Source organism: Oncorhynchus tshawytscha, linkage group LG18 (genome assembly GCF_018296145.1).
Source record: "Oncorhynchus tshawytscha isolate Ot180627B linkage group LG18, Otsh_v2.0, whole genome shotgun sequence".
NCBI classification, from domain to species: Eukaryota; Metazoa; Chordata; class Actinopteri; order Salmoniformes; family Salmonidae; genus Oncorhynchus; species Oncorhynchus tshawytscha.
In genome coordinates, this window is record NC_056446.1 from 17490289 (window position 1) to 17634467 (window position 144179).

The following is a 144179-nucleotide window of genomic DNA, read 5'->3' on the forward strand; positions in this document are numbered from 1 at the left end:
ATTGGTCATACAATATCATATGAATTATAGGACGCATAGTATCATACGTCTATACATCTTGGAGGACGTATGGTATTATACATCTTTCTCTGAGACCAGGTTGCTTGTTGCACCATAACAACAAAGGAGAATTCCGAGGATAATTTATGTTGGCGCTTAGGGGAACTAACAAAAAAGGTTAGGATAATTTAAGTAAAAGGTTAGGAGAACTCAAATAACAAAGGTTAGGCAAATGTAGCAGGTTAGGTGAATTGGGTTATGTGTAGAATATGGTTTAGGGGAAGGGTTAGCTAAAATGCTATAGTTGTCCCCAACCTGACTTGAACACACAACCTTTGGGTTGCTAGAGTGTCGTGGATTATGCCCACATGTAGTTTCAGAATTAAAAAGAAAAATTAACAGTTTTAACCTAAAACTCCAGGGCTGAATGACATACCAGTGGAGGTATACCAAACCTTTTTTGATATACTCAGAGGACAGTTATTAGCATGTTTTAACCACTCCTATAAAAATGGTAGATGATCAGATACTCAACAAGAAGGTCTGATTTCATTATTATTGAAACAGGATCCAAGAGGAAAATGTAAAGATCCAGTCCATTTAATATAATTGTCACGCCAGGACCTTAGTTATCTATGTTTTATGTATTATTTTGGTCAGGGTGTGACGAGGGTGGGTATGTGTGTTTTTGTCCTGTCTAGGGTTTTTGTATATCTATGGGTTTTTTGTATATCTAGGTAATGTAGGTCTATGGTGGCCTGAATTGGTTCCCAATCAGAGGCAGCTGTTTATCGTTGTCTCTGATTGGGGATCCTATTTAGGTTGCCATTTTATTGTCAATGTGTAGTTGCATGTCAGCACTCGGTCTATATAGCAGCATGTTTGTTTTAGTGTTCTTTCTTTATTAAAAGAAGAATGTATGTATGTGCTCTCCCAAAATTACAACCAACTAATTGCAGCATTACTGCAAAAATAGAAGAGGCAAGTGGAAGGGGGGGAAAAGGAACTTTTCTGTCAGCCCTGCATTATACACACACACATGTACAGTGCATGACTAGTCTTCATGTCCCTGCTGCTGAAAAAACGTCCCCACAGCATGATGCTGCCACCACCATGATTCACCGCAGGGGTGGTGCAAGACGTGACTCTTGGCATTCAGGCCAAAGAGTTCAATCTTGGTTTATTCAGACCAGCGAATCTTGTTTCTCATGGTCTGTGAGTCCTTTAATTACCTTTAGACAAACTTCAAGCGGGAGTGGCTTCCGTCTGGCCACTTTACCATAAAGGCCTGATTGGTGGAGTGCTGTATAGATGGTTGTCCTTCTGGAAGGTTCACTCATCTCCATAGAGAAACTCTGGAGCTCTGTCAGTGACCATTGGGTTCTTGGTCACCTCCCTGACCAAGACCCTTCTCCCCCGATTGCTCAGTTTGGCCAGGTGACCAGCTCTAGGAAAAGTTTTAGTGGTTCCAAACTTCTTCCATTTAAGAATGATGGAGGCCACTGTGTTCCTGGGGACCTTCAATGCTGCAGACATTTTTTGGTACCCTTCCCCAGATCTGTGCCTCGACACAATCCTGTCTCGGAGCGCTACTGACAATTCCTTTAACCTCATGGCTTGGTTTTTGTTCTGATATGCACTGTCAACTGTGGGACCTTATATAGACAGCTGTGTGCCTTTCCAAATCATGTCCAGTCAATTGAATTTACCACAAGTTGAAACCAATCAAGTTGTAGAAACATCTCAAGGATGATCAATGAAAACAGGGTGCACCTGAGCTCAATATTCGAGTCTCATCACAAAGGGTCTGAATCTGCAAAAATATCTAAAATCCTGTTTTTGCTTAGTCATTATGGGGGTATTGTGTGTAGATTGATGAGTTAAATTGTTCTTTTTCCTCAAGGATCCGTCCCTTTTATTCAATTTTCACCTAAAATGACATACCCAAATCTATCTGCCTGTAGCTCAGGCTCCGAAGCAAGGATATGCATATTCTTGGTATCATTTGAAAGGAAACACTTTGAAGTATATGGAAATGGGAAATGAATGTAGGAGAATATAACACAATAGATCTGGTAAAATATAATAAAAAAATGTAAAACGTTCTTTTGTATTCTTTGTACCATATTCTTTGAAATAATGTATTATTCCAGCCCATCTGCAATTTAGATGTTGGCCGTTAGATGGCAGAAGTGTATGTGACTGATCCAATGAACCATTTATTTTATTTTTTAAAATTTTACCCCGTTTTCACCCCAATTTCATGGTATCCAATTGTTTTAGTAGCTACTATCTTGTCTCATCGCTACAACTCCCGCACGGGCTTGGGAGAGACGAAGGTGGAAAGTCATGCGTCCAAGCAGCGCTGCTTCTTAACACAGCGTGCATCCAACCCGGAAGCCAGCCGCACCAATGTGTCAGAGGAAACACCATGCACCTGGCAACCTTGGTTAGCACGCACTGTGCCCGGCCCGCCACAGGAGTCACTGGTGCACGATGAGACAAGGACATCCCTACCGGCCAACCCCTCCCTAACCCGGGCGACGCTAGGCCAATTGTGAGTCTCCCCACGGACCTCCCGGTCGCGGCCGGTTACGACAGAGCCTGGGCACGAATCCAGAGTCTCTGATGGCACAGCTGGCGTTTCAGTACAGCGCCCTTAACCACTGCGCCACCCGGGAGGCTAACCATTGCATTTCTGTTCAAAATGTTGTATCAAGACTACCCAAATGTGCCTAATTTGTTAATTAATTACTTTTCATGTTCAAAATTGTGCACTCTCCTCAAACAATAGCATGGTATTCTTTCACTGTAATAGCTACTGTAAATTAGACAGTGCAGTTAGATTAACAAGAATGTAGGCTTTCTGCCAATATCAGATATGTCTATGTCTGGGAAATTGTTTCTTGTTATTTACAACCTCATGCTAATCGTATTAGCCTACATTAGCTCAACCGTCCCATGGAAGGGACACTGATCTCGAATAAGTAGAATAAGGCTGTAAAGTAACAACATGTGTAAAAAGTGAAGGGTTCTGAATACTTTCCGAATAGACTGTATATGTATTTTATATATATGTATGTATGTCTGTATGCACAGTACTAGTCAAAAGTTTGGACACACCCACTCATTCATGGTTTTTTCTTCATTTCTACTATTTACTGTATGATAGAATTGTAGTGAATACATCAAAACAAAAAAAATAACACTTATGGAATTATTTAGTAACCAAAAAAGTGTAAACAAATCAAAATATATTTTTTCCACACCCTTGCCTTGATGACAGCTTTGCACACTCTTGGCATTATCTCAACCAGCTTCATGAGGTAGTCACCTGGAATGCATTTAAATGAACAGGTGTGTCTTGTTAAAAGTTAATTTGTGGAATTTCTTTCCTACTTAATCCTTTTGAGCCAATCAGTTGTGTTGTGACAAGGTATGCTATACAGAAGATAGCACTATTTGGTAAAAGACCAAGCCCATATTATGGCAAGAACAGCTCAAATAAGCAAAGAGAAATGACATTCCATCATTACTTTAAGACATGAAGGTCAGTCAATACGAAACATTTAAAAAACATTTAAAGTTTCTTAATGTGCAGTCGCAAAAAATCTCAAGCGCTATGATGAAACTTGCCCTCATGAGGACCGCCACAGGAAAGGAAGACCCAGAGTTACCTCTGCTGCAGAGGATAAGTTCATTAGAGTTACCAGCCTCAGAAATTGCAGCTCAAATAAATGATTGCGTAAATCAGGCCTTCATGGTCGAATTGCTGCAAAGAAACCACTACTAAAGGGCACCAATAATAAGAAGAGACTTGTTTGGGCAAAGAAATACGAGCAATGGACATTAGACCGGTGGAAATCTGTCCTTTGGTCTGATCAGTCCAAATTTGAGATTTTTGGTTCCAGCCGCCGTGTCTTTGTGAGACGCAGAGTAGGTGAAAGGATAATCTCCGCATGCGTGGTTCCCACCGTGAAGCATGGAGGAGGAGGTGTGATGTTGTGGGGTGTTTTCCTGGTGACACTGTCAGTTATTTATTTAGAATTCAAGTCACACTTAACCATCATGGCTACCACAGCATTCTGCAGTGATATGCCATCCCATCTGGTTTGTGCTTAATGGGACTATCATTTGTTTTTCAACAGGACAATGACCCAACACACCTCCAGGCTATGTAAGGGCTATTTGACCAAGAAGGAGAGTGGTGTCTCCTGACCCCTCCTGTCTCAGCCTCCAGTATTTATGCTGCAGTAGTTTATGTGTCGGGGGGCTAGGGTCAGTTTGTTATATCTGGAGTACCTCTCCTGTCCTATTCGGTGTCCTGTGTGAATCTAAGTGTGCGTTCTCTAATTCTCTCTTTCTCTCTCTCGGAGGACCTGAGCCCTAGGACCATGCCCCAGGACTACCTGACATGATGACTCCTTGCTGTCCCCAGTCCACCTGACCGTGCTGCTGCTCCAGTTTCAACTGTTCGGCCTTATTATTATACGACCATGCTGGTCATTTATGAACATTTGAACATCTTGGCCATGTTCTGTTATAATCTCCACCCGGCACAGCCAGAAGAGGACTGGCCACCCCACATAGCCTGGTTCCTCTCTAGGTTTCTTCCTAGGTTTTGGCCTTTCTAGGGAGTTTTTCCTAGCCACCGTGCTTCTACACCTGCATTGCTTGCTGTTTGGGGTTTAAGGCTGGGTTTCTGTACAGCACTTTGAGATATCAACTGATGTACGAAGGGCTATATAAATAAATTTGATTTGAAAAATTAGATTTGATTTGATGGAGTGCTGCATCAGATGACCTGGCCTCCACAATCACCCGACCTCAACTCAATTGTAATGGTTTGGGATGAGTTGGACCGCAGAGTGAAGGAAAAACAGCCAATAAGTGCTCAGCATTTGTGGGAACTCCTTCAAGACTGTTGGAAAAACATTCCAGGTGAAGCTTGTTGAAAGGATGCCAAGAATGTGCAAAGCTGTCATCGAGGCAAAGGGTGGCTACTTTGAAGAATCTAAAATATATTTTGATTTGTTTAACACTTTTCTAGGTTACTACATGATTCCATGTGTTAGTAGTTTTGATGTTTTCACTATTATTCTACAATGTGGAAAATAGTAAAAATAAAGAAACACACTTGAATTAGTAGGTTTGTTAAAAAAATTGACTGGTACTGTATATATATATATATATATATATATACATACATACAGTACCAGTCATACAGTACCAGTCCAAAAAAAACAACTACCAGTCCAACCACTACGCATTTTAGCTAACTATGCGCCGTCTTGGAGGAAGTATAGTAATATACGTGTTTTTCTGAGACCAGGTTTCTTGTTGTGTTATAAGAACAGAGGACAATTACGGGGAGAATTTATTTGGTGCAATTTTTGTAAAAATATAATGTGTTTGCTCTGAGACCAGGCTGTCTAATTGCCCTCCATATGGCTGTGTTGATCATGCAATGCCAACTATGATATCAATTGCTCCCAACAATAATATCAAGATGCTATAATGTTAGCACACTGAAGAAAGGGCAGATGCTTCTCTGTGAACTATATGGGCACTAGTCACATCAACAGTCACCAAGATATGGATGACAGAGGAAGTACATGGAGGATCTGGACAGGGTCACTGGTGTAGAGAGGAGTAGGCAGGAGGCAGTCGCAGGTTTAGATCTACTGAGTTTATTTAAGCACCATAAATCAAAGTGGGACGAAACACAAACTCTGTTGTGCTCAAAATATATCTTCAGGAACAAAAAGGCACAGGCCAAACCCAAAGTGCAAAATCTAAAGTACTCAGGAAATAGTAAGGGAAATTCCTCTCAGGAAAAGAAGTAACATTTTCAATGACCGACAAAGACAAATGGCAGAGGGAGTATATATACAGTGATAGTGGGGATTGGAACCAGGTGTGTGTAATGATGACGATACATGTCCAGGGTTGATGAGTGAAGGGTTTTGCCAGCAGTAGGTTCGGCAGCAGCTAGAACGCCGGCGATGCCGAATGCCTGAGCTGGACAGGAGGGGGAGCGAAGGCGAAGGCTGGTGTGACAGACAGGGCAGCTGGATCCTGGACTTCCTGACAGGCCACCCCCAGGTGGTAAGGGTAGGTAACAAGACATCTGCCACGCTGATCCTCAACACACGGGCCCCTCAGGGGTGCGTGCTCAGTCCCCTCCTGTACTCCTTGTTCACCCATGACTGCATGGCCAAGCATGATTCCAACACCATCATTAAGTTTGCCGACGACACAACAGTGGTAGGCGTGATCACCGACAACAATGAGACAACCTATAGGGACGAGGTCAGAGACCTGGCAGTGTGGTGCCAGGATAACAACCTCTCTCCCAACGTGATCAAGACAAAGGAGATGATCGTGAACTTCAGGAAAAGGAGGGCCGAGCACGGCCCCATTCTCATCAACGGGGCTGTAGTGGACCAGGTTGAGAGCTTCAAGTTCCTTGGTGTCCACATCACCAACAAACTATCATTGTCCAAACACACCATGTAAGTCATGAAGAGGGCACAACAACACCTATTACACCTCAGGAGACTGAAAAGATTTGGCATGGGCCCTCAGATCCTCAAAAGGTTCTACAGCTGCACCATCGAGATGCATCCTGACTGACTGCATCACCGCCTGGAATGGCAACTGCTCGAACCTCCGACAGCAAGGCACTACAGAAGGTATTGCATGCGTTCCAGCCCAGTACATCACTGGGGCCAAGGACCTCTGCCATCCAGGACCTCTATACCAGGTGGTGTCAGAGGAAGGCCCTAAAAATTGCCAAAGACTCCGGCGACCCAAGTCATAGATTGTTCTCTCTGCTACCGCACGGCAAGCAGTCTACGTCCAAAAGTCTTGTAACAGCTTCTACCCCAAGCCACAAGACTCCTGAACAGCTAATCAAATGGCTACCCGGCTACCTATGCATAGTCACTTTACCTCTACCTACATGTACATATTACCTCAATTACCTCAACTAGTCTGTGCCCCCGCACATTCACTCTATACCGGTACCCCATGTATATAGCCTCGCTACTGTTATTTTATTATTACTCTTCAATTATTTTTTATTTTTTTCTATAATTATTTTTCCTATTTCTGTTTTATTTTTTACTTCAGTTTATTTTAGTAAATACATTCTTAACACTTATTCTTCTTAAAACTACATTGTGGTTAAGGGCTTGTAAGTAACCATTTCACTGTAAGGTCTCCACCTGTGGTTTTTGGCGCATGTGACAAATAAAATTGGGTTAGATTTGATTTTCTCTGACCTCTGAGTGAACCTTTTGCCTGGGGCCTTCTCTCCTTGTACTTCAAGGCCCATACAGAGTAAATGATCCAGCTGCTCTATGGTTCCAACAGAAACCTCTTAATTGCTTCGGTCCACTTTGGTCTATTATCGTCCTATCTTAGTGATTGTCTAAGTCTTATTGTGCTCCACTGATGTTTTCTAATACTCAGCGAATGCACAAAATGTTGTGATCTTGGATAGGATCCTAATAGCCAGTAAATCAATGGATGGGTAAACTAGAATCCTTTGTTTGGAAAAGGTTCTGACAGCAGTTTGTTACTTAAGAAATGGGTTCCACTTCCAGCTTGACTTGATAAAGCTCCATCTTTAGAAAATGTAGTTGAAAGAGATCTCAGAAAGAGAGAGCGTGTGAGAGCGACAGAGACAAACATCTGTTTTCGCTTCAATCCATAATCACAAGGTAAGAATTTGTCTCTACCCAGTGTGAAATGACCTTTTGTCTTGGAGATCTAACCATATGATGTAAGCTCCTATGCAGACAGCGTCTGTAATGTGAGCTGCACACATCTTGGTTTTTCATTTGTTTTAAATATTCCATTCTATTTTTTGGGGAAGATTTAGGCTTTCTGATAATTTAGCAATAATAAAAACATTCACTTTACCCCCCACACCCAGAATTGTTCTTGTTGCCTCAGGGCAACGCTGCGCCATAAAGGTAATAAAACACCAAGGAAAATGTGATATTTACAGAACATTCATTAAGTGAAACATAGTAGAAACAAGCACTATTTTTATAAGAAAATACAAATTGGGAATAAACTAGTATTTCACTGCCTCTCAAACCTATGGTTCATTTTTCCTCACTGTCACTGTCCTCAAGCTCACTTTCCTCACTATCAGAGGGTATGATCCTAACTGCTCCAAAAAATAATGATCCTTTATTTATCTAGGCAAGTCAGTTAAGAACAAATTCTTATTTTCAATGACGGCCTAGGAACAGTGGGCTAACTGCCTTGTTCAGGGGAAGAACAACAGATTTGAACCTTATCAACTCAATCTTGCAACCTTTCGGTTACTAGTCCAACGCTCTAACCAATTAGTCTCCTTTCGCTCATAGAATGTCTCTGTGTCCATTGCCTGTGAATGTCAGTGGATATGTTGGAAAAACATTGACCAAAGGCCATCATTTTACATCAAATGATATGTATTTCATTGAGCATGATATTGACCTGAAAAGTAACCTAACTGTACATTGTTGCCCTGAGGCACCAAAAAGAGAACTACATTTTTTTAATATATCTAAAAGCAAAATATGTTCATAACCTATCAAATATGCTTCTTAAGATGTTCCTACACAAGTGCATATGCTTTTATTGTCACGTTCTTTATTTCAACATGCAAAGCAATCAAATGTATCTTACCCTTTGCTCACACCAATGTGGTCATGTCGCTCTGCATTTGACACATCACATTAACTTTGGCACCTCATTGGATTGTGTACAGACATGTCATCACATATTGTTTAAGCCATCTTTGATTGAGCTTTACAACAATGTTACTGGCGGCCATCCTGTAATAACCTAAATTCCAATCCAGTTTCATGACTTTATAAACAGGGGCCATTTTGTTTCAATCCATAGCAGTTTTATGTTGATATAATCTGTTATCAAATAAATAGCCTGGCCACTGATTAATGGGAAGTTCATGACTGCTTTCGTTTTTCAGTGATGCAGAGAGATGCCATCGTTGGCTCTAGTTTAGAGGTCACTATTTTTAACACTTTCAATGTTTACATCCATACAGATGTTGATGCCTGCATGTTTCTAATAGCAGCTGTGATTCAGCTGTTTGTAGAGAGATCTTTTAATGATGTGTCTAAAGGTCAAGAGTAATTACTGAAGTTATGTCATGTAAACTATGTAAATAGGACATTGACTTACAGTTAAGTAATGTTATGCAGTAGTATTGTAGGCTACATCAAAAAAGCGGTAGCTGGTAACACAATATTGAGCTAAACTGAGGGCATGTGGTTCTAAAGATTGAGAGTGAATATTAAGTTAGGATGTTGAGTCTTCCATTAGCAGATTAGGAAGCCCCAACATAATTCAATTTGTGGAGTTGTGATTTGGGATAGACTATAATGACTTCAAAGAGATTTTGATCTCGATGCCAAACTTCAGAGACAGTGAAAACAATTGTCCCATGCAGTCATAAGGGACTAGGCTACCACCCAGAATGGTTTAAATGACTTGGAAGATAAAACAGAACAATGATGAAACAATGAAAACACTGAGAACATTGCTTTACTGAAAGCACTGAAGATGACGTTTTTCACAATTTATTTTTGCATTTCAAACATTTTGTATCTGGACTGCATCTATTTATCACACTGCAAAGATAATTGATCTACGTTTTGACACACCCAACATGTCCAGTCCTTCATTTATAGCAGCAGCTACTGAGAAAGTACACATCTCAGCATTTCTTACGTTACATCTACTGCCACCCAGTGGGCACTATGTGAAATTACTAGGAACCTTCTTGATTAATACTGCAGGAGGATACAATATGGTGCTGAGAATCAGCAGAAAATATAGATTACTGTCATTTTTCATTGTCCTAGAATATTTTTTTGCCTTACTGTACATATACCCTGATACTGATGGAAAGCATCCTTGCCAAAGGCACTTGTAATCACACAGACACCAGCCATCATAATAACCTGACATCCACCAAACTTAAAGGCATTCCAAACCCACTGCTGTGGTTAGACACTGTATAACAAGGCATGAGCAATTAAAGTGATACAAATCAATAGCATGATTTGCAATCAGTGTTATTTTGGGAGTAACGCAATAGAACATTTCTCAGAGGGAGCAGCTGTTGTCATTCCCAGCAGCAGTTTATCACTGTGGGAGAGAGAGTGTCTACTGCATGTCTCAAGAGATCCCTGTGTTCTGTGGGAAGTGATAGTCACACGTCTGCCTGTGACTGTGTCTCAGTCTGTGAATGACCTTGACTGGTCACATGCACTTGGAAGGAAGGGAGGAGAGGAGGAGAAGGATGGAGGATGAAAGATGAAAGATGAGAGAAGGGACGAATGGGAAGGGGAGAAGGGGATGGAAAGGGAGGAGGTAGGAGAGGCTGCAGGCCCAGGCACGTCTTGCTCTGCCCTGGTCTGGGCCTGCTGGAGAGTGGGAGAGAGGAGAAGTTGGGGAGAGAGGAGAAGTGAGGGGGAGAGAGGAGAGGGGGAGGAGACGTGTCTGCCCGCCTAAACACAACAGCATCTCTCACAAGGGCCAGACACCATCACAAATCAACCTTGAGCTCGTCTGGATGTGGATGACAAATCATGTCTGTGGACTTGAGTGTAGACACTAAACTTGGCTGAGTCCTTTTCTATTCTTCACAAAACCAAACATCAGGCCATGAGGACCGATGCCAAGGGCATTATTCAAGTTTGTTTACATATGATCTCATTTATTTCCTTCAAACTGGTGTGTCAAGTGCGTACCCACATTCGAAATCAAAATGTGTCTTTGCATGAGAATAACACAAATAGGAGAGAATTAATATTAAACTGGACCAATTGAGGTCTTGTTGCTAGGACGCTCCAGCTGTAATGTCCTGCACAAATGAACTTTCACCTTTCCTCTTATTTGAAACCACAAATCAGCCCCTGAAGACTGCTGACACAGTGCCAAGGTATGAGTGTGTGCATACAGTAAATATCACCCGAGCAGACATTCAACATTAGGGCCCAGAACTTGTTATTCTCTGTGTGTTTTAGGTGGAGTGTAGCCAGGAATCTACTTTTTCCATTTCCTCCTTTTATATCGTTTCATTTCTGAATGAGCTTATGTAATGATCTTGCGTCACAGGAAAAAATAAAGTATACTCCTAACTGGAGACATCTGGCCACTGGCCTGGCTGTAGAGCTCAGCTTGGCAACAGGATGATGAGAGCATAAAGTAAGAGGTTTACATTTGCAGGGCTCATTAAAGAACCCTTTTATAACCTGTTGGATTCAGCAGCAACACATCATCAACATTCCCGTACCTGTGCTTGGTCATGATTTTGTGTGAAGCTGGAGCCTGGGACAGTTGTGTTTTGAGCCAAGTGTGGAGTTCATGGATATGTTTTGAATTTGAGCTACAAGGTGTTACAGTAAATGTTTGCATTTGTTAGGCTGATAACATTATAATTTGAATTTGACTCCTTTTGGATGATCCAAGTGTGTGTGTGTGTGTGTGTGTGTGTGTAATGATGCGCAGATGCACTGAGTCATGGGGATGTATATATAATATAAGGATCAATCATCTTGAAAGCCCCCTCCTCCATGTGCCCAGACCATGTTCACTGACCCACAAAGATGACACAATCCTCCCTCTATTGACATTGTCTCCCAGGAGCCAGAGAGTAGCCAGAAGGAGCTTAGTGACACACGGTGCAACAGTGCCCACTCCTGGCTGCTCCACATTTCTGAGCTGTGACTGGGAATTACACAACTTCTGGAAAAGTCCAAAGCCACAGGGCGTGAATCAGTGTCAACATCACTGCTAGGTCCTGTATAAATACCTAGCGGAAGACAGCCTCACTGCGCTTCATCCGCTCTGAAGAGGCAAGATCAACAGGGAGGTGAGTGATCCTCTTCTGCCTGGCAGTCCCGGCTGGCTGGGAGGAAAACGCATATTGTGTGTCTTCAGGGTATCAGCCCTGTGCATAGCTGCCTTCTGCGGCACTAGACAAAACTGCAGTAGGAGTATCCTTGAAATGCTTGATTTGTCTTTAGAATTGTACCTGGGGCTGATGCTACTATTTTTTGCCATGTGGTTTATTATGATAAATATTGTTTCTATTTGATTCTGCAGAAATTCTGCACAGTGATGTTACTGTTATTCCTCATTCTTACTCATGGGTGACCTCTGTTCAAAACTGCCGCTGCCTCTGCCTGTGAATGACCCAGATATGTACTGCGTATATCGCAACATTTTAAGGCTGCAAGCTTTATCCAATGCATTTGCTATAAAGACTCCACAATTGGATAATTAAATTCAACACCCTCAAAGGCACAAAGTCTCTCTGAGTTAGAGTGCTGTTATTGCGTTGATATTGTAGCTGCACAGGGCATGTTTGCGTGAGATGGACAAGCAGAGAGCAATTAAGTCTGGACGCTGCAGTTCTCAAGCCCCATTTTTTTCCCCTTGTAGGAGTATACTAGAATGTGCAAATCCCTTTTAATACAGAGCTCAGTCCATCTGCTGGATTGAGCAGAATTGTGGGTTCTACTTCTGGGTTCTATTAATGGTGTTCTACTTTTTCCTGCAAGTCATACAAGTGCTATTGGACCTTATTTATGAGTAGGACATTGTTTGAAACTTCTTTTTCTCCCATGATTATTTTCCCTTGTATCCACCCAGACCTGTAAAATATGTAAGGCTAGTCCTGTGTCTGAAAATGTCAACATTATGGCTGTATCTTGCCATTTCCTTAATGGCAAGATATTTCCTCCAATGGTGACATTTCAACTGAATATCTGGCACCACAATTGGAAGGATGTGCAATGTTTTCCAAATCTAAACATTGGGCTTTATTTTTTTTCCAACAATTCAGTGTTTTCTGGGAAGTTGTACAGTGAGCGTGTTGAATACACAAGGGATTATAGGGCTGCCTGGAATAATCACAGAGATTAGTGGAGAAGAATTTGTGTTTGTTTCGGCTCCATTCCAACAGGGAGATCTATCAGATAAACGCCCACTAGGGCTGGATTCAATCTCTAGCGCCGAAGATCAGCGTTTGTAGCGTGATTAAATTGTATAGGCAATGTTTCTGTGTTTGAGGAGACTGCATTCACAGTAAACACTGCATATGTCGACTCGATCGAAAATGACCTTTACATTTCAACCGCGCTACAACGCTGCTCTTCGGTGCTAAGGGTTGAATCCAGCCCCTAATCTCTGCATTGTATCTGTGTCACCGGGTTTATCTTGAGCCTAATGTCAATACTTTTATCAAATTAAAAAAGTATACAATAGGATAAATGTCTATGCTGGCAATGCAGTATAAACACACTTTATCGTTTGGAACAAATCAGCAAATGTCAGCATTAAAGGAAAAAGGTTTCAAATGATGCTGTGTCACAGTATTGTCATCGTTATATGGGCAACATTACCCTCTAGTGGGTAATATCAACATCACAACAACACCAAGGTCAGACGTGGACTATACAGGTACTCCCAAACTGGGGTAATACAGGTATTCTCAAACGCGCAATTACGTCGGCAGTACGCCAAATAAAAACGTGATACACGTCTATTTTTCACATTTTGAAACAGTCCATTTATATTTTCCAACGGGGCTACACATTTGGGTGTTTTTTCTCACCTGAGTAGCCTCGTTTCACTTCCAAAAATAAAATGAAACCATCTAATGTTCAGCGAAATAACAACACGATGTCAAATACAAGTAGCCTAGTCAAATAATTAACATCCAATCACATTAACCGTTACTCTCTCACTAACGGCCCGTATGTATCCAAACTTAGCTGCTGCTCATTCAGTTCGCTTGAAAAAGGATAAATGGTTAAAGGAAAGTAAGGCCCGCATCCATAGAGACACATACAGCTCTACTGGTAGTACTGCTACTACCAGCAGTACTCCACCTGCACCTGTCGACGACCCAAGTTATTCTGCTTCCACAAGCACATCCAATGCTTAGCATCAGTATTTCTACGTGTTGTTGCTAGCCCAGCTAGCATGGACACTGACAGCTGTGAATCTGATGCAGCTACTGCCCCCTTACCCGGGAAAGCACCCAAACAACAGACAGGGACGTTGGACCAGAGCAAATATGATGAGAACTACATTGATTTGGGGTTCACTTATATTGGGAGTAGTGCCAAAAGTACTATCTCACAACTCGATGAAACCTTCACTCTTGCGCAGACATTTAGAAACAAAACATGCCAATTTGAAAAATAAGCCATGGGAGTTTTTTGAGTGAGAATTAAGATGACTTTCAAGTAGTAAGACATGTATAAAAGCAACAGATACCATTAACAAGTAGCTAGAAGTCGTATATGGTGAGCTACCAAGTGGCTAGGACAGGCAAGCCCCATACTATTGTGGAGGACTTAATTCTCCCTGCTGCCGTGGATATGGCTGGGACAATGCTGGGGGGAAAGGCCAAAAAAATGATACAGACAATGTCTTCATCAAACAAAACTGTTTCACGACGCATCAGGGACACGGCAGGAGATGTTTTGAAACAATTACTGCTTTGCATACAAGCCTGTGAATTCTATGCATTACAGCTGGATGAGTCAACAGACATGGCGACCTGGCACAGCTCCTGTTATATGTCTGTTACGTTTATGGAGGGTCAATTAAGGAAGACATCCTCTTCTGCAAACCACTGGAAACCAGGACAGCAGGAGAGGATATGTTTAAAGTACTGGCCAGCTTTGTGATATCAAATGGACTTTGGTGGTCAAGATGTGTTGGTATCTCTACTGATGGAGCAAAAGCCATGACAGGGAGACATAGTGGACTGGTAACGATGTGCAAGCAGTTGCTCCCGACGACACTTGGGTACACTGCAGCATCCACTTAGAGGCTCTTGCTGCCAAGGGAATGCCTGACAGCTTGAAAGGCGTTTTGGACACTACAGTGAAAATGGCTAACTTTGTTAAAGCAAGGCCCCTGTACTCTCGCGTATTTTCTGCACTATGCAATGATATGGGCAGCTTGTAACGCTTTTACAACATACAGAAGTGGGCTGGTTATCAAGGGGCAAAGTATTGACACATTGTTTTTTTTAAATTGAGAGACGAACCTAAAGTTTTCTTTACTGACCATAATTGACACTCATTCTTATGTTTAATAAATGTATCGTATAGTGTGTGTGTGGCAGGCTTACAATGTTGGCAAAAAAAAACATTTGAGAGTGCGCTGACCTTGGTGCTAGAGAGTGTGCGCAGCTGAAGGTTGAATGTTTGAAAGGGTATGGGACTATAAAAAGAGTGCGTGCGGCTGAAGGTTGAATGTTTGAAAAGGTATGGGACTATAAAAAGTTTGGGAATCACTGGACTATGAGGTCATTTTGCAGTGCTTTACATAAGAGGCGTTATGATTACAACCAAAATACCCTAAGCCCCCTCTGTTTTTCAGGTGTGTACTGCATCAGTCGCTTGGTATCTAAGAAACAGTAAAGATGAGAGTCTTTGGGTCACTAGTGGGCCTTGCTTTGCTTCTGGTATCTACTGAGTGTCTGCTGCCTCCATCAAAGGAGGATCTAAGCCGTAAGCCATCATATAACTAAATATCTTCAAATTGTTCAGAATAACCGTATACTGTATAATGCAGGATATTTTTAAGTCGCTGGGGAGATTTATTTTGAGCGATTGTTCTCTGCAGAGATTTCTCTCCTGGGGGTGAAGTACCTGGACAAGCAGATAGAGAATGCCATCAGTGGGGTGAAGGAGATGAAGACAGTGATGGAGAGGTCTGGAGATGATCACAATAAGTTCTTGAGTGCCCTGGAGAAAACTAAACAGCAAAAAGAGGTACAGTGCATTTGAGCAACGCACAGTACCATGAGCTTTCATCACTGTTTTGGACAAAAATAAGTTAAAGATCACACTACATTTTGTGTTCAATTCATCAGCTATAGTCACCTAGTTCTTTTTAGACCACTGACTCAGTTGCTGTGTTTGTTTCCCAGGATGCTCTGAAGGCAGCTCAGGAGATGGAGACTAAACTGAGTGAGGAGCAGGAGGTGTGTAACGGCACCATGCAGTCTCTGTGGGAGGAGTGCAAGCCCTGTCTGAAGAACACCTGCATCAAATACTACTCCAGGACCTGCAGCAGTGGCGCCGGACTGATCGGCAGACAGGTATCGCCTCAACTACACAGAACTATCATCAATCAATCTCCACATTGGTTTGCAATTGTAGTTCAAATATGTTGTGTAAGCTAGACTTACACAGAGACATGCACAACCACTGATCAATGGGTTTAAGCTATTATACAATCCTTCCAAATAAAATAGGTCACTGTTGTACTAGCTGCTTTCTCCTGTTTCCCTCTCAGCTGGAGGAGGTTCTGAACAGGACCTCTCCATTCTCCATCTGGATCAACGGGGAGAACATGGATGTTCTGGAGAGGGAGGACCAGGAGCAGAGCCAGAGGTTCCAGAACCTGGAGGAGCGCTACTCCGACGTGGCCGATGGGGTGGACAGTATCTTCATGGACAGCTTGAGGGTGTTCGACCACATGCGCTCCCTCAACCCTCCCATGTTCTCCAGCCCCTTCCACATGCCCAGTATATGGGGTCATAGTGAGAGGGCCAATGAGAGAGCAGAGATGGCAGAGACGGGCGAGGTGCGCTCCCGTGTGGTCAGGTCCCCTCTGAAGGACCCAGACTTCCATGGGTTCCACAACATGTTCGCTCCTATGATGGACATGGCCCGGAATATCTTCGGCTCCATGGGGCCTGTCATGGACGCAGACGCTAACTTTGACATCAACCCCTCAGAGGGTATACCTCAGTCCTAATTAAACAACTGTTATTATACAATAACATGGTGTTAATGTTTACATAAATGATATTGGGCTTCTTTTTTTCCACAGAGGGGAGTGTGAATGAGGATGTTGTTTTGACAAAGCCTTCCGGTATGACCTGCAGAGAGATACGTCGCAATTCTGCTGGCTGCATTAAACTGCGAGGAGAGTGTGAAAAATGCGTAGCGATCCAGGATATTGGTAAAGCCCATCAGATTTTCTTTCTCTTTCTAACCACAAAGTCATGCCTTGGCTGAGTCAGGTATTTTTTATTTAAGCTTTATTTAGCTAGGCAAGTCAGTTATGAACCAATTCTTATTTACAATGACGACCTAACAAAAGGCAAAAGGCCTCCTGCGAGGACTGGGATGGGATTAAAAATAAAAATATAGGACAAAAAAACACATCACGACAGTAGAGACACCAAAACACTACATAAAGAGAGACCGAAGACAACAACAAAGCATGGCAGAAACACATGACAACACAGCATGGTAGCAGCACAAAACATGTGTTGTGACGTATTGATTTATGTGACGACTGCTGTTCATCTAATTATTAACTGTTTATAATTATGTCTTTCAATTAATCAGGTAATCATTAACTCAGTAACCTGGGGCACCATGGGAAAAGTTAGTTTTTTATTGAGTTTCCGTTTTCCCTAATTAACTATCAGAATATAGATTTTACAGCAGTCGCTAATTCATTAATTTCCTCTACAGTCTCATCCTGAACATCGCATAATTCGTGAATCTGCACAAACCCGAGTCTCACTAAATAATTCTGTACCACACCAATTGAGTTGATCATTTATTTACTAAAATGCTAAATGATAACATAAGATACACATACACAAACAAACAGTCTAGGCTATTGATTAAAACTTAGTACAATGAAAAATGTTCCAGTTTCACCTGTTACACAAAATGGGGATTTAGAAAGAGAGAGAAAGAGAGAGTGCACGAGAGAAAAGCACACTTGAATACATTTGTAAACTATGCTTAGTTTAGCCCTTACACCTTGTCCCGAACTGCTGCTCTTATGGGTTACAATATAATGATGTAATTACTTGTCGAAGGTCTCTTCTCTGATGGTGGCACTTCTTTCGTTACCGGGTGTAAGTCTTTGATTGTCCACACGATGTTAGTGTCCTTTCTCTTAGAAGTCTGTTTTCTTGCCCTCGTTATGAAAAGGGGTCTTCTCCGGACGACTAATTAGCCGTGTACAGTCGTGGCCAAAAGTTTTGAGAATGACACAAATATTAATTTTCACAAAGTCTGCTGCCTCAGTTTGTATGATGGCAATTTGCACATACTCCAGACTGTTATGAAGAGTGATCAGATGAATTGCAATTAATTGCAAAGTCCCTCTTTGCCATGCAAATTAACTGAATCCCCAAAAAACATTTCCACTGCATTTCAGCCCTGCCACAAAAGGACCAGCTGACATCATGTCAGTGATTCTCTCATTAACGCAGGTGTGATTGTTGACGAGGACAAGGCTGGAGATCACTCTGTCATTCTGATTTAGTTCAAATAACAGACTGGAAGCTTCAAAAGGAGGGTGGTGCTTGGAATCATTGTTCTTCCTCTGTCAACCATGGTTACCTGCAAGGAAACACGTGCCGTCAGCATTGCTTTGCACAAAAAGGGCTTCACAGGCAAGGATATTGCTGCCAGTAAGATTGCACTTAAATCAACCATTTATCGGATCATCAAGAACTTCAAGGAGAGTGGTTCAATTGTTGTGAAGAAGGCTTCAGGGTGCCCAAGCAAGTCCAGCAAGCGCCAGGACCGTCTCCTAAAGTTGATTCAGCCGCGGGATCGGGGCACCACCAGTACAGAGCTTGCTCAGGAATGTCAGTAGGCAGGTGTGAGTGCATCTGCACGCACAGTGAGGCGAAGACTTTTGGAGGATGGCTTGGTGTCAAGAAGGGCAGCAAAGAAGCCACTTCTCTCCAGGAAAAACATCAGGGACAGACTGATATTCTGCAAAAGGTACAGGGATTGGACTGCTGAGGGCATCCGGAAACAAGCTTGTCTGGAGAAGACAAGGTGAGCGCTACCATCAGTCCTGTGTCATGCCAACAGTAAAGCATCCTGAGAACATTCATGTGTGGGGTTGCTTCTCAGCCAAGGGAGTGTGGGCTCACTCACAATTTTGCCTAAGAACAGCCATGAATAAAGAATGATACCAACACATCATTCTAGAGCAACTTCTCCCAACCATCCAGGAACAGTTTGGTGACGGACAATGCCTTTATGATGGAGCACCTTTCCATAAGGCAGAAGGGATAACTAAGTGGCTCGGGGAACAAAACATCAATATTTTGGGTCCATGGCCAGGAAGCTCCCCAGACCTTAATCCCATCGAGAACTTGTGGTCAATCCTCAAGAGGCGGGTGGACAAACAAAAACCCACAAATTCTGACAAACTCCAAGCATTGATTATGCAAGAATGGGCTGCCATCAGTCAGGATGTGGCCCAGAAGTTAATTGACAGCATGCCAGGGTGGATTGCAGAGGTCTTGAAAAGAAGGGTCAACACTGCAAATATTGACTCTTTGCATCAACGTCATGTAATTGTCAATAAAAGCCTTTGACACTTATGAAATGCCTGTAATTGTACTTCAGTGTTCCATAGTAACATCTGACAAAAATATCTAAAGACACTGAAGCAGCAAACTTTGTGAAAATTAATATTTGTGTCATTCTCAAAACTTTTGGCCACGACTGTAGACGGTTCCAGTTTGGGAATGAAAGCAGTGTAGACACACGATTCCTTGGATAGAATAACCGGGTGGTCCGTAGCATATATTGTTAAGAGGTTCTTTTGTCTTCCTCAACCTCATGTTGCATTTTGGGGTTGCGACTACTCAGACCTTAGACAACTAATTTCACAGTTCACTTTTCCAAAACATTATTTTTGATCTGGACATTTTCCACACAAGATACAATATGTATACATCATGTGCATATTATGGAAACTCTTCAAGTTACAATGTTTTCGTTATAATGTCGTCATTTAACCTTTAATAACATCACAAAAACGACATTCATTTTCATATTCCATCTATCGTTATTACCACCATTTTTGCTGATGAAATATATTTACCTAAGTCCATTTATTGCATGTATCGTTCTGAGTTAGATTCTCCATAGGGCCCACTCACACATTCCAAACCTCCACACTGAGTTGACAAAGGATTTTGTCTGCTGCCTTAAGATTTACAATGGGCATGCGGTGTCATAAAACCCCTCATCTCCCCCCTGTGGTGGGTGTGAGAGATATATCTGTAGGACTGTGGTCCATGGTGACCTGTCCTGAACAGGACAGTCATTACACATGGTACAAACATTATTAGGCACAGACAACAGCACAAAGGCAAGAAGGTAGAGACAACAATACACATGTGAAGCATCCACAACTGTCAGTAAGAGTGTCCATGATTGAGTCTTTGAATGAAGAGATAAAGAGAGAAAACTGTCCAGTTTGAGTGTTTTTTTGCAGCTCGTTCCAGTTGCGAACTGAAAAGAGGAGCGACCCAGGGATGTGTGTGGTTTGGGGACGTTCAACAGAATGTGACTGGCAGAACATGTGTTGTATGTGGAGAATGAGGGCTGCAGTAGGTATCTCAGATACGGGGGAATGAGGCCTATAAATAAGCATCAACCAATGGGTCTTGCTATGGGTATACAGAGATCACCAGTTTACGGAGGAGTATAACGTGCAGTGATGTGTCCTATAAGGAGCATTGGTGGCAAATCTGATGGCCGAATGGTAAAGGACATATAGCCGCTCGAGAGCACCCTTACCTGCCGATCTATAAATTACGTCTTCGTAATCTAGCATGGGTAGGATGGTAATCTGAATCAGGGTTAGTTTGGAAGATGGAGTGAAAGAGGAATGATTACGATAGAGGAAATCAAGTCTAGATTTAACCTTATAGTCTGCAGCTTTGATATTTTCTGAGAGAAGGACAGTGTACCGTCTAGCCATACTCCCAAGTACTTGTATGAGGTGACTAACTCAAGCTCTAAAGCCTCAGAGGTTGTAATCGTACCGGTGGAGAGAGGGGAATTCTTCTTACCAAACCACATTACCTTTGTTTTGGAGGTGTTCAGAACAAGGTTAAGGGCAGAGAAAGCTTGTTGGACACTAAGACATCTTTGTTGTAGAGCATTTAACAAAAAATCCGGTGAGGGCCCAGCTGAGTATAAAACTGCATATATCATCTGTATCATCTGCATATAAATGGATGAGAAAGCTTACTGCCGAGGTATGTTGTTGATGTAAATTGAAAAGAGTGTGGGGCCTAGGATCGAGTCCTTGGTGACAGGCAGTGGCTGAGACAGCAGATGTTCTGACTTTATACACTGCACTCTTTGAGAGAGGTAGTTAGCAAACCAGGCCAAAGGCCCCTCAGAGACATCAATACTCCTCCCACAAGTATGGAATGGTCTAGCATATCAAAAGCTTTGAACAAGTCAAAATAATAGCAACACAACATTGCTTAGAATCAAGGGCAATGGTGACATAATTTAGGACCTTTAAGGTGGCAATGACACATCCATATCCTGGGCAGAAACCAGATTGCATATGAGAGAAAATACTATAGACATCAAGAAAGCCAGTCAGTTGATTATTGATAACTTTTTCCAACACTTCTGAACGCGGAACGAGGGAGAGCTCGGATTTGTTGTTTTTAAAAGTTTGTTGTTTTGAAAGTGTATTAGTAGCTAGCTAACTTTTTTAGTTTGGATTCTGCAACGTAGTTGTTGGGACAGCTAGTCTCTGTCCAGTGATCCTGCCGAACAAGGGCGGGTCTGAGGAGCTATTTGGCACAGCAGCTAGCCTATTCATACGAAATGGCGCCGACAGAGAGGGCTGCCATGCTTCTAGCTCTTAGGAAACTTCGCAGTATTTCGTTTTTTAAGTATTGTTTCTTACATTATTAGCCCAGAAAATGTTTTTTGTTATTACATGCAGCCGGGAAGAACTATTGGATATCAGAGTGGCGGTAACTTTCCAGCACCAGCAGCATTACGACCAGGAACTTTCCGAAGCGGATCCTTTGTTTGCACCCCCCAGGGCAATTGAACTGATTCCAGAAGCCGACCCAAAACACCGCCGGCGGAGGAGAGGTACTCGGAGTGGTCTTCTAGTCCGACTTAGTAGGCATGCATACCATCCACCGCTTTGGAGTATATTACTCGCTAATGTTCAGTCTCTGGATGATAATGTTGATGAGCTTAGGGCGAGGGTTTCTTTCCAGACAGACATCAGGTATTGTAACATACTCTGTTTCAAGGAAACATGGCTCTCTCGGGATATACTGTCTAAGTCGGTCCAGCCAGTTGGGTTCTCAGTTCATCGCACAGACAGGAATAAATATCTCTCCGGGAAGAAGAAGGGCGGGGTCGTATGTTTCATGATTAACGACTCACGGTATGATTGTGATAACATACAGGAACTCAAGTCCTTTTGATCCCCTGACCTAGAATGCCTCACAATGAAATACAGACCATATTATCTCCTAAGATAATTATTTTTGGTTATTGTCACAGCCCTGTATATCCCCCCTCACGACGGCCCTCAAAGAATCTTACTGGACTTTATGCAAACTGGAAAAAACATATCCTGAGGCTGCATTTATTGTATCTGGGGATTTTAACAAAGCAAATTTGAGAAAAAGGCTGCCAAAGTTCTATCAACACATCGACTGTAGTCCTCGCACTGCTAAAACACTCGACCACTGCTACTCCAACTTCCTGGATGACTACAAGGCCCTCCCCCGTCCTCCTTTCGGCAAATCTGACCACGACTCCAGTGTGCTCCCCCCTTCCTATAGGCAGAAATTCAAACAGGAAGTAGCCGTGCTAAGGACTGTTCAATGCAGGTCAATCGGAATCCATGCTTCAAGATTGTTTAGATCACGCGGCCTGGGATATGTTCCGGGTAGCTTCAGAGATTAATATTAATGAATATACTGATACGGTGACTGAGTTTATCAGGAAGTGTATAGGAGATGTTGTACCCACTGTGACTATTAAACTAGAAACCGTGAATAGATGGCAGCATTCTCGCAAAACTGAAGAAGCGAACCACCGCATTTAACCATGGCAAGGTGACTAGGAATATGGCAGAATACAAACAATGTAGCTATTCCCTCGACAAGGCAATCAAACAGGCAAAACGTAAGTATAGAGACAAAGTGGAGTCGCAATTCAACAGCTCAGACACGAGAGGTATGTGGCAGGGTCTACAGACAATCACTGACTACTAAAGGAAAACTAGACATGTTGAGGACACCGACGTCTTACTTCTGGCCAAGCTAACCACCTTCTTCGCCCGCTTTGAGGATAACACAGTGCCACTGACACGGCCCGCTACCAAAGACTGTGGGCTCTCCTTCTCCGTGGTAAGACATTGAAGAGTGTTAACCCTTGCAAGGCTGCCGGCCCAGACGGTATCTCTAGCCACGTCATCAGAGCATGTGCAGACCAGCTGGCTGGTGTGTTTACGGACATATTCAATCTCTCCCTATGCCAGTCTGCCGTCCCCACATGCTTCAAGATGCCCACCATTGTTCCTGTGCCCAAGAAAGCAAAGGTAACTGAACTACATAACTATCACCCCGTAGCACTCACTTCTGTCATCATGAAGTGCTTTGAGAGTAGTCAAGGATCATATCATGTCACCCTAGACCCACTTCAATTTGCTTACCACCCCAACAGATCCAGAGACGATGCAATCTCCATCGCACTGCACACTGCCCTATCCCATCTGTACAAGAGGAATACCTATGTAAAAATGTTGTTCATTGACTATAGCTCAGCATTCAACACCATAGTACCCTCCAAGCACATCATTAAGCTCATGGCCCTGGGTCTGAACCCCGCCCTGTACAACTAGGTCCTGGACTTCCTGATGGGCAACCCCCAGGTGGTGAAGGTAGGAAACAACACCTCCACTTCGCTGATCCTCAACACTGGGGCCCCACAAGGGTGCATGCTCAGCCCCCTCCTGTACTTCCTGTTCACCCATGACTGTGTGCCCAAGCACACCTCCAACTCAATTATCAAGTTTGCAGACGACACATCAGTAGAAGGCTTGATTACCAACAATGACGTGACAGCCTACAGGGAGGAAGTGAGGGCACTGGGAGTGTGATGCCAGGGAAATAAATTCTCATTCAAGGTCAACAAAACCAAGGAGATGAATCGTGGACTTCAGGAAACAGCAGAGGGAGCACCCCTCTATCCACATTGACGGTATCGCAGTGGAGAAGGTCCTCTGCGTACACATCACTGACAAACTGAAAGGGTCTACCCACACAGACTGTGTGGTGAAGAAGGTGCAACAGTGCCTCTTCAACCTCAGTGAGCTGAAGAAATTTGGCTTGGTACCTAAAACCCTCACAAACTTTTACAGATGCACAATTGAGAGCATCCTGTCGGGATGTATTACCGTCTGGAACAGTAACTGCACCGCCCGCAACCACTGGGCTCTCCAGAGGGTGGTACAGTCTGCCCAACACATCATCAGGGATGTCACAGGAAGGCCAAAAAGATCATCAAGGACAACAACCACCCGAGCCACTGCCTGCTCACACCGCTATCATCCAGAAGGCGAGGTCAGTACAGGTTCATCAAAGCTGGGACTGAGAGACTGAAACAGCTCAAGGCCATCAGACTTTTAAATAGCCATCACTAGCACATTAGAGTCAGCTGCCTATATACATAGACTTGAAATCACATGCCACTTTAATAATGGAACACCAGTCACTTCAATAATGTTTACATGTTTTGCATTACTCATCTCATATGTACAGTGGAAGTTTGAAGTTTACATACACTTAGGTTGGAGTCATTAAAACTAGTTTTTCAAGCACTCCACACATTTCTTGTTAACAAACTATACCCTTGGCAAGTCAGTTAGGACATCTACCTTGTGCGTGACACAAGTAATTTTTCCAACAATTCTTTAGACAGATTATTTAACTTATAACTTAGTGTATCGCAATTCCAGTGGGTCCACTGGGATTTTAAACAGCTTGGAAAATTCCAGAAAATTATGTCATGACTTTAGAAGCTACTGATAGGCTAATTGACATAATTTGAGTCAATTGGAGGTGTACCTGTGGATGTATTTCAAGGCCTACCTTCAAACTCAGTGCCTCTTTGCTTGACATCATTTGAAAATCAAAAGAAAATCAGCCAAGACCTCAGAAAAATAATTGTAGACCACAAGTCTGGTTCATCCTTGGGAGCAATTTCCAAACGCCTGAAGGTACCACGTTCATCTGTACAAACAATAGTACGCAAGTATAAACACCATGAGACCACGCAGCCATCATACTGCTCAGGAAGGAGACGCGTTCCGTCTCCTAGAGATGAACGTACTTTGGTGCGAAAAGTGCAAATCAATCCCAGAACAACAGCAAGGACCTTGTGAAGATGCTGGAGGGAACAGGTACAGAAGTATCTATATCCACAGTAAAATGAGTCCTGTATCGACAAAACCTGAAAAGCCACTCAGCAAGGAAGTAGCCACTGCTCCAAAACCGCCATAAAAAAGCCAGACTATGGTTTGCAACTGCACATGGGGACGAAGATTGTACTTTTTGGAGAAATGTCCTCTGGTGTGATGAAACAAAAATAGAACTGTTTGGCCATAATGACCATTGTGGGGAGGCTTGCAAGCCGATAAACACCATCCCAACCATGAAGCACGGGGCTGGGCAACATCATGTTGTGGGGGTGCTTTGCTGCAGGAGGGACTGGTGCACTTCACAAAACAGATGGCATCATGAGGAACAAAAATTATGTGGATATATTGACGCAACATCTCAAGACATCAGTCAGGAAGTTAAAGCTTGGTCGCAAATGGGTCTTCCAAATGGACAATTACCCCAAGCATGCTTCCAAAGTGGCAAAATGGCTTAAGGACAACAAAGTCAAGGTATTGGATTGGCCATCACAAAGCAATAATCTCAATCCTACAGAAAATTTGTGGGCAGAACTGAAAAAACATGTGTGAGCAAGGAGGCCTACAAACCTGACTCACTTACACCAGCTGTCAGGAGGAATGGGCCAAAATTCACCCAACTTATTGTGGGAAGCTTGTGGAAGGCTACCTGAAACATTTCACCCAAGTTAAACAATTTAAAGGCAATGCTACCAAATACTTATTTAGGGTATGTAAACTTCTGACCCACTGGGAATGTGATGAAAGAAATAAAAGCTGAAATAAATCACTCTCTACTATTATTCTGACATTTCACATTCTTACAATAAAGAGGTGATCCTAACTGACCTAAAACAGGGAATTCTCACTCGGATTAAATGTCAGGAATTGTAAAAAACAGAGTTTAAATGTATTTCGCTAAGGTTTATGTAAACTTCCGACTTCAACTGCAGTTAAGCTGCAGCAGGCTCAGAACAGAGCTATAAATACTATGCATGCCAGTCTCTCTTGGCTAAGAGTTGAGGAGAGACTGACTGCATCACTTCTCTTTATAAGAAACATGAATGTTTTGCAAATCCCAAATTGTTTGCATAGTCAATTAACACACAGCTCTGACACACACACACTTACGCCACCAGAGGTCTTTTCACAGTCCCCAAATCCAGAACAATTTCAAGAAAGCGTACAGTATTATATAGCATGGAACTCCATTCCATATCGTATTGCTCAAATTAACAGCAAACCTGGTTTTAAAAATCAGATAAAGCAACATCTCACGGCACAACGCCTTTCCCCTATTTGATCTAGATAGTTTGTGTGCAAGTATTGATGTGTAGGGTACGTGTGCCTCTCTGTGTAGTTCTGTCCTTGCGCTGTTCTTGTCTATTCATGTTCTGTATTATGTCATGGTTCATGTTTTGTGTTGGACCCCAGGAAGAGGAGCTGCTGCTTTTGCAACAGCTAATGGGGATCCTAATAAAATACCAAAAATACTTTTGATAAACAGGGAAAAATAGAAATTGGCCTATAACAGTTAGGATCAGCTTGATCTCCGCCTTTAAATAAAGGACGCACCGTGGCTACCTTCCAAGCAACGGGAACCACCCCAAACAGGAGAGACAGGTTAAAAAGGTCAGAGATAAGCTTGGTGATGATAGAGGCTGGAACCTTAAAGCAGAAAGGATTTAAACCATCTGACTCAGATGTTTTTTGGGGGTCAAGTATAAGGAGCTCCTTTAGCACCTTAGACTCAGCGACAGCCTGCAAGGAGACACTTTGTAGCGGAGCAGGGTAAAAAGAGGAGCATCGGGGCTAGTCGCTTTAGAAGTGGTGGGAGATGAGGAAATGTTGTACAGGCAATGAGGGATGGCTGAGTCAAATAGGAATCCTGACTTAATGAAGTGGTGATTAAAGAGCTCAGCCATGTGCTCCTTGTCAGTAACAACCAATTCAACATTAAGGGACACGGGCAGCTGTGAGTAGGGTTTATTCTTCAGGTCTTCAACAGTTTTCCAGAACTTCTTGGAATTAGACCCAGAGAGAACTGCTCCTTAAGCTAACTTTGGCCTTCCGAATAGGTAAAACAAGTTGCTAGTACATCACACCAAAAGTTGCTGATATGGAGCTAAAGGGACACCAGTGACTCTGTTGACTATAGAGTTATGTATTACATGAAATGTGGTTCTCTCCTCCAGACTGCTCAGGGAAGAAGCCTCTGGCTGGTCCTCTGAAGAAGGACCTGGAGCAGGCCCTGGCCATGGCAGAGAAGTTCACTCAGGAGTACAGCAAGCAGCTGAGGAAGTTTGAGGAGCAGATGTCCAACACTTCCAGCCTGCTAGACCTTTTCAGCAAGCAGTTTGGCTGGGTGTCTGCCCTGGCCAACAACACCAACAACAAGGATGAAATCTTCAAGATCGAAACGGTGAGACTCCATAGTCTGCAATGCGCTGTATCCTATTTCTTTGTAACATGGTCTTATGAAGACTTACGTCTTGAATTCCTCCAAGGTCATGTCCAAGGACACAGAGGACCCTGAGAAGCCAGGGGACACCAATGTGTCTGTCCAGTTGTTTGACAACCCTGCCATGACCTTCAGTGTGCCTGGAGACATCCCCTGGAATGACCCCAAGTTCTCTGAAATGGTGGCACAGCAGGCCCTAGACCTCTACAAACAAACCACTGTGTGAGTGCTTCTGTGTCATTGGACCAATAATAATCTTACTAATCACACCAGGCTTTATAGCAAGTACATTTTAAAGTGAGATAGGAGACAAATGTCCTGAAGTGATTTAGATTTTTTAATTACCTTTTCCTTTCCAGAGTGGTGAAGTAGAAATCGGAGGACACCCCACCGTGCACCACTACACAAAGCAGAATGTTCAGGATGACTTCACACTGTCAACTAGAAAAAGTGAAACCTGTCATCACTGTTGATCATATTTTAAGTAATTGTATATTCCTGTGTAACTAGAGCTCGTCCTGCTGTAAGAACCGAATACATAAACAGTCCTGTTGTCTTGAGGAGAAAGAATATAGTACTGCTGTTGCCCTAGAGTAAAACCTGCTCACTGCTCTTCACTTCATGTTAATTGCTACTGTTCCTTTTGTAGTTCTGTGCTCTTCTGCATAATAAATAAATGAGACCTGACAAAAACACCACCACTGTATCTCTGATTATTTACTTGCCTAAGTTCTATGAAAAATGTCACATCAGCTGATAAAGGATCTTATTAGACTGGAATGCATCATGTTTTACTATCAAGCGTTCAAAATGTAGCAATACAAGGTATTCCTTGGGACTGCTTGTGTCAGTCACATCAACAATAACATTTGAACCAGAAAAAGGTGGTTAAAATATTGTCATTTTATTTTGTGTAAAAATCACACAGCTGCTAGTTCATTCTGCAGAGATACATCCATGCAGTTAAACATCATCCCACAGCCATAATAAGCAATTAAATAGAATATTTGCTGTTAGTCAGCAATTAATGCAAATGTACATATGAGATCAAAAGGTGTGTATCATATACAATATACAACATAACCCTTTTACAGTACATCAACCTGAACAGCAGGGAAAAGAAGGTTCACCTAGGTTCAATACAGGGAGAATAGAAACAAGTGGAAACCTGAACGCCAGGAGTAAGGCATTTGAGGACAGGTTGAGAAAAGAAACAGGAAATTCCAGGAAAACAAAGACAGTTATACAATGTTTAGGTACCACCACAATGTCATACTAGGTAAGATATACAGGTAGAAATCAAGTGGTCTATTTTTAAGCGCAGTCTTCATACTAGATAAGAACATGAACAACATGCAGGTACAAATAAAAATGGTGTCGGAGGGGAAACAAAAAGAAAAACAGGGGGGGGTGCAGTCTTTTCAGTCAGGTCTCACTTCCATAGTTGGTATCTCACAAGGACCTCTCTCACAGGCAGCGGCAGCATGAGCAACTACAGAGCCAGAGGCGAAACTTAAAGGTGTCCCGTCATCTGGGGGTCGATCACTTCACAAGGTAATACAGCTCACTGTGTTAAGGATCAAATCGCAGAAGACTAGTGAAAAAAACTAAAAGAACACATACATACACTTGTTGCATTGTGCAGTTTGTAACCGTTGCCTGCCCACATTCATCCACACACACAGTAATAAACTGGAACATTAATAAATTCCTGTTACATGATCAGTCCAAGGTGCTCCAGGATAGAGCATCATCTCCCATAGACTCCTCCCCTCTCCTCTCCTCACCCAATGCCCTCGCTGGTATGATTATCTGTCCTTGACAGGGCCCGGGCGGCCAGGCCCACTCACACTACAGACAGACCACAGTGTGCTCCTCTCATTCAGTGAACTGGACACTTGTCATCACGGGGAAGAATGGGGAGGGAACTTGGCCTTCAGTACCCCATGACTCAAGTTCCAGTTCTATGCCTGCCTGGCTAGCCTCGGGGGCCTGTCCTGTTATAAGGGATTGACGTCTACAATAATCTTTATTTCTTTGATAAATAAAAGTGCCAATATTTGTAACATTCCCATCCCAGCCGCTCTGGTAAGACTGTACTCTGTCTGATGAGGGCGACTCAGGGTGTGTTGTTGCAGTCAGTCAGCCGGTGACAGAGTCTGTTTCCCACAGAAGAGACAGCAGAACACAGAGGGAGTGGACATCGGGAGAACAACATGTGCATCTCTCCTATCTGCTCTCATGGACTTATCCTCCTCACAAACAGGTTACAAATGGGAAAATGGTCTAAGCTGTTCCAGTTGAACCTCCAAAGATATCCTCTCTTCTAGCAAGTCCTATGAATGAAAAACAACAAGATAAATCACCTAAAATTAGGAATGAAGTTCAACCTTTGTAAAGGCTTTGATTTTTTTTTATGCCAAAATGTTCAATAACAAATTGGTTAGTATGCATGTACTGTGTTTAAACATTCCCCTACCTTCAGCTGTTGCTGTAATTCACTGTTGAGCCTGGCCAAGACTGTGTTGGTCTCCTTGTTTCTTCTGATAGAGGCTTGAATTGCTTTTTTATCCTTCCCAACCGACCTGCAATTTTTATTTATTTAAAACTTTTAAAACTTACATTTCTTCATTTCATTGCCAATTAAGTGATCCAAGATATATACATCAACAATGAAAGACCAGTCACTATTCAGATTCATATGGAGCCCCTGTTCCTACCTGGGAATGGATGGCTGTGCAGCTAAAACAGTGGCTATGACGTTAGACTTCAGGGGGAGGGCCTCTTCCTGGAGTTCATCCTCAGACTTCAGTCTCCGGCGGACAGGCTTAGGTGGGGGGGCCATGATGGACCCTTTGGCCTGACAGGGAAAAAAATAAAACACACTGTATAAATCTGAAAATAACCATTTGCAAGTACAAACAATAGTACGCAAGTATTAACACCATGGGACCACGCAGCCGTTATACCGCTCAGGAAGGAGACGCGTTCCGTCTCCTAGAGATGAATGTACTTTGGTGCGAAAAGTGCAAATCAATCCCAGAACAGCAACAAAGGACCTTGTGAAGATGCTGGAGGAAACCGATACAAAAGTATATCCACAGTAAAACGAGTCCTATAGGGGGAGGCTTGCAAGCCGAAGAACATCATCCCAACCGTGAAGCACGGGGGTGACAGCATCATGTTGTGGGGGTGCTTTGCAGCAGGATGGACAAGTGTACTTCACAAAATAGATGGCATCATGAGGAAGGATAGTTATGTGGATATATTGAAGCAACATCTCAAGACATCAGTCAGGTAGTTAAAGCTTCCAAATAATGCTACCAAATACTAATTGACTGTATGTAAACTAATGACCCACTGGGAATGTGATGAAAGAAATATAAGCTGAAATAAAATCACTCTATTATTCTTACATTTCACCCTTAAAATACAGTGGTGATCCTAACTGGCCTAAGACAGGGAATTTTTACTAGGATTAAATGTCAGGAATTGTGAAAAAGTGAGTTTAAATGTATTTCGCTAAGGTGTATGTAAACTGTGTGTATATGTATATATATATGTATATATATATATATATATATATATTTTTCACCCCCTTTGCTATGAAGCTCCTAAATAAGATCTGGTGCAACCAATTACCTTCAGAACTCAAATAAAGTTAAATAAAGTCCACCTGTGTGCAATCTAAGTGTCATATGATCTCAGTATATATAAATATGTAGCCGTTCAAAAGGCACAAGAGTCTGCAACACCACCAAGCAAGTCGCACTATGAAGACCATGGAGCTCTTATAACCCAACAGATCAGGGTTGGGTTATAAAAAATATCCGAAACATTGAACATCCCACGGAGCACCATTTAATCCATTAAAAAAAATGGAAATAATATGGCACCACAACAAATCTGCCAAGAGAGGGCTGCCCACCAAAGCTCACGGACCAGGCAAGAGGGCATGAATCAGAGAGGCCACAAAGAGACCAAAGATAACCCTGAAGAAGCTGCAAAGCTCCACAGTAGAGATTGGAGTATCTCTCATACAGTCCACAGAACTGGGCTTTACGGAAGAGTGGCCAGAAAAAAGCCATTGCTTAACCTCTCTGGAATATGTGGGACGCTAGCATCCCACCTGGCCAAAAGCCAGTGAAAATGCAGAGCACCAAATTCAAATAAATTACTATAAAAATCAAACTTTCATAAAAACACACATGTAAGATACCAAATTAAAGCTACACTTGTTGTGAATCCAGCCAACGTCAGATTTCAAAAAGGCTTTTTGGCGAAAGCTAACGATGCTATTATCTGAGGATAGCACGTCCCTAAACAAAGAGAGAAAAGCATATTTCAACCCTGCAGGCGCGACACAAAACGCAGAAATAAAAATATAATTCATGCCTTACCTTTGATGAGCTTCTTTTATTGGCACTCCAATATGTCCCATAAACATCACAAATGGTCCTTTTGTTCGATTAATTCCGTCGATACATATCCAAAATGTCCATTTATTTGGCGCGTTTGATCCAGAAAAACACCGGTTACAACTTGCGCAACTTGACCACAAAATATCTCAAAAGTTACCTGTAAACTTTGGCAAAACATTTCAAACTACTTTTGTAATACAACTTTTAGGTATTTTTTAACATAAATAATCGATAAAATTGAAGACGGGATGATCTGTATTCAATACAAGAGGAAAACAAACTGTAGCTAGCTTTCTGGTCATGCGCCTCTATCTAACAGTACACTACAAGTGACCCTCGTTCTGAACAGGGCTACTTCTTCATTACACAAAGGAAAGACTTCAATCAATTTCTAAAGACTGGTGACATCCAGTGGAAGCGGTAGGAACTGCAAGAAGGTCCCTTAGAAATCTGGATTCCCAATGAAACCCCATTGAAAAGAGTGACCTCAAAAAAAATCGGAATGGTTTGTCCTCGGGGTTTCGCCTGCGAAATAAGTTCTGTTATACTCACAGACATGATTCAAACAGTTTTAGAAACTTCAGAGTGTTTTCTATCCAAATCTACTAATAATATGCATATCTTATCGTCTGGGGATGAGTAGCAGGCAGTTGAATTTGGCAGTTCACCTTTCCAGCAGGACAATGACCCTAAGCATACTGCTAAAGCAACACTCGAGTGGTTTAAGGGGAAACATTTAAATGTCTTAGAATGATCTAGTCAAAGCCCAGACCACAATCCAATTGAGAATCTGTGGTATGACTCAAAGATTGCTGTACACCAGCAGAACCCATCCTACTTGAAGGAGCTGGAGCAGTTTTGCCTTGAAGAATGGGAACAAATCCAAGTGTCTAGATGTGCCAAGCTTACAGAGACATACCCCAAGAGACTTGCAGCTGTAATTGCTGCAAAAGGTGGCTCTACAAAGTATTGACTTTGGGAGGGGGTGAATAGTTATGCACACTCAAGTTCTGTTTTTGTCTTATTTCTTGTTTGTTTCACATCTTCAAAGTGGTAGGCATGTGTAAATCAAATGATACAAACCCCCTCCCTAAAAAAACCACATTTTAATTCCAGGTTATAAGGCAACAAAATAGGAAAAATGCCAATATTTTCGCAAGCCACTGTACAGGTATCAAGACAGTGTACTGAGGTACGAGGTAGTTAGAGTGATTAATTGAGGTGCATCATGGTCTAAATAAGTCAATTACTTACAGAGTTCACAGTAGCTGCAGCTCGCTCTTCCTGGTTGTCACTCTTCACAGTTCTCAAAGGCCCAGCACCTTCTAAAGACTTCTCTACCTGTGAACAGAGAACGAACAGTCTGTCTTATTATAACAGGAGTACAGATGATATAACCGGGTTAGGTTCACCAACTGCAAGGTGGTTCTGTATTTTACGGTGTTTGACTTACCGGCAAGCTCTCTGGGTGCTTCTCCCCGTCATCGCTGGGCTCTTCTGAGGCAGCAAACACCTGGAACTGACTGAAGTCAGCAAAGTTGGGCTGCTCCGGGATCTGCTGGGGCGAGGTAGTGGAATGAGCTGCCAGGCCCTCATCTGAGCGATGCCCACTGTGGGGACCCGAGGTCTGGGGAAAAACACAGGGTTCAGACTAAACACTGCATATTGAAAAACGGAACACAACCTTGAATAGGAGATTACTTAGTCAATGACTTAGGTGTGGATTGAAATTTACTGCATAGGTACCTGGAGAAAATTGGGGGAGGGTCATGTTTTTTCAATTTCAGTCAAGGGGAGTGTTGAGTATTTTTTAAAGTTAATTTGTGGAATTTCTTTCCTTCTTAGCATTTGAGCCAATCAGTTGTGTTGTGACAAGGTAGGGGTGGTATACAGAAGACAGCCCTATTTGGTAAAAGACCAAGTCCATATTATGGCAAGAACAGCTCAAATAAGCAAAGAGAAACAACAGTCCATCATTACTTTGAGACATGGTCAGTCAATACGGAAAATCAAGAACTTTGAACGTTTCTTCAAGCGCAGTCGCAAAAAACATCAAGCACTATGATGAAACTGTCTCTGATGAGGACCGACACAGGAAAGGAAGACCCAGAGTTATCATCAACTGTTCAGAGGAGACTGTGTGAATCAGGCATTCATGATTGAATTGCTGCAAAGAAACCACTACTAAAAAGGACACCGATAATAAGAAGAAACTTGCTTGGGCCAAGAAACATGAGCAATGGACATTAAACCTGTGGAAAATTGTCCTTTGGTCTGATGTCCAAATTTGACCTTTTTGGTTCCAACCACCATGTCTTTGTGAGACGCAGAGTAGGTTAACGGATGATCACGGTGGGAATCACACATGCGGCGAAGGATGGAAGTGGTGCTTTGCTGGTGACAAAGTCTGTGACTTATTTAGAATTCAAGGCATACTTAACTAGCATGGCTACCACAGCATTCTGCAGCAATTCACCATCCGATCTGGTTTGCACTTAGTGGGGCTATCATTTGTTTTTCAACAAGACAATGATCCAAAACACACCTCCAGGCTGTGTAAGTGTTATTTGGCCAAGGAGGAGAGGCCAAATAATGACCAGGCCTCCACAATCACCCGACCTCAACCCAATTGAGAAGGTTTGGGATGAGTTGGACCGCAGAGTGAAGGAAAAGCAACCAACAAGTACTCAGCATATGTGGGAACTCCTTTAAGACTGTTGGAAAAGCATTCCTCGTGAAGCTGGCTAAGAGAATGCCAAGAGTGTGCAAAGCTGTCAAGGCAAACTGTGGCTACTTTGAAGAATGAAATATATTTTGTTTAACACTTTTTTCATTACTACATGATTCCATATGTTATTTCATCATTTTGAGGTCTTCACTGCAATGTAGAAAATAGTAAAAATAAAGAAAAACCCTTGAATGGTTAGATCTGTCCAAACTTTTGACTGGTACGGTGTGTGTGTGTGTGCGCGCGCGCGCCTGATGCCGCCCCTCATCGCTGATTCTCCCTGCCTGGCATGCAATATCAAGTGAGCCTACAGGCTATTTAGTGTAGTCTCAATCAAATTATCCATAGCTTATAGGCTACGAAGTGCATGGTCGGAGAAGCACAGATCAAAGTTATATTACAAAGATAGCTGCTGGGATGGTATAAATAAAACTAGGCTGCATTACACACTGCAATGGATATTCCAACCCTGAGCCCCGGGCTGCTCTGCTCTTGCTGATCAAAACCTTTTTTGTGTGCCGTCTCACCAATGCTGTGCAGGCCTACAGTGGCGGCAGTTCAGGAGGTGAGTCAAAAGCTTCTTCCAAACATTACTTCCGATTAGGCCTAGTCCAAATCTTGTGCGCGGACTAGCCTATAACCTATGTTCCGTTCAGCTTTTTTTTTTCTCTTGCCCATGATGTATTCAGAGTTATTGATTCGAGTAACATTGTGGTGCTGAAATTTGAAGCAGCAGCACAACCAATGGACAGTAGGCATCATTAATATAAAGTTTTAATTCGACTTTAGTAACAACATGAGGACTTTGTGTTGGAGCCTATTTCTTCCTATTTAAGAAAGAGGTAGGCCTACCTGTTTGACAAATAAAATTAGGCTATTAGGCTGCTATATCCATAGATTTGCCATAGGCCTACCTTTTATTAAAGAAAATGGCAAAAAGCACAGGCCTACACATTGTTATCTTAAGATTTAGAGGGGGAAAAATTACAGATCCATTATATAAAGTAAACTATAACAGTGCTTAGGTCCGTGACGCTTTATGATAGAAACAAGCGGTAAAATACCCGGGATATCATTTAGTTTCTACAGCAGAGCCAAAAAATGTACTTTGCTTGGGAGGTAATCAAATTATGTCACTATCAATTGATTAAGCTATTCACTTTCTGTACAATAGAAGATATTTAAACCCAAGACAGCTTTTAGGGAAACACTTGTGACCTTCTCTCATTGGGTTAAGCCACAGAAGCAGAGTAGCCAGTAGTTAAAGCTTTCATTTTTATGCATCGGTAGGACTACCCTGTTTGGGGTGGAAAGGTAGGCTTAACTTTTGAAAGAACCATTCTCAGATTCCTAATGATTGTTTGCAGACATGAACAGTTTTGTTGCAAACAAATGGCATTGGAGAAATGTGACAAGATGAACACACATCTGTCCATTCTTAGCCTGTAATTTATGTGGTATTAAAAAAATTCTGCTAATATGTAACATTATGTAGAATTGCATGAAATGTTTCTATAAGGCCATTTTTCTCTCTGACCTGCAAATATGATCGATTTTACAATAAAGGACATCTGTCCACAGTAGTCTCTGAACTCACAACCTTCTGGCCCGCAGCCCTGTGCCAAAAAAATATTAAAAATCCTGCATTGCCATGTAATGCTTACAGAAGAAAGAACAGTTTCTAAAACTGCATATCTAAGGCTTTGGTGTGTCCAAGAAGTGAGGTTAAACATGTTCTCTGCTATCCACTTCGTTTTAATTATTATTTTGGGTGTGTATATCACTTTTTTCCCAAGGGAAGGCGATCCATTTTCATTTCAGAGAGGTTCGCTTTTCTCCATGTAACCCTTATTATAAATAACGTTCACTCCCTTAGTAGTAGTAATAATAATAGTCTGTGTAGAGTGAATAGAACATAAAGAAAGGCGATTTCAGCATTTAAATATGTACATTTCCTATTAAAGACTACACAGAGGCGGCAACATTTTGATAAGTCTTCAGGTCTGTGCTGATAGTTCTACCTGTGTGGGTAGTGGTCTAGGTGGCACAGCTGGAGGGTAGGCCACGACTCCAGCCGACTGTGGCCCGGGGGGTACAGCCGCAAAGCTTCTGTTCATGTCTAGAGAGGAGGAGCGGGAGTGGGAGGCGTGTGGTCTGGGGGGTGGCGGTGGGGGAGCAGTCACCACCTTCAGTCCTTCAGGAGACGTCCCAGAATGAGACCTACAACACAGCTAATGAGCTTACCATTCAAAAACTCTTCAATTAACAAAGCATGTGTTTTGACATCAAATATCTCTAGGTATTGAGACCAACTTACCTTTGTCTTGTTACAACACTTGTAATTGGGTCTTGATCTGAAGTATAGGAATCTGAACTGCTATAACCATCACCTTTAGGAGAGAAATATGAGTATTGTATCTTGAACCGTGCCTCAAGGAAATGCAATATAATTATGGTCACAGATCTATTATAGGAATATGGCCTACCTAAAAATTGCAACTGTCCTACATTTTTTATGATAATGGCACATCCCTTGAGACACTTACCAGAGTTAGCAGTTACAAACTTCATAGAGGTGGCAAGCTTGGTTTCTTCAGAGAGGTCAGGTGGTTTAGCCATCAGGGGACTCGTAGGATGTGTGTGGTCTTCAGGAATGAGAAATACGGTGAATTCCCTTAACAGTATTTAGAAATAGGTACAGTGCATCCCTTCACTACTTCTCAGTAAAATTCTTGAGAGTTGCCAGTCTCTCCAGTCTCCACTGCTTTAGAAGACAGAGCTCGGTCTTCTGATATGTTTACATGCTCTTATCATATGGGGAAAGTATCTTACCACTTCCGGTTCTCTTCAGCTCCATCTCTTGCATATGGATCTTGCTTGGGGTCATGCGGATGGGGACAGGGTGGACAATGGCTGTATCCTGTAAGGACAGAGGTGTCTGATGATCATAAGCCCATATACTGCCATTAGAATATAAATATTTCATATAGTGTCAGAACAGTTTGTAAAAGGCTAGAAAAGGCTTCCATTCATGGCAATTATGCAGATTGAGAAAACTGAAGCACTACAGTACCAGTCAAAAGTTTGGACACGTACTCAAAGGTTTTTCTTTATTTTCAAAAAAAAGTGTTAAACAAATCAAAATATATTTAACATTTGAGATTCTTCAAAGTAGCCACCTTTTGCCTTGACAGCTTTGCACACTTGGCATTCTCTCAACCAGATTCACCTGGAATGCTTTTCCAACAGTCTTGGAGTTCCCACATATGCTGAGCACTTGTTGGCTGCTTTTCCTTCACGCTGCGGTCCAACTCATCCCAAACCATCTCAATTGGGTTGAGGTCGGGTGGTTGTGGAGGCCTGGTCATCTGATGCAGCACTCCAACACTCTCCTACTTGGTCAAATAGCCTATACACAGCCTGGAGGTGTCCTTTTGAAAAACAAATGATAGCCCCACTAAGCGCAAACCAGATGGGAAGGCGTATCGCTGCAGAATGCTGTGGTAGCCATGCTGGTTAAGTGTGACTTGAATTCTAAATAAATCACAGACAAGTGTCACCAGCAAAGCACCCCCACACCATCTCCTCCATGCTTCACGACGGGAACCACACACACGGAGATCATTCGTTCACCTACTCTCCGTCTCAAAAAGACATAACAGATTTCCACCAGTCTATTGCTCATGTTTCTTGGCCCAAGCAAGTCTCTTCTTATTGGTGTTCTTTAGTGGTTTCCTTGCAGCAATTTGACCATGAAGGCCTGATTCATGCAGTCTCCTCTGAACAGTTGATGTTGAGATGTGTCTGTTACTTGGAACTCTGAAACATTTATTTGGGCTGCAATCTGAGGTGCAGTTAACTCTAAAGAACGTATCCTCTGCAGCAGAGGTAACTCTGGGTCTTCCTTTCCTGTGGCAGTCCTCATGAGAGCCAGTTTCATCATAGCGCTTGATGGGTTTTTGCAACTTTACTTAAAAACTTTTAAAGTTCTTGAAATTGTATGGATTGACTGACCTTCATGTCTTAAAGTAATGGACTGTCATTTCTCTTTGCTTATTTGAGCTGTTATTGCCATAATATGGACTTAGCCCTATTTGGTAAAAGGCCACCTGTTTACCACCCCTACTTTGTCACAACACAACTGATTGGCTCAAACAAGGCACACCTGTTAATTGAAATGCATTCCAGGTGACTACCTCAAAGCTGGTTGAGAGAATGCAAAGCTGTCATTAAAGGCAAAGGGTGGCTATTTTGATTTGTTTACCACTTTTCTGGTTACATATGATTCCATGTGTTATTTCATAGTTTTGATGTCTTCACTATTATTCTACAATGTAGAAAATAGTAAAAAAAAAAAAATGAAGACATTAAATATTGCTAACATTTAAAATATCCCAGGAACTTATAGGGCCCACAATGTCATTCTTAATCATAGTATGGGACAAAAAAAGCTAAGCAAGCAAAAATCACATGGGTACTGCAGTTGTGGTAAATTCAGTAGCACTAAGTACATGCACTCAGAGTGAGATCTTAATAATATTAATAATTTATACTGAAACAGGTGATGGACTTACAGGGTCAGCTGGCGCAATGTTAGAATCAAATTGGGTCAGAGTTTGTGAGCTGGAGGAGCGCTCACTAAAAGTCTCCCACTGCTAGAGACAAAGCAGAAACACATCAGCACACAGGATGATTCCCCACCCAGTTACAAACCCCACTGCTCTCACACAGGCGGGTTGAGGAGCTGCATTTACTATCACTTATCCATTCATTATAGTGAGGAAGGGATGGATATTGACTGGAACCATGATAACTAGCTTAACAGAAATGGAGCAAACTGACTGATTGAGAATTGTAGCTTTTGTAGGTTTCTATAAGTACTAATCTGTGTTTCTTAAAAATGGATAAGAAAGATACTGAATTAGGAAATTACTGCGAGAGGACAGCTACTAAAACCGAGCAATGGAAAGATCCTTATCGATCACTTAATTGAGAAGTAATTTGCAAAATGCTGGAATGGCAAAAGTTCAACGATGACCTATTTTACAGTGACAACATGTGGTGGTTCGGTGTCCAACCTCATTGCCCTGGTTGAGATCAGGCCAGGTCTGGTTGAGTGAGGGCATGGAGGGGGACTTGTTGGGTGTCACCTCCACGGGGGATCCCGAGTAGCCCACGTCAGGGGCCTGGTCTGGAACCTCTGGAACATGGAACATTTATATCAGGATGACGATTCCATTTCTCTCTGTGTTTCATAAATCAACTGTCTGCAGCAGACAGTCCCAAGGCCAGGTTTGGACAGATTCTGATTATATAGCAGGAGAGCGCCAGCTTTTACCTGCTGAGTCATCCAAGTCAATAAGCTTTGGCATAAGACTCTCCGGCAGCTTTTCGGGAAGATCATAGCTGTTTTTCCGAGCAACAACCAGATGAAATGCAGCACAGAACTCATCCAGTGTCAACGCCCCGTCTTTATCGAAATCTGACAGCTCCCTGTAATGCAAAAAATGTGAGTCAGCGAAAAAGACTAAAGACACTCGTGAATGGAAAACTGCTCGAATCCCTTGTGAATTCAATCACTGGACAAGAGGTATCCAAATTCAATAACTGAAGAGTTATTTATTCCATTCTTTGGTATTACTTCCTGGATTAAGAATAAAGCAGGTGGTTCATAATACAATTCCATATGGGGAGCATCTCAACTAAAGCCAATAGCCCTCTTTCTAATAACTTACCAAATGTGGGACAGTTCAAGAATAGGTAGCTTTGATTTTGTGAAAAATTCTTTTGCGGCAGAACCTGAAATATAGACGAAGGGAAAAACTGTTTGTGCTGGGTCAATCACTGTAGCATAACAGCCAGTCCCTGTAACCATTAAAGGGCCAAACCTTAATTGAAACCAAGTGGTTCCCTGCCTCTGTTTTGGTAAAAAGCTGAGGGATGGGCCTGGAGAAATGTAACCACTAAAATTGAATGGGCAGAGCTATGAATACAAGGACTGACCAGCCAATAAATTAAAGATAGTTTTTAACATGTTGAGAGGCTATAAAATGTTTGTTTACATGTACAATGTTTACAACTATTGGTGTAAAACAAACATATTTTGGGTCCTGATGGAGTATGACAGTTAAACTAAGCTCATTAGGCATTTCTAATGTATATATACCCTTTGATGCTTGAATAACATTTATTTATTAGTCCAAAAATGGATGAAGCAACTGCAGATTGAAGGTGAATGTGTAAAAGCTGGTTTCACACAAAGCTCACTACTCACCAGGAATGAAACCATTGAGGTCTGGTTGGATGGTCTTGAACTGATTTATGTAATACTGTCTCTGCTCGTCTGTGATTTTCCAGGGGTCGTCATAACCACCACTGGACTGTCTTTGGGTTTCATTGGTTGTTGTCGCAGATGCAACCGTTCGTATTGAAGAGTTCTCCTAAAGCCAGTCATGTGAAACATTGAGAGAAAAGAACCGTTCCTGACTTATCGCAGTAGCTACAGTGCATTCAGAAAGTATTCAGACCCCTTGACTTTTTCAACATTTTGTTACGTTACAGCTTTATTCTATAAAGGATTAAATATTTTATCAAGCTACACACAAAACCCATAATGACAAAGCGAAAACAGGTTTACACATTTTTGCAAATGTATTAAAAAAATTAAGTATTCAGACCCTTTGATATGAGACTCGAAATTGAGCTCAGGTGCATCCTGTTTGCATTGATCATCCTTGAGATGTTTCAACCTGTGGTAAATTCAATTGATTGGACATGATTTGGAAAGACACACACCCGTCTATATAAGGTCTCACAGTTGACAGTGCATGTCAAAGTAAAAACCAAGCCATGAGGTTGAAGGAATTGTCAAGCTCCAAGACAAGATTGTGTCGAGGTACAGATCTGGGGAAGGTTGCCTAAACTGAGCAATCGGTGGAGAAGGGCCTTGGTCAGGGAGGTGACCAAGAACCTCGATGGTCACTCTGAAAGAGCTCCAGAGTTCCTCTGTGGAGATGGGAGAACCTCCCAGAAGGACAACCATCTCTGCATCACTCCACCAATCAGGCCTTTATCGTAGAGTGTGCAGACGGAAGCCACTCAGTAAAACGCACAACAGCCCGCTTGGAGTTTTCCAAAAGGCACCTAAAGGACTCTCAGATCATGAGAAACAAGAGTCTCTGGTCTGATGAAACCAAGATTGAACTCTTTGGCTTGAATGCCTAGGGTCTTGTCAGGTGGAAACCTGGCACCATCCCAACGGTGAAGCATGGTGGTGGCAGCATCATGCTGTGGGGATGTTTTTCAGCAGCAGTCTCTGGGAGACTAGTCAGTGTCGAGGGAAAGATGAACGGAGCAAAGTACAGAGAGGTCCTTGATGAAAACTTGCTACAGAGCGCTCAGGACCTCAGACTGGGGAGAAGGTTCACAGTCCAACAGGACAATGACCCTAAGCACACAGCCAAGTCAACGCAGGAATGGCTGCGGGACAAGTCTCTGAATGTCTTTGAGTGGCCCAGCCAGAGCCTGGACTTGAACCTAATCGAACATCTCTGGAGAGACTTGAAAATAGCTGTGCAGCAATGCGCCCCATCCAACCTGACAGCTTGAAAGGATCTGCAGAGAAGAATGGGGAAACTCCCCAAATACAGGTGTACCAAGATTTTAGTGTCATACCTAAGAAGATGACTGTAATAGCTGCCAAAGATGCTTCAACAAAGTACTGAGTAAAGGATCTGAATACTTATGTAAATGTGATAGTCTTTATTTTTATAAATGTGCAAACATTTCTAAAAACCTGTTTTTGTTTTGTCATTATGGGGTAATATGTGTAGATTTAGGGGGAAAAACACAATTTAATACATTTTAGAATAAGGCTGTAATGTAACAAAATTTAGAAAAAGTCAAGGGGTCTGAATACTTTCCGAATGCACCGTATGTAGTTTGAGGGGGAAACATTAACCAATGAAATAGAGCATCTAGTGAAATAGGCCATCTCCATCTCTATGCCTTTAAGCCATTACAAGAAATATGACAGGTCCATGGAAGCATTTGCTGCACTACCTGGACCGGTGAGGAATGTATTGCTGGGAGTGTGCTGGAGGAGGGGGGATGAGCATCTTTCAAACTGACCCAGCTTTCCTGAACAGGGGGAGGAGAGTTGGCAGACCACATCCCATCACCTGACACCACAGGTCCTGTAGAGAGAGGAGAGTTACACAGCCTCAGGACAGGGCAATTAGATTACACAGAGCTCCTTCTCGCTGATGCAGTGAGCATACTCAAGCATTCAGTGAGTGGATTCAAAACACTTGTCATCAATATTCCTATTATCAATAATCATGTTGAACCTCACTTATCTAGCAAGCTATGTAATAGTTGTATGACTGGCGAAAGCCAAAATGATGCATGACAACTGTGTACAGATATTAATACACATCTGAAACTGTAAACCTTGTCAGACTAACATTCAGAGGATACAGGTTGTTGTGTGGAGTGTGTACCTGCTTGTGGTTCTCTGAAAGGTGTCCAGACAGCACCTGCCACAACCACAGGTTGTCTCTCTACGTTCCCCCCGCTGGCCTGACGTTTGTGCTTTCTCCAGTGGGGCGAGGTGGGAGGGGACTGGTGCGGAGACACCACAGGGGACGTGGTGTCAGGCTGCAGCTTCAAAGAATGGCAAATAACATCAGATTAAAACCTAAATGTCTATCAAAGTTTGAATTGTAATTCTGACAGATCAATCTGTCAAGAAACTAGATCATTCAAATAGTTGATCAAATATTTTCTCCACTAGTGATCTCTTAATAAGAGAAACGCTCAGAGGGGCAATGACCTGTGGTTCTACTGTGGGCACGCAGGGCTGGATGACCTCATGGGCAGACAACTTCTTGACCTGCCCTCGGCCTGGGGGTCGTGGGATTACGCCCTGGTAAGACCCCTGGTTCTCAGAATCTGGGTACATGGCTGTGTGTCTGGCCTCCTGTTCATTCTTGGCCACAACAAAGCGAGGCAGAGGCAAGTCCTTGACTGTAGATGAGAAACTGTTAGATTATAGCACTGCCTCAAATCCCTTCTAGCTAGCTAGTTGTTTCAACTAGCAGGACTTAACTAGTCAGTTGTTGTCATCTAGTATGGCCTATTACAACATGGCCTACAAAAGTGTTGAAAATGATAACTACAACATTTGTTTGCAGCTGCATTATTAACCACATCTAGTTAAAGTGTTACCCAATTTACTTAAGTGATGTATCAAAAGGTGCTTTACAAAGCCTAATGTTCAGGTTTTAAAGAAGTACTTTGAGTCTTTTCCTCCAATAGCTCTGGCCCAGCTTCCTGTTTAGGCTGTGCAATTTCCTGTTGAATTTGTTCTCTATTCTTTGCTTATACACTACATTACCAAAAGTATGTGGACACCTGCTCATCGAACATCTCATTCAAAAATCATGGTCATTAATATAGAGTTGGTCCCCCATTTGTTACTATTAGAGCTTCCACTCTTCTGGGTTGGCTTTCCACTAGATGTTAAAACATCGCTGCAGGGACTTGCTTCCATCAGCCACAAGATTATTTAGCGATGTTGGGCGATTAGGCCTGGATTCGCAGTCAGTGGTCCAATTCATTCCAAAGGTGTTCGATGGGGTTGAGGTCAGAGCTCTGTGCAGGCAGTCAAGTTCTTCCACACTGATCTCGCCAACCATTTATGTCTGGCCCTCAACTTCTGCACAGGGGCACAGCCACGCTGAAACAGGAAAGGGCCTTCCCCAAACTGTTGCCACAAAGTTAGAAGCACAGAATTGTCTAGAATGTCATTGTATGCTGTAGCTTTAAGATTTCCCCTTCACTGGAATTAAGGGGCCTAGCCCAAACCATGAATACAGCCCCAGACCATTATTCCTCCTCCATCAAACTTCCCAATTGGCATTATGCATTGGGGCAGGTAGCTTTCTCCTGGAATCCGCCAAACCCAGATTCGTACGTCGTACTGTAAGATGGTAAAGCGTGATTCAACACTCCAGTTTCCACTGTTCCAGAGTCCAAAGGCGGCAAGCTTTACACCACTCCAGCTGGCGTTTGGCATAGCACATTGTGATCTTAGGCTGGTGTGCAGCTGCTCTGCCAAGGAAGCCCATTTCATGAAACTCCCGTCGAACAATTATTGTGCTGACGTTTTCAGAAGCAGTTTGGAACTCGATAATGAGTGTTGCAACCAAGGACAGGCAATTTTTACACGCTGCGCGCTTCAGCACTTGGCGGTCCCGTTCTGAGAGCTTGTGTGGCCTACCACTTCGCGGCTGAGCCGTTGTTGCTCCTAGATGTTTCCACTTCACAATAACACTTAGTTGACCGGGGCAGGTTTAGCAGGGCAGAATTAATTTTTTTAATAAAAAGACTTGTTGAAAAGGTAGCATCCTATGATGGTGCCACATTGAAAGTCACTGAGCTCTTCAGTATGGCCATTCTACTGCCAATGTTTGTCTATGGAAATTGTATGGCTGTGTGCTCAATTTTATACACCCGTCAGCAACGAGTGACTGAAGCAGCCAAATCCACTGATTTGAAGAGGTGTCTACATGCTTTTGTATATACAGTACCAGTCAAACATCTAGACACACCTACTCATTCAAGGGTTTTTATTTGTACTATTTTCTACATTGTAGAATAATAGTGAAGACATCAAAACTATGAAATAACACATATGGAATCATCTAGTAGCCAAAAAAAGTGATACATAAATCTAAATATATTTTATATTTGAGATTCTTCAAAGTAGCCACCCTTGCCGTGACAGCTTTGCACTCTTGGCATTCTCTCAACCAGCTTCATGGAGGTAGTCACCTGGAATGCATTTCAATTAACAGGTGTGCCTTGTTAAAAGTTAAATTTGTGGAATTTCAGTTGTGTTGTGACAAGCTGGGGTTGGTATACAGAAGATAGGGCTATTTGGTAAAAGATCAAGTCCATATTTTGGCAAGAACAGCTCAAATAAGCAAAGAGAAATGACAGGTCATCATTACTTTAAGACATGAAGGTAAGGGTAAGTCAATATGGAAAAGGTAAAGAACTTTGAAAAGTTTCTTCACGTGCAATCGCAAAAAGCCTTCAAGTGCAATGATGAAACTGGCTCTCATGAGGACCGCCACATGAAAAGAAGTCCCAGAGTGACCTCTGCTGCAGAGGATAAGTTCATTAGAGTTACCAATCAGTTTCCTGTCAAATGCTTCCCAGAGTGACAGACACATCAACTGTTCAGAGAAGACTGCATCAACCAGGCCTTCATGGGTTGAATTGCTGCAAAGAAACCTCTACTAAAAGTACACCAATAACAAGAAGAAACTTGCTTAGGCCAAGAAACATGAGCAATGGACATTAGACCGGTGGAAATCTGCCGTGTCTTTGTGAGACGCAGAGTAGGTGAATGGATGATCTCCACATGTGTGGTTCCCACTGTGAAGCATGCAAGGTGGTGGTGTGATGGTACTTTGCTAGTGACACTGCCTGTGATTTATTTAGAATTCAAGGCACACTTCACCAGCATGGTTACCACAGCATTCTGCAGCGATACACCTTCCCATCTGGTTTGCCCTTAGTAGGACTATCATTTTGCTTTTCAACAGGACAATGACCTCAAACACCCCTGGGCTGTGTATAGGCTATTTGACCAAGAAGGAGTGATGGAGGGCTGCATCAGATGACCAGGCCTCCACAATCACCCGACCTCAACCCAATTGAGATGGTTTGGGATTAGTTGGACCGCAGAGTGAAGGAAAAGCAGCCAACAAGTGCTCAGCATATGTGGGAACTCCTTCAAGACCGTTGGAAAAGCATTCCAGGTGACTACCTCATGAAGCTGGTTGAGAGAATGCCAAGCTGTCAAGGCAAAGGGTGGCTACTTTGAAGAATCTCAAATATATATTTTTTCTTGATTTGTTTCACTTTTTTGATTACTACATGATTCCATATGTGATATTTAATAGTTTGTGTTTTCACTATTATTCTACAATGTAGAAAATTGTAAAAATAAAGAAACACCCTTGAATGAGTAAATGTGTCCAAACTTTTGACTGGTACTTTATAGTGGTCTTCATTTCCTGCAAAATCACACTCCATCTCTGATCCATCCATATCTCTGCATCCTGCTACTTATTAAATGGACTCAGATATGAAACTTGGGTGAAGTATCCTCTATGTTGACAGTATATGCATTTGAAAACAGCTCATCTCTAGGGAGCACACATGGCATTAGGAAAGTATTCAGACCCCTTCCCTTTTTCCAGGTTTTTAGACATTTTGGGAAATGTATAAAAAACAGAAATACCTGATTGACATAAGTATTGACATAAGTATTCAGACCCTTTGCTCTGTAACTCAAAATTGAGCTCAGGTGCATCCTGTTTCCAATGAGCATCCTTGAAAAGTCCATACATCTTGATTGGAGTCCAGTCAATTGATTGGACATGATTTGGAAAGGCACACACCAGTCTATATAAAAAAGGTCTCACAGTTGGCAGTGCATGTAAGAGCAAGCACCAAGCAAAGAGGTTAAAGGAATTGTCCGTAGACAGGATTGTGTCGAGGCACAGATCTGGGAAAGGGTACCAACAAATTTCTGCAGCATTGAAGATCCCCAAAAACACTGTGGCCTCTATCATACTTAAATGGAAAAAGTTTGGAACCATTAAGACACTTCCTAGAGCGGGACTTGGTCAGGGAGGTGACCAAGAACCCAATGGTCACTCTGACAGAGCTCTCTAGGTCCTCTGTGGAGATTTGAAAACCTTCCAGAAGGATAACCATCTCTGCAGGATTCTAGCAATCAGGCCTTTATGGTAGAGTGGCCAGACGGAAGCCACTCAGTAAAAGGCATGACAGCCCGCTAGGAGTTTGCCAAAAGGCACCTAAAGGACTCTCAGACCATGAGGAACAAGATTCTCTGGTCTGATGAAACCAAGATTGAACTCTTAGGCCTGAATTCCAAGTTTCACATCTTGGGTATACCTGGCACAATCCCTACGGTGAAGCATGGTAGTGGCAGCATCATGCTGTGGGGATGTTTTTCCAGTGGCAGGGACTGGGAGACCAGTCAGGGTCGATGAACGGAGCAAAGTACAGAGAGGTCCTTGATGAAAACTTGCTACAGAGCGCTCAGGATCTCAGACTTGGGAGAAGGTTCACCTTCCAACAGGACAACGACCCTAAGCACACAGCCAAGACAACACAGGAGTCGCTTCGGGACAAGTCTCTTTATGTCCTCGATTGGCACAGCCAGAGCCTTGACTTGAACCCGATCGAACATCTCTGGAGAGACCTTTAAATAGATGTGCAGCAACACTCCCCATCCAACCTGACAGAGCTTGAGAGCATATGCAAAGAAGAATGGGAGAAACTCCCCAAATACAAGTGTGCCAAGCTTGTAAAATCATACCCAAGAAGACCCGTGGCTGTAATCACTGCCAAAGGTGCGTCAACAAAGAACTGACTAAAGGGTCTAAATAAATACATAAGTAAATGTAATCCGTTTTTTTTTATTTAAAAAAAACTGTTTTTGCTTTGTCATTATGGTTGTGTGTTGATTGATGAGGGAAAACCACAATTGTATTTATTTTAGAATACGGCTGTAACAAAAAAAAATGTGTTAAAAGTCACGGGGTCTAAATACTTTCCGAATGCACTGTAATCAGTTTTGTTTTGAAGTCAAATGTATGCTATTGTGAAAAACACATGACTATGCTACTTTCCCTTCAATATAGGCGACTGAATGTAACTGAAACTGCACCAAAGACAAACATAAAAAGATGTAAACATTGTCCAGTGTGCCCCCAGGTGCTAATACCCTCTCTCATACATTAGTGGTTAATTCCTAATAGATGGAGCATTCCAGACATGTTTACTAACCAGAATTGAGGCTCTCTACTCGGAGAGGCAGTCCGGACTGGGCTACAGCGATGAGTTTCAGTGCAATGTAAAACTGGCTCCTTCCAAAATGGCCCAGGCGAGTGGCTCCACAGAGCTCTGTGATCTGAGACAACAAATTTACATTTCAGTCTTTTTGAGGAGGGGGATTATTTAAGATACTCTTTGAAGAGGTAGGGTTTCAGACGCTTTCAGAAGATGGGCAGGGACTCTGCTGTCCTAGCATCTGGGGGAAGCTGGTTCCATCCTTGGGATACAAGGACAGAGAAGAGCTTGGAATGGGTTGAGCAGGAGCTGCCGTCTCGTAAGGGTCAAGAGACCAGAGGTGGTTGGGGTGTAGGGTTTGAGCATAGCCTGAAGGTAGGGAGGGGCAGTTCATCTTATTCTCAACATACTGTAGAGTGATATAAACTCACTATTGTGTTCACGCATCACTGTTATGTGCCAAATAGTTGATCATGGGAGGGAATGTTGCAGTCTCTCACAGAGAATGTTCCAAGGACATTGCTTCCTAACTAACACAGGAAGACAGATGTTGCTTTGTGTGCTCACTGAGCAATGTGACTTGTGTCGTCATAAACGAAAATGGTCTGACATTTCTACAAGGATGCATCTGAATTAGATGTATACGGCAAATTGAAGACCTATTCCCTGAGACTTTGCCATTGCGTTGGTAAGAAATATAACTACCAGCCAAGGCCTAGTGAGTCTGCATTATTTCAATGGGAAATAGGCCACAGACAAGGCCTCAGACAGACCCAGGCAACATTTCACATCTCAGATTTATGGATCATGGATTAGGCCTATTCTTCAGTATAATGAACAACCAAAACAGAAACCTTTAGTCCTATGTTTTTGCATTAGGGAGGAAATAAAAGCATACATCATGGCCCACAAAAGTGCACAGTAACTGTTGAAACAAAAGTCTGAGTCACACCCCTTCCTAGCACATTAATTCTATAGCCTACACCAGGACAAGTGGCCTAGGAATTAGACTGAGCAGGTCAATAAATGACACATTGAAAGAAAGACAGCAAACCTTCAACCGCAACAGAAATGTTGGCGTCAGCCCACAAATTGATGACAGCACGAATATACAAAGAAATAGCTAAACATGACTGACTATGTTCAAGTAACACAGTCGTTGCTACAATGCACATTCTACTGGCTTCACATCTTGGATTGGATTAATGTTATAGTATCAAGGCGATACAAATAAGATTCTTATACTGTACATTTTGTATCCAGTCCAGCAAGCAACAAAGTATTAAATACATAAGAGAGGAAGTGGGCTGTCGACTTAAACTGGTTAGCTACAAAAACAAGTGGGGATAATTAAGCTAGTTTATGATTCAAATTGCAAGAATATCAAGCAGAAAGACAGCTAGAAAAACATTGAAAATAAATAGCTGTGGTGTTGAGAGAACATGTGGCTATGTATAAAATGTAATGCTAGCAACTTAACTATATTATTGGTAGCATGCATTGCTAGTTAGCCTGATGCAGGAAATACCTTTTTCAATTTGCTAACTGGCAAGTATAAGGTGTGTCTCGTCACGTTAACCACTGTCAACATGAACGCCACATACATGTCAAACACACCTCTATCACATTTGACAGATTGATACGTTTAGCTGGCTAGTTAATTTAGGTAGCCCACCTGCAGGACAACCTCGCTGGGTAGCTGGGCCGCCCGGAAAAGGTCAAGAACTCTGCCATTGGAAGCCACTTTCTTTGTGTTGTCCGTATCGCAATAAACGAACAAATCAGAGTAATACTTCTGCTCTCCATCAGTTAATGTTAAACTTTCCATTATGGCATAAAAGTACCCGTTTAGCGAACTAGCTGTTTCGTTATCCTTACTTGCCTGAACTGGACCCAAAAAGTGCGAAAGAGCGACGTTGCTGGTTAGCTTTGCTAAATAGCTTAGCGAAATGCTGGTTATGGCAAGAAGGGGTCTTGTATGTCCCCAGAAACTAGCCCAGTCGCAATATTACGTACCGACTGGTTAGAACAATTGACTATTTCGGGTAATTACTTTGCTATTTATCAATGGATAAAGTTAGACTTTCTGGCCTCGCTACTAACGTTACAAGCTGTTAGCAGCTAGCTAACGTAGCTGGCTAGCCAGGTAGAAAACCAGCCTCAAGTCAGCAATAGTCAACTTCCGAGACTGGGTGTCGGTATTCAACGGTAAATGAAACGGAGTTCTTCCGGTTCTATTCCGTTGCCGTATGTTTCAATCAAGTCTGAATAATTCAAAATGATATTAGACGAAGTTTTAGGGTCTTCTGGCTCTTTTCTCCACCAGTCCTATGCCCCGTGATGTCATCGTACAGACGTTGTGAGTGAGCGGCGCCCGGATCACAAAAAAATGCCGTAGTTAATGTATATTTGTTTGTTTGTCATATCTGATGCACTAGTAGAATGCCATGGCTGTGATTGACCAGGCATAGGAGGTCCATTGCGGAAGGTTTTGCTTTTATAAACGGCTGTTGTTTCCCTCGTGTATGATGAGAGGGGACAACCAGAACCTGGCCTTACAGGAGACATTGATACAGGGACTTCACAGAAAGTATTCATACCCCTTGATTTATTCCACATTTTGTTGTGTTACAGCCTGAATTCAAAATGTATTCAAAGTACAGACACTCCAAATTGAGCTCAGGTACATCCAATTTCCTTTGATCATCCTTGAGACGTTGATCGAATCAAATGTTATTTGTAACATGCACCGAATTTAACAGGTGTAGTAGAACTTACAGTAAATTACTTACTTACAAGCCCTTAACCAACAATGCAGTTTTAAGAAAAATAAGTATTAAGATAAACTGAAATTTTAAAACATTTTAAAAAATCAAATAAAAATAACAAACAATTAAAGAGCAACAATAAAATAACAGATCCGAGGCTATATACAGGAGGTACAGGTGCAGAGTCAATGTGTGGGGGAACAGGTTAGTCAAGGTCGATACAACTTGATTAGAGTCCACCTGTGGCCAATTCAATTGTTAGGACATGATTTAGAAAGAAACCCACCTGTCTCACAATGTCAGTGGGTTGAGAGGTCTTGGAACACTAATCGTAAAGAAGGTTGAGTTTGCTTCCTTAATTGCGTAAGTAATTCATTGTACAGGACAAACTAACCAAAAATCAAAGAAACTGGAAATCCTTGAGAAAGCGATTAAAAGGTTATTGGATCTCCAGGACTTCACAGTCAGAAGTCCTGGCAAATCTAATAGGAGTGACTTACTATTGGAGGCATTAATGTTATTATGGTTATTATGGTATTGTAGTAGTGAGATTATGTTGGGTCCCAGCCCATTTGGGTGTGGAAGGGAATGGCCATTGGTTCTACAACTTTTAAATGGGCTTTAAAATGCCGTGATCATTTTCCACTGGGTAGAGGTGAGGCCAAATGTAACATCGGAGTCATTTTGAATGCTGTGTGGTAGAAGAGATGGGACTCTGAGCCCAAGGTCTGGCATTTATATGCCCTCAAAAGAAAAGGTTGGTGGACCAAGATTCAAAGGTCAGATTAAGGAGGTGGTGTTAGCTTGATTGCACCTACATTGAACTCGTCATTACATCTGGTTGATAAACATGTGTATGGTCGATGAAACGGTGGCTCATGTTATATTGTTGAAGAGAGGGAAAGATTTAAGTGTAGGGGGGTTGGAAGGGATTTGGGGGTGGGTCTGTTAGTAGGACTCTTATTTTCTCAATGTAGAGCGTTAGGTAGAAGGATTTAGAAATGTGGAGATAATGTTTTAAACTGTGATTGACACACAGTCCAGCACAGGTAGTGGCATGTACCTTTAATTTTTGTTTGCAGACTGCCATTATATAATCGGATTTCGCAGCTGAAACATTGCAGGGAATACTGTCTGAAGATGCTCCCCCTCTCAGGCCCTAGAGCCTGTGTGGGAGCTGAGTACATTTTTGTTTTGTGAGAATAATAGCGCTCTGTTTGAATACCCATATGGTATACTATTAGTTTATTTTAGTATACTGTTGTTGAATGGTGTCTTTTCAGTTGCGTGTACTAGCGCTTTGCCTGTGTACTGGAAGTTGATGCTGTTGTTATGCAATCTCTTGTTAGCATAACAAATTACTAGCTAGACATGTTTGTAAATTGAATATGGGGTGCCAGAGTGCACTCAGAGCGTTCGTAAATTCAGGGTGTTGTCAGATTGTCCGTTCATAAATTCGAAGTGCTTTAGCTGAGGAGTTGATCCGAGAGAGTCAGAACGTTTGACTCGCAACGGCACTGTAAATAAGAATTTGTTCTTAACTGACTTGGCCATTTTAAATAAAGGTAAATTCAAGCACCCAAGCTAACTTGCTAGCTACTTCCAGACACAAATGAGAACCTCACTCGTGACTATTTTACTCACCCTAGCAGAGCTGTTTTCATGTTATCCAGAGCGTTGGTGCCTAACTATGCTGCTGGCAACAATTTAATTAGGCTTTTTTTGCTGAAGTTTACTGACAATTGCAACATTCAATGAGTGAGCATTCGTAAATTCATCAGTTATTCTGAGCTCTGGCAACCGTCAGAGCTCTGAAATCGGACTAGATGGCCAGAGTGAATTTACAAACACACCTGAACCACTATACCACTTAGCAAAGCTATGAATTACGTGAATAATCAAGTCAATAAATGTTGGGTAGATTGCATGAAGTAAATATACTGGTAAGTTCGATGTATTAGTAGCCAACTAATGTTAGTAGGTAGCTAACATACCTGGTACATACTGCTGTAATGCTATGCGGTTTGTAAGGATAGCGTAGCTAACAAATTGTCTGCCAACACAATAACTTATTTGAAAAGTCATTACTTTATTACATTGCTCAACATTTTCTTAACATTTGTCATAATTAGTTAAAGCAATACATTTGAATCCGCTCTCATCAGATTTATGTTGCATATTTTCCGCCATTTTCTTCAAATCTGAAAATGTTGTGAAGCCACGCCTATTTCTGAAGAATTCAAATCAAATTTTATTTGTCACATGCACATGGATAGCAGATGTTAATGCGAGTGTGGCGAAATACAAAAGCGCGGAAATGGTGTCCATTGCTTGTATACTTCGTATTTTGGCGACTGTAGTACAACATCCGGGAACTTTGTCATACTAACTATATCCACACTCTGACCACTAAGCATACTACATACTCAATTTACACCAGACATAGTATGATTAGTGAGGTTAGTATGAGTATTAGAACCCAGCTTATGAGGTTTATTTCATTACCCTATTTTTTTTTTTTTTGTTAAACTATGTTTTCATCCCACAAAATGGTGGCAATACACCTCTTTGGATATAATCTGCCAATAAATTCTTGAAGAACCACCTAGGTCCAACAGTGCATGTCAAAGCAGAAACAATGAAGTCCAAGGAATTGTCCGTAGATCTCCGAGATATAATTGTATTAAGGTATATCTGGGGAAGGGTATAAAACAATTTATAGAGTGTTGAATGTTTCCAAGAGCACAGTGGTCTCCATCTTTTGAGAAATGTAAGAAATATGGAACTACCCAGACTCAGCCTCGAGCTGACCTAACTGGGCAAGAAGACCTTTGGTCAGGGAGGAGACCAAGAACCCAATGACCACTCTGACAGGACGATAGGGTTCCTTGGCTAAGATGGGAGAACCTACCGGGAAGGACAATGGTCTCTACAGCACTTTACCAATCTGGCCTTTATGGGAGGATGGCCAAATGCAAGCCACTCCTGAGAAAAAGGCACATGACCACATGCCTGGAGTTTGTAAAAAGGCACATGAAAGACTTCAAGCATAAGGCAAAAGATTCAGTGGTCTAATGAGACAAATGTATATCTTTGACCTGAATGCAAAACGCTATGTCTGGAGAACCAGGCACAGCTCATCACCCGTCTAACACCATCCCTACTGTGAAGCATGGTGGTGGCAGCATCATGTAATTGGGGATGCTTTTCAGCAGCAGGGACTTCGAGACTGGAAGGGGTGTACTATTGTCATTTACTGCCGTCATTGCTGGAAGTCTACAACAGCTCAATACATTGGAGATGCCAATGAGATATAAAAATAACCTTTTTATTTAGACTTTTTGGAAGTACATACAGGCCCTGACGGCAGTAAATGGCGATAGTTGCTATTCAAAACTCCATATTTGGTGAGTAACGAACGTATTTTAACATTACGTTTTAAGCTGGCCAATGGCAAGTTGAATGGATGCTTCCTGGGCTTAAAGGTGATTCACCTTATCCACATCTCCTGCAAGGCCAGATTCTGGTTCAAGAGACTAACCAAGAACAGGAAGTGGGTATTTTGAGTCCTGCTGCTAATTTTGCCAGCTGGGATAGGTGTGTGATTGTCAGGTAGGCTACAGTGACCAAAAGAGAAACCGGGGACACTGGTCAGAGAATATTTCATAAGCCTAACCTACCTGACCAGTTTAACATTTTGGTCAATCTGCATGACCACCAGTTCTTAAGAGCCAGTTTGGGCAGAGCCCTCGGGGTTGTCCTGTAGAGTATCGAATATTTTAAAAACCCTTCGACATGATTGGAAGGAAGACTCAAAACCAGTACCCTGTTCTGTAGTTATCTTTGAGGTAGCAATGTGACCCCCAAAAATGAGTTTGCCAATAAATAAAAAGATATGGGTTGAAACACAACCTTAGTTCAAACACACTCAGATGCCAGTAGCCTTTTTAAAAGCTTTTTTTTTCTATATGTTTTTTTAATGAATGGCTTTGTTTGCAGTAGTTAATGGTTAAACCAAGCACATGCATCAACATAGACAATAGAGCCACCATGCATATTAGTGCAGTGGAAAAGGCAAAATGTAGATATGCTAATCGTGTCCAACAGCGACGCTCAACCTCTTATTTTTTTCATAATTCGAAATTATCAATTTTACATCCCTACATCAAACATGTCTAACAAAACACAGATACAGACAATGCATACACCACCGTTCAAAAGTTTGGGGTCACTTAGAAATGTCCTTGTTTTTGAAAGGAAAGCTTTTGTCCATTTTAAAATAACAAAATTGATCAGAAATACAGTGTAGACATTGTTAAATGGTGTAAATTACTATTGTAGCTGGAAAGGCTTTTATTTTTATGGAATAGCTACATAGGCGTACAGAGGCCGTTTGTCAGCAACCTTCACTCCTGTGTTCCAATGGCACGTTGTGTTAGCTAATCCAAGTTTATAATTTTAAAAGGCTAATTGATTAGAAAACCCTTTTGCAATTGTTAGCACAGCTGAGAACCGTTGTGCTGCTTGAATCTGGAGCATCAGCATTTGTGGTTTCGATTTACAGGCTCAAAATGTCCAGAAATAAAGAACCTTCATCTGAAACTCATTAGTCTATTCTTGTTCTGAGAAAAGGGAGGCTATTCCATGTGAGAAAATGCCAAAATATTGAAGATCTCATACAATGCTGTGTATTACTCCCTTACAGAACAGCGCAAACTGGCGCTAACCAGAATAGAAAGGAGTGGGAGGCCCTGGTGCACAACTGAAGAAGGCCAGCATCCCGGAGTTGCCTCTTCACTTTTGACGTTGAGACTGGTGTTTTGCGGGTACTATTTAATTGCCAGTTGTGGATGTCTGTTTCTCAAACTAGACACTCTAATGTACTGGTCCTCTTACTCAGTTGTGCACTTGGGCCTCCCAGTCCTCTTTCTATTCTGGTTAGAACCAGGTTGCGCTGTTCTGTGAAGGGCGTTGTACGAGATCTTAAGTTTGGCATTTTCTTGCATGGAATAGCCTTCATTTCTCAGAATAAGAATAGACTGTTTGAGAATAAAGTTCTTTGTTTCTGGCCATTTTGAGCCTGTAATTGAACCCACAAATGCTGATGCCCAACTAGTCTAAAGAAGGCTAGTTTTATAGCTTTTTCTTTTTTTAATTGGCTCAAGTTTTCAGCTGTGCTAACATAATTGCAAAAGGGTTTTCTAATGATCAATTAGTGACTTAAAATTATAAACTTGGATTAGCTAACGCAACATTCCATTGGAACACAGGAGTGATGGTTGCTGACAATGGGCCTATGTAGATATTCCATTAGTCTTCTGTTTTCAGCTACAATAGTCATTTACAACATTAACAATGTCTACACTGTATTTCTGATCATTTTTATGTTATTTTAATGGACAAATATTTGGCATTTTCTTTGGTCATTTAAATGCTTTTTTTTTCAAACTTTTGACTGGTAGTGTACACACAGAAAAAGAAAGTCCTCTCACTGTCAATTGTGTTTATTTTCAGCAAACTTAACATGTGAAAATATTTGTATAAACATAAGATTCAACAACTGAGACATAAACTGAACAAGTTCCACAGAAATTGAATGTGTCCCTGAACAAAGGAGGGGTCAAAGGTAACAGTCAGTATCTGGTGTGGCCACCAGCTGCATTAAGTACTGCAGTGCATCTCCTCCTCATGGACTGCACCAGATTTGTCAGTTCTTGCTGTGAGATGTTACCCAACTCTTCCACCAAGGCACCTGCAAGTTCCCGGACATTTAATGGCCCTAGCCCTCACCCTCCGATCCAATAGGTTCCAGACGTGCTCAATGGGATTGAGATCTGGGCTCTTCGATGGCCATGGCAGAACACTTTTTGCCAGTCCTGTCTGGTCCAGTGACGGTGGGTTTGTGCCCATAGGTGATGTTGTTGCCGGTGATGTCTGGTGAGGACCTACCTTACAACAGGTCTACAAGCCCTCAGTCCAGCCTCTCTCAGCCTATTGTGGACAGTCTGAGCACTGATGGGGAGATTGTGAGTTCCTGTTGTAACTCGGGCAGTTGTTGTTACCATCCTGTCCCGCAGGTGTGATGTACCGATCCTGTGCAAGTGTTGTTACACGTGGTCTGCCACTGTGAGGACGATCAGCTGTCCGTCCAGTCTCCCTGTAGCGCTGTCTTAGGCATCTCACAGTACGGACATTGCAATTTATTGCCCTGGCCACATCTGCTGTCCCCATGCCTCCTTGCAGCATTCCTAAGGCACGTTCACACAGATGAGCAGGGACCCTGGGCATCTTTCTTTTGGTGTTTTTCAGAGTCCATAGAAAGGCCTCTTTAGTGTCCAAAGTTTTCATAACTATGACCTTAATTGCCTACCGTCTGTAAGCTGCCAGTGTCTTAACGACCGTTCCACAGGTGAATGTTCATTCATTGTTTGGTTCATTGAACAAACATGGGAAACAGTGTTTTATACTCTTTACAATAAAGATCTGAAGTTATTTGGATTTTTACAAATTATCTTAGAAAGGGTCCTGAAAGGGCTGTTTTTTATTTTATTGCTGAGTTTTATATACAAAAAAATACAATTCTAGTGCAATTTGTATTCACTCAGAAAAATGTCAATGATTCAGGGAGATATTATCCCCAGTGAATAACAAAAATAATATCTTAGATGATTCAATCAAAAATATTTGCTATTTTGGTGTAGAATTCTGGAATTTGTCTTGTTTAAAGCAACAAGAATAAAAAATAAATCACAATAATTTAGATGGTCTTGTTATCATTGCAATAGTAACATATCATTTGTCAACAACATGGGTGGTGTTCAAAAAGGTAAACAAGTATTCTGCAAGGTTTTTCCCAAAAATCTATCATAGATATATGTTACTATTGCATTGCTAACAAAACCATTCATAGAACAAGTGGGTCAAACGTTCACTTTTTCGCAGATGTCATCATTAGTCACAAATTTGGACAACACAGAATGTACATAAGATATATCCATGTAAATCTTAAAGAGCACTTCCTTAAATTTGTTTGCTATACAATATTTTGGAATGCATCAACCAAGCTTTTTTTCCAGACAATGTCAGGAGTAAGCATGTTCCAGAACATTTTTTCCTCTAGGTGTAAATTGGTTCCGGAACATTTGCCTTATGTACGTATTAAAACAAGATTTTTCACGTAAGCCTATGCCTTCCAAACTGCGCTCTGTATAAACTAGCTAAAAGGAGTTTTAAGCTCCCCCTCCCTGTAGCCAAAGAAGGAGTGGTCTTGACGTCGGCAATACTGCCTTTTATGGTACAGTTTTAATTTGCTTCGTCCCTCTTTCGCTTCCTGTTGAATTCTACTCAGGCATCGTGTTATATCGGGATATCGCTCTTACTCAGGTAAATACCGCAACATAACAACAATTAAATGTCAAATAGAACATGCGCATAGTCTGTTGGGTTATTAGCCTACATTTAAACTCTATCATCACTTTAGCCGGCAGCCTCTCGCATTTCCTTCCATTGTCTGCCATAGCCGTGTTTATGTAGTCTATAATCAAATTATTTTATTTTATTTTTTTAAAGGATCGAAATAGTCATGCTGGACAGGGGTCAAGTAATGGGTCTCGAAACGGATTCACCGTCTTTCAACGTGATTGATTCTAAATTCCCTTAGGTAGTGATCGGTCGTCACTAGTTATCACAGCAACAAAGTCATATCTCGCCTATTTCTACAATTTCTCTTCTTAAAATGTGACTTTAACCCAAACCACACGGCTAATTTTTGCTTAAACTTTATATGTAGACAAAGGGTGTTTTTTTTTTGTCACGATACAGCCCATTTTGACTTTGCGGCTGTGGTAAATAGGTTAAACCCTACTGAGCCCAGCTAGCCTACTTCCGCATTGATAGTCTTTTTTTTTTTTTCTTTACCTTTTTATTTAACTAGGCAAGTCAGTTAAGAACAAATTCTTATTTACAATGACTGCCTAGGAACAGTGGGTTAACTGCCTTGTTCAGGGGCAGAACGAAAGATTTGTACCTTTTCAGCTTGGGGATTAGATCTAGCAACCTTTCATTTACTTGGCCCAATGCTCTAACCACTATGCTACCTGCCGCCCCACTTTTCATATGGAAGGCAATTTTGTTGCAGCTTGTTACAATGTGAAACTGACTTGTTTCTGCTGCTGCGTAGGCTACATTTTTGCGAAACGGACCATCTTTATAATACTGTGATGGTGTATCCTGTCTTAATCAGGAGCCCATTTACCCTATAATACATTACAAGGGATGTTATGACACATGTCTACATTATGACACCCCCTCTCCCTTGCTGCTTTTGGTTTCTGGGAATGCCCATATAATATTGGCATGTGACACTTACATTTTGTTACACTTCTAGTTGCAATGAACGTCCAACATGAAGTATCTCTGCTTGTTGGAGAGATCCAACGGCTTGGCAGTAAAAGTAAGTATAATCTTGTGTTACAGTGCACTTTGCTTATAACAAATAACCAATGCAATGGGGGTTGCCCTATTGACCGGGGCAAGTGACCCGAGTTGTCACAAGTTGAGGTTGCTCCATTAGGCAGGTGACTTTTAATTATTTTTTTTCTTACTGATAACCAAAATCCTAATAATTCCAGTAGTCTGGTCCTTCTAGTTCCGTATGTGAAGATGAAAATAGATACTTAATTCAGGCAAGTGATCATAATCTTCAGGCGTCCTTTCAGACCTCAATGTCAATCCCAAGGATGAAACCAACCGGATGAAGTGCTTAATCAATGTACTTTGCAAGACCATCTGTTTTATAATAATCAAATCAGCAGGGATAGGTGGTGTGATTCCTGTAATAGAGGTTGTGCTGTAATCTGAAACTTCTACAATTCTCTCCAAATAGGGTGTGTAGACTTTTTTTTTTTTTTTTTTTTTTTTTTTTTTCACCTCCCAGCTAAATTCTAACTAGTGCTGAGCCATTAACCATATTTTCAGGGGGTTTTCGGTTATTAAACAACATATTTCCAACTTCGGTTCAATTACTTGAATTCCATTTAATTTCTCATGATTTGATTTCTCTCTAGAGAAACTAAGTCAAGAACAGTATATGGGATGCTGGTCCAAAGGGAGTCATAGTTTTTATTAAGCAACATTTCAACCTATACTGAACAAAAATATAAATGCAACAATTTAAAAGATTTTACTGAGTTATAGTTCATATATGGAAATCAGTCAATGGAAATAAATTCATTAGGCCCTAATCTATGGATTTCAGATGTCTGGGCAGGGGTGGAGCCAGGGTTGGCTCTGGGAGCCAGTAGGTCCAGCCACTGGGGAGCAAGGCCAAGCCATTCCAAATTTGTTTTTTTGTCCCCCCCCCACACACACACACGTCTGGTGGTTATTTCTGCAGTAAGCATGCCAATTGCATGCTCCCTCCACTTCAGACATCTGTGTCATTGTGTGACACAACTGCACATTTTAGTGGCCTTTTCTTGTCCCCAGCACAAGGTGCACCTGTGTAATGTTTATGCTGTTTAAACAGCTTCTTGATATACCACACCTGTCAGGTGGTTGGATTACCTTGGCAAAGAAGAAATGCTCATTAAAAGAGTAGTAAACTAATTTTCTGCACAAAATTTGAGAAAAATAAGCTTGTGCATATGGAGAATTTCTGATATTTTATTTCAGCTCATGAAACATGGGACCAACACCTTACATGTTGCGTTTTATATTTTTGTTCAGTATATGTTCTTTACCGGCTCAGACACAGATGCAGTTGTTAAACTACCCAATTGTCATACTTGAGTAAAAGTAAAGATACTTTAATAGAAAATGACTCCAGTGAAAGTCACGCAGTAAAATACTAGTGTCAAAGTATTTGGTTTAAATATACTTAAGTATCAAAAGTATAAATAATTTCAAATTTGTATAGCCAAAACTCCAGACATAATTTACAAATGAAGCATGTATGTTTAGTGAGTCCACCAGATCAGAGGCAGTAGGGAGGATCAGGGATGTTCTTTTGATAAGTGTGTGAATTGGACAATTTTCCTGTCAAAATGTAACGAGTACTTTTGGGTGTCAGGAGTAAAAAATACATTTTTTTTTAGGAACGTGGAAAAGTGTAAGTTGTCAAATATAAATCGTAAAGTATAGATGCCCCAAAAATGACTTGTAGTATTTTTACTTAAGTACTTTACACTACTAATTTTATGCCTGTTTGTTTAGATGCACACAGACCCCATATGCCACCGTATGAGAGAGAGACAACATAAAGAATGATAGGGATAGAGTTATTGAAAGTATGCCTGATCTACTTTGAAGAACTAGTCAAATGATATCTTCAGAGAGCAGCATACTTAGGCAGGCTTGCCTAGCTACAGTAGCCTACAGTATGGGAAGAACAGAAATGTCTGGCTGCTTGAGATGACAACTTTAAGTAAAATTATAAAGCCATCAAGTAAAACTAACATAAATATCTTAAAATAGTTAATTACTATGTGGACCTGACTGAGACGATGGAATATTTTCAATGGATCTCATTGAACCCTAATTGCATGTTTTTGGCTTTGGCATTTCCATTAAAAAGCTCTACTAATTTTAATGTCAGTATTTCATAATGCAGTTGTTTAATAAAATGTATCAAATCGAAATCCATGATTTTGTTTTCAAATAAGCATAACTGAACCGACCTCAGCATTAATTGCTCAGCACTAGTTCCAACAAACAAACATTGCGTAGAGGCATGTTTGTTCTATATAACATTTCTATCCAAAATGTTGTCCTGCTGAATGCTCCCCTGGTGCAAGGGCTTGGTGGATAGTTGAGTTCATTAGCACTGGGGTGGAACCAAAGTCTGCATACCATGTGGATCCCCAACACCATCATGCAATTAATGTGATCCATAATTAATTGGTGCACTGAAAGTAAGCCTGTTTTGTCTTCATTTGGACACCAACTTTATCCTCCGGCAGTGGAGCATCCAGTTTGTGAACTCATCTCAGAATTTTCCAAATAACCACCCCATATTAGCTCCACTACCTCCATGCTCTCTCCTGCTGTTAAAAATCCCCTGGCTTTAATTTCTTGTTTACAGAGCCATGCATCCCCCTTATTTGCTCCTCAGCTGCCGCAGCCTATTTGGGAATGGATAGTTTCAGTGTCATCCCCTGCCAATTCTGTGCAGTGCTAGAGGAAACACTAAACGTGGTACCAGTCAAAAGTTTGGACACACCTACTCATTCAAGGGTTTTTCTTTATTTTGACTTATCTACATTGTAGAATAATTGCGATGACATCAAAACTATGAAATAACATGGAATCATGTACTAACCAAAAAAGTGTTAAATCAAAATATATTTTAGGTTCTTCAAAGTAGCCACCCTCTGCCTTGACAGCTCTGCACACTTGGCATTCTCTCAACCAGATTCACTTGGAATGCTTTTCCAACAGCCTTGAAGGAGTTCCCACATGCTGAGCACTTGTTGGCTGCTTTTCTTTCACGCTGCGGTCCAACTCATCACAACTAATCTCAATTGATGAGATTCATTTTAAATAAATCAGACAAGTGTCACCAGCAAAGCACCCCCACACGATCACACTTCCTCCATGTTTCACGGTGGGAACCACACATGCGGAGGGCATCCGATCACCTACTATGCGTCTCACAAAGACACCAAAAATCTCCGATTTGGACTCATCAGACTAAAAGACAGATTTCCACCGGTCTAATGTCCATTGCTCGTGTTTCTTCTTCTTATTGGTGTCCTTTTTGTGGTTTCTTTGCAGCAATTTGACCATGAAGGTCTGATTTGACACTGTCTCCTCTGAACAGTTGATGTTGATATGTCGGTTACTTGAACGCTGAAGCGTTTATTTGGGCTGCAATTTCTGAGGTGCAGTTCATTCTAAATTAACCCATCCTCTGCAGCAGAGGTAACTCTTTCCAGATTGACTGACCTTCATGTCTTCAAATAATGATGGACTGTCGTTTCTCTTTGCTTATTTGAGCTGCTCTTGCCATAATATGGATTTAGGATTTAACCAAATAGGGCTATCTTCTGTATACCAACCCTACCTTATCACAACACAACTGATTGGCTGAAACGCATTAAGAAGGATATACATTCCACAAATGAACTTTTAACAAGGCACACCTGTTACTTGAAATGTAATCCAGGTGACTACCTCATGAACCTGGTTGAGAGTGAATTTGAAGAAACTCAAATATAAAATATTTAGATTTTAACACTTTTTTTTTTTTTTTTGGGGGGTTACTACATGATCCCATATGTTATTTCATAGTTTTGATGTTTTCGCCAATATTATTCTACATTGTAGAATATGAAGAAACCCTTGAATGAGTAGGTGTGTCCAAACATTTGACGAGTATTGTTTGTGTGATAGACATTTTCAGGTGTTTCAGGAACGTTTCGTTTTCTTTTTTTTCCTTATTGAAGGAATACAGGATTCTCTTTTTTCAATACTACCTTGCCTTGTTTTACAGATGCAGATGGACAAACTTGTGTAAAATTTGGTGTCCTGTTCAATGACGATAGATGCGCAAATATCTTTGAGGCTTTGGTTGGGACTCTGAGGGCTGCCAAGAGGAAGAAGATCATCGCATTTGAAGGGGAGCTGCTCCTGCAAGGTGTCCATGACAATGTTGACATCACACTCCTACAAGAATGAAACTGATGGCTATCGTTATTCAGATGCAAAGTCAAGTTTCTTTGAGGCGTTACTATTACATCTACCAACCAGGGATCACAAATCAACATTTTGATACATTTTTAGGACTACAAATGTACAGGCTGAGAATGTAACACTTTGTATACCACATTAGGAGAATATTGTTCATAACGAGTATATTCTAGGGGACGAAATACACCTAGATGTTTTAGGAAACAAATTACCTTACAGGAATCACCAAATGGCAACTTCATTTATTGTTTACATGGTCATTTTGGTACCTCTTGTGGACTTCCTTAGAAAAACTAAGATGGCAGTGTTTCAAGAGAGGCTTTTGCACATATTGATTTTTATTTTATTCATGCTAATGTTAAGCATTTGAGTATGTATTATTCAAGCTTTTATATGTTCGCATGACTGTCTTTTCTCTATCGACCACTCACAAACCTTTGCCTTCGCTATAACCAAGGGGGATTAAGCCAATGGATTTCCTGTGTGATTCTTAGTATTTAATGACAGGGTGATTTGTGCCAAATAAAAATTAGGTTTTGTAATGTTCCTCAGGACCAAATGTTAAACTGACCTTTGAAATTAGACTCGTTTACTTAGAATACAAGTTTGCCTCATTCCAGATACAGTGTTGTATATTATGCAAGCATAGAATAGTCTTAATAAGAGACATATTGATAAAGTACTCAAATGTTGTAGATGGATAGAAATGATGTATAAGATGTTCTCTATTTTACAGGCTAGGGAGTTGTTGATCACATTTCTATACCTGCAACATGTATGTTGTGGCTTACTTAATGTGCCCCATATCACGAATAAGACTGTCATCAAATTGTGTGGGTTACCATGAACTGTGAATATAGGCTTATAATGCATGGTGTTAATGTTCAAAGAAGATACACGATGCTTAGTATTGTGTCCTGGTAGGAAATACATTTGAAACTTGACATGGGAAGCAATAGTAACTCTTCAAAAAAAAAAAAATTGGTTTAACAAGAAAAATAAACAAATGACAAATTGAGCACAATACATGTATGATCATCAAAGTGCAGTTCCTTTCCAAAGTCCAATAATTTCCAAATGATTGACATATTGACAATAATGTATTCCAAAGAAAGTGTTCTGAGGATGAAATACTCAGTTAATAAAGAACAAACCTTCACTTTGCAGCCTGATTTAAAAAATAAATACATCTGTAGATACATACTACAGATGTATTGCATACAGAAGGGTCATGTGTGTGTATATATATTTTTGTAACCTTATGCTGTGCTATATAACATTGCATTCTTGAAGAAAATGTGAATATATGTATTGTGAAAAGGACAGTAGGCTATACTACCACCAGTCTATTAAGTCTGCACTTTTAGAAGTAATCATTAGATAGCTGACAATGCGATAGAGTATGACTTCAATTGTTGCCACAGATAACCCAAAGAAAGCATTGACTTGAACCTGAGGAATTACTTGAGTTTTCCTTTCCTACCAGGACCCTTTACGTGGGACTCCCTTGTTAATTCGAATAATAATTTACAGCAAGGTTCGGGGGGCGGAGCCGTGTTTCGTCATGGCGGCAGGAGGAAAACAGAACAGCGCCTGACGGATCTACATTCAGAGCAGGAATCAAAACAAGAAACGGACACGCCTTCTTCGTAGGTTACCTTTGCTGTCACAACTGCATAAACCTGGATGGAGATAATATAGCTGTAAACAGTACCACCTGCAATCAAGAAGAGAATCATTGCATCTCTCAAGTAGGATTCAAATGGAATCCGCAGAAATGTCAGCCAGCCGTTGATGGGTTGAAAGTATTCATATCTGGATCAGTAAAATGCCCAACCAGAAAAGCAACAAGGGGAAGAGAAATAAAAGGACTAATAGTAGTGGAGATGAACAAGAAAATGGAGCCAGTGCTGCCGCAACAGGAGGAGCACCAGGGGTAACAGCAACATTATTAGGGGCTACAGCTGCACCGTTCAACGAGCATAGAAGTGGTAAGAGTGAAATTGTGTCAAAACATGCGTGACCGAAGTTATTGCAATGGATTTTATTTTATTATTGCCTATGAGCCAACGTACGCTGTACGGTGCTTCACATTTTTGTTATCGACTGTAGGCTTCATAACTCACGCGTTATAGTGTAATTGCCAACGAGCATTATGCATTGATCATTTAATGATGCGTCGACATGGAGCTCTATGCACTGTCATATCACGACGCACACATGTACAGTGTCAGTTGTGGCCTTGTTCATGGGTAGTGCTGGCACCTCGCCGCTTGCCTGCTCAAGTACAACTTAATTTGATACATTGTCTGTATTGCAACGTCTGTGTCCTGAGTCAGATAAAGTAACACAGAAACGATATAAGTAGGCTGTGCATATAGGCTGCATATACATTATAGTTGGCATCAAAGTTATACCAGGCCTAACTTACTATCTGAATGAAACATATTCCGGTCGGCTCTTTATAAACAAAATATTACCAATTAATAAAATGTGCTGGGGTAGGCAAATAGCTGAACAATGATGGAATTCATTGTACAGAGCCTCAGGTTTATGTTTGAATCACCCTGGCAGCCTGAAGTTGGTGACTCATAATCATGTTGCAGAGGCATAGACTAGTCCTGTTCTTCTTATTTATTTTTATTTTTAACTGAACTGAGTTTTGATGCATGTATAGTTAGGCACATTACAGTGCATGCATGGGATTGTTTCTGATACACTGTCTAGAAACTATGAGGGCTGAGAGATGACAATGAAGTACAGGAAATGAAAGGAGGAAATTGATCTACCATACAGACACACACACACACACACAGACAGAGAGAGAGAGACAGACACTGAGGGTTTCCCTGTCTGACGGGTATTCAGGCACCACTTCTCAGTGATCCATACTCAATAATGATGGCTCTTATGTTGCAAGATAACACAGATCCCATTAGCCTTCTTCTTATTATTGAATGTTCACACAGTCCATTACCGTTTTAAAGTTAAATTCCAGACAGGCTGTGCATTGATGTTTGAGTCCTGAATCGTTCAGTAACAGCATAGAATTTTGTCAACATTGCAGTCCAAGGAGCTAGTCCTGATAGCATGAACACAAATCTATTCTGTTTAATATTGTTTTGTTGCTCTGTAATATGTCCAAAGTGAATGTTGAGCCTCAAAGCATGTTTGTTTTTTATTTTCAAGTCATATTTCGTATGGAGATGTTATAATATGTTTATGAGTGATATAGTAACTCTGTTTTGTGTGCTGCAGAGGCCCCCTGTGCTACCCCTCTTGTGTGCAGTCTGGCCAGAGACATTGACCTTGACAAGGATGACTATCAACGTGTGGTGTGTAACAGTGATAGCTGCCCTTATGGCAACTGGATGCACTTGCAGTGCTTCTACGAGTGGGAGAGTAGCATCCTGGTCCAGTTCAACTGCATTGGAAGGGCCCGCAGCTGGAACGAGAAGCAGTGCCGGCAGAACATGTGGACTAAGAAGGGATACGACCTGGCCTTCCGCTTCTGCTCCTGCCGCTGTGGCCAGGGCCACCTTAAGAAAGACACGGACTGGTACCAGGTGAAGCGCATGACAGAGGTGAAGAAGAAGGTGCCTCTGGAGAAGAGTCTAGGGAAGTTGAGCAGCTTAGCTGGAGGGGGTGCATGTGGAGGTGGGTTGGATCCCCCTGATGATCCTAAAAGGGGCAAGCTGCCTGGGGGCAGTAAGCTGGCTCACAGAGCATCCAGTCAGGAGCTGCCTCGCCGACAGTCAGTGGATCGGCAGAACTCTCAGGAGAGGGGTCACGGAGGCCTATTCTGTGGAAGCAGCCTGGGGCCCCGCTCACCCTGTGACTCCCCGGGTCAGTCCCCTCCGTCAGGCTTCTCCTTCTTCTCCCCGCCTGCATTCACAGGGCCCCGCAGCTCCCGGCACCTGGGGGAGTTCCTGAAGAATGCGGTGCACATGGAGAGTCACCGGAAGCACATGCTGGCAAGCGGCATGCTGGGTCGCGGATGCCACCTCGATCACACCATCCTGCCCCTGCCCAGACTCACCCCAGGGGACAACCCAGTGCAGTTCTTGCGGAGGCTGGACCTCACAGAGCTGCTGACCCACATACCCAGACACAAGCTGAACACCTACCATGTCCGTATGGAAGATGACGCCCAGGCGGGCCAGGGAGAGGACCTGAGGAGGTACATCCTGTCGGCTCTGAGCGCCAGCCACAGGAACATGGTCAACTGTGCCCTGTGCCACCGCACCCTGCCTGTCTTTGAGCAGTTCCCCCTGGTGGACGGAACCCTGTTCCTGAGCCCCTCCAGACACGATGAGATTGAGTATGATGTGCCGTGCCATCTGCAAGGTAGGTCTTTGGAACAATGTCCATCTCTGAGAAACAGAATTTGAAACACTTAGGCTATCAAAACCAGCAGACTGCCGCAACCATTGCGCATGCATGCATGTATGTATGTTGTGATTGGGTACAAACTCAAATATTGCAAACTGGAAATTACATAATTATTTTTTAAATATTCTATGGACATATTTTCCCACAAACAATCTGATGACCTGTAATTAAAAATTTGAAAATGATCGTCTTGAACCCGAGTTTAAGAGAAAGATCACTTTATTGGGTGAATTGCACACGTTCCATGTGACGTTTGACTTTGAACCCAACCCTGCAGAAAAACACATGCATACAGATTTTGTAGAGGTGCTGCCACACTGGACCCCCAAGAGCTGTTGTTGTTGAGGGGTTAAGTGCCTTGCTCAAGGGCACAACGGCAGGCAATATCATCTAGGAATTGGTTCCGACAGCAACCCTCTGGTTGCCAGCTCACTTCCCAACAGATTGTTCCTCGTCGAACCTGGGTCGGACATGCTAGCTCGCCTCTTTAACCTCTAGGCTACCTGACACCGATATGCTGGTTCCTGTTGTGGTAGAAGAAATGTGGACAGTGAAATGTTCAGGTTTACTGTTGACAGCTGATCAGGCCCCAGGAGTTACAGTATGTTGCTGCAAGCAAATTATTTGGACCACAGCTGTTTCCAGATATGCATGTTTTAGTGTATTTCAGAATAACTCGTTTGGTTGTGAATTTTCATAATTGTTATTTTGGTCAGCAAGGGTGTTATCCCTTGCATATATTTGAGATAAGAACACACCATAATAAACCTGGCACAATATAATTCATTACTTTCATTGAGAACTAAACAAAATTATTATGGCACATGAATGTGATCAAGCATGACATGCATATCAATCAAGTCAATCTATACTGTTTTCCACAAACAGGTTCTTAGTAGCTATTCACCACATGGATAAGAATTAAATCCGTGGCTGAATGCTGTTGCTTTGATCTTCAGGCTTTGTAATGCATGATTATTTTTCACGCTTTAGGGATTATTTGTGGAATCTATTAAACAACCCTATTGTCTCTCTTGTAAAGGGAGGCTGATGCATCTGTATGCAATATGTGTCGACTGTCTGGAGGGAGTCCACAAAATTGTCTGTATCAAGTGCAAGTCCAGGTGGGATGGGAGCTGGCACCAGTTGGGGACGATGTACACCTACGATATACTGGCCGCCACACCATGTTGTCAGGTGAGTAGGCTATTAGTATTTATTAATATATATTTTTTTCCTCCTCATGATGAGTTTGAAAGTCATATTTGAGTTAGCATCCAGATGGTTCAGGGGTGTCATTTAAATATGTCAGGCTGCCTGCAATAAGGTAGCTTCATGGGCCAAAGTCAGTTTTTAAAAAATCCCGTTTTGTGTTGGGGCTAGATCTCTTCCTATCAAATCGTCTCATTGACATTATGCATGGCAAAGTCAACTACTGCGGATCCTTAGGCATTTCCTCCATTTGTACCCTTAGGCCCGTCTGAACTGCAAGCACTGTGGCAAGCCAGTCATAGATGTCAGGGTGGGGATGCAGTACTTCTCAGAGTACAGCAACGTGCAGCAGTGCCCCCACTGTGGGAACCTCGACTACCACTTTGTCAAGCCATTCTCCTCCTTCAAAGTCTTGGAAGCTTATTGACAAATGTGCATGCATGCTAGTGCTGTTTCTCTTGTTTCTGTTTTTTATCTAGGCAACTTTATTTTTGTCCCTTAAATACTTTTTTCTGGGCTTTAGTTATTGTTTTATTTTGTATGTATAGAAAGAATATGACTCGACTAAAAATGTCCAAGACAGCATCTATATGATTTCAGAAAAAGTTATATTCATAAGACCTACAACGGTCGGAACTGTCTGGCACTTAAAAAGATGAAACACATATACTGTGACAACAAGTGAATGTATCTGTATGCCAAATTTGCTTTTTTACAAAAGGATGACAAATATATAATAAAGGAGAGAATGAAATGTTGCATGCTCTTGTTCATCATAATTGCCAAACAGCAAAGAGTAGGCAGAAATTAGTCAATATAAATGACACTATGAATCTTTTCACCAGTTATGTTGACTGAGAACACATTCTCATTTACAGCAACAACTGTTATAGTTATAGGAGAGAGGAAGGGGGATGAATAAGCCAACTATAAGCTGGGGATGATTAGGTGGCCATGATGGTATGAAGGCCAGATTGGGTAATTAGCCAGGACACCAGGGTTAACACCCCTGCTCTTACGATAAGTGCCATGGGATCTTTAGTGACCACAGAGAGTCAGGACACTCATTTAACATCCCATCTGAAAGATGGCACCCTACACAGGGCACTGCCCCCAATCACTGCCCTGGGGCATTGGGATATTTTCTTTTAGACCAGAGGAAAGAGTGCCTCCTCCAACACCACTTCCAGAAGCATCTGGTCTCCTATCCAGGGACTGACCAGGACCAACCCTGCTTAGCTTCAAAGCAGGCCATCAGTGGGATGCTTTAAACATTTTTAGGGTGCTGGACAACGTGCCCAGGAAGATTTTAAATGACCAGAAATGTACTGACCGCCCATATCCATTCACATTGGACTAAATGAGGGATATTGGCCAAAACATTATAGCCAATTAATTTGTATTTTTTGGGGGCTGCTTTCCTAAAATAATAATTGTCCACCTCACGATTCAGCTGTTGGAGATGTGAGCACTAAATGCATCAGGGCATTACATGCATAGGCCTATAGGCTTAGGTGTCCACTGTATGTTATTAATATATTTAAATGTAGCCTATATAATGGAAGAGAAGGTTAGGCCTAGCCCCAGAAAGATAGAGATATGCCCGGCAGGATGCTAGGACACCAACATGCATTTCTTTGAGTGATGGTTATAGAGATATAGATGTACAAAAGGAGGCTAATTCATTCATTTTCAATCAGAATATGCTGTATAAAGATAAGCGTTATAGTGTAAGATTATATGAGTAACTCTAATAGGCCTGAAACATTCTTGCTCACCTCAAGTTCAACTGTTGGAGTTGTTTGGAACGCCAGTGCACACTGCCTTCATATCATAGGCTTGCAGTAGCTAAAGCTTAATAATAGCCACAACAAACCTTCACAAAAGTTCCTAAACTTTTTTTAGGGTAATATGAAAAGTAAGTCAAGCCATTGTTTATAGGAAAAATAAGAGCAGGCTATTATATTGCTGCAAACACAGCATTACAGTTTGAACTTTTTAATTTGTTTAACCTTTATTTAACTAGGCAAGTCAGTTAAGAACAAATTCATATTTACAATGATGACCTACCGCGGCCAAACCCTTACCCGGACAACACTGGGCCAATTGTGCGCCGCCCTATGGACATCCCAATCACGGTCAGTTGTGATACAGCCTGGAATCGAACCAGCGTCTGTAGTGACTCCTCTGGCACTGAGATGTCGTGCCTTAGAATGCTGCACCATTCAGGAGCTAATTTAATTTGGCCAAAGAAAATGGCTCAACAGAATGGAGCAGAACACTTCCAAACTGGTTTAAACCTTTTGAACAGGCTATATTGCAGCAATTTCCAACAAAGGCAGGTGCCTACCATACCCAACAAATTACAGAAATAGGCTAAAGGCTAATTGTATTTATTTTACACCTACCTATAACCTATCTTAAACTAAATACAGAGCACACAATTAAAAAGACAGATCAAAGTTAATTTAGCCAATAAATATGTCTCAAGAGTTAAACAAAACAGGTTTTGCATGTTTAAAGAACTGGTTTAAACATGCAGTCTCTCATGGATCAAAGCGGAAGAGAGATTGATTTCCTCATTACTTGCTTTTGTAAGAGGTGTTGACAAGCTGAAGGTACCGAGCTGTCTTTTTAAAATACCAGCACACAGCTCGTGCACACATGTATACCCCACAAGACATGCCACCAGAGGTCTCTTCACAGTCCCAGAGTCCAGAACAGACTATGGGAGACGCACAGTACTACATAGAGCCATGACTAGATGGAACTCTATTCCTCATCAGGTAACTGATGCAAGTAGTAGAATCAGATTTAAAAAGCAGGTAAAAATATACCTTATGGAACAGCGGGGACTGTGAAATAACACCAACATAGGCACAGACACATGCATACACACACATGATAACATACGCACTATACACACATGTACACATGGATTTTGTGTTGTAGATATGTGGTAGTGGAGTATGGGCCTGAGGGCACACACTTAGTGTATTGTGAATTCTGAAAAGAATGTATTGTAATGTTTTTAAACGCTGTGTACTACTCCCTTCACAGAACAGCGCAAACTGTCTCTAACCAGAATAGGAGTGGGAGGCCCCTGTGCACAACTGAGCAAGAGGACAGTTTGGGCTGTTCCGTCTCCAGGATGCTGGCCTTCTAGGCAGAGTTCCTCTGTCCAATGTCAATGTTCTTTTGCCCATCTTAATCTTTTATTTTTATTGGCCAGTCTGATATATGGCTTTTTCTTTGCAACTCTGCCTAGAAGGCCAGCTTCCCGGAGTTGCCTCTTCACTGTTGATGTTGAGACTGGTGTTTTGTGGGTACTATTTAATGAAGCTGCCAGTTGAGGACTTGTGAGGCGTCTGTTTCTCAAACTAGACACTCTAATGTACTTGTCCTCTTACTCAGTTGTGCACTAGGGCCTCCCAGTCGTCTTTCTATTCTGGTTAGAGCCAGTTTGCGCTGCTCTGTGAAGGGAGTAGTACACAGCATTGTACGAGATCTTCAGTTTCTTGGCATTTTCTCGCATGGAATAGCCTTAATTTCTCAGAACAAGAATCGACTGATGAGTTTCAGAGGAAAGTTATTTGTTTCTGGCCATTTTGAGCCTGTAATCGAACCCACAAATGCTGATTTTCCAGATACTCAACTAGTCTAAAGAAGGCCAGTTTTATTGCTTCTTTAATCAGAACAATAGTTTTCAGCTGTGCTAACATAATTGCAAAAGGGTTTTCTAATGATCAATTTGCATTTTAAAACGATAAGCTTGGATTAGCTAACACAACGTGCCATTCGGAACACAGGAGTGATGGTTGCTGATAATGGGCCTCTGTACGCCTATGTAGGTATTCCATAAAAAACCTGCCATTTCCAGCTACAATAGTCATTTACAACATTAACAATGTCTACACTGTATTTCTGATAACATTTTAATGGATAAAAAACACTGATATTTCTAAGTGACCCAAAACTTTTGAATAGTAGTGTGTATTACATTTCACTATAGGCATACTCTTTTTCATCTAACTTGTGTTTTACTTCAATGAAAAAGGACTCAATCTTCGCAATCAACAGTAGACTAGGCCGAGGCTCTTTGTTTGCTCTCTCTCTCTTCAGCAGCAGGCGCATTTGCACACAAGGTGTGAGAGAATGGGTCAGAACAGCGTCTCCTGGACAATCTGGCTTGCTGCAATTTTATTTATTGGCTTTTTATTTTTTTATCAGCCAAATGCCTGCAATTACCAGCTGAGGTAAACCCTGGACCATTTTCTCATCAGAGTTTGTGTTTCCATCAAATTCATAAGTTTGTGCGGTAAATATGTAGAGCACATAAAAAAATACCCTTTGAGGTTAAATTCCCATGTACTGAATAAAAAATACAAGTTAAATGCGCATTTTCAACTCTAAGCATACGGATGGTTTTGTCACAGAAAATGTTGCATAACTATAGCGAATATGCCCACTCTGGTATTGGCACGTGCGCTCTAGCCAGCGGCTTGCAGATACAGTGCAGGTATATTGTAGCCTACTACATGATGAGATATTATGGACAAAAGTGCAAGATTATTTTTATTTGTCAAATAGCAGCCAAGCATCGATCACTATCTCACCGGAATAAGACCCTTGATATTTATTGAAAGGAGCATGAAGTAAGTTATGATGAAATAAGTTATGATGACTTTCACAAGGTGGTGAAAGTGCACAGTGATGAGGTTCATCACCCTGCACTTTCACCACCCTGTGAAGATCATCATAACTTATTTAATCTGTAGCCTAATAAACTGCATGCTTTCCTATGATGGGGTGACATTATTTTATTATACCCCCTTTTTCTCCCCAATTTTGCCATATCCAATTACGATCTTGTCTCATCGCTGCAATTCCCGAACGGGCTCGGGAGAGGCAGAGGTCGGGTCATGCATTCTTCGAAACATGACCCCACAATCCGAGCTCCTTAACACCCACCCGCTTAACCCTGATGCCAGCCAACACAACACCATTCAACTGACAACCGAAGTCAAGCTGCAGGCGCCCGGCCCGCCACAAGGAGTCGCTAGAGCGCGATGAGCCAAGTGAAGCCCCCCGGCCAAACCCTCCCCTAACCCGGACGACGCTGGGCCAATTGTGCGCCGCCCTATGGGACTCCCGGTTACGGCCGGTTGTGACACAGCCTGGGTCTGTAGGGACGCTTCAAGCACTGCGATGCAGAAATCTGGTTATTGTCAAACAATTTTGAGGATGCTAGAATTATATTTTGGAGGAATGTGCGCATGCCTACAGGAGACTTTTGAAGTAGCCTATTCAGATTTAAACATTGTGACTGGTTGTGTTTATGCCACATATTATGGTAATTCCTTTTAAAAAGTTAAATGATAAATATTTTGACTGTATTGAAGCGTTAGGTTCTAGGTGTCAAAGGAATAGCCGCTCAGATTGGAGAAGAGGCAGAGCATGTGTTAAGCTTTCCTGAATAACTGGGCCTGCGGGGAGTATGTGGTCACATTATTATAGGATGACTTGGGAGAGTGATGATCTGCAACAGACAGCGCATTCAGTATCAGAAGTAAAAATACAGCTAGACTGGAGTGCTTCTGTGCCTTTCTCGACCTTATAAACTGTCGAGAGTCGACCCACAACTGATCCAAATCGAATGAAACATTGAAATCACAGGGCTTTTGCGCCATTATTCAAATTACATTTTCACTGCAGAATTTTGCACTCATTATTCATTGCAATTATTCATTGCATTGTGGTGATGTAGGCTAGTCTATGTCGGACAATTGTATTTCCCCTAAACACGATCAATAAGGGAGAATTTTGAGCTGTGTGTCTCATGTCTTCATTGTCCTTTCATGTGCAATGGTGCACCTGGCCTCTCTGCTGCCTATCAGCTATTTGTTCTTGAGATTCATATGAAAAATTGAGGCAGATTTTAATATTTTTATGTGAGGTATGATTACTAGTTAGCCTATTGCAGGCCTGGACAAACGACCCATCTACTACTATTTTATTCGTAAATCTCACTCAGATATCATATTCAAAACTGCACATTTTTCTCTCTGCCCCATGGCAAAATTAGTAGAATTGCAGCAAACTTTCTCTAAAACAAACATTTTCTCTACGCCCCATAGCAAAATGTGTAGAATTAAATGAACTCCAAAATGTACATGTTTTCTCTCCGCTGTCAAGAGGGGGACTGCTACAATGTTTTGCTCGCAACAACATTTCGTTTAGGCCCCTCAAAAGGCTGATTGCATGACATACTGTATAAATCCACAGTAATGTGCATGGGAATACAAAGGAGAGGGAAGTCCGTGTGGAGGTTTCGGTGGAATTGTGAATGGTTTCAAAGGCCTCATCTGGTGGTCACAACCATGAAGTAAAAGCCGTGAAGCTTTGTCATCCTCTTGGTGAAACTGAATATACTCACGTCACTTGTAAGTTTGCAGAGGCTATTTCAGGCATCAAGATGACTTCCATAGGTTGGTGTAGATGTGATCATAAAGTGGGGCATTGGATAGGACTCGAGTTTGTCTTACTTTTGTCAGTATTTTTATTGAGTGACAACTAGGTGCTTTTGTCCTAACGGAAGATATTGTATACAATTTGTGTGCGGTGTGCAATCTGCTGAAGCAGTACTTACAATCCAGAGCATAAACATGATGTTCACAGTGGTCTAATTTGTTTTCCCTGGGGCACTCAACACGGATCTGTATTTATTAAAAACCCAGGGTCCTCTGCACTATTATATTATCATGCACACCTTAATGGTCCTCCTCAACGAATAAGCAGATGGCGTTGCCGTGGCGACTTGGTGCCTGTCATTCTAATGTTGTGTCCTTGGTGGAGGAGAGTTTGTGTAACTTTGTTATTTTCCCAGAACACAGACAGACCACGGCCTGGCCAAAACAACCCACTCTGGGGATAGAGACTGTCTGATACAGATTATATATTTAAAAAAAAAAAATAGATGTGCCCTGTCCGCTTGGCTTTTTTTGGTTGGGTTGCCATGGAAACTACAGTAAGGATCCATCCCTAAATTATCGTGAAAGAGTGGCCGCGTGTCTTCTGAGACGTTTTTGATGTCCAGTTAACAATTCAGAGAGAGAGAGAGAGAGAGAGAGAGAGAGAGAGAGAGAGAGAGAGAGAGAGAGAGAGAGAGAGAGAGAGAGAGAGAGAGAGAGAGAGAGAGAGAGAGAGAGAGAGAGAGAGAGAGAGAGAGAGAGAGAGAGAGAGAGAGAGAGAGAGAGAGAGAGAGAGAGAGAGAGAGAGAGAGTGTGAACATGAAAGCATTGTAATGCATTTATCTAGCTACTTTGCATCTTCCAATATTTGGTCATATTAGATATGAGTTTTTATTGTGTAAACCAGAGAAGCGGGCCTATAAAAACATTCCAAAGCACCAACATGTCTACATAAATTTCAATCAGATATTTATTGAAGTTACATTATAGGGTTCAGATGGAAAAAAAGACAGTGGCTTTTATGATGCTGTTTTGCAAACCACATTTGGCATTGAAAGGTTTTTGGCTGCAATGTCCTGAATAACCTTGCTGCCCATTCTTTGGTTATGCCAGTGTATTTCTAAATGGTAAAAAACAGTAAATCTCTGTCGTCATCTGATATACAATTTAAACAAACTTCTACTGCACGCCATGACTTTGGATAGACTTTGGATACACCAGTATATAGACAAACCAAACTGGATTAGATATCTCAACTATAACACCAGGCACAGGGACTACAGTACTAACGATCACACAATGGCACATTTGTCGGTTCAGCTGGTCTTCCTTGCATTCTTCTTCTTTGGTGTCTGCTTTTTGGCAGAGGGCTCTGGCTGTTTTGGGGGCTCTGGCTGGACTGGTGCTTCTACTTGAGCTGGAACCTGTGCTGGTGCTTCTACCTGTGAGAGAGCCTGTGCTGGTGATTCTACCTGTGAGAGAGCCTGTGCTGGTGCTTCTACCTGTGAGGGAGCCTGTGCTGGTGCTTCTACCTGTGAGGGAGCCTGTGCTGGTGCTTCTACCTGTGAGAGAGCCTGTGCTGGTGCTTCTACCTGTGAGGGAGCCTGTGCTGGTGCTTCTACCTGTGAGGGAGCCTGTGCTGGTGCTTCTACCTGTGAGGGAGCCTGTGAGCTGGTGCTTCTACCTGTGAGGGAGCCTGTGCTGGTGCTTCTACCTGTGAGGGAGCCTGTGCTGGTGCTTCTACCTGTGAGGGAGCCTGTGCTGGTGCTTCTACCTGTGAGGGAGCCTGAGCTGGTGCTTCTACCTGTGAGGGAGCCTGTGCTGGTGCTTCTACCTGTGAGGGAGCCTGTGCTGGTGCTTCTACCTGTGAGGGAGCCTGAGCTAGTGCTTCTACCTGTGAGGGCCTGACCTGTGAGAGAGCCTGAGCTAGTGCTTCTACCTGTGAGGAGCCTGTGCTAGTGCTTCTACCTGTGAGGGAGCCTGTGCTGGTGCTTCTACCTGTGAGGGAGCCTGTGCTGGTGCTTCTACCTGTGAGGAGCCTGTGCTGGTTCTTCTACCTGTGAGAGAGCCTGTGCTGGTGCTTCTATCTGTGATGGAGCCTGTGCTGGTGCCTTTGCATGTGCTGTTTCCTCTGCCTGTACTTGTGCTGAGGCCTGTGTTGGTTCAGAGATGTTCTGGGTCTCAGCCGGTTCTGTAGACTCTGGCTCTTCCTCGCTGTCAGAGTCATCGTCATCATTGTCTCCTGTTGACGGGGCCAGTAGAGAGGCGGCGAACTCCGCCAGCCTGTTCTGCTCAGCTCTCAGACGGGCCATCTCCTCTGTCATCTCTGGCTCCTCAACAATATCCATGAGGCTGTGGACTGGTTCAGGGGCCTGCTCCTGTGTCTCGTCCTTGGGTGTCTCCTCGGGGGCATTAGGGGTTTGACGGATGCCTTTGATCTTGGAATACAGAATCTTCCTCTCATCCTGGAGTGCTCGGCAGAGCCTCTCCAGCTTGTCAATCTTCACAACGAACATCTCATACTCATTCTCCTTCAGAGTCCTCTGTGGGAAAAGAGAGTGAATCAGAGAGTCAGGGACACTGTTGTTCATGCAGTTAAACTGTAGGCCGCCATTGTAAATAAGAATTTGTTTTTAACTTACTTGCCTAGTTAAATAAAGGTAAAATACATTTTTACAAATTCAATTAAATAAACTTGTTGTAGCTCATTTGAATAAAGGCTCTCTTTTTTATGTGTTTCAGATAAGTAGTTACCTCTTCAATCATCTCAGAGAGAGCCTTGTTAGTGCTCTCAAATCTGGTCTTCCAAACAGTTGACTCTTTGTCTAGTTTCTTCATCTTCTTTGTCATCTATGAAGCAAAATATTTGTTGGGTTAAAACATATCTGAAAATAAATGTAGCCTTCATCGTTTTGAACATGTTTGATAGAAGCTTCTATCCCTCCAGAAAATAGTTGTTTTCTCATTTCAGGATGATGCTGACCTTATATCACCTCCGAGCACTTGGCCCTAAAAATACACTGTATATTGTAAGGAACAATGATTTTATTTATTTTTTTAAATACCTTCTCCATTTCATTTTTGAAGCTGGCATACACATCGTTGCTCTTAGACAACGTAGTCTGGAACTCTTCAAACTTCTGGGAGTACAGAACAAGCTGCAGAGAAACAGAGAAATTGATTTCAGGAGATTGCATGTTGACTTCACATGTAGCAATAATATGCATCTATTCACACCCGGGAACAATCAGATCTATGATTTTAACATATTTTCAAACCAGAAACAAATGTTCTAAACTTTAGAGGGAGATGAGAGAGAGAGAAAGAGCCAGGGGGGGGTTCAGCAAACATTTGGTAATTCATGAGGGGGCTGACAATTTTTTTCCTCTGTGTATATTTTCCACGGGAACAAATAAGCACTTCCAATAAGGTCACTTATTGTTGGTATGCCTTGCCAGGCAGTCTGTCCAGCTAGAGTTAACAGGCTAATCTCTGGAGGCCCTCAGGGGAAAGCAGTATTGCAGACACAGTCAGTCTCCAATATTCAAACATGTCTCTGCAAGCCACCCTGTTTAACTGAGATCAACTGATTATATTTTGAAGCTACTGGTTTGGCACAAAAGCAAAACAAATGACTTGACACACTTTATAAAAGAGGAAAGGCTTTTAGTTTGAATATGTTTTGTATTTCAGATCAGTTTCTGTCTGAAGGCTGACTCGGCCATTTCTTTGTGTGATCTAAATCTGTCTGTTACTGGACAGAGAAATTCAGTTTGACATTCCCACGTAAATTAGATTGGAAATGTGACATGGCTTGGTACCCATATGTAATGAATCGTATGGGTACTGAAATGCAATATTAACTTCATTGATGTTTTAATATGACTTTGTCATTTGATTTAGTTGGGAGCCAGGCTAAGGTTTCTATTGTGAAAACCCAAGGCTTTACATAATGGCAAGGTTTCTCTGCAATTAATTATAACCATATGAACTGTCAGCGATAAATGCTTTTCCGATGGATTCATAAATTATTTTTGTATGATTTATCATTTATTAACATGGTGTGTGTCAGCCCAACTAATTTCATTGTTTAATTTGCTTGCACCCAAACAATGATTGTACCACATCCAATAAACATAGCAATTGTAATTTTATCATAATAATCAATGGTACTGGAGTATGCACTCAATGTTCCAACAGCAAAACAGTGCTGCATTGCATTGATGCAATCATCAACTTTATCGACTCCATGTCACATTAATTGCAAAGCAAGAGTTTTTTCGTATCCCCATGATGCAGTGGGTCATGCTGCTGGTTCAGGGAGAGGAAGTTGCTCTTGCCTTGCCTGCTGCTATCATGGGAATTATGACTGCTCTCTTTGCTGGTTTGACCGTGTAAAAAAAAAATGCGTACAGTAGCTCAGCTAACAGGGGTTCCTTCCTTTCATATTAAATGCTATGTACATTAAGCCATATAGTTATAAGAGAGGAGAAATACGATTTGGGATTACTCTCAAATGAGGGGGTCACTTTGCCAATGTTTGGGGTGATATATTGGCTTGGACCAATATTGAAGGGCTTTAGATCCCAATGGACAAATACACAGAAATAGATTAGTTGTCTTTTAAAGGCCCAGTGCAGTCGAACATCTGTTTCCCTGTGTTTTGTATCATATTGTACAACAGCTGATGAAACTAACATTGTAAAAGTGTAAAAATATGTTATCAGCGTTATTTCCTAATAGTTGCTGGTTGAAAATACAATCTACACAGGACCTTCTAATCAACAGGTTATGCATAGGTGGAGTTTTTGCTTGCCTGGTGACATCGCCAGGTGCTTTAAGTTAATATAGACAAATAACAGAGAGAGTTCCAAAACTCTCCGCCAACAACAGCTAGTTTTCAGATTACATATGCCTCCCACGCCCCACGCAGATCACTCCCAAAAATTCTTGCTTGAGATTTTACCATTTTAATGGAAAAGTTTTACAGTAAGGTACTTAACTGTAACTGAGAAATTATTTGATATTGAGATAAAAAATGTATGCATTGGGCCTTTAAAACACATTGAGCAATCCAGAGGACCTTAATGGGACTGTGCTTGCCTTTGGTAGGCTTGGACCTGAAAGAAAAGGTTTGAATAAGAGTGCTTGGCACCATATTGGATATATTCACCTGAGCCTGCATGACTGTCTCCTGCTCTCTCAGAAGTTTAGCTTGTAGTTTCCACTCAGCTGCGTGTACCAGTAACTGGTTAAAAACAAAACACACGCAAAGCACAAATGTACCTTTTTCTTCAACTGCAACTCTTGCTCCTTCAATGTGTAGCATTTCTTTGTTTTGTCAATTGCCTCCCTAAGCAGCTAACAACAGAGACAGTGAATGGTTACAATACTCATTTGTGTGAGCATCACATGCACAGTAAGACTTATTGGTTGTATACTTGAAAGTAAACCAGAATTAAAATGTAAGGCAAATGATTCTCAACTACATTGACATTGCTTTACAGTACGTTGTGGGTAAGGTCAGTAAAAGTTGGTTAAAGTATAGTAACTCACGTATTCCTTCTCTCTCTTGTGCTTCTCATCAGCCTCCTGCAGCTGTGCGTGGGCTTGCTCCAGTTTGGCATCAGACAGTTTCTGCTGCAGGTCGTGGTGCTTGAAGATCTTCTCCAAGCTCTGAGTGATAGACAAGGTGAGATTGGACACTTTGGTTTGAGAAGGGCCTCTGAGACATTCTGTACAGGTTATGACTCATCAATTAGGATACATTTCACACTTTTTTATCTAGCTAAAAACCACCACCGCTACCCTATGTCTGTCTATGAGAAATGGTCATAAATGTGTGCCTTGATAAGTAATTAAGACCATTGTTGTTTGCCTACAGTATTTCATTGGGAAGTTCAGATACTTTTTATGATGCCAAGGAGAACAGACAAAATAGTGGGTGGAGGACCAATTAAAACCTGTGACTTACTGAATTATTGTTTCACATTTATCAGGGGAGTAAATGGTTTAAAGTATTGTCTTTATCGGGATTTTTATTATTATTATTATCATCAGGGCACACATTCTGATGAGAATACTGACCCAAGATGAGTTCAATTGCGGAAAATAATTGTTTCTATACATATTGTTTATTTTGCGCGTAAGACTAATCTATTTTCTTTACTATGGGAAATAGCCATATGCATAAACAGTGTGGCATAATTCACAAGTTTTCTGCCAAAAAGAGCAGAGTTCATTTATGTCAATCAGCATTTAGCCAACTATCAAAGGTCAACTTGAATCCATTTTATGTCATAATTGCAATGTATGGATCTAATCACATATTTTAATAAGACACTTTAGATGTTATTTGGATATCAAATAATCATGTCTTTTTGACACTTAAATGTGGTGTCAGGAAAACAACCCCTCACTCAACGTCAACAAAACAAAGGAGATGATTGAGGACTTCAGGAAACAGCAGATGGAGCACCCCCCTATCCACATTGAAGGGACAGCAGTGGAGAAGGTGGAAAGTTCCTGAGCATACACATCACAGACAAACTGAAATGGTCCACCCACACAGACAGTGTGGTGAAGAAGGCGCCAGAGCGCCTCTTCAACCTCAGGAGACTGAAGAAATGTTGCTTGTCATCCAAAACTCTGATACAATTTTACAGATGCACTATCGAGAGCATCCTGTCGGGCTGTATCACAGCCTGGTATAGCAACTGCATCGCCCTCAACCGCAAGCCTCTCCAGAGGGTGGTGCGGTCTGCACAACGCATCACTGGGGGCAAACTACCTGCCCTCCATGACACCTACAGAACCTGATGTCACAGGAAGGCCAAAAAGATCAACAAGGACAACAACCACCCGAGCCATTGCCTGTTCACACCGCTATCATCCAGAAGGCGAGTTCAGTACAGGTGCATCAAAGCTGGGACCGAGAGATTGAAAAACAGCTTCTATCTCAAGGCCATCAGACTGCTAAACAGCAATCGCTAACTCAGAGAGGCTGCTGCCTGCATTGAGACCCAGACACTTTAATAAATGGATCACTAGTCACTTTAAACAATTCCACTTTAAATAATGGCACTTTAATAATGTTTACATATCTTACATTACTCATATCACATGTATATACTGTATTTTATACCATCTATTTTACTATGCCTATGCACTTTTACACTTTGCCTATGCCGCTCGGCCATTGCTCATCTTCATACTATATGTACATATTCTCATTCATTGTGTATTAGGTAGTTGTTGGGGAATTGTTAGATTACTTGTTAGATAGCACGGCACCGTCAAACTAGTAGCACAAGCATTTCGCTACACTCGCACTAACCATGTGTATGTAACCAATACAATTTGATTTGAAGTGTTTATACTGACTACAACCAGCAGATGGCACTCAAGACAAATTATTAGAAACTCACAAGTAAAAAAAAAAGTTAAAAATAAGAAATTGAAATCTTCTTCTGTTTTACCACACCAGCTGCAGCTGTGTGTGGGCAGCAGAAGTGGTGCAACAGCCTCAGTGGCAACCAACTGCATGACAGATCCTGTTTTTCGTGCGTCACTTTAGGCTTGTCATTTTCCTGGTGTATTGTTGTGTGATTACATATGACATGCTATAGTGTTATTCAATGAGCGCCCTTGGCTGGCTATATCTCTGACTGTTGATGTGCGTAGGGAGCAATAATACCTCTAAGTGTCTCTGAGTGTCTTTATTCAAAGATCTGACTCAATTCTTTTGTCACAGCTATCTCACTAAACATGACGTACAAGTGTCTACTTCCTGTATAGACTTTTGTTCCTTTTGGGGACAGATTAATTATGATCAATAACAGCTTTGGTTATCAAATGACTCCATGACCGGAGCCTGCATGCATGGTGTTAGTAGGCCAGGAATTTTATTTAACCTTTATTTAACTCGGCAAGACAGTTAAGAACAAATTCTTATTTACATTGACAGCCTAGGAACAGTGGGTTAACACTGTTACTGGCCCAAAACTCTTACCACTAGGCGGCCTGCCACCCCAATGAGAGTGTACAGACATATAACAGTGAGGTTAAGGTTACGTATTCCTGTTGTGTACCTCCTCTCTCTGCTCGTACTGGCTGATGATGTGTTTGAGTTTGTCTGCCAGGTTGGCGTTCTCCAAACACAGCTTGTTGTTGCGGTTACTGTGCTGCTCGATCTGAGCCTGGATGTCTGTCAGTGTGCTCTGGAAGTGAGTGGTGATCTCCCTGCGCTTCTCCTCGTCCTCACGACAACGAGCTAGGGTCTCCTCCTGAGAGATTAAGGGAGGTAGAGAGGGACAAGGAAGGGAGAGAGAGAGAGAAAGAGAGTGGGAGAAGGTGGGAGAGAGAGAGAGACATTCAGAAGCAGGGGCGTATTGGCCATCTGGCATTTCGGGCTAATGCCAGGTGGGCTAGTTCATTTCTATCCCAGTGGGCCTGTCTAACTTGGTTTTTTTTTTGCGCAAAATGATAATTATCTGGCTAATAATGGTGGCCTCAAGGAAAATAATTGGTCAGTTTGGGTGCCTCAGGGAAAAGAATGGGCTGGTGTGTTAGAAATGCCAATGCCAATTTTTGGTCCCATACTGCGCATAGTATAGAGCACATACATGCTTACAGAAAAACCACCCAAAGAATTCCTTTAATATACAAATTGAGGGTATGTGATGTTTAGGGTAATTTAGACCATATTGCTAATGATAATGGATCAGGAGCTATTGCTCCCACAGTCATCCTGTTTGACTGTTTAGGCTTGTATTTCTGTTTTGCCTACTTTTTTCGCCTTATCTCTCCTTTTTTTCTTCATTAGCCACCCTAATTCATCAAGTCTGCAAACCTAAATGTAAAGGTCTGAAGGGGTAAATGGTTATTTATTTATTTATCAATACCTTAAAACTTCTAGGGCTAGGCGTCCCGTCAGCAGGACACCTGTCGACAACTTCCGGTGAAATTGGAGGGCGCGCAATTCAAATAAATAATCAAAGAAATTATGGATATTAAACATTTAGGTACATACAAGTGTCTTATATCAGTTAAAAGTTTAAATGATTGATAATCTAACCGCATTGTCCGATTTACAATAGGCTTTACAGCGAAAGCATGCCATGTGATTGTTTGAGGACGGCGCCCCACATCAAAATATTTTTCAAACAGCACAGGCTTCGTAAAATCACAAATAACGATTAAATATTCACTTCTATTCAATATTCAATCGTTATTTATATCCCAAAAAAATCAGTTTAGTTGGCGCCATAGATTTGAGTAATCCACTCATTCAACATGCAGAGAAAGGAATCCAAAAATCTACCGCTAAACTTTGTTGAAACAAGTCAATCTATGTTTCTATTTAATTTTAGGTACCCTAAAATGTAATTAACCTATAATATTTCATACAGAAAGAAGTATGTTCAATAGAAAACATACGTTGCACGCCACCAGACTGATTTCCAACTCTGACTCCCAGTACCAAAACTCAAAATTCTTCCTCATTTGGGAACAAACAAGCCTGAAACCTTGAACAAAGACAGTTGACATCTAGTGGAAGCCATAGGAATTGCAATCTGGGAGCTGGAATTGCGTAGGACTCATAACTTTCCATTGAAAGAGCATGGGCTCTCTTTGGATTTTCCCCTACCACATCAATTGTGTTATAGTCTCATACATTATTTTAAAATTTCTACAAACTTTAGAGTGTTTTCTATCCAATTTTACCAATTATATGCACATCCTGGCTTCTGGGCCTGAGTAACAGGCAGTTTACTTTGGGCACGTCAGTCAGACAGGAAGTGGAGAAAAATAGACCCTAGCCTGAAAAAGTTTTGAGACCAAAAAATATGTTGCTTAAGAGATTTCATAGGTATGCTGCAATACTGTAAAGGCATTAGCATGCTTCGGTTCGGCTGGTGCCTAGCCAAACTCGGCTAGCCAAACCGAACAAGTGTGCTTGCATACTCCCTTAAAAAACCCTCGCTTGAAAAATAAGAAAAAAGCGGCAATAGTACTGTTTGTCCATTTTGAGACGCCATAGCCAGTATATGCTTCCTGAAAATAGTTTGAATTAATCTAACATAACTCAAGAAATATGTCATTAATTTTGACGTTTTTGCTAAAAAGATCTTAGTCGCGTTTGGTGCAGTATTTTTCAATGAAAAAAATTGCATGAAAACAAGTCATCTCTCATTGAATGACAACAAAGACTTTATTGAGGAACGCCTACTGTTGACCAATCACCGACGAATGGGCGTAGACTTCAGTTCCAAACTTCAGCTTGCCTCCAGAAAAATGTTGTGTGCCACCAAAACCCGCTTTTTTTTCACATCCATGGGCTTATTAACACTAAATAAAACAATTACATTATTAATAAAACATTATTTTTGTTTTAACAATGGCAATGCTAGCTATTCTCTATTGGAATTTGAAAGGCCGAAACTGTCCTATTAAACATTCCAGTTTGCTTGATATCCTAGCAAGAAATCAGGTTGATACAGCAATGCAACACACTTGATTCAAAAGGACGGACATAGAAAAGAGAACCATTTGTTCAAACTGACTGCTTTTTCATAAGCCCCAAACATAACTAAAGGTGTAATCATTATGATACACAAGAAACTAAAAATGATCATCTTGGTTAAAGGCGGCGACCAAGAATGCATTATCCCTTTATTTATGGATAGAAAATGGCCTTTATTAATATGTACGCTCCAAATTCATATGATCCTATGATTTCTAATTCTCTGAACAGCATATTGTTAGAACTTAATTCCATCTGGTTATTGGGACAGACATGAATGCAATTTTGGACATGTGGGACAACTTTAATAAGACCAAATATACAATCCATATGCAACCAAGGCTCTCTAGCATATACTCTCTGATTAGAATCTCATTGATGTCTGGTGAGTACATCATTTTAAAACAAAAGAGTACAATTCAGAGGGGTTGGGTTAAATGCGAATGACAAATTTCAGTTGTACAACGGACTAGGTACCCTTTCCTTTTTCCTTTCCTTTTCTACTGAAACAGGCATAAATTATTCTCACAAATCAATTTCATACAATTATCTGCACCTGTAATTTCTTTAATTAAGAAAATGGACATTAGACATATGCGCTTTCTGACCACCACGCTTACTACTGCCAACTTCAAATTTCTGAATCCCCTAAAAGAGCCACAAGATGGAGTTTCAACATTTCAGTACTACAAAAGCCTACATTCTGTGATCAATTTGAAATTGAACAAGATTCTATGGGATGCCACCAAAGGTTTTATTAAAAGAATGCAACCGCATTTGTATCTGGGTTAAATAAATCACAATTAAAGGAAATATATTTGGAAATGTTGTGTTAGAACATTTTCAACACTCTTTTCAGACCAGGTAGCTATTACTCTTTCCAAAGTCAAGACAAAACTTCATTTATTGATACGACGGAGAGCAGAATTTTCCATCCATCAAATAAGACTCAACCATTACTTCCATGGTGATCATCCCAGTCGTTTACTGGCCAACAAGCTACGCAGTCATGATCAATTAGCTGATATAGCAACTATTGCATCTAAAACAGGGGAATTATGATCAGAACTCAGATTAATCCATCACAGATTCTCCCGCTTCTATAAAGAACTGTACACAACCGATTTTAAATCTACACCAAGCAAGACTAAGTCATTTATAATATAATGAAGAACTCTTCTTCTCTCATCAGAGGAAACCACCTCGCTGGGAGCACAAATCTCTATCAATGAATTCAAAGGGGCATTGGATATCATGAATAAAGGCTAATCACCTGGATGGGACAGTATTCCTCCTGAGGTCTATTTAAAATGTTGGAATCAATTAGGTCCACTATTGCTCGTAATTATTTATACAGCCATTCACGAAGGTTAATTTGGGAGAAATGTGTATACAGGACTAATTTAGCTTTTATTTAAAAAAGGTGTTCTCACTATTGCTCCCTTTCTTTGATACACACATATATTAAACTGTTTTCTAAAATGTTGTTGTCCCATCTTGAGACTTACCCAAATTGGTTCAAAGCGAGTTTGTTAAAAAGTGTTTATTCTCAGATAACCTCTGTTGACTATTACATATCTTAGATGCTTCATCAGAAACAACAGCTCCTTGGGCTGTATTATCTCTCGACGCAGAAAAAGCTTTCGATAGACTAGAATGGTCATATCTCTGGTCTGTCTTGGAACATATGGGAATTGGCTCCAATTTCATTAATATGATTGAAATACTATATGCCAATCCCTCAGCCATAGTTATAACAGACAATATCTGTTCTGCTTCGTTCAGAGTCACTAGAAGCAGCAGACAAGGCGATCCAATTTTGCCTCTGTTATTCTTACTATCCATGGAACATCTGGCCCAGGCAATTCGTCTATCAACGGAAATAACACAAATGTCCTTAAAATCTGATCACTTCATCTCATTATGCGCAGACAATATTTTTTACTTTATCCAGCCAATGTATCTCAATTGTCCCAAAACAAATTGAAACTCATGGATAAATTCAGCCTAATCTCAAGCTATAAAATGTCTCTACCCAAATCATCCCTACTGCCTCTCAAAACTCCAATGGATGACTCCATTTCTACTTATGGAATCCCAATTGTTTTAAATATTTGGGAAAATATACATTTCCTTCCTTAGATAAAACCATTGCCAGAACTTTAACAGAACGCTCAAATCAATTCAATCCAATCTCAGTAGATGGAATAATATCCCAGTTTCTTTAACTGACAGAATATCTATTGTCAAAATGAATATATTGGCAAGGCTGAATTTCTGTAGTTCAATGCTTCCCATGGCTTCTCCTTCTGGCTATTGGGATAAAATTCACAGTGCTGTTTCAAAATGTATATGGGAAGGTAAATGGTCCCGCATACAATTAACACATTTACAAAGATGGAAATACGTAGGAGGACTATCCGTACCAAACTGTAAATTGTATTTCCAGGGACTAGCATTTCACCCCATCTGCAAAATTGAAAAAAAAAAATGTAACTGGAATCAAAATGTCATGCCCATACTCTAATACAGTGCCTTGCGAAAGTATTCGGCCCCCTTGAACTTTGCGACCTTTTGCCACATTTCAGGCTTCAAACATAAAGATATAAAAGTGTATTTTTTTGTGAAGAATCAACAACAAGTGGGACACAATCATGAAGTAGAACGACATTTATTGGATATTTCAAACTTTTTTAACAAATCAAAAACTGAAAAATTGGGCGTGCAAAATTATTCAGCCCCTTTACTTTCAGTGCAGCAAACTCTCTCCAGAAGTTCAGTGAGGATCTCTGAATGATCCAATGTTGACCTAAATGACTAATGATGATAAATACAATCCACCTGTGTGTAATCAAGACTCCGTATAAATGCACCTGCACTGTGATAGTCTCAGAGGTCCGTTAAAAGCGCAGAGAGCATCATGAAGAACAAGGAACACACCAGGCAGGTCCGAGATACTGTTGTGAGGAAGTTTAAAGCCGGATTTGGATACAAAAAGATTTCCCAAGCTTTAAACATCCCAAGGAGCACTGTGCAAGCGATAATATTGAAATGGAAGGAGTATCAGACCACTGCAAATCTACCAAGACCTGGCCGTCCCTCTAAACTTTCAGCTCATACAAGGAGAAGACTGATCAGAGATGCAGCCAAGAGGCCCATGATCACTCTGGATGAACTGCAGAGATCTACAGCTGAGGTGGGAGACTCTGTCCATAGGACAACAATCAGTCGTATATTACACAGATCTGGCCTTTATGGAAGAGTGGCAAGAAGAAAGCCATTTCTTAAAGATATCCATAAAAAGTGTCATTTAAAGTTTGCCACAAGCCACCTGGGAGACACACCAAACATGTGGAAGAAGGTGCTCTGGTCAGATGAAACCAAAATTGAACGTTTTGGCAACAATGCAAAACGTTATGTTTGGCGTAAAAGCAACACAGCTCATCACCCTGAACACACCATCCCCACTGTCAAACATGGTGGTGGCAGCATCATGGTTTGGGCCTGCTTTTCTTCAGCAGGGACAGGGAAGATTGTTAAAATTGATGGGAAGATGGATGGAGCCAAATACAGGACCATTCTGGAAGAAAACCTGATGGAGTCTGCAAAAGACCTGAGACTGGGACGGAGATTTGTCTTCCAACAAGACAATGATCCAAAACATAAAGCAAAATCTACAATGGAATGGTTCAAAAATAAACATATCCAGGTGTTAGAATGGCCAAGTCAAAGTCCAGACCTGAATCCAATCGAGAATCTGTGGAAAGAACTGAAAACTGCTGTTCACAAATGCTCTCCATCCAACTTCACTGAGCTCGAGCTGTTTTGCAAGGAGGAATGGGAAAAAATGTCAGTCTCTCGATGTGCAAAACTGATAGAGACATACCCCAAGCGACTTACAGCTGTAATCGCAGCAAAAGGTGGCGCTACAAAGTATTAACTTAAGGGGGCTGAATAATTTTGCACGCCCAATTTTTCAGTTTTTGATTTGTTAAAAAAGTTTGAAATATCCAATAAATGTCGTTCCACTTCATGATTGTGTCCCACTTGTTGTTGATTCTTCACAAAAAAATACAGTTTTATATCTTTATGTTTGAAGCCTGAAATGTGGCAAAAGGTCGCAAAGTTCAAGGGGGCCGAATACTTTCGCAAGGCACTGTATGTTACAATAATGCCTTGCGATCTGGAGGGTGGCCTTTTGCATCCCCCCAATGGTCCAAATATGGAATTCGTACCCTTATCAATATCATGGATGGTAATGGTTTGAGATCATTCTAAGATTTGAACGACACACACATTACCAGGCAACTCCTTCTTTTCTATATTTACAACTATGGAAAGCCAACTACCATCCAATGATGGGATTTATAAATAAAGTATCTGTGCTCCTGAAAGGACTGATCTCCATAATATGTATTATTATGTATTATTATTATTCTGAGCTAGCCATTACAAAACCGTAGTCCACAAATCTCATTGAATCTCAACCACCTTTTAACTGGAACAGAGTATGGAGAAATATTAACTTGGCATCCCGTACTCTGAACCAACAATTTATACATTTTAAGTTTGTTCACAGACTGTATTTAACAACAAGGAAACATTTTACGATTAAATTGGCACCAACTCCCTATCTGTTCCCTGCATCCCCTACATCAGGTAGGCACATTCCTTCATATGATGTGGGAGTGCCCTGCAGTTGAATGCTTCTGGGGCAAAGTTACAAAATGAATTTCGAAGTGCATGAATTTAAATATTCAATGCTTTGCTTCTATTATGTTACTTAACGATGATAGTCCCTTGAATCTCTCCATCAATCAGAGAAGATTACTGCTGGCAGACAGCACTCACTCTCTCCCATTTAACCAGTGGATACAGTTACTACTAGATGTTATAATATCAGAATTATCGACAGCGAAAATAAATGGTGCTAGTCAAGGAACAACTGAGGCCTGGACAAATATACGTGACTCTGTAAAGAATAATATAATGCGCTGGGGTTTTATATGTAGGTATTTCTTTGATTGTTTTTTGTACCTGTAAACCCCACTCTGAAAAAATAAACTAAATATAACATGTGTCAAAAAAAACATTCAGTTGCTGGGGTCAGGATTGTGAAATGCCAGTTTCCAGACTTAGCTTACTGAGAAGTGAACCAAGCATTGCCAGAGTTTCTAAAGACATGGCTGTTTATTTGACTGTGTTTACAAATGACACAGGCATAAGCTCCAACATGGGAAATGTACTGTAGCGCAATTACACCCACCGATAAGTGCACAAATACAGAGCTCTTACAACTAAAGGAGCAAAGCACATTAATGCCAAGCCTCCTCAGACTCTCGCTTACATCATGAGCTACCAGATGACAAGACATGATCTTCCACTTTCAACAGCTGTCCCATTCCAATTCAGATGAGCACATTTTGATTAACTTTTGTTAGCATGTAGGATTCTTGTTTGTATATTGTTTGTTTGATTGATTTAGGATGTATAAAGAGCTGGCTATTTACACAAATCTGCATATTAATCGATTATACCCAACAGTCAAATGATCATCCTAACTCTGCTTTAACCCTGATTTCCTCTATATCTTGAAATGTGAAGATGCTAGAAGGAGCAGAAAGAGATGGGTCAAGGCATTAGAGCCTCTTTCTCTCGCCTTTGATTTATAGTCGAAGAGCAGATGCCACAAAAGCCCAATGAAACCATCCTTCTTGTCAAAGAGCCGCGTCACTGGTGCCCTGTGTCTGAGGGGTCTCCTCTCTGAGTGGGAATCACACACACACACACACACACACACACACACACACACACACACACACACACACACACACACACACACACACACACACACACACACACACACACACACACACACACACACACACACACACACACACACACACACACACACACACACACACACACACACACACACACACACACACACACACACACACACACACACACACACAGTGCTTTGTGGCGGTGAGAGACGAGAGAGGGAGAGCGACATGGAGTCCAATTACCTCCCAAGGGGAGCAGAACAGGAGATTCAATAGGTCCCAGAGATTGTGTAAGGGTTGCACAATAGATAGGACACTGATCCAGTAGAAACGGACTATTTGTTTACAGATCATTGAGCATTATGCCATTGACTTATAGGGTGATTTATGATTCATAAACAAATCAAATGGCCAAACTGTGTACATAATTATTGGCTGTGAATCAAAGGATAAGTGAACAGCGGTTTCATTTATGTTGATTAAGGCATAAACTTGATCAATACCTAGAGTTTAGCTAAAGAGGTTTCACCTTTTGAGAGGATGAACAGCAGTGGCAATGTGTCAACTCACAATAGAAAGCTTTCATTGTGCTAAACCTGTGACCTTTGCTAAAATTAGGTAGTGCCATTGGTCATGCTCTTTCTGTGAAATGTTACACATGAGCCACTTATAATGGGATGACTAAACATACCGTATGTCAATCTATTATTTATAGATGTAACAGGACACTCACCCATGTAAGGCCTAATTGAGATATGACCCCCTCACATTGAGATCCCTCTGACTCAGGGTAGAGAGTCAAGGCGTTTTGGGAGTGGCGCCTTTAAGCATCCAACTTTTCGAATGACAATACCAGTAGAATGTATTTTTTAAGCACATTTCTACAGTGGGGTAAAGACATTTGAATTCAATCACTTTTTGACAGCACCCCTTTAATTTGAATGAAACCTTCCATACATATTTGCCCATGCCAAACCATTCAAGAGATAAAGCTGCTCAAAGTTTACCTATTTTGCATATCCCTCCATACAATGAGACATCCATGTCTTAGATTAGATTAGATAGATTGATTGAACAACTTTTTTTTTAATATACATTTTGTCATATTTTTACCTTTAACGTCAATTTTTTGTTAAAAAAATTGGAAACTCCGATTTTTCATATTTACAGATGTTGTAGCTTTGACCCTATTTTACATAATCTGAGGTTTTTGTGTTGTGTCTGCCATCAGTTGAGACACAACATGCTTTTGAATATAGGGTGGCTGATAAATGTACTAAAATTGGAATAAAATCGAAATTACAACTTTCAAATGGTACCACAAAGATGGGTAGATGTCTACACATAAGATAATGTAGCCTTGAATGCAAATATGTGTGGTTTAAATTATACTGTCAATCCTCCATAGGAAACCTATTGAAATCATAGAAATATAGATTTACAGTTTTTTTCGATTGCTAAACGACAGTGGGCACAACTGGAGTCACATGTGCAAAACTCTAACTACAGTCTGCACTACCAACAGTCACCTGAGCTAAACAGTTCACATCACCTGCAAAACTCATTCCAAGCAACACAACTCTTAACACATGGCTCAAAACACGCTCAGTGCAGCCAAACACTATGCACAACCCTCACTGAGATAACACACACTGTCACTCAGAACACACTGAGAGTAAAAACACTAGCATCAAACACCAATACAGAAAATACAAACTTTTCATCTAGTAATACTTTATACTTTACAAAGTAATATTTTCTTCAAAGAAAAGAGTGACATTATTTCACATGATTTATAATTTTTTTTAGAACATAACAATTCTTTAAGGTAAATGAAAATTAGCCGTTTGCTTCAATAGTCTGTAGTAATTTACGGAATTACAGTAATGAGAAAAAAAAGGTAGAAACTAAAAGTACATATTGTAATTCGAACAAATAATTGAGGGGCTAATCCTGCCTCTCTCTAGCATCAGGCCACAGGTTTTCTTCAACATCACATCTAATGTTTTCTCTTGCCATGCACCTGGGGAAGAACCTTCTGGAGTGCCTTATCCATCCCTGGCAGTCCTCTGGACTCGTGTCCTCACATCCGGCACGCATGGCTTCCAAAAGAGACATTTGGTCATGTGGGTGGTGACCAAACACTTTCCACCTCCAGGCAGAGAAAAACTCCTCAATTGGGTTGAGGAATGGTGAATATGCAGGCAGGTACAAAACCATAAATCTGTGATGTGCTGCAAACCAATCTGTGACAGCTGCAGAGTGGTGAAAAGCAACGTTATCGCAAACTATGACAAAAACTTGGGGTTTCTTACTGGCTCCCCTGTTCTGCTGACACTAGCTGAGCATAGAGCTGTTCTAGGAAAGCTATAAGCCTTTCTGTGTTGTATGGGTCAAGGTTAAATCCAGCTTCATCGATAAATACAAATGAATGTGGTCTTTCCAGTGCTTCCACCTCCATTACTCTCTGAAAAACAGTAAGTGCACAGTTTTACTGTAGAAATGCTAGTGTTTTTTTTTACTGTAAATATTTTGTATAGCTGTGTACGTAACCTCAGACGTCTTACCTGGACATATTGGTATCTTTGCTCTTTTACCCGTTCACTGTTTCTCTCGAACGGTACAGTGTATAACTGTTTCATTGTAACTTGGTGTTTCTTTAGGACTCGAGCAATAGTTGTTGTGCTGACAGAATTAACATTTTCAAATATATCATTATCAGCTAGCACTCTGTCTTGAATCTCCCGCAGTTTTATTGCATTGTTGTCAACAATAGCATTTTCCTGCGCATCTGAAAATATTTTTCCTCTTCCCCCTGTTGGGGGCAGCCTTTGGGTCCTGTTGTAAAAATATATTTTACAGTCAAACTTACTGTAATATATATCTGTGTAAATATTCTATAATTGCAATACAAAATAGATTCCTGTAATGTTTTCATTTACTGTAAGGATGTAACTCTCACCTGTTTGCATGATGGAAAATTCGCATTACAGATGCCACTGTGGATCTTTGCAGATTGGGTTGCACCCTCAACCCTGCCTCTCTCAATGAGAGACCATGGTTCATGACATGGTCTATAAGTGTAGCCCTTATTTCATCTGAAATAACAGCTCTTTGTCTTCTTTGTCTTCCTCCACGCATCCGCCCTCTCCCTCCACGAACCCATCTTCCTTGTTCCATATCCAAAATGAGTCTTTCTGAGCTCTACCTATATATACTGTAATATGTGTGTGTGTTCACTAACAAGTCTAAAACAAGACACCTGCTTAGCCTTTCAGCTGAAATTGCATTCAGCAGTGTTTGAAAGGCACAAGGCTGAAATCTATTCTGTTTTGAATGTGTGGTTCACAGTTTTGACAGCAGTGTGTTAGCATTTGAACAAAGTGCTGTAAATCCACAGTGTTGTGCAGGTTGTGGTTAAAGTCATGGGATAAGTGTGTAGAGTTTTGAAAACTGTGTTCAAGCAATGAAAAACGAACTAGAGTTTGGTCCACATGAACTGCTGCTGTGCAGACTTTAGTTAGAGTTTTGCACATGTGACTCCAGTTGTGTCCACTGTCGTTTAGCAATCGAAAAAAACTGTAAGTTGAAATTGGACGGTGGGTGGGTGGACTGGTGGCTATCTTTGTGGTTGTAATTAGAAGTTACAATTTCAATTCAATTTCAATGGTGTACCAGCTAAATTACAGTGGTCTGAAGGGATATATCCATTCTATTAATTATATTTCTATGAATGAAATGACACCCGAGAGCATGTTGTGTCTCAACCGATCAGCACAACACAAAAACCTCAGAGGACGTAAAGTAGGGTCAAAGCAACAACAAATATGATTAGAACAATTTTATTTTTAAAGAAATTATAAAATAGTTTGACAACCCTGTTTGTAGGTGTTTAAGTGATATCAAACTCAACCGTTGATCTTTTCCAGTGATGAAGACATGGATGTCTCATGGAATGGTGGGGTATGCAAAACGGGTCAACTTTGAACACCTTTATCTCCTGAATGTTTTGGCAAAAGTCACTTTCTGACCTCTTCTTCCATTGGCAAACATGTACGAAAAGTTTTGTTTAAATCAAAAGGGATGCTGTCAAAAAGTGATTGAATTGAAATGGATTCATCCAACGAGTATAGTTGACAGGCATTGACAGTAACATTTTCACTCTCCTGCATTTGATGTCTTATTTCCCTCATCAAGTCTATTTGAGTTTCAATACTCACAGCTACCACCAGCAAGACATTAATAGAAACTTTATGGGTAATGGGCTTTTTCCATTAATGCACCAGTGTGTCGCCAGTGATTATGTTAATGTGAGCTCTAGTGTTATTTTTTGGGAACTGTGTTTCCATATAGCTAGGGCTGTAACGAGTGCGCTGAGAGTCGGGAAGCAAGTTCAGGGAGTGAGTGTTTTAACTTCTTCGATATAGGGGGCGCTCTTTTAATTTATGGATAAAAAAACGTTCCCGTTTTAAACAAGATATTTTGTCACGAAAAGATGCTCGACTATGCATATAATTGACAGCTTTGGAAAGAAAACACTCTGACGTTTCCAAATCTGCAAAGATATATCTGTGAGTGCCACAGAACTGATGCTACAGGCGAAACCAAGATGAAATTTCAAACAGGAAATGCCCCAGATTTTGAATGCGCTTTGTTCCAATGTCTCCTTATATGGCTGTGAATGCGCAAGGAATGAGCCTACACTTTCTGTTGTTTCCCCAAGGTGTCTGCAGCATTGTGACGTATTTGTAGGCATATCATTGGAAGATTGACCATAAGAGACTACATTTACCAGGTGCTCCGGTTGGTGTCCTCCGTTGCAATTATTGTGTAATCTCCAGCTGCGTGTATTTTACCATTTGCTTCAGAGGAGAAACCAAACTGCCACGAATGACTTATCATCGAATAGAAATGTGAAAAACACCTTGAGGATTGATTCTAAACAACGTTTGCCATGTTTCTGGCGATATTATGGAGTCAATTTGGAAAAAAGTTTGGCGTTGTAATGACTGAATTTTCGGGGTTTTTTCTTAGCCAAACGTGATGAACAAAACGGAGCGATTTCTCCTACACAAATAATCTTTTTGGAAAAACTGAACATTTGCTATCTAACTGAGAGTCTCCTCATTGAAAACATCCGAAGTTCTTCAAAGGTAAATGATTTTATTTGAATGCTTTTCTTGTTTTTGTGAAAATATTGCCTGCTGAATGCTAGGCTTAATGCTATGCTAGCTATCAATACTCTTACACAAATGCTTGTGTAGCTATGGTTGAAAAGCATATTTTGTAAATCTGAGATGACAGTGTTGTTAACAAAAGGCTAAGCTTGTGAGCCAATATATTTATTTCATTTCATTTGCGATTTTCATGAATAGTTAACGTTGCGTTATGGTAATGAGCTTGAGGCTAATTACGCTCCCGGATACGGGATTGCTCGAAGCAACAGGTTAATAAATAAACGTAATATCATACAAAACAAGAAAACACAAACAACACAGACATGACACAGAAACAGAAACAATGACGCCTGGGGTGTCACATCTGCTCCTGCCACACCCCCTAGTGGTCATCCGGTGTCTGCTTGACCTGTAGCCATTCCCTCAGCCATTCCCTACACTCTCCCCCCTCCCTTTTGTTTGTGTGGTTGGAGATGGGTGTGCGGGAGTCAGAGCAGATCCCTACCAGCTACAACTCATTCCATTATCAAGACCTCTACAAATACTCAGTTCTGCCACTTCCACTCTGCCAGATCGTAATCTCTGCTCAGTCAGTTTAAGCTTCTAGCCATTATTATTATTCAAGATCCTGTTACCCTGCTGTACCTGCTTCCCTGCTTGACGCTGTTTATCCTCTCACTGCAGTTTTGCCGCCCTGATTCTGTCTCCTGTTCCACATCTCACCACCCTGCTACTCTGTTCTGGACTCAACATGACACGCAGGTGATGACACGCAGGTGCGCGTAACGATGGTGACAGGTGTGTGCCGTAATGAGCAGCCTGGTGACCTAGAGGCCATAGAGGGAGCACACGTGACAAGGGTTGACACTAGAGAGTTTTGAAGAGCAGAATGAACAATCTCTGCAACATCAGGACAGTTATTTGTGAGAAGGTGTTAACTGTGCCATTCAACAATCTAGGGTTGGCTGAGGTTGAGCTGTAGCAGAGTGGGTGTGTGCAGTTAAAATTGACAAAAGAAACACATTTATTTCCACAAGGCTGTGGGGTGAGACAGGGATGCAGTATGAGCCCCACCATCTTAAACATATATATCAACGAATTGGCGAGGGCACTAGAACAGTTTGCAGCACCCGGCCTCACCCTGCTAGAATCTGAAGTCAAATGTCTACTGTTTGCTGATCTGGTACTTCTGTCCCCAACCAGGGAGGGCCTACAGCAGCACCTAAATCTTCTGCACAAATTCTGTCAGACCTGGGCCCTGACAGTAAATCTCAGCAAGACAAAAATAATAGTGTTCCAAAAAAGGTCCACTTGCCAGGACCACAAATTCAATCTAGACATCGTTGCCCTAGAGCACATAAACAATATCTACCTTGGCATAAACATCAGCACCGCAGGTAACTTCCACAAAGCTGTGAACAATTTGAGAGACTAGATAAGAAGGGCCTTCTACGGCATCAAAAGGAACATAAAATTCAACAAAATCCAGGAAAGAGCTGTTAAAATCTACAACAACAACCAGCGATTATCACACCTTTCATAACAAAGCCACCCCCTACAGAGAGATTAACCTAGAGAAGAGCCCCCTAAGCAAGATGGTCATGTGGCTCTATTCACAAACAGACCTCACAGAGCCCCCGGATAGCAACAAAAACATAATTAGACATAACCAAATCATGAGAAAACAAAAAGATAATTACTTGACACATTGGAAAGAATTGACCAAAAAACAGAGCAGACTGGAATGCTATTTGGCCCTAAGCAGAGTACACAGTGGCAGAATACATAACCACAGTGACTGATCCAAAACTAAGGAAAGCTTTGACTATGTAAAGACTTAGTGAGCATAGCCTTTCTATTGAGAAAGACAGGCCATGTGCACACTGCCCACAAAATGAGGTGAAAACTGAGCTGCACTTCCTAACCTCCTGCCAAATATATGACCATATTAGAGACACGTATTTCCCTAAGATTACACAGACCCACAAAGAATTTGAAAACCAATTAAATTTGGATAAACTTCCATATCTATTGGTGTGAAGTATCACAGTCTGCCATCACAGCAGCAAGATTTGTGACCTGTTGCCACAAGAAAAGGGCAACCTGTCACGGATCCCTCCGGAACTTTCATTACGCACACCTGGCCCCTTTTCCCAGTGATTAGTAATTGTATAAGTGTGTCCTTGGTTTACCATTGTCCTGTTGATTATTGTTACAATGTCAGTTGGTGCGTGTGAGTACCTGTGCTGTGTGTTTTGGCTTTCGTGCCATTGTGGATTGCGCAGATGATTACGGGTCTCGTCCCGTGTGTTAATCATTGTCCGCTTGTGTTATTTATTTGAGGTACTCCTCGCTCTTTTGTTTGGGTTCCTACCCTGTGTTGTGTATAGTGTTTGTTTGGTCTTCGTCCCCGTGCCTTTACACGGCACGTCGTAATTTGGGTGTAATAAAAAACCTTATTACGCATTCTGGCGCCTGTCTCCCAAATCATTCATACCAATGTGACACAACCGGAGAAGATTTATTTTTCCTTTTGTATTTTAACTATTTGCACATCGCTACCTTGCCATAATATGCCTTTTGAAAATGTCTCTATTACTTTGAAACTTTTGTGAGTGTAATGTTCTATTGTTTATTTCACTTTTGTTTATTATCTATTTCACTTGCTTTGGCAATGCAAACCTACTTCCCTTTCCAATAAAGCACTTTGAATTAAATTACATTGAATTGTGGTACGTAATCTTGCTTGAGGCCTGATTCATGCTTTCTTTCAGAGCTAACGCCTATAGGCTTTAGCTCAATGGTGTAACGGCGTTCTTCGTTTGTTGAAAGAGAGGACCGAAATGCAGCGTGGTGGTTACTCGTGTTCTTTAATGAATGAATGACGATACATGAAATAACTATTAAATACGAAAACAACAAACGGAACGTGAAACCTAATACAGCCTATCTGGTGAACACTACACAAAGACAGGAACAATCACCCACGAAATACAAAGCGAAACCCAGGCTACCTAAATACGGTTCCCAATCCGAGACAACGAGAATCACCTGACTCAGATTGAGAACCGCCTCAGGCAGCCAAACCTAACTAGACACACCCCTAATCATTAGCAATCCCAAATCCTATAAAACTCCAATACGAAACACAACACATAAACCCATGTCACACCCTGGCCTGACCAAAATATATAACGAAAACACAAAACACTATGACCAAGGCGTGACAGAACCCCCCCCCTAAGGTGCGGACTCCCGGACGCACCTCAAACCCATAGGGAGGGTCCGGGTGGGCGTCTGTCCATGGTGGCGGCTCCGGCTCGGGACGTGGACCCCACTCCATAAATGTCATAGTTCCTCCCCTTCGCGTCCTGGGATAATCCACCCTCGCCGCCGACCATGGCCTAATAGTCCTCACCCAGAACCCCACTGAACTGAGGGGCAGCTCGGGACTGAGGGGCAGCTCGGGACTGAGGCAGCTCGGGACTGAGGGGCAGCTCGGGACTGAGGGGCAGCTCGGGACTGAGGGGCAGCTCGGGACTGAGGGGCAGCTCGGAACCGAGGGGCAGCCCGGAACCGAGGGGAAGCCCAGTACCGAGAGGAAGCCCAGTACTGAGAGGAAGCCCAGTACTGAGATGAAGCTCAGGTAGGTAGTAGGCTCCGGTAGATCCTGGCTGGCTGGCGGATCTGGAAGATTCAGTTTGACTAGCAGATCTGGAAGATTCTGGCTGACTGGCAGATCTGGAAGATTCTGGCTGACTGGCAGATCTGGAAGAGTCTGGCTGACTGGCAGATCTGGAAGAGTCTGGCTGACTGGCGGTTCTGGAAGAGTCTGGCTGACTGGCGGATCTGGAAGAGTCTGGCTGACTGGCAGATCCTGGCCGACTGGCACTACTGGCAGATCCTGGCCGACTGGCACTACTGGCAGATCCTGGCCGACTGGCACTTCTGGCGGATCCTGGCTGACTGGCACTTCTGGCGGATCCTGGAAGACTGGTGGATCCTGGCTGACTGGTGGATCTAACTGATCCTGACAGACTGGCGACGCTGGGCAGACTGGCGGCGCTGGGCAGACTGGCGACGCTGGGCAGACTGGCGGCGCTGGGCAGACTGGCGACGCTGGGCAGACTGGCGACGCTGGGCAGACTGGGGGCACTGGCGGCGCTGGGCAGACTGGCGGCACTGGCGGCGCTGGGCAGACTGGCGGCACTGGCGGCGCTGGGCAGACTGGCGGCACTGGCTGCTCCATATAGGCTGACAGCTCTGGCGGCTTCTTACAGACTGACAGCTCTGGCGGCTCCGTGCTGACTGGCAGCTCCCTGCAGACGACTGGCAGCTCCTTACAGACTGACAGCTCCTTACAGACTGACAGCTCCTTGCAGACTGACAGCTCCGTGCAGACTGACAGCTCCTTGCAGACTGACAGCTCCTTGCAGACTGGCAGCTCCTTGCAGACTGGCAGCTCCTTGCAGACTGACAGCTCGGGCTGCTTCATGCAGACTGACAGCTCTGGCTGCTCCATGCAGACTGACAGCTCTGGCTGTTTCATGCAGACTGACAGCTCTGGCTGCTCCATGCAGGCTGGCAGCTCTGGCTTCTCCATGCAGGCTGGCAGCTCCAGCTGCTCCATGCAGACTGACATCTCTGGCTGCTCCATGCAGGCTGACAGCTCTGGTGGCTTCTTACAGACTGACAGCTCTGTCTGCGCTGAACAGGCGGGAGACTCCGGCAGCGCAGGAGAGGAGAGAGGCTCTGGCTGCACTGAACAGGTGGGAGACTCCAGCAGCGCAGGAGAGGAGAAAGGCTCTAGCTGCGCTAAACAGGCGGGAGACTCCGACAGCGCAGGAGAGGCGAGGCGCACTGTAGGCCTGATGCGTGGTGCTGGAACTGGTGGTACTGGATCGAGGACACGCACAGGAAGCCTGGTGCGGGGAGCTGCTACCGGAGGACTGGAGTGTGGAGGTGGCACAGGATGGGCTAGACCGTGAAGGCGAACTGGAGATCTTGAGAGCAGTGTTGGCACAGGACGTGCAAGGCTAGGGATGTGCACAGGATGCCTGGTGCGTGAGGCTGGCACCAACTTCACCAGCCGACTAACACGCACCTCAGGACGAGTATGGAGCGCTAACCCAGGTGCCATCAAATCCCCGACACGTTCCGTCGGACGAATTCCATGCAAAAAGCACCAACACAGCAACTCCCTCATTTCTCTCTCCTCCAATTTCCCCATTAACTCCTTCACAGTCTCTGTTTCGCTCACCTCCAACACCGGCTCTGGTTCTGGTCTCCTCCTTGGCTCCTCACGATAAACAGGGAGAGTTGGCTCAGGTCTATCTCCTGACTCACCACTCTCCCTCTGAGCCCCCCCCAATACATTTTTGGGGCTGCTTTTCGGTTTTCGCTCTGCGCCGCCGTGTCTTTCTTTTCGACTCCATTCGTCTATAGCCCTCTTCGCACTGTTCCAGCGAATCCCAGGCGGGCTCAGGCACTCTCTCTGGGTCGGCCGCCCACCTGTCTATTTCTTCCCACGTCGTATACTCAAAGCCTCTGCTGTCCATAACTTCCTCCCTTCGCTGCTGCCTGTTAACACGCTGCTCGGTCCGAGTGTGGTGGGTGATTCTGTAACGGCGTTCTTCGTTTGTTGAAAGAGAGGACCGAAATGCAGCGTGGTGGTTACTCGTGTTCTTTAATGAATGAATGACGATACATGAAATAACTATTAAATACGAAAACAACAAACGGAACGTGAAACCTAATACAGCCTATCTGGTGAACACTACACAAAGACAGGAACAATCACCCACGAAATACAAAGCGAAACCCAGGCTACCTAAATACGGTTCCCAATCCGAGACAACGAGAATCACCTGACTCAGATTGAGAACCGCCTCAGGCAGCCAAACCTAACTAGACACACCCCTAATCATTAGCAATCCCAAATCCTATAAAACTCCAATACGAAACACAACACATAAACCCATGTCACACCCTGGCCTGACCAAAATATATAACGAAAACACAAAACACTATGACCAAGGCGTGACAAATGGTCTAACATAGTCTTACGTCATGTGGATAACCTGGGTTCAAAACCTAGTTGGTCTTATGAACACCCACCCCGACGGTGTTGAACCCATAATGTTGAGTAGATTAGTGTAATGTGGAGTTAGACTGGGCTGTGAGAAACCACCTCAAGGGTCTTGAGCCCATTATGTTGATTAGATTAGTGTAGTGTTAATTGAAGCTGAGCTGAGCAGTGAGCAGTGATCACACACCTTGAGGGTCTTGTTGTGCCTCTGGAGCTCCCTGCAGAGGCCCTCCAGTTTGCTGCGGGCCAGGATGGCTCTGCTGTGCTCGTACTGGAGCTGGTCCCTCTCCTTCCCCACGTGGCCCTGCTTCTTCTGCAGGAACCTCAGCTGCTTCTGTTCCCCACGACGCTCCTCCAGCTGTGGACCGTGCAGACAGATGTGCTATATATATTACACTGGATCACAGCCTCTGCCCTCTGTACAGACTTGGGCTCTTTAAGCTGCTTTTGGCTAACAACCGGCTAGGTGACTAAAAGCAGAAAGAATGCCCGAAGAGGATTTGGTATGGCTGGGTGGGTGGGTGTATATGGATGAGTATATATTTGTTTAATCTCGACACCCAACATCTGTTTATACGTTCTGTTTCCTTTTCCTGGTGATACTATGAACTGTATATTAGGATGGCCTAAGGAACTATCCATTTGTTAAACATGAAACTGACTGCGAGAGCCGATGTCTTTGATAATATTATTCATAATGCATAGTGTTCTTGATATCTCTGTCGAGGAATTAGAGAGCCATGTTATAGCTAGCTGTATCACATGGCATATGACCTTGTGTTCAGATTCGCTTTTGCTGCCGGAGGCGAAGAATATTTAGGTCATCACGGTATGAGGCTGTACCCCTTCCAAGATCTCACCAGGCACTCTCTGTTTTCCCCGTTGATTCATTTGTGTGTTTTTATTTGTTTCCTTTCAACTTTCCCTCGCCTGTTTTATTGCCGCTGGTTACTGCTGTGCTGAAGGACTCTACTCTCTGGTGTGCTGATAGAGGGGAGAAGAGAACACTCACCAGTTCGGCATACTTCTTGAGGAGAGCATCCAATTTCTCCTGTGGTGTGTGCAGCTTGTTCAAACTTTGCATTAGTAGAGTGCCCTCCTTTCCTGTGTGGATAGAGATAAATCATGTAATGTTTGTTTCTGTAGGACTGATATTTAAAAAAAAGAAGGATGGAAAAAGCCCACCAGGGATCATTCTATAAATTTCTTCAAAATAAATACTCTTCAGAAGCCATTTCCTCAGCATGAAAGCCATTGCTTCTTGACAACTATGGCTTTGGAAAAGCAAATCAAATCAAATTGCTGAAAATGTGCAAGGAAGATGTTTATAACCCTCCGTTGCTGGCCCGGTTTCATGTTGTGGCAAAGAAACCAACTGTCTGCTGTTGGTTAGAAAATACATGTTTGTGTTGCTTCTGCCCAGGACTTGTGTAACCTGTCCTCAAAACAGAATCTGTCATGGTAAGATACAGTAACAGCATGACTCTGCTATTTAGTCTACTCTTCCCTTTGTGAAAATGTGATGATGAATGGGATTAAGTGTAAACTGACATGCACTTTGTCTTAGATTGGAAGGGAAGTTGTTTAGTTGTGACGAGAATATTGCCTCTGGAATCTCTCATCAGCACACTGCTCTGTCTATGCCCTCACAGCAACTGCTGTCAAACAACAGATTACAGCACAGCTGTGTCGAAAAACAAAGCCATTCTCCTGCTGAATGCAAAGGCTAAGTGAAGACTTGACTGTATGTTTTCAATAGAAATCACTGTGGATGTTGTCTTTAAAAGCAAAACTGCACAATACAAATAATGTATGAGAGAAACAAAACAAAACAGTGACACTAAAACCACTCACCTAAAGCTTTCTGCAACTTCTTTGTATCCTTGTCCGTGCTGGCATCCTTGGTGGCTGTGACTTCATCACCTTGCTCTCTGCTGGCCTCCTCGTCCACCTCCTCCGTTTCCAGGACGATGCACTGTTTCTCCATCAGGCTGGCTGCGGAGCCATAGGTGCTGATGATCTCCTCCAGCTGACGACCAAACTCCTCCATGGGGTCCATGTGCTGGGCCTCCTGGGCCTGGGGTGGAGGGACCTGGGTCTCTGTGGTGACTGGGGACTGTGGTGGAGTCACCCTGGTCTGGGCTGGAATGACCTCTGCAGCAGACTGGACATTGGTCTCCATTTTCACAGATGTGGCTGAGAGGGGACGGAGATGTTAGATACTAGTACCCATGTGGCAGATACATAGAAACAGTGTAAAACAAACAAACTGAAAAGTATACTAATCAATAGTACCTGTGTACCACCTGCCATCTACATCTATAACCAAATCGCCAAACTGCAATATATTTTTGATAGACTAAAAGGTCAACAATATTTGAAAGAAATCTCATATATTTAATGTCTAATGTTTAATCTGATGTTCAAGCTCCTGTTCATCCTCATACTAGTTAGAGTATTACTTCCAAGCAAAGTAACTTTCAGTCTGATGCATGTGGTACAAATCACTAGGGGTGGTGAAAAATAGCACAAAACCCAGTAGCCTGTCAGGAGTCAGGACACAATACCACTGTGAGGATTTAAATCTGCCCTGTCACAAATAGACATCAGACCCACCAGGCTCCCTTCCCACTTCTCCCTTTCATTTAATATGGAATGAACTTAAAGTATCCAGAGGTTGTTTATCCCCCAGCTCTATTGCAACATGATTGCCCCCTGCTTATCAGGATAAAATTATCCCTAGTCCCCCTCTGCAGCCCTCTTCCCCCCTCCCTGCTTCCAGCGGGCAGGCACATGGCACCTGTTATGAGGCTTCACTCTATTTTAGGAGCCTCTAAATATGGTCAAGCTATTTCGTATTCTAGACACGTATCTACTGATGTCAATGACTGTGCAAAGTTGACATTTTGTTCTGAATGTCTGCATTCATTCTTGGTTAGCTGTAATAACACCTGATGAGATTACACATATTTTCTAAACGACCGTGTGTTTCAGTTGATCATTTGGAACAGCTAATCACCTCCTCTGATAATGTTGAATTAAGAACGCACATCAAAAAACACTTGTCATCAGTGTTTGAATAATTTAGTGTGACTTCAGGCCAAATCAACTTGGCAGAAAACTTCCTTACCAAATCAATGCACCACCATGGTACAGAACATTTATCATTACACATGTCGCACTAGCACAACACATTTGTCACTATGGCTTGACAGTAACGCCAAGAAACTTTGTCACCACATATCATGAAGCAGGTTTAAAAAATTTTTTTTTTACCAACCATCATCTCTAAACAGTCCAGGAACACTTAGCACTAAGACCAACAGAAACTCAAACTTAACATGTCATTTCTGTACCTGAAAAGTATGTAAAATAGTATGGGACAGCCACTTACCAGGTCCAGCGGGGAGAGAAGTGAAATGGGTCCAACAGGACTCTGGTGACTGAGACAACAACTGTGACAGGCAAGCCCCTTAAAATAACTTCCTGCAACTCAACTCGGCTCACACCAAGAGGATGTCGGCCCATCGAGGGGTGGAGGGGGTACAATAATAGCCTTTCTGATCAGGCTTTCCAGGAGGGCAGCGCCGAGGACCACCCTTGACTGTCCTTTCTGGAATCTCCAGGGGCTGTTTTTAAATAAATGTTTGGTGTAGGTCTACAGTACACGTTTAGATTGTCTGGTTATTATACCTCTTGTTTAGGGCACAGAGTTTTTCCTGACCATATCACATGACTACGAAATACTCTGGGCCCTGGATAGCTTATAAGTAGCGCCCAGTTTTTTTCTGGTCATGTCATGTGGCCAGGATAACCCCCTGGCCCTAGTTAAAGCTCATGTTGTGTTGTGACAGCTGTAAAAATGGTAATGTCTCATCATGTTATGTTGAAGTTTTTTATAGAGCTGTTTGTAGGACTCATAAAATCTATACACATTTCATTCCATGGAATATGTGAATGTTAGCTATCAAAACTTACAGGAGGCAGCCAAAATGGCACTTGGCCATTTAAATGACCTCTTTTTAATTAAAACTTTATTGAATGACTCGCTATGATGAGCATTTAACTGCTCCAGAGTGCATTTTGTTACTGCGCTGGCTCCCTGATTTACCACCAGCTGCAGTACTACTTCTACTTCTTGCCAAGTCATAAATGTTAATTATTTAACTTCATGGATTTCATGTGGAAGCTTTTCCTCTGCCCCATCTATTTCATAGGTCAACACTGAACTGTTTATTTAAAATTAATTGTATGTAGCTACTGACCCCAAACCCATTATATGGTCAAAATTAAATGACTGGCTAAACATATTTGATTGGTGTGGATTGAGCAGGAGAATATGTTGAATCCCACTGCTGGACTGGGATTATAATCCTAAATCTACTAATTCAGGACGTGACCAATCATAGATTGGGTGTGGGGGATGGGGTGCTGTCTCCGTTTGAGCCGCTGTAAATTGGGGGTTGATAGTGAAAGCCATGGTTTGTCTGTTGTAAAGTATCCTACTGCACTAACGTAGCTATCAGGAGAGAGCATCAGCGACTCAACCTAGACATTCATTCACATGTACTTTCTAAATGGGAGATAATTAATACAGCATTACTGATCTCATACCTTTTCTTAGTTGGGGATCCTTTAACACACAACACCATAGATAAACACTAAAATGATGCCCACACATATACACATTTGAGTAAAAACTGTTGGGGTGTCTGTCCTTGAATTCGTATGTTTGTCTGTAAATTTGAGAGTGGTTACATTGTCACAGCCTCGTCTGTCAGTTTCCAAACAGTGTTAGGGTCAGGTTTTGAAATTACAGATTGGGCCTTTAAATGGTTCGGATCAAGTCTTCAACGAAAATCCATGCACACCTGTAAGCAAAATTAATCACTGAAAGCATTTAGCCTTTTTTAAGGACAGATAATTTTATTCCTTCTTCTAGACACTGTAAACATACAAATCAGGGGTTGTTTGCACACTTGACAAGGTGTTAATGGCACACAGACTGACCAGCAGAGCAGCATCTATGTTTTTTGGCACAAGGATACTCCTCGTCACTGTTATACGTCCCTGCCAACTGTCCCTAAGACAGTTCTGTGTCTATGATCGGGCTGAAGCCGAGGTATATTAAAGTAAATATTTAATGTTTATGGAAATACTATTTTTAATGTCCTTCTCTGTCATTCACTATATATTTTATTTATTTGGGAGCCAAGAGAGCCTATCATTTTGTCTGAGTGAAATTAATATTTTCAAGGGTTTGCACAGCACACTTCACAAAGACAAGTGTCTCTATTGCTAAGCTACTGTATTGGTGTGTCAATTTGGTTTTCTATAGTCAAAGACACCAATTTCAGGATTCATTGCAATTTACTGATAACCCTTCAAGTCTTCCGAACATTTTCTTGCTAACAATTCAAGCTTCTTTTAAAGTGTCTCTTTTTCTGAGAATCTAATCCCTTTTCCCATATAAAAGGGATGACTGAATCAGAGATAAAAAAAATAAGAAACTCAAGGACAATACAGGGTAGTATGCCTCTGGGATGAATGAATCTCTCTACCTTAATATTCAGTGAAAATCTCACATGGGACTCATCTTCCACACTTTCATTAGTCTCAAGTTTTGATTTAAGATGTGTTTAAAATTCGCTTCACATAAACCCTGTAACAGATACATAAATTAGGAGTGAATCCTCACTATTATAACTTCCTTCGCTGAGAAACGGTTCAAGGTCTCATTAGACGGTGAGAAAGAGCTCAGCATATGAAGCTGCTGAACATTGGCATGGTAAAGGTTAGACGCTTACAGCTTACAGCGTTACACCTCAGGGTTCATCTCATTGAGCACTTCCTTTTGGTTAAGTGTTTGGTTCCTCACGCTCCCTCTCAAAGAGAGACAGCTGGCTGCAAAGATCACCATTAAGGATCCATAAAAACAGGTATTATGGGCAGAAGAGTCCAAATGTAATTTCATAGTTCAAAGTTTGTTATATTTATTACAGTTGGGCTAAATTAAATAGTATTAACTACTATCCTATATCTACTAGAAGTGTTACGTTGTCGGGTATTTTGAGGCTTTATGCATCACCAGTGGTAAGTCTCACCAGTAGTATTTCCTCACAACAACCCTAACTTTGAATCCATGTGAACCAAACTGTTGTCTGACTGTAAAAGGATAGTCCTGGGCAATTCCACTAACAGAATGATGCACATTTAGTTGAAGAACAGTACATTGGTGACTGTTATGTCATACTGTTACCAAACTTTGCATCTGCACTGTTCAAGTGAAATGTGTTTTTGTAAAGATGACTGTAGAAATTGTTAAAAGTAGTCCTTATGCATATAGTTGTATGGTTTATTTATCTTTGCTGTCATTGGTTTTTGTTTTGACATACATTTTAAAAGTGAAAAGAAAAATCGGAGTCTCAGCATCATTCTGTTACGGTGGAATTGCCCTCATTCTTTGGCCTGCAACTGTGCAAGTGGCAAAAGTGTGCAACAAACCCCACAAACTGAAAACACATGGAACGGATGCCAACACCCACAATGACACCATGATCACTTCAGTAATGCACTTCAGCTGCTTTATTCATGTTTGCAAATTAAAATAGAATAAATTAACAATTTTCTTCTTCTAAAAAAAAAAAAGGAAAAAAAAAAGAAATGTACAAAAATACTGTCAAACTTTCCTGGAAAGCTTCAACACAGTAATATTGCCTTGTATCGCATACACTAAATAAGCACAGTGGTGTCAATTCTGAGGACTGATGAGAAACAAGACGTCCTGTGAAATTATACTCTTTACCTTGACAACATTCCACACTGTTTATTGTCCACACATGAAAGAGCAGGGGGGAGGGGTCGGATATTTAAGCGAAGGAGTATCCCTTTTCCAAAGACTCATTTTTTTCTCTCTTTCTAAACAGACATTGTTCCCATTTAAGCATGTGGAAAATACCCACACATCACCCCCTCTGTTATTGAAGGATCCACATCTCTGTAAAGACATGTCCATTCCTACCATTAACCTTCACAATATCAAAGAAAACCATGTTAACTCACAGTGCATCCTGGCTGTGATACAAGCAATGTTAAAAATACATTTGCAGCAGATGAGGAAATTTAAAAAAAACAAGCACAAGTTTCAGTTTTCCTCCATGATAGACAAATAATTTTAAAGCACAGATATCTGGTAAGTATATGGCCACAACATTGTACAGTATAGTATTGTAGGGAACAATTACACAGTACTTGTCTACAAGCATGTTTCTTAACCACTTCGAGCATTTTGAATATGGTTCATTTGCAATTCATAATTATTCAACATTTTCTGTCATCCAAAATGTTTGAATGAGGCAGGAAAATAAATATACCAAGCACGCTATTGTACGGCTCTATTTTCCTCCAGAACTAGGCCTATTCAAATAAGCAGACACTCTACTCATCTAAAAGGTTTTCTTGATTTCACATGTTCTGTTGTCCAACTAAAGCTAGAATCCTTAATTGAAACAATAACAAACTGTTTTTGTTAAAAAAAAAGCTGAGGAATGGGCCAGAAGAACCACTCTGAAATTCATAGACACAGCTATTGCTGCAAGGACTGACCACCCATTATATCAAAATGATAGTTAACCATGTTGAGGCTATACAGTGTTTGTTTATATTAACATTGCTAACAAAAAAGGGCTTATATTTTTCCTTTGGGTGATGGGGTATCACAGTTGAACTAAGCTCATGAGGCATTTATAAGTTATATTATTCAAGAATCAATTGGTATATATATATATAATTTCTCCAAAAATTGATGTAGCAACTAAGGATTCTAGCTTGAAGTAATGATGCATAGCATGGATGTAAAGATTTGCCTTTCTGACAAAGATTCAATTGAGATTGTAGTGCATTCCTACATCAAACAAACTCATTTCCATTATATCTGCAGTAGAAGTCTATTACCCCAAAATATTTGAGGAACATATCATCTGGTATAGTACATGTTTGAATGGTTCTCCATTGGTATATTGCAGATCTTCTCTCTCAATGTTCGAGTTTAGGGGACAACAAGGAATGCTTTAAAGTCTGTTTGAGTAGATGACTGTATAAGTCCACTTAGTGAGATTTAACAACTCACTCGGCTTGGCTGTTGCTTACATACAAAGTCTGTCATGAAATCAAACTCGTTCTGTCCTAACCACAGCTCAGGTAGCTCCTTTATTCGGTCCAGCCCCATCTCAATGACCAGAGACATCAAGACCTCCTCATCAATAAAATCCGTGTCAATGACGTTGGGGGGCAGTATTGCTGCAGGCACATGATGCGCTTGTTGAGGCAAACTGGACGTGCTGTGTTTCGCGTTGCTGTCTCTGAACTGTTGTCCCGTCCCGTTAAGTTGATGATTCGCAGGATGCAAATCATGCATATAATGATGGTGAGAGGGATGAGTATGGTGGCTGTAGTACTGCGTGTTGAGCTTTTGTAACTGCATACTTGCCGCGAGCTGTCCTTGAGTGGGGACGGCGGCGGCAGGTCCCACAAATTGAGAGCTGTAGCGCGCTCCGGGAGGCATGTTGCCGTTAGGGTGTCCAGCGTTTACATTCCCCACAGAATGCCGAATTCCGTGGTTAGCTGTTACATTGCCCCCTCCGTAGTGCAAATTATCTCCCATTATACCAGTAGTGTAGCCATGCTGCTGCTGTTGTTGCTGATGGTGTTGTGGATTCGAGAACTGCCCCATGCCCATTCTGCGCGCTGGGTGGTGATGGTGGAGACCATTCACAGCTTCAGGGAATCGTCCATGGTTCATTGCCATCATGCGGTCTACCATTCCCCAAGCTGTCACAAATTAAAATACAAACATTTAATTTGCATCGACTGGATAAGAAAAACAGGCTATCCAACAATTTACGTGCAATGAAAACGATTATCACCCAGTAAATAGTTTTGCAGTTAAAGCCTCCAAAGTATTATATTAAAACTACTTAGAAACAAATCCCATGCAAAACATTAATCTTAGACACTATGTATGTATACAACGTAACTGCAGACTGAGTCACAATAAACAGAGCTGCAAGGTTGTATCAAATGTCTCCGTGACATTGTAATTACTTTCCTTTTTCAGTGAATCAATTTCCGCAGCTCAATCCACTACTCCAAAAACAAAACTCGTTATTTACCTCTTTGACGGGATCCCTTGGATGTGGCTCCGCTGTCAGCACAAGGCGAGTGACTGTATCAGTCCAGTTTTTGCAATCACAACTCAGTGAATGGTGTGCATTCTGGAAATCAAGATGGTGTACTTTCAAACTCAGCTCAAAAAAATACAAAACTGTTTCAACCGCTCTCATCCAGTGCTGATATACAAGCAGTCAGGGGCGGAGCAACCGAATCTTGACTCTGACGAGACAAAAGTCTGGATTCAGGATCGCGCAAAACGTGGAGGAGAGTCTTCGCACAAAACGTCTCCCGCGTTCACAGCAGCAACACCGAGGCACACATTACCTCATTGCAGCTATTTCTGTTCAAGGCAAGAGTGGCAAAACGTGGATTCACATTTCACAGCTTTGGAAAGATCAACATGCATAGAAGCTGTCCCTCACTTTTGCGCATAGAGGTCAAAAATGACCTAATGGACAGAGTATAATCTATTTAGTCTTGTGGCAGAGGTCCAGACTTTAACATGCATCAACTCATAAAACAATATAATTAGGATAAGCATAGGTGCATCCACAGTTGATCAACCTAAATACAAATTAGATACAGTGAATTTCAAAAGTATTGGGATCGTGACATGTTTTGTTGTTTTGCCTCTGTACTCCAGCCCTTTGCATCTGAAATGATACAAAACCAGGTGAACCGTTTAGAAATGACATAGTCCCCCCCCCATTTTAGGGGACCAACATTCTTGGGACAAATTCATTTATATTTGTATTAAAGTAGTCAAACGTTTAATATTTGGTCCCATATTCCCTGCACAAAATACATTTTGGGGGTATGATATTGGTGCATCTATCTCTCACTATGGATGAAAATACCCTATATAATCTGTCCTGGAAAAGTAGGCTATACGGAGCATATACAGTATACAGCCCTTTAACAGTCTACTAGTTCATTTGCATGACTTAGTATTTTCAGTATTTACAAATGACATGTGAAGTGACATTAATCCACATGTCCACTGCCCCCTGAGTCCTTGCACATTCCATGTTTTACACATATCCAAACGCTTCTGTGGACTTGCACTCTGCTCATAGCAGTTGCCACCAGTGTCTTGAACAGCCAAACTTCTCCATGCTCTGTAAACAAACCTGATCACCTCAACCCCGATGTACACAAACACATCTACCATGGCTTCTCATGAGAGTACAAAGCCAGCTCCATATTACACAAGGCTCTTAAAGTGACCTGCCAATTACCTGTGTCACACTGGAGGCAAATTAGCAATGCATGATTGCACACAGCGTCTTCTTTGCAGAATAGTATGTAAATACTAAAGTGATGGTGGCCCATGCTTATGAGGATGGCATGATATCAGTGAATTTAAATTCATCTTGGAATTTGCTTGGGTGCAGCATCATTTTAGCCTGGTTATAATGTCGTAGAAATGTAATTCATACCTAGAATATAAAACCTCTACTCTGAGTCACCATCTCCAATGCTTTTGGATGTACCATATGACATTTGTTTTCACCTCGTCATGACAGAGTGACTAACTGTTCTCTTGAGTTCCGTTGAGTGTGTTTGGAAACCAGTGTTGACAGAGAGTGAGGGAAGAGGAGCTCGGTATGTGAGTGCACTCAGCTGACTGTGTGAAAATGAAAGGGGCTAGCGAGTGGAGCACACAGTGTGGAATGGGTGGATTCTGTTTCAGTTAGCCATGCTTGGTTAGAAAGCATGGCTCCTAGCTGGAGGGAAACTCTTTAACCATTGTGTGAGAAGTGAGAGCTAGGGATTCGGAGACCCCGGCAGGCGGCGTCTTTGTGAAATGCCATTTGAGTCACAGATCTGGAAAGTGGCTGAGAGAAAATAGAAAACCCGTTTACACATTTAGGGTTGAATCAATGTTGTTTCCTCTATAGAAGCACCCAGGTCTCCATTGCCACTTTTCTTTTAAAAGTGAGGCCTAATAGTTATGCTACTGTATTGTCTCTGGCTACAACTTAAAAGGCATTTGTTATATTTCCAGTCTCTCACCACATTCCTCCAAGGGATGTTGCATATTCTGTTTGGCAAACAAACCACATGCATTTTACCACCTTAGTTGATATGACTGATATTATTATAAAGTAGAACCCACAATGGTGAACTATTGCCTCTCAGTTACCGTAGACTAATACATAATACCTGCAGTGCAGTTCTGTACATAATGGTAAAAGAGACTCTTAATGCCTGGCTTTTCCCCCCAGCCAGCCTGTGTCTTGTATACCCATGCTTCTACCCTTTTACTAATTGGTCTATCCTTTTCAAATGTACAGTTTTCTTCCCCTTTCCAACTCTTCAATGTGGAGGGACAATAGCATTCCTCGGTGGTTTAATCCCAACGTCATGCCTCACTCAACCCCAGTGGGGAATAGAACTAATGAGCCTACACCCACTAAACCATACAGTATGTTGGAAACCTACTGCACATTCGTGCCACTAGAAATCACTCGGGTGCTCTGGCTGGCTCTCTCTGTTTGAAAGGTAATGCGACCTGCTTTATTCATGTTTTAATGGACTGTTCACTGTTTAATTCATTGGGCATATTTTATTTCCCTTCCTCTTCATCCGTTGCAAACAAATATTAGACTCATAATCCACACCATCCCCCCTAAATCCACTGTAGTGTGACATTATACTCATCTCTTTAGAAGCCCATGGGTTTTTATTTACTGCTGTGCAGTGCAACCAACCAACCAGTAAACCCATTGGGGCCATTATGATTTCAATGAATCAGAAAGTACTGCTTTATGCCTCTTAATAAATCAGAGAAAGAAGGTTGCAATAGTCTCCAATAGCACAATTCCATCATTAAGCACAGTAAACTAGTATCCAACTGAGCCCTCTGGATAAGATTTCCATACAGCCAAGCACTGTGTGGTTTTAGCTAGGCCTGCACATCCAGGTGTTAAACCTCAGTCTTACAGGTATTAAGCTCTACTGTTGTGGTCTGGTCCGACTTCACATATCCAGCTGTATTAAACCCACCTGAGGATACGGCCCTCCAAGGCACTTGATCAGTCTGAGGGCAACCAGGAGTAGACCGAATCATTGATTTGGTTGGGTTTAATGTGTGTGTGTTAGAGGGGGAAACTGTGTCTCTCCGTGTGTCTGTGTGTGCATGCACGTGTCTTTAAATACAGATTTGAACACTTTGATGGATTTCGTTGATCAAAATATTGTTGTTTTTTTCAAACCATGTTAATGTGTGTTTTCTAAATATATTCTCACTAGATAATCTCTTCAACAAGGGACGTAAATGATGATAAATGTCAAAGATCATGAAGAGATGCCGTTCTAAAAGGCTGATTTGTAATCGTATGATCACAGGCTGGCAGAAAATTCCATTCTATTTTATTTCCCTTGCCATAATGGTACACGAGGGAGACTTCCCATTGGGCAAAAACTGGTTGAATCAACATTGTTTCCACATCAATTCAACACAAAAATTCAATGTGATTACATTGAATCAACGTGGAAAACCAATTGGATTTGAAAAAAGTAATTAACATAAGGAAACATTGGCCTTTTTTCACCCTACTTTTAACCCCATTTTTTTAAATTTCATGTTAAATTGACATTAGTTGACAACTCAACCAAATGTAAATGAAAGGAAAATGTTGAACTTGTCACGGTCGTCATAACGATGAGACCAAGGCGCAGCGTGATTAGAATACATTCTTCTTTTATTAACGAAAAACACAAAGAACACTTAAACAAACTAACCAAAAACAACAAAACGAACGTGCCGCTATAAACAACTAGTGCTGACATGCAACTACACATAGACAATAACCCACAAAACCAAAATGGAAAATGGCAACCTAAATAGGATCCCCAATCAGAGACAACGATAAACAGCTGTCTCTGATTGGGAACCAATTCAGGCCACCATAAACCTACATGTACCTGGACATACCAAAACCCCATAGATATACAAAAAACCCTAGAAAAGACAAAAACACACATACCACCCTCGTCACACCCTGACCTAACCAAAATAATAAAGAAAACAACGATAACTAAGGTCAGGTTGTGACAGAACTGACGTCTGTGCCGAGTGGGTTCTCATTATTACATAGTGAACAATATTGAACAGTCACTAAACAGTTACAACTCTCTAACCTCTTTACATGATATGCTTACAAGCAGCATAGCCAGCTCATTTGCTCTTGTTCGCAACCTGTTACTCCCTTGCTCCCTTCACTCCCTTGCGCTAAGCAAAAAAGTTAAAATATTAGCAAAGCTAAAGTACGTGATCAGCAACTCTGCTGTAGCAATATGAGTGCGTGGACACCAGACTGCAAACATGTGAGATAACAACTTATAAAATAATCTCTCTCAATTGGCCTGTGATGCTGCAGCGCTTTCAACGATTGGGTGGCAGGGCTTCACTCAAATGTCACATTACCGTTGCTACTTGCTACAGGCTGTAAAAGAGCCTGCTCTGTGTTTGTGCTACGTGGGCTGGCTGGCCACCTCTCCCTCTACAGAAAGGTTTTATTCTCTGGCTGGAGTGGCATAAACAAATAAAGTGGCCAGATGCACCTGCCATAATCTGAGGTTAAATAGTAAGTTGAAAGTGAAATTTGCCACGGCAAAGGGGCATAGCTAAGACAGCAGCACATGGATAAACCATGTCTCTCTCCCTCTACCTCTCTCTCTGTCTCTCAACATCAGGAAAACTGTCTGTCGGCCACAGAAATAACACTATGCATTTTTTATTGAGCCTCATGGGTGTGGTATATATTGTACATCCATGAATTATATATTATCTTTATTTCTTTATTAGCTGGCTGTCTCAAGCTCTTAGGAAACTTACTGTGGGAAAATATTGTACATGTTCAGATGACATATTCGCTTGTACTGTATTTAACAGCACCTTGTTGGTATTGGTGTACTCTACTTGTTGGTATTGGTGTACTCTACTTGTTGGTATTGGTGTACTCTACTTGTTGGTATTGGTGTACTCTACTTGTTGGTATTGGTGTACTCTACTTGTTGGTATTGGTGTACTCTACTTGTTGGTATTGGTGTACTCTACTTGTTGGTATTGGTGTACTCTACTTGTTGGTATTGGTGTACTCTACTTGTTGGTATTGGTGTACTCAACTTGTGATTTGTATTTATTGTTCAAGACTGAGACTATACATTATGGTTGAAGAACGTCAACCTACAGAAGCCTATATTTCTTTAAACCTTGGACTGCTTTCATTGCAACATGTTGGTTTGTTCACTACCTCACCCTTGTGGGGGGGAGACAGTCAGTCATTTAGCCTAGATATAAAATGTCAGCATTTTAAAATAAACACAACACGCTTTCAGTCATCTTTAGTTGCGTTGCAGATAAACATGCACATTTGTATGGTCATAATGAGAGAGAAGAAGTGGCTTTGAGTCATTTTCTGTTAGCTCTAATTAAAGAGTGAGCTTGAATGTTAGATGGATCTGTATCTGGTGCTGTGGCTGAAAGGGCTTTAGTTTTTATAAAGCTCACAACCACACAATACTTTTAAAGCATTGATTGTTGTCTACTGGAATATAGCCTACCCTGTGCTGCTATTTGACTGTAAAATGTAAAACACACCATCTCTAGGTCCCTCATAGAGGAGGACTCTCCACTTGACTAGATGGGTTATCACCGCGTCCGTCCTTCATCAAATGATTGTATTCACATATAGGTGTGTAAAGTAAACACATGGTCTTTTTACTCTCATAAACATACTGTACAATCAATGCATGCACTTTTTGTTTTGGTGCTCCACCTCACACGGCTCCCCTCGCCCCTCATTTGTAAAGTAATTTACATACTTCAAGTCAACATGCATCAATCAAACAGAACTTGTTCCTATCTGTCCTTTCCTCTAAGTTAATTGTATCCCTCAGCTGACTGGTTCACTGCGTATTAATGTCATTTCATGCTATTCCACATTTCGGTGTGCATGCTGTTAGGCCAGAAGGTGTTTCTCTGTTGGGGTTTTGCAGCAAGGCTTTGCACTCCTTCCCATGAGGTCCCAGTCCCACCCCCGTGATATGAGCTCCGTGCTCTAAAACAGCCTGCAGGGTCAGGGGGGTCAGGCACACCAGGAATGTGTGCATGTGACCACCACGCCGCACTATGTTCGGCTCTGCTCCTCTCTCTCTCTCTCTCTCTCTCTCTCCTCCCCTCAGTGAGACGCGGCTGCTGGCTGGGGACTTTCATTTGTCTCATTATGCAAAGACAGGATGTTTACACACTCTAGAGCCAATTCAACCCCAATGTTACCATAAATCAATTCACTTTGGGTTCGAGCTGGGCTCTGATCATGGACGAGCAGAGGGAAGGCTTGAGGAGGAGTTTTGCAACACCTCTGCTCCAGATTGCTCCAGAGCTTTTTTATTATTAATGGGTTTATGTTGTTTGTTGATGGCATCATTATGGCGGTCCCCCCCCTGTGCTTGTCCTTGCTGTGTTGGGCTGTCAAAGGAGGCTCTGAGGGAGAGAGCTCTTAATACTTGCATGTGATTTTATATCCATACAGGGAAAAACTACAAAGATCCTGTGGAGATAGAAAACTAGGAGTTTATTGTGGATTAAGAGCGTTATATGATTCCTACCTCCCTGGATTGGATCACTTATTATGTCAATTACTCGTAGTCAGCTACTTCTCTAATGATCAGCTTGCTGCCATCGCTCTCCCTTTGTGCTGAAGTATTAGTTCCTTTTCAATGTCCTCTTCTCCCTCTTTCCCCATTTTGAAATAGCTTATTGCATTTCAGATACAGCATTCAAGACAGAATATGTCAACTACTGACTACCACATGTAAATATATTTGGGGTTATTCTCACATTTTGGTCTCACATGAATGTAAGATGAACACCTGCAGCATCTATACAAGTACAGAAAACAATCTGTGGCAAATAAACAAACGGTGTTTGGATCATGTCTTCCTGTTACTACGTGACTGTGATGCTGTCTGATGGCTATGTAACTCAGCGTAGCCAAATGATCGTGGAATCCCAACAGACTGGCAAGACCCGTCCTGTGCTCGATTCACACTGGCATAACAGAACTGCAGGGTCAACACCAGAATTCCACATAGCTTGACAAATTGGACTGCGGTCTGTGAGATTGTGGCACAGCCTGTATTGTGCAGTTGTTACCTCACACTACTAGTGCTATTTCAGAAAACTCACTTAGCTTAGGCACTAGATTTATTTTTGATCTATGTATGTATGTAATGTTGGGTAGCACTTTATGAGAACTCCGCGTAATAAAGGATTTATAATGTACATAGTTTGTTAATAATTTATGAATCATTACTCCATTCATAAGATGTTGAATATAGGTCCTTATAAACCATTTACTAATCATTAGTTAAGTCTTTTTGCGTGGCCTCATCGAAAGTGTGGGCTATTTATACTTTATAAATACTTTATAAGGTTGATTTTGCCAAATCGGGCAATTTTGGATGTTAAATGAAACCTCTTGAAACCGCTTTGTATCTACCTGAATATTTTCTTCACTCTGTCTGGAATCAAGATTTAATAGTGGTTGAGACCGTACTCTTGAAGAATATAAACATTTTGGTCAGTCACCCCAATTACCCGAGGGGAAATGTCATTACCACCACGTCATAAAATGTGCTAATTGTGCCTAAGGTATTTCATATAACACTTCACATTTGTTAATGTTTTTTTTTTACTGTTTGGAAGTTTTATTAATTGTATGTATTCGTCACTGTGATGTCTAAATGTCCATACATGCCTTGATGATACTCAACAACACCAAAATCTTAATATTTTGCATTATTTTAGGAATTATCTTAAGAACAAGCATATAAGGGAAAGCACTGGAATTTAATACACCTTGGCCTCAAAAATATGCACCGCGATGATAATGACTGTGGTGGAAATTATATTTCATAAAGTACCCGTCAATGTTTGGACACACATGCTCATTCAAGAGTTTTTCTGTTTTGTATAATTTTCTACATTGTAGAATAATAGTGAAGACATCAAAACTATGAAATGACACATGGAATCATGTACTAACCAAAAAATTGTTAAAATTGTATATTCTTCAAAGTAGCCATCCTTTGCCTTGATGACTGCTCTGCACACGCTTGGCATTCTCTCAACCAGATTCACCTGGAATGCTTTTCCAACAGTCTTTAAGGAGTTCCCACATATGCTGAGCACTTGTTGGCTGATTTTACTTCACTCTGTGGTCCAACTCATCCCAAACCATCCCATTTGGGTTGATGTCGGGTGATTGTGGAGGCCAGGTCATCTGATGCAGCACTCCATCACTCTCCATATTGGTCAAATAGCCCTTATACAGCCTGAAGGTGTGTTGGGTCATTGTCCTCTTTAAAAACAAACAATAGTCCCACCAAGTGCAAGCAAGATGGAATGGCATATTGCTGCAGAATGCTGTGCTAGCCATGCTGGATAAGTGTGCCTTGAATTCTAAATAAATCACAGGCAGTGTCACCAGCAATGCACCCCCACACCATCACACCTCCTCCTCCATGCTTCACAGTGGGAACCACACATGAGGACATCACCTGTTCACCTACACTGCGTCTCACAAAGACACTGTGGTTGGAACCAAAACTCTCAAATTTGGAGTCATCAGACCAAAGGACAGATTTCCACCGGTCTAATATCCATTGCTTGTGTTTCTTGGCCCAAGCAAGTCTCTTCTTATTGGTGTCCTTTACTAGTAGTTTCTTTGCAGAAATTCGAACATGAAGGTCTGATTCGGTCTGATTGTCTCCTCTGAACAGTTGATGTTGAGATGTGTCTGTTACTTGAACTCTATGAAGCATTTACAGTGCCTTGCGAAAGTATTCGGCCCCCTTGAACTTTGCGACCTTTTGCCACATTTCAGGCTTCAAACATAAAGATATAAAAATGTATTTTTTTGTGAAGAATCAACAACAAGTGGGACACAATCATGAAGTGGAACTACATTTATTGGATATTTCAAACTTTTTTAACAAATCAAAAACTGAAAAATTGGGCGTGCAAAATTATTCAGCCCCTTTACTTTCAGTGCAGCAAACTCTCTCCAGAAGTTCAGTGAGGATCTCTGAATGATCCAATGTTGACCTAAATGACTAATGATGATAAATACAATCCACCTGTGTGTAATCAAGTCTCCGTATAAATGCACCTGCACTGTGATAGTCTCAGAGGTCCGTTAAAAGCACAGAGAGCATCACGAAGAACAAGGAACACACCAGGCAGGTCCGAGATACTGTTGTGAAGAAGTTTAAAGCCGGATATGGATACAAAAATATTTCCCAAGCAGCACTGTGCAAGCGATAATATTGAAATGGAAGGAGTATCAGACCACTGCAAATCTACCAAGACCTGGCCGTCCCTCTAAACTTTCAGCTCATACAAGGAGAAGACTGATCAGAGATGCAGCCAAGAGGCCCATGATCACTCTGGATGAACTGCAGAGATCTACAGCTGAGGTTGGAGACTCTGTCCATAGGACAACAATCAGTCGTATATTGCACAAATCTGGCCTTTATGGAAGAGTGGCAAGAAGAAAGCCATTTCTTAAAGATATCCATAAAAAGTGTTGTTTAAAGTTTGCCACAAGCCACCTGGGAGACACACCAAACATGTGGAAGAAGGTGCTCTGGTCAGATGAAACCAAAATTGAACTTTTTGGCAACAATGCAAAATGTTATGTTTGGCGTAAAAGCAACACAGCTCATCAACCTGAACACACCATCCCCACTGTCAAACATGGTGGTGGCAGCATCATGGTTTGGGCCTGCTTTTCTTCAGCAGGGACAGGGAAGATGGTTAAAATTGATGGGAAGATGAATGGAGCCAAATACAGGACCATTCTGGAAGAAAACCTGATGGAGTCTACAAAAGCCCTGAGACCGGGACGGAGATTTGTCTTCCAACAAGACAATGATCCAAAACATGAAGCAAAATCTACAATGGAATGGTTCAAAAATAAACATATCCAGGTGTTAGAATGGCCAAGTCAAAGTCCAGACCTGAATCCAATCGAGAATCTGTGGAAAGAACTGAAAACTGCTGTTCACAAATGCTCTCCATCCAACCTCACTGAGCTCGAGGTGTTTTGCAAGGAGGAATGGGAAAAAATTTCAGTCTCTCGATGTGCAAAACTGATAGAGACATACCCCAAGTGACTTACAGCTGTAATTGCAGCAAAAGGTGGCGCTACAAAGTATTAACTTAAGGGGGCTGAATAATTTTGCACGCCCAATTTTTCAGTTTTTGATTTGTTAAAAAAGTTTGAAATATCCAATAAATGTCGTTCCACTTCATGATTGTTTCCCACTTGTTGTTGATTCTTCACAAAAAAATACAGTTTTATATCTTTATGTTTGAAGCCTGAAATGTGGCAAAAGGTCGCAAAGTTCAAGGGGGCCGAATACTTTCGCAAGGCACTGTATTTGGGCTGCAATTTATGAGGCTGGTAACTCTAATGAACTTATCCTCTGCAGCAGAGGTAACTCTGGGTCTTCCTTTCCTGTGGCGGTCCTCATGAGAGCCAGTTTCCTCATAGCGCTTGATGTTTTATGTGACTGTGGTGGACTGTCATTTTTCTTTGCTTATTTGAGCTGTTCTTGCCATAATATGGACCTGGTATTTTAGAAAATATGGCTATCTTCTGTATACCATTCTTACCTTGTCACAACACAACTGATTGGCTAAAATGCATTGAGAAGGAAAGAAATTCCACAAATTAACTTTTAACAAGGCACAGCTGTTAATTGAAATGCATTCCAGGTGACTACCTCATGAAGTTGGTTGAGAGAATGCCAAGACTGTGCAAAGCTGTCATCAAGGCAAAGGGGGGCTACTTTGAAGAATCTCAAATATAAAATATATTTGTTGAACACTTTTATGGTCACTACATGTTTCCATATGTGTTATTTCATAGTTTTGATGTCTTCACTATTATTCTACAATGTAGAAAATAGTAAAAAATAAAGAAAAACCCTTGAATGAGTAGGTGTGTCCAAACTTTTGACTGGTACAGTATAAAACAACTGATGAAAACTACTATTAAACATTTTGTCACAGTTGTACATGTTTAATTTTATTATATATATAGAACAGACCATTCGTTCCAATTCATCCCAAAGGTGTTCGATGGGGGTGAGGTCAGAGCTCTGTGCAGGCCAGTCAAGTTGTTCCACATTGTTCTCAACAAACCATTTATGTGTGAGGGCATTGTCATACTGAAACAGGAAAGCACCTTCCCCAAAACTTTTGCCACAAAGTTGGAAGTAGAGAATCATGTAGAATGTCATTGTTACTGTAGCGTTAAGATTTCCCTTCACTGAAATTAAGGGGCCTAACCCGAACCATGAAAACAGCCCAAGACCAGCTTTACATCATTCCAGCTGACGCATGGCATTGCGCATGGTGATCTTATGCTTGTGTGCTGCTGCTCGGCCATGGAAAACCATTTCATGAAGCTCCCGACTAACAGTTATTTTGCTGTTGTTGCTTCCAGATGCAGTTTGGAACTCTGTAGTGAGTGTCTCAACCAAGGAAAGACAAGTTTTACACGCAACGCGCGTTAGCACTCAGCGGTCCTGTTCTGTGAGCTGTGTGGCCTACCACTTTGCGGCTGAGCTGTTGTTGCTTCTTGACGATTCCACTTCACAATAACAGCACTTACAGTTTACCGGGGCAGCTTTAGTAGGGCATACATTTGATGGACTGACTTGTTGGAAAGGTGGGATCCTATGATGGTGCCACGTTGAAAGTCACTGAGCTCTTCAGTACGGGCTATTCAACTGCCAATGTTTGTCTATGGAGATTGCATGACTGTTTGCTTGATTTAATACACCTTTCATCAATGGATGGGGCTGAAATAGCAGAATCGACTAATTTGAAGTGGTGTCCCTATACTTTTGTTTATATACTGCATTTGCTTGTCCTCTACTTGGTTGATTTAGGGGGCATTTTATAGAAAAATCTAAAATAAATCATTTAAGTCAGTAATCACCATAGTAAGTCACATAAATAGACATCAATATCACTCAATCATCCTAACATAATACAAAAACATAATGGCCTTCAAAGGGTAAACAAGTGTTACATTTCACTTAACCATGATCATATATGTAATTCATGTGTCCTTTCAGGTCTTAAGGTAGGTAAACATGGATACATTTTGTCATTACCATCACGTTCTGTTCTTACCATCACATTTCATTATGTGGTGGTAATGACGTGTGGTGGGGATGACATTTTTACAGTATTTGGTCATAAATATCAGGGATTCTAGCATGCTAACTCCAGTTGAACAGCCAGCATACAATGTATCCTAAATACACATAATTAAAACATTTTTTTTTTTTAAATCTATTATAGCCTATTTGGTAATGACGTACAATAAAAATATTATCTTCCCAAGTGATATTTAAACAGGTGTATTAAATATTTTCTTATTATAAAGACTTTTGTACGTTTTAATACATAGCAGAATGTCAAACGTTTGGGTGTGAGTGCTTAGTGCTTAAGTTTATTTTAGTCTCTAAATCAAATCAAATCAAAGTTTATTTGTCACGTGCGCCAAATACAACAGGTGTAGACCTTACAGTGAAATGCTTACTTACAGGCTCTAACCAATGGTGAGAAAAAAAGGTATATATGTGTGTGTGTGTGTGTGTGTGTGTGTGTGTGTGTGTGTGTGTGTGTGTGTGTGTGTGTGTGTGTGTGTGTGTGTGTGTGTGTGTGTGTGTGTGGGTGTGGTAAAAAAAAAAATAAAACAACAGTAAAAAGAAAAGAGTAGCAAGGCTACATACAGACACCTGTTAGTCAGGTTTATTGAAGTAGTATGTACATGTAGGTATCGTTAAAGTGACTATGCATATATGATGAACAGAGAGTAGCAGAAGCGTAAAAACAGGGGTTGGCGGGTGGTGGGACACAATGCAGATAGCCCGGTTAGCCAATGTATGGGAGCACTGGTTGGTCGGCCAATTTAGGTAGTATGTACATGAATGTATAGTTAAAGTGACTATGCATATAAGATAAACAGAGAGTAGCAGCAGTGTAGAAGAGGGATTGGGGGGTGGCACACAATGCAAATTGTCCGGGTAACCAAACTGTTGAGAAGCCTTTTGGTCCTAGACTTGGCACTCCGGTACTGCTTGCCATGCGGTAGTAGAGAAAACAGTCTGTGGCTGGGGTCTTTGACAATTTTTAGGGCCTTCCTCTGACACCGCCTGGTGTAGAGGTCCTGGAAGGCAGGCAGCTTTGCCCCAGTGATGTACTGGGCCGTACGCAGTACCCTCTGAAGTGCCTTGCGGTTGGAGGCCGAGCAGTTGCCGTACCAGGCAGTGATGCAATCGGTCAGGATGCTCTCGATGTTGCAGTTGTAGAAGCTTTTTTTGGGGATCTCAGGACCCATGACAAATATTTTTAGTTTCCTGAGGGGGAATAGGCTTTGCCGTGCCCTCTTCACGACTGTCTTGGTGTGTTTGGACCAATCTAGTTTGTTGTTGATGTGGACACCAAGGAATTTGAAGCTCTCAACCTGCTCCACTACAGCCCTGTCGATGAGAATGGGGGCGTGCTCTGTGCTCCTTTTCCTGTAGTCCACAATCATCTCCTTAGTCTTGGTTACGTTGAGGGATAGGTTGTTATTCTGGCACCACCCGGCCAGGTCTCTGACCTCCTCCCTGTAGGCTGTCTCGTCGTTGTCGGTGATCAGGCCTACCACTGTTGTGTCGTCAGTAAACTTAATGATGGTGTTGGAGTCATGCCTGGCCATGCAGTCATGCAGTCGTGGGTGAACAGGGAGTACAGGAGGGGACTGAGTACGCACCCCTGGGGAGCTACAGTGTTGAGGATCAGCGTGGCAGATGTGTTGCTACCTACCCTCACCACCTGGGGGCGGCCTGTCAGGAAGTCCAGGATCCAGTTGCAGAGGGAGGTGTTGAGTCCCAGGTTCCTTAGCTTTGTGATGAGCTTTGAGGGTACTATGGTGTTAATGGATGTGAAATTAAAAAAATCTAAATGAACTTAAAAATCTAACCTTGAGACTCAAAAAGGCCCGTATTTGCACACCCATAAATGTTTTGCCTGACCAGTAAAATTACTTTTTTTTTCGTCAAAAAGACGGACATGCCATTCATTGGTAGACATTCCAGCAGTACCTGATGCTCCTTAAGGTTTAAAAATAGCCTAGAACATATCAATGGTAAAAGAATAAACACACAACACAGGAGGTTATATTCACAAAAGCAATTGTTAAACAACTTTTGCAAGGAATTGAGGGAAAGTTTTAATGTTAATGTTTTGGCTGAGAGTTTTTTTTTTTTGCAAGGTGGAGACGTCGCAGACCGGAACCCCCAATTTCTAACACATATGGATGAGCGGCAGCCGCTGATTGGCTGAATACCCAGGGTGCGAGATGGTTGGAGTTATCAACAAAGCAGTATGACAGAAATGTGATGCCAAGTTCTTAAAGTACCAGACGTTTCTTTGAGAAGATACAAAAGTGATCTGTGCATTTGAACAACAGCATGAATACACCTGTTTATTTTTTTGCATGTCAAACACTGAAGGACCACTGCTGCACATGTTGCCACTGTTTTGAACAGAATAGATTATACTATCCAGAACAAGCAGCCAGCACACAAAGGAACGAGTGCACCAGGGAGAACGCAACAAACATACAGATGCAATAAGTGAAAACACATTATCTAACTGGGGATAGCTAGTTAACATAATGTCACAAAGCATGACACGCTAGCCAGTTACTGATTATTCTGAAATAATGTAATATTTCTGAGTTAGTCAGATAAGAGTTTAGAAAGACTGTCCTTCGACCCTTCTTGGTTGTAGTTGTCCGGTTTATCAGGTCCCAGGCTCCTATGGCTGTTATGATTATTTATTTGCAAGATAATTACAATGAGCTTTTTGCTTTAGTGACATCAGTACCTGATAGAGCAGATCTACTATAGTCTCAGGTGTGGAAGTAAGCCGACTCATTGGGAAGAGGAGACTAGAGCCAACCCAGAAGTTGTGACTGAACGGACATTTGAGCAGGACGGTCCATTTGCTTTCTGCTGTTATGATTAAAGCTATGAAATCCTCCTGCCATTTCATTGTGACCATTCCCCCTCACAGCAAATAGCTGGCAACACAATCCAGGCAATGTTTGCATGGCCTGTGCACCCAAGGAGACGGATGTGCCGCTGCTGGCAGTCACCGAGGGGCAGAGTAGTAAATAACTGAACAGCTTGTTTTAAACAACATATTTTTGAAACAGGAAAATGTACACATTTCCACACTTTTTTGAGCATTTAAAACATAATCCATGAAGTATATAATATACATTTTTTTACCAATCACAAGTGGGGTGCCGCCTCTAATGCCCTAATGGGCGAGCCGCCTCTAATGCCCTAATGGGCGAGCCGCCTCTAATGCCCTAATGGGCGAGCCGCCTCTAATGCCCTAATGGGCGAGCCGCCTCTAATGCCCTAATGGGCGAGCCGCCTCTAATGCCCTAATGGGCGAGCCGCCTCTAATGCCCTAATGGGCGAGCCGCCTCTAAAGCCCTAATGGGCGAGCCGCCTCTAATGCCCTAATGGGCGAGCCGCCGCTGCCGCTGGGACGGACCCAGAACTGAATTACAGCTGACCAGATTATTCAAGATTTTAGTTCTGGGTGAACAAGATTACACTGCTCTTAAGGAGTGACTGGAAACCCTTATTTCGGTTTTGGTAGAAAAGTCACTGCCAAGAAATGTTAGCATTTTTTGACTAAAAGCTTTATTTTGCTCAGCATAGTGTGTCTGAAGTTACAAATCACACTATTAGTTGTTTATAAATGTGTGAATAACTAGGTTACTAACATGCTGCTGTAAGTCACTCTGGATAAGAGCATCTGCTAAATTACTCAAATGTAAGTGCGATTTACAAATGTGGGAGTAATAATTACTAAATGATGAGTAAACTATTTAACAATCCTTTATAAATGATTTATTAGGTGGAATTATTATTATAAGTATTATTATAAGTGCTACCGGACGTTTTTTGGCACCATGGAATTTATGAACCAAAATGAAAATAAGCCTATGCCTTTTTTTGTTGTATCCTGTCACGTTTTTAAAACGTGTGTACTGCGTGTGTATATGGGTGTTTTGTAACTGACAAATAAAATCAATCAAATCAATCAATCCAACTCATGCATGGGAGGAGGTCCCCGAAAGAAAAGGGAAGAATTGAGTGAGGTGACATTAGGTTGAAGAGAAGATTTGAAGTTGTGTCCTGGTATAACCCACAGTCGTCATGGCAGTGCAGTAATAGCTCGGTTTGTTTTCCCTTCTCTGTTCTCTGTTTACAGTAGTGTAACCTATGAACACTATGAAAAGAGCCCACCTCCAAAGAAGCGCTGAGCTTTCGTTTAGGGAATGTGGTTAATGTGTTATATTAACATACACAGTGGGGAAATGTTTGACAGCCTTGATAAAGATGAACAATAATGACTGTGTAAAATACATCATTCAAATCCTAAGATATATGGTAAGCTCACATTTTTGGAGGGAAAATATAGTATTTTATACTAATACAATTGCTCATAGAAAGAGATTTTTGTTTAACAAGTCATATTTTTTTCTCTCAAAAAGGTAGGGGTCAAAATTAGTTGACACCACTAAAGATTCTTATAAATGAAGTAGTCAAAAGTGTAATATTTGGTCCCATATTTCTAGCACATAATGACTTCATCAAGCTTGTGAATCTACAAACTTGTTGGATGCATTTGCAGTTCGTTTTGGTTGAGTTTCAGATTATTTTGTGCCCAATAGAAATTAATGCTAAATAATGTATTATAATTTTGGAGACATTTTTTTTATTGTAAATTAGAATATAATATTTTTCTAAACACTTCAACATTCATGTAGATGCTACCATGATTACAGATTATCCTGAATGAATTGTGAATAATGAATTGTGAATAATGACGAGTGAGAAAATTACATTGGGTCAAATATCATAACCCCAAAACATGCTAACATCCCCTGTTATTGGTAATGGTGAGAGGCTAGCATGTCTAAATTATTACTTGTTAAACATAATCTCTTTCTCTGAGCAACTGTATTAGTATACAATATAATTTCTCAATTTATTTGAGCATACAATATAGCTCAGTATTGGAACTATTTATTTTATACAGTCATTATTGTTATTCTTTATCAAGGCTGGCAATAATTTCGGATACATTTATGGACTGACGTTATGCATTGGACAAACAGTAAAGCAAAGTCTGTATGACTTTTATACTGAGTGTATAAAACATTATGAACACCTGCTCTTTCCATGACATAGACTGACCAGGTGAATGTAGGTGAAAGCTATGATCCCTTAAGGTGTTCTTAATGTTTTGTACACAGTGTACATCTCACAAAGACACAATGCTTAGAACAAAACATACTTCTAATTGGCTACATTTATTTCACTGTCTACAATCTACCGCACATCTCGAACAAAAGACATCAAGATAAGGACTGACCACTTTGTTTTTCTCCCACTAAGCCATGAGCGTTTTTCTCATCCCAAGTACATACAGAATATTTTCCTCATCACTTGGCTGAGAGCAGCATGATAAGTAAACATTGAGGTAATCCACAGATAAAAGAGAGGGAGAGAGCAACTTTCCCCTGGTCTCCAAGCAACAAGAGCCATTGGAAATTAATACTCTATCCGACACTCTGGAATTGACAGTGTGCTGGTAGCTATCGCAAATGTAATTGCCAACTTCAAGGTATTAAATTAAGCTGTGTGGCTCTAACTGAAATGTTGGTGATATTACTTAACTTTCCCAGACATCAAGCACTCAGGAATTTCACACCGTATCCTACACATATGCACAATTTATGGCATCTAATAATAGAATGATTAACTATCCTCTTAGGCTACTGTAAATGCAGAACAATTAACACTCCAGCACACTTAGGAATTCACACAAAGTACATGGATGTTGATTGTGTTTTGGTGGCCATATGGTGTGTCAATATGCAGCAGTAACATGTCATGAGTCACCACCCATTGATATACACATGTGAGTTAAGGGCCGCTAAGATTATAGTTTGCTTTCCTTTGATTTATGAGATCAATTGATTTCAGTAAGTGTGGATTTACAGTGGAGGATCCTTGGAGGAGAAAGGGGAGGGCCATTGTCCTCAGTGAATTTAATAAATAAATAAAATAGTGAAACATTAAACAAGTTATTCTTTTTAGATACTAAATATTCACATCCCCAAATAAATAATTAAAACACAATGTCTGCAGTAGCCTTAACAGAACTCTGTAGGGTAGCACCATGGTGTGGCCGGAGGACAGCTAGTTTCCATCCTCCTTTGGGTACATCCTCCTTTGGGTACAAAATCTTGGAAGCTCATAGTTCTCACCCCCTTCCATAGATTTACACATTAATTATGACAACTTCTGAAAGACGTCCTCCAACCTATCAGAGCTCTTGCAGCATAAACTGACATGTTGTCCACCCAATCAAAGGATCATAGAATTAATCTAGTATTGAAAGCATAAGTTACAGCTAGCTAGCACTGCAGTGCATAAAATGTTCTGTGTAGTTGACTCAAGAGAGAGAGAGAGACAATAGTTGAACAGTTTTGAACAAATTATTTAGCTAATAAAATGACCATTAAAAAAAATGTTTTAATTGAAAACAATCACAGTATATCAGACCTCAGGACAAGACCCAGATGCAGACAGTTCGAAGTAACAAAAGTTTATTTAAAAAACAGAGGGCAGGCAACTGACAGGTCCAGAGCAGTGTCACAAGGTACAGAACGGTAGGCAGGCTCAGGGCAGGTAGAATGGTAAAAACCAGGAAAACAAGAAGGCAGGGACAAGAACGAAAACAGGAGTACGGGAAAAACGCTGGTAGGCTTGACGAGACAAGGCGAACTGGCAACAGACAAACAGAGAACACAGGTATAAATACACAGGGGATAATGGGGCAAAAGGGTGACACCTGGAGGGGGGTGGAGACAAGCACAAAGACAAGTGAAACAGATCAGGGTCAGATAGGTGAATCAGATCATTTAGCAGGTACAGCACTGTCATTTAAATGTAATTGAAACTTTAACTTTCAACTACTACAGAAAGATGGCTGCCACCCACCGTCGAATGTTGACTTGAATGTCTATTCTATTATATGTATTTATATGACTTCAATAGGTTTCCTACGTTTCATTCAAAACAATGGATATTCCCACTCAAGTCAACATTCTCTGATGTGTGGACCTCCAACCATGTAGGTGGTACCATTTGAAAGTGGACATTTAATTTGTATTCACATTGTAGTACATTTATCAGCCAAAACATGACATACACCCTGTATTTTAGAGTATGCTGTGTCTCAAAACAACACAAAAACCTTAGATGGTGTAAAATAGGGTGTTAGCTAAAACATACAGGTAACGGCCAAAATAAAGGAAACACTTGAGTAAATGAGGGATACAAAGTATATTGAATGCAGGTGCTTCCACACTGGTGTGGTTCCTGAGTTAATTAAGCAATTAAGATCCCATCATACTTAGGGTCATGTATAAAAATGCCCAGTTGCCCATTATTTTGACTACAATGTAGAAGAGATCTCAGTGACTTTGAAAGAGGGGTCTCAAAGGAGCATAGGGGGTTTAAAGGTGGTTTGTGTGTGTGTCTCAGGAGCGATTCTGATGCCACCCGAGACAGAGTTTTCCACCAGCATCAGATGGAATTTCTTGTGGAAGAATGGTGTTGCATTCCTCCAATAGAGTTCCAGACATTTGTAGAATCTATGCCAAGGTGCATTGAAACCCTATTAAGACACTTTTTGTTGGTGTTTTATTTTGTTACCTGAACATGACAAAAACCTGAGTTTACACATTTTTAAAAGTATTTTTTGTTTATTTGTTATGAATTTTCAAACAGTTTGACAACACTGTTTGCAAGCTTTCCAATGATATTAAACTCTACCGTTTATCTTTTCAATGATGACGACATGAATGGGTGGGGTAGGGTGGGATATGCAAAATAGGTCAACTTTAAGCACCTCTATCTCCTGAATGTTTTGGTATTCAAGTCCAAAAAGTCAATTTCTGACCACTTCTGCCATGGGCAAACATTGTATGGTAGGTTTCATTCAAATCTAAAGGGGTGTAGTCAGAAAGTGACAAAAATCAGAAAGTGACAGAAATCAAATGTAACAAACCCCGTGAGTTTGTTCTGCTTACCCAATCCGCCTTTAAGAAGCTATTGGACAACAGAGAGTTGTATAGGAAAAGATCATGTATACAATGACAAACTGACTGCATAGCTTATTGCGTTCCCTGTTAAACAGAAGACATTTGACATTTCACAAACGTCTTCCTATCTAATACCAAGTAGACAGAAAATGCTATTGTTAAAGGGTTGTTTGATTCGCCTTGGAAGATTCCAGCGTGGCATTGTAACTCAGCTTGAGGCCCAGTTTGAGTTAATGAGATTAAGGAGTTTTTTTTGTCCTTAATTTTACCAGAGTAATAATTAGCTTCATCTCAGCAGCTTGATTGGAGCAGTGTGGGCTGCTTTCCCATACTTAGCCCTCGCTGCCTGTCGCCTCTCCTCTCTTTCTCTCTCAAACGTTGCCAGGCAACTGCAGCAGAACATCATGTCAAATGTTTACTGCAACAAAACTTGCAGGATGACTCACTTCTCTTTTACTAATCAAATAGCAGGTGAAAGGTATTGTTTGGAGACAATTGGGCTTTTTTTAAACTTGTAAACATGTTTCATTTGTATTTTGTCGGTCAAAGCTGAGAGGCTCTTCTTACTGTGAAAAGCACAGGTTTAATTGAGTGTCTTAAAATATATACGTAATAACTAATAAATAACATTGACATGTGATACCACAGACTCCAGAATGTTTCAAAATCATTGTCTGCTTTATTGGTTAGAAGGCACTGTATTGGTTGAAGTGCAGCCATGAACAATATGTCCAGTATACTGAATGGATTGTTCTGTAGTATTTCATTTTATGAGGTTGTCATGATCAGGGCAGTAACTTTTAATATTGGAATAAAATGGACTTACTACAAGTTAGAGAGAGGATTCCTAAGGCTCCCTGTTAACCTTGAGAGGCCATGTCCTGTATCTAACTTCCATTGTGACCTCAGGCATGCTGTTGCATAAGATCGAATATACATGGTCATGTAAGGACTTCCTTTGAAGCGTCGTGGCTAACTCCAATATGAGTCCATTTCATGTTAAGCTCGGTATTTATTGAAAGTCAAAGTTCAACTCACTGTTAGACCACAGTTTCTCAGCTGGGTGGCTTTTCTCTAACACTTCAGAAATACTGTTTCCGTTGTTGTTGTGAATGAGTTTCCTCGCAGGGAAAAAAGAAACAGAGTGAGAAAAATAACATTTGGAATAGATGGGGAAGGCATGTCATCCAAGATGAGTTCTGAATACTGCAACAATTGCATTGCGTGCATCACATTTTCACACTGTTAAGTAAAGCTGTTGTTGTTTGCACAGTTCAGTGCTGTTTTGTATGATGAACATTTCACCCATGGTATTGAATTAATAGACTAAAAGCTCTGTCAATTATAAGGAAAAGTCCATGTACCTTTTGGAACCCAATCAGATCCCATCAGCTGTCCTTGTAGTAACCTCAACTAACGTGAACTACTGATTTGATTTATGACCGTATAAGTGGAATACAAAGTTGTCTGGTCTAGCAGATCATGAGAGAGGCCTAGCGCTTAATGAGCCACAGAGTTGGCCCAGGGATCAAGACCTTGTAAGCACCAAGGTCAGTGAAGAAAAACACCTCCTAATCAGGCTTCCCTCAGAGCTAGTGTTTCCCCTGGCACCACGCAGGGAGCACTCTTTATTCATTTCACAGCTCAGCCTTTCTGACATCACAGCATGATTCTCTGACATTCTCTCCATCTTGAAACATAGTCCTCAAATGGAGCCATTTTCAAATTTTTTCACTGCCCTGTGGTCATGCTGCGTGACACCATATTTGGATGTGTGTTTATTTGCTGGGGAGGGAGTGTGGACTATCACCTCAGCTCCCAGATGAAGTCCTAGTCGAGTTGAGGCACTGTGTCTTTAAAAAGCCTCTGCCAGCTGTCTGGTTCGTGTGCAGGCAGGGCCAGTAGAGAAAGAAGGGGGAAGGGAGAGAGCAGAGACACACTACACTACCATGGCTGCTATACTGACTGTTTTCCTACTCACTTATTTTTTTATTTTGCTGGCCTGTCGCTGTCCATGTGTCAATTGCATGCCAGTGTCTGAGGTGGAACCGGTTGGATCCTCTTGCACTTTTAACACCATCTTGTTTTCATTGTAAACTTGCTTTCAATTAGAGAAAGAGGGTTGTTTTCTTTCCCTGTAGAGCTCTATGTGGTCCCACGCACTGAAACAACCCCCCCCACACCCACCCTTCCCAACTGCCCAACACTGGAGCTAATTAAGGAGGAACATTCTGGTATAAACAAACACAGACCATGTTTCGTAGGCAGCCTATGTCACATCAAGTAAATCAAATCAAATTGTATTTGTCACATGCTTCGTAAACAACATGTGTGGACTAACTACTGGCCCTTCCCAGCAATACAGAGAGAAAAATAGAAAAATAATAACACAAGGAATAAATACACAATGAGGAAGGATAACTTGGCTATGTGCATGGGGTCCCAGTACTGAGTCAATGTGTGAGGGGTGTAATGTGTTTGTCACCTTTGGACCGGTAAAGGCTGCCTGTGTCATGATGAGCAGCTCCCCTCAGTGGCTCCAGACACTTGTGGATATACACAAGTGTACAAAACATTAAGAACACATAATATTGAGTTGCACCTCCCCCCTTTGCACTCAGAACAGCCTCAATCCATCAGGGCATGGACTCTAAAAGGTGTGGAAAGCGTTCCACAGGGATGCTGGCCCATGTTGACTCGAATGCTTCCCACAGTTCTGTCAAGTTGGCTGGATGTCGTTTGGGTGGTGGATCATTCTTGATAAACACAGGAAACTGTTGAGCATGAAAAACCCAGCAGCGTTGCAGTTCTTAACACATTCAAACCAGTACGCCCTGGCACCTACTACCGTAACCATTCAAAGCCACTTAAATCATTTTCTTGCTCATTCACCCTCTGAATGGCACACATACACAATCCATGCCTCACTTTTCTCAAGCCTTAAAAATCCTTCTTTACCCTGTTTCCTCCCCTTCATCTACACTGATTGAAGTGGATTTAACAAGTGACATCAATAAGTGCATATAGTGAATATTTCACCTGGATTCATCTCATCCGTCTATTTTTTGTGTACTTTTGACCCCTTTTTCTCAACAATTTCATGATATCCAATTGGTAGTTACAGTCTTGTCCCATCGCTGCAACTCCACTATGGACTCGGGAGAGGCGAAGGTCGAGAGCCAAGCGTCCTCCGAAACACAACCCCGCCAAACCGCACTGCTTGACACAGCAGGCGCGCGAAATCAGGGTGCATGCACCCGTCCGTCACAAGGAGTCGCTAGAGCACGATAGGACAAGGGCATCCCCTCCCATAACCCAAACGATGCTGGGCCAATTGTGCGCCGCCTCATGGGTCTCCCGGTCGTGGCCGGCTTCAACACAGCCCAGGATCGAACCCAGATATGTAGTCATGCCTCTAGCACTGCGATGCAGTGACTTAGACTGCTGCGCCACACGAGAGGCCCCCCATCTGGTCAGTCTGTCATGGAAAGAGCAGGTGTTCCTAATATTTTGTACACACTGTTTATATTGTGTCCATCTTTAGACAAGACAAGAGCTGTCACAGAGCTAATGCAATTCACGCCAGTGTTGTGTAAACAGTACATAAATCACATAAATCTAAATATGTGATTTTGTGAATGGCTTTGTATGGACACACATTTTGAAATATTTTCAGGCAAGTTATCTGTAGACGTATACAGCAGTTTCAATAGGTAGACTATGTGTGGATTTTGCACCTTTATGTATTATTCAGAAACCAAAAGGATGTGAAGAGTTAAAACCTGGTTGGATATAGCAGAGCAGTTTGTTGCTTTGTTGTTCTGTTAGCAGACTGCTCATCATGTCAGAAGGGGTGATAAAACAAAAAGGCTATAAGGCAATTTGTTTGCAAACTTCCTCACTCACTCACTCACTCACTCACTCACTCACTCACTCACTCACTCACTCACTCACTCACTCACTCACTCACTCACTCACTCACTCACTCACTCACTCACATAAAGAACAGTAATGTATTCTGTATAATCTGGGCAAAAGTCAAATCTACTTTATTGAGCTTCATTAAGCCTCTTTGCATATTGAAGAGCTCCTCGTAATGTTGACTTAATCTGAAGTGAGGACACACTCAAGGTTCCCAGTGACACCTGGTCCCAAATAACATGCCAAAAATGAGGCGCTGGAGTTAACAAGGGCAGGAGGGGGCTGTATCAATAGAACCTACTTGTGCCTGGAACAGAGAGTCAATAAATGGTGGCTTGAAGGTCAGAGGAGCCAACAACATTGGAATTTCGAAGAAACTCACCCGAGCAGAAATGGAAATGTATTAAAGAAAATTATATTGCAACACATACGTATCTCCAGACTTGTATAAACAGCAGGGAGCTAAGCAGGGAGCTAATGTAATGCATTTTACTCGTGGATGGTGAATTCATCATATTTAAACTATTCACATTTTCCCACATTGTTTTTGTTATGTTTTTTTAAATTAGTGCTTTAGTCTTTGTTGACATTGGCCCCCCTTTCATTCTTGACACAAAATCGACCTTTGGGTTTTCTAAAAGATACCTCTCGATTAAATGTCAGGGGTGCACAATGCATCCAGCGTGCTTTTGACTGTGACAGGTGAATACGAGCAGGCAGAGTATATTGTTAGTAAATAGAATGTGGAGTGAGACAGAATGCAGACGGAATGCACTGGAACACTAAGCTTTGACGAACCTTCCTATGACCCCTAAAAACCGCTACCAGATGGTATTCATTCTCAAAAGTGAATATGTGGTGAAATATCCCGTTTCCTGAGGGCAAGAGGCAGCAGTGAAAAGAGGGGGCAAGGTAGGAATAAATCAGTGGGGACTGGATTATAAGCTATATGCAAAGTTGTGACAGAACACACATCCTCTGTGGTCACCACTTCTTATTTGTACGGGTTCTCAAATCCACAAAGACCCCTGAAATATGTCCAACGATGCACTCAAAATGCAGGATAAAAGAATTTAAATTCAGGGTAGCAGTGTTTACATTTCATCAGTGTAAAGGCCACAGGATCTGCGAATGATATGAACCACAGCAAGTGGTCTGTATAAAAAAATGTAGGCTATTTTTAGTATGTGTTTGTTTGTGTGTGGGATATGTATTTTCATGCACACATAATCTATGATAATCTACATTAGGAAGGATTTACAGCATTGCAAATATGAGCTTCCATGTCAGTGTGGCTGATGAGGCTTGTCATGAACAGTCATGGAATTTGCCTGATGATTAATCATAGGCGGATATAGAGAGAGAGAGAACATAGGAAAGATCACTGTAATTCCTACAGTCCCCTCAGTTGAATGTCAATGGGCTGTATGACACCTGCAGTGTTCAATGGACCACATATGGACTAACATCACCCGCTACGCATGGCCAGTATTTGTTTGCTTATTTGGATCCCCACTATCTTTTGCAGAGGCAGCAGCTATTATTCCTGGGGTCCACAAAAACACAGAACATGACAAGTAACAAAACAATGCAATACAAACAATACAACCACAAAAAAAGTATGTGTGTCTCTGTGTGTGCGTGTGTTTGTGTGAGTCCCTTCACAGTCACCGCCATTCCATGTTTCATCTTTTTTTTAATGTAGTTTTGCTGTTTGCTTGAGTAATTGGAGATGAATGGGAGTTCCATGTGATCAAGGCTCTGTATAATACTGTGCGTTGCCGTGAATTCGTTTTGGGCATGGGGACTGTGAAGAGACCTCTGGTGGCAGGTCTTGTGGGGTATGTATGGGTGTCTGAGCTGAATGTTATTTGATTGTGCAGACAATCTGGAATTTTCATTACAGTAATGCTTCTTGCCAATCCTCAACCAGGAAAGACTGGCATTCACGTTGTTGATGTTAGTTCTGTATGTGCAGTTAAGGGCAAGGCGTGCTGCTCTGTTTTGAGCCAGCTGCAGCTTTGCTATGTCTTTCTTTGCTGCACTTGACCATACTACCTGACAGTAATCAAGATGAGACCAGCGCCTGATCAACTAGTACAGCTGATTCTTGTGTAAAAAAACATTGTTTAAAAAAAATATACACTGCTCAAAAAAATAAAGGGAACACTAAAATAACACATCCTAGATCTGAATGAATGAAATATTCTTATTAAATACTTTTTTCTTTACATAGTTGAATGTGCTGACAACAAAATCACACAAAGAATTATCAATGGAAATCAAATGTATCAACCCATGGAGGTCTGGATTTGGAGTCACACTCAAAATTAAAGTGGAAAACCACACTACAGGCTGATCCAACTTTGATGTAATGTCCTTAAAACAAGTCAAAATGAGGCTCAGTAGTGTGTGTGGTCTCCACGTGCCTGTATGACCTCCCTACAACGCCTGGGCATGCTCCTGATGAGGTGGCGGATGGTCTCCTGAGGGATCTCCTCCCAGACCTGGACTAAAGCATCCGCCAACTCCTGGATAGTCTGTGGTGCAACATGGCGTTGGTGGATGGAGCGAGACATGATGTCCCAGATGTGCTCAATTGGATTCAGGTCTGGGGAACGGGCGGGCCAGTCCATAGCATCAATGCCTTCCTCTTGCAGGAACTGCTGACACACTTCAGCCACATGAGGTCTAGCATTGTCTTGCATTAGGAGGAACCTAGGGCCAACCGCACCAGCATATGCTCTTACAAGGGGTCTGAGGATCTCATCTCGGTACCTAATGGCAGTCAGGCTACCTCTGGCGAGCACATGGAGGGCTGTGCGGCCCCCCAAAGAAATGCCACCCCACACCATGACTGACCCACCGCCAAACCGGTCATGCTGGAGGATGTTGCAGGCAGCAGAACGTTCTCCACGGCGTCTCCAGACTGTCACGTCTGTCACATGTGCTCAGTGTGAACCTGCTTTCATCTGTGAAGAGCACAGGGCGCCAGTCGCGAATTTGCCAATCTTGGTGTTCTCTGGCAAATGCCAAACGTCCTGGACGGTGTTGGGCTGTAAGCACAACCCCCACCTGTGGACGTCGGGCCCTCATACCACCCTCATGGAGTCTGTTTCTGACCGTTTGAGCAGACACATGCACATTTGTGGCCTGCTGGAAGTCATTTTGCAGGGCTCTGGCAGTGCTCCTCCTTGCACAAAGGCGGAGGTAGCGGTCCTGCTGCTGGGTTGTTGCCCTCCTACGGCCTCCTCCACATCTCCTGATGTACTGGCCTGTCTCCTGGTAGCGCCTCCATGCTCTGGACACTACGCTGACAGACACAGCAAACCTTCTTGCCACAGCTCGCATTGATGTCCCATCCTGGATGAGCTGCACTACCTGAGCCACTTGTGTGGGTTGTAGACTGTGTCTCATGCTACCACTAGAGTGAAAGCACCGCCAGCATTCAAAAGGGACCAAAACATCAGCCAGGGAGCATAGGAACTGAGAAGTGGTCTGTGGTCACCACCTGCAGAACCACTCCTTTATTGGGAGTGTCTTGCTAATTGCCTATAATTTCCACCTGTTGTCTATTCCATTTGCACAACAGCATGTGAAATGTATTGTCAATCAGTGTTGCTTCCTAAGTGGACAGTTTGTTTTCATAGAAGTGTGATTGACTTGGAGTTACATTGTGTTGTTTAAGTGTTCCCTTTATTTTTTGAGCAGTGTATATAACAGACATACCCCTCCCCATCTTCACAACAACTTTGTAAATATGACTTGACCATGATAGTTGGGTTTTTTTCTTCAAATAACCTGTTTTTGCTTTGTCATTATGGGGTATGGTGTGAAGATTGATGGAAAAACGATTTAATCCATTTTAGAATAAGGCTGTAACGTAACGAAACGTGTAAAAAGTCAAGCGGTCTTAATACTTTCCGAATGCACTGTATGTGACCGATCGCCTCGATTCGGTCATTTAGCAAAATTTTAAATTGTGTTTTTTACATTGGATAAAAGTAGAGACTCAGAGCTAGAAAATGGTAAATCATACACTGCAGTTGAGGAACAATGGGAAAGTAATTCTGCTTTGAAAGTTGATAAACCACTATTGAGAAAATGGCCCTTCAATGCTTTTTGTACACCTACTGGAGAGCTCTTTTTTTATGTCTACACCCATTCAGCATCGTTCACACGTTCAAGCCTTAGCCCACCAATCTCTTTCTTACAAGCCTTTCACCAACAATGCAGTTCAAGAAATAGATAAGAAAATATTTACTAAATAAAATAAAAAGTAACACAATAAAAGTATATAACAATAACGAGGCTATATACAGGGGGTACTGTTTAGTCGAGGTAGTAAGTACATGTAGGTAGGGGTAAAGTGGCTATGTATAGTATGAAGACACAAGGCGAGACCCAGATGCAGACACAGGAGGCAGATAGTTTGAGTCTTACAATGTTTAATAATCCAAAGGGGTAGGCAAGAGAATGGTCGTGGACAGGCAAAAAGGTCAAAACTAGATCAGAGTCCAGGAGGTACAGAGTGGCAGACAGGCTCGTGGTCAAGGCAGGCAGAATGGTCAGGCAGGCGGGTACAGAGTCCAGAAACAGGCAAGAGTCAAAACCGGGAGGACTAGAGAAAGGAGAATAACAAAAGGAGTACGGGAAAAACACGCTGGTTGACTTGACTAAACATACAAGACAAACTGGCACAGAGAGACAAGAAACACAGGGATAAATACACTGGGGAAAATAAGCGACACCTGGAGGGGGTGGAGACAATCACAGGAACAAGTGAAACAGATCAGGGCGTGACACATTGATAATAAACATAAAGTGTCCAGATAAAAATATTGAATAAATATTTTATCATTATTAGATGCCGCTTATTCGACACACTAAATTGATGGGTCATGTGAAGGACATGCTATAACCTCCCCCCAGCCACATCTAGCTAAGTGGATGGGTCACTATTGTCTAGACATGTACACATGTTCATGAATGGTGTCCTATAGGATATACTACACCCCTAGTGAATTAGTGAAGTCTTGTTACCTTCTAGGATATCTGAGAGATAGATACAAATGTGATTTGACTAGTTGAAAGAGCATTTAGGGTGAGAATTTCACAGATTCCTTTCTTTGCATATTGAACGAGTGGAAATTGATCGTGAATGCTATATGGATCTTTTTAGGATATGGAAAAGGAAAAGGATTTGATCTAACAAAACAACACTTCATGTTATCTCTGGGACCCTTTGGATGATAAATCAGAGCAAGATTTCAGAATGTAAGTACACATTTCACCTTCAGAGGTGAATTTATCAAACCTATCATGAAGAAAAAAGTGTTTTGTTGTTAGGAGCTCTCCTCAAACAATAGCATGGCATTTTTAGCTACTGTAAATTGGACAGTGCAGTTATATTAACAAAAATATACGCTTTCAGCTGATATAAGACACTTATATGTACCGACATTTGTTGTTTCTCTAAAATCTGCAATCTTGACATAACGCACAGCATTATTTACAATTGTCCCGTTGACGGAACGCCGATCCTTAGTACGCTTTAACTTGCAATAAAAATTACTTTCTGACAAAATGTGAAACTTATACCTGAAAATGTAGCTAGACTCTTACCTGTATACATGGATGAATGCTTCAAGGCAGACTGTAACCATTTAACTCTGTTTTGTTTGTAGCTACATCTTGTTTGGCTAGCGTTGTGTCAAGTCACTCCGATTCACACTGACCGTGGCGTGTGCAGAAAGTGTGCACTTTTTCCAACTATTCTGTCGATTCCACCTGCTAAATTCAGGGCATCAATGTTTTTGAGTAAAGTAGCATACCTTTTGTAGTTCTTTAGGGCTAACGTTATATATTTCAAAAACGGCGCAATAGAAAGTACTGTCAACACACACTGAACAGCTCACATAATGGACAGAAGCCTGCTATATGGCAGACCAATCCATACTCATCTCCCGGGATGTCCAGCCCATCCATTATCTCAGCCAATCATGGCTAGCGGGAAGGTTCCTGTATTTGTCCATGGCTAAACCAACAAGGCTCGTAATTTAACAATTGTTTTCATATTTATGGTTGGAATACATGTTTTAAGGCACATGAACGTTTACATGTTCTGCCAAAAAGGTATTTTGACAAAAAATACATGTTTACGTTCAAATGGGGCTCCTGTGAAGTAGGGAGGTGCGACATATGGCTAGTTTCCTGAAACAATTCACATATGGCCCTTTTGAAGCTCTCTTCGTGTTTTCTGAAGTCCATAGATTAAAGAAAAAATAGCACTGAACAAAAATATAAACGCAACATGTAAAGTGTTGGCCCCATGTTTCATAAGCAGAAATAAAATACACCAAAAATTCAATACACACAAAAAGCTTATTTCTCTCAAATTTTGTGCACAGATTTGTCTACATCCCTGTTAGTGAGCATTTCTCCTTTGCCAAGATATTCCATCCACCTGACAGGTGTGGCATATCAAGAAGTTGAGTAAACATTATGATCTTTACACAGGTACACCTTGTGCTAGGGGCAATTGTAACGATGTGCGCTGAGAGTCGGGAAGCAGTTCAGGGAGTGAGTGTTTTAATAAAATAAATGGAACATAATACAAAACAAGAAACACTAACAGCACACAGACAGGAAACAGAAACAATTATGCCTGGGGAAGGAACCAAAGGGAGTGACATATATAGGGAAGGTAATCAAGGAAGTGATGGAGTACAGGTGAGTTTGACGACTCACAGGTGTGCATAACGATGGTGACAGGTGCGCGCCATAAGGAGCAGCCTGGTGACCTAGAGGCTGGAAAGGGAGCACAGGTGACAACAATATAAGCCCACTCTAAAATGTGCAGTTTTGTCACACAACACAATGTTTTGAGCGAGAGTGC

The 144179-nt window shown here is 41.7% G+C and overlaps 6 protein-coding genes across 12 annotated transcripts; 3 read left to right on the forward strand and 3 right to left on the reverse strand.

Annotated features, from left to right (window-relative positions):
- The first annotated feature begins 11750 nt into the window (after nucleotides 1–11750).
- Nucleotides 11751–28455, forward strand: LOC112217616 (clusterin). Its single transcript, XM_024378040.2, has 9 exons — nucleotides 11751–11905; nucleotides 15436–15566; nucleotides 15682–15830; nucleotides 15989–16159; nucleotides 16357–16804; nucleotides 16897–17028; nucleotides 27492–27718; nucleotides 27804–27979; nucleotides 28117–28455. Exons 2-9 carry the CDS (start codon nucleotides 15479–15481, stop codon nucleotides 28127–28129), a joined length of 1404 nt encoding a protein of 467 aa, XP_024233808.1. The 5' UTR covers nucleotides 11751–11905; nucleotides 15436–15478; the 3' UTR covers nucleotides 28130–28455.
- Nucleotides 28456–28645: 190 nt separating this feature from the next.
- LOC112217615 (ralBP1-associated Eps domain-containing protein 1) lies at nucleotides 28646–51196 on the reverse strand. 5 transcript variants are annotated; one of them, XM_024378036.2, is made up of 19 exons: nucleotides 50478–51196; nucleotides 48800–48923; nucleotides 43740–43933; nucleotides 43408–43570; nucleotides 42968–43101; nucleotides 41181–41346; nucleotides 40642–40705; nucleotides 40245–40399; nucleotides 39985–40106; nucleotides 39481–39558; nucleotides 37739–37826; nucleotides 37453–37551; nucleotides 37224–37296; nucleotides 36928–37126; nucleotides 33632–33805; nucleotides 33433–33519; nucleotides 30478–30617; nucleotides 30237–30342; nucleotides 28646–30093 (listed from the first exon to the last, which is right to left on the reverse strand). In XM_024378036.2, exons 1-19 carry the CDS (start codon nucleotides 50628–50630, stop codon nucleotides 30025–30027), a joined length of 2388 nt encoding a protein of 795 aa, XP_024233804.1. In that variant the 5' UTR covers nucleotides 50631–51196; the 3' UTR covers nucleotides 28646–30024. The 5 variants fall into 5 exon arrangements, with proteins under 5 accessions (XP_024233804.1, XP_024233805.1, XP_024233803.1 ...); XM_024378037.2 differs by having other exon boundaries at nucleotides 39481–39561; nucleotides 43408–43564; nucleotides 50478–51194; XM_024378035.2 differs by having other exon boundaries at nucleotides 39481–39561; nucleotides 50478–51194.
- A 668-nt stretch (nucleotides 51197–51864) lies between these two features.
- abracl (ABRA C-terminal like) lies at nucleotides 51865–65416 on the forward strand. 2 transcript variants are annotated; one of them, XM_024378033.2, is made up of 3 exons: nucleotides 51865–51933; nucleotides 59957–60022; nucleotides 64061–65416. In XM_024378033.2, exons 2-3 carry the CDS (start codon nucleotides 59962–59964, stop codon nucleotides 64243–64245), a joined length of 246 nt encoding a protein of 81 aa, XP_024233801.1. In that variant the 5' UTR covers nucleotides 51865–51933; nucleotides 59957–59961; the 3' UTR covers nucleotides 64246–65416. The 2 variants fall into 2 exon arrangements, with proteins under 2 accessions (XP_024233801.1, XP_024233800.1); XM_024378032.2 differs by lacking the exon at nucleotides 51865–51933 and adding an exon at nucleotides 58820–58953.
- A 152-nt stretch (nucleotides 65417–65568) lies between these two features.
- Nucleotides 65569–70620, forward strand: heca (hdc homolog, cell cycle regulator). Its single transcript, XM_024378031.2, has 4 exons — nucleotides 65569–66248; nucleotides 67516–68604; nucleotides 69692–69846; nucleotides 70124–70620. The coding sequence occupies exons 1-4, from the start codon at nucleotides 66086–66088 to the stop codon at nucleotides 70286–70288; spliced, it is 1572 nt and encodes a 523-aa protein (XP_024233799.1). The 5' UTR covers nucleotides 65569–66085; the 3' UTR covers nucleotides 70289–70620.
- A 7200-nt stretch (nucleotides 70621–77820) lies between these two features.
- Nucleotides 77821–107404, reverse strand: LOC112217342 (beta-taxilin-like). Of its 2 annotated transcripts, none has more exons than XM_042300722.1 (11): nucleotides 107302–107404; nucleotides 105762–106103; nucleotides 104920–105011; nucleotides 104095–104265; nucleotides 84422–84616; nucleotides 81888–82007; nucleotides 81618–81692; nucleotides 79397–79489; nucleotides 79086–79181; nucleotides 78371–78874; nucleotides 77821–78207 (listed from the first exon to the last, which is right to left on the reverse strand). In XM_042300722.1, exons 2-11 carry the CDS (start codon nucleotides 106087–106089, stop codon nucleotides 77980–77982), a joined length of 1902 nt encoding a protein of 633 aa, XP_042156656.1. In that variant the 5' UTR covers nucleotides 106090–106103; nucleotides 107302–107404; the 3' UTR covers nucleotides 77821–77979. The 2 variants fall into 2 exon arrangements, with proteins under 2 accessions (XP_042156656.1, XP_042156657.1); XM_042300723.1 differs by lacking the exon at nucleotides 107302–107404 and adding an exon at nucleotides 106203–106227.
- A 3061-nt stretch (nucleotides 107405–110465) lies between these two features.
- LOC112217619 (cbp/p300-interacting transactivator 2) lies at nucleotides 110466–113240 on the reverse strand. The gene is made up of 2 exons (XM_024378043.2): nucleotides 113078–113240; nucleotides 110466–112736 (listed from the first exon to the last, which is right to left on the reverse strand). Exon 2 carries the CDS (start codon nucleotides 112726–112728, stop codon nucleotides 112024–112026), a length of 705 nt encoding a protein of 234 aa, XP_024233811.1. The 5' UTR covers nucleotides 112729–112736; nucleotides 113078–113240; the 3' UTR covers nucleotides 110466–112023.
- Nucleotides 113241–144179: the final 30939 nt, after the last annotated feature.

Coding starts and splice junctions, on each gene's coding strand:
- LOC112217619 (XM_024378043.2), bottom strand. CDS start 112,728: ATGGTAGACCGCATGATGGCAATGAACCATGGACGATTCCCTGAAGCT.
- LOC112217616 (XM_024378040.2), top strand. CDS start 15,479: ATGAGAGTCTTTGGGTCACTAGTGGGCCTTGCTTTGCTTCTGGTATCT. Junction 15,567..15,681: donor ATCAAAGGAGGATCTAAGCC/GTAAGCCATCAT, acceptor TGTTCTCTGCAG/AGATTTCTCTCCTGGGGGTG. Junction 15,831..15,988: donor AAACTAAACAGCAAAAAGAG/GTACAGTGCATT, acceptor TTTGTTTCCCAG/GATGCTCTGAAGGCAGCTCA.
- LOC112217342 (XM_042300722.1), bottom strand. CDS start 106,089: ATGGAGACCAATGTCCAGTCTGCTGCAGAGGTCATTCCAGCCCAGACC. Junction 82,008..84,421: donor AGTACGAGCAGAGAGAGGAG/GTACACAACAGG, acceptor TCTATCACTCAG/AGCTTGGAGAAGATCTTCAA. Junction 79,182..79,396: donor TCAAAAATGAAATGGAGAAG/GTATTTAAAAAA, acceptor TTTGCTTCATAG/ATGACAAAGAAGATGAAGAA.
- LOC112217615 (XM_024378035.2), bottom strand. CDS start 50,630: ATGGAAAGTTTAACATTAACTGATGGAGAGCAGAAGTATTACTCTGAT. Junction 40,706..41,180: donor CCTCAATGGTTTCATTCCTG/GTGAGTAGTGAG, acceptor TCTATATTTCAG/GTTCTGCCGCAAAAGAATTT. Junction 37,297..37,452: donor GTTTGTAACTGCTAACTCTG/GTAAGTGTCTCA, acceptor TCTCTCCTAAAG/GTGATGGTTATAGCAGTTCA.
- heca (XM_024378031.2), top strand. CDS start 66,086: ATGCCCAACCAGAAAAGCAACAAGGGGAAGAGAAATAAAAGGACTAAT. Junction 66,249..67,515: donor GTTCAACGAGCATAGAAGTG/GTAAGAGTGAAA, acceptor TGTGTGCTGCAG/AGGCCCCCTGTGCTACCCCT. Junction 68,605..69,691: donor TGTGCCGTGCCATCTGCAAG/GTAGGTCTTTGG, acceptor TCTCTTGTAAAG/GGAGGCTGATGCATCTGTAT.
- abracl (XM_024378033.2), top strand. CDS start 59,962: ATGAACGTCCAACATGAAGTATCTCTGCTTGTTGGAGAGATCCAACGG. Junction 60,023..64,060: donor CCAACGGCTTGGCAGTAAAA/GTAAGTATAATC, acceptor CTTGTTTTACAG/ATGCAGATGGACAAACTTGT.